Raw genomic sequence first — 144,179 nt, forward strand, 5'->3', positions numbered from 1 at the left:
TCCAGATAAAGCATCATCTGATGAGTGTTCAGAAACTTAACAAAAACAACAATAAAGGTTGCAGATCTCTTTCCCAAGCATTAAAGTTTTGACCTTGTGCTCCTGGGAAGGTCAGAAAAATAATGTGCAGCTGTTTGACAAATTGAAGCAGATAACCTTTTTTTAGTAGCAGTGATATATTAGGGAAATATCTATTAAGTGCAGTTGCTAGATTAATGGCTTTACTACTTGCTTTAGGCATCTCTTTTCTTTCAATATATTCTGTTTGTACACGTGTAAAGGAAAGGGTATTACAAGGATGCCAGCAGTACTCTCTCATTGTAAAATTCCCAAAACTTGTTTTCTGCTTCTGGCCATCAAACCATGTTGTTGTTTTTTAATTGTGTCAGAAGTGACTTGAGAACATACTGCAAGTCACTTCTTTTGTGAGAGAATTGTCCGTCTAAAGAGGCGTTGCCCAGGGGATGCCTGGATGTGTTACCATCCTACTGGGAGGCTACTCTCATGTCCCTGCAAGCTAGAGCAGGAGCTCACCCCATCTTGCAGATTTGAACAGGCAAGCTTCAGGTTGGCAACCCAACCTTCAGGTCAGCAGTCCAGCTGGCACAAGGGTTTAATCCACTGCCATCACAGCTTCTATCAAACTATGTGAAGAATTGGAAAACATGTAACAATACAACAGATGAATTGTTCATTGTAGCATAGGTAATTTATATAGTTATAATCTATATGTACACACAGAAGAACACTTGTATTGTTTCATCACATTTTATACTAAAGTACAGGAAGTCCCCAAGTTATGAACAATATAGGTCCTGTAGATTTGTTCTTAAGATGAATCTATTTGTAAGTTGGAAAAGGAACATTTTTAAGTGTAACTCTATCCTATATCTTTATCTATATCTATATATGTCGTGCCCATCAATTGAGGTTCTAAACTTGCAACCCCCTTCTCTGGAAGCTTTCTTCTCCAGTTAAGGAAAATACAAAAAACACAAACTGTTCCTTTAACAAAGAAAAGATTTATGTGTAAAGATATTTACAGTATAGCAGAGTCCTTGGATTTCCAGTTACGTCCACATGATATCAAGTAAACAAAATGTTCTTATCTTCAGATAACTTGTCACATTCTTGTTCTCCAGACATTGCAGCGTTCTTGTGAACAATACACCTTCAACAAATCCAACTTTCCTCCAGCAATCTCAAACTCTGACAAATCAGCTCCAGCAACTCCAAACTCTTCTTCAGCAACCAACCTCAAGTAACATGATGTACTCAGTGTCTTTTAGTAGCACTCCATCTCCAACAGGTGGTTTGATTGCTGCTGTCCAAACGGTGTTTGGTCATGATCCTTACAATCACTTACCCATTTTCACTTAAGAAATTATATACAACTCTTGTAAATTGGAACAGGAACATTTTTAAGTGTAACTACATTCTATATCTATATCTATATCTGGGTTAACAACTCTGTGCCTCTCTTCAGAAGATTTCACCTCGCTTTCTGTCCCTGTGATAATTGGATTTTGAAAAATGTGGCTTGTTGGGGAAACAAGGATTGGTGATAAAGCTTCGGTTGAGGCCTCTTTCTCCCATGAGAACTCTTTCAGGGTTGTATTTTCCTTCCTATAGGTAGATTTCTCTCATTTCCTGTTGTCTCAGCCACATTCTTAACCATGAGCCATTTGTATGTACTTATTCTCCATGTTATTCCCATAGCAGCTTCATTCACTGCTTCTTTTTCATCTTTTCTGTTTTCATAGAATCATATAATCATAGAGTTGGAAGAGACCATATGGGCCATCTAGTCCAACATCTTGCCATGCAGTAAAAGCACAAAGTACCACTGACAAATGGCCATCCAGCCTCTGTATGAACACCTCCAAGAAAGGAGCTTCCATCACACGCTGAGGCAGAGAGTTCCACTGTCAGGGATTTCTTTCTAAAATTCAGATTAAATCTCATTTCCTGTAATTTGAACCCATGGCTCTGAGTCCTAGTTTCCAGGGCAGCAGAAAACAAGCCTGTTTCCTCTTCCTTGTAACATCCCTTCACATATTTATATATGGCTATCATCTCCACCTTCTCTTCTGCAGGCTAAACATACCCAGCTCTTTAAGATGCTCCTCATAGGGCATGATCTCCAGACCTTTGATCATTTTAGTCTCCCTCCTCTGGACACTTTCCAGCTTGTCAACATCTCCCTTCAATTGCGGTGCCCAGAATTGGACACAGTATTCCAGATGAGGTCTGACCAAGGCAGAATAGAGAGGTAGCATGACTTCCCTAGATCTAGACACTATACTCCTATTTATGCCCAGTTTAGCCCAGATCATTCAGTGAGCCCACTGGCTCCCATCAAAGGACACTGGTGCGGTTCAGTGAGTGAAGGCTTTCCATGTTGCCATATGAAGCCATGGGGGAGACATGCAATCAATGCTTTCCCCCATGGGATCTCCCTTAACTGGAGCTGGGCAATGCGTGGAGTGGGGTGTCGGGTTCCCCACGCACACAATGGGGATTTAGTCTGGCGGCCAGATTTAGTCTGGCGGCCTTGTAACAAGGAAGTAAGATTCCAAGATCTTTTTTACATGGACTGTTGTCGAGCCAGGCATCACTCATCCTGTATCTGTGCATTTCATTTTTTTCTTCCTAAATGATGTATTCCACATTTTTCCTTGTTGAAATTTATTTTATTAGTTTTGGTCCAGCTCTCTAATCTGTTGAAGTCATTTGGACCTGGCCCAAACTTGATACACTTAACCCTCATGACGCACTTCCTGGCCTGGTGCCGTTTGGGGGAGAGGATGGACCATGGATGATGCGATTTGCAGTACTGTGAAATGCTTCAACTTACACAGTCCACTGCAACGCCCACCAGTGACGGAACTGGACCAAACTTGGCACACAAAACCCTCATGACCCCCTTTATGTCCTGGTGCAGATTGAGGGGAAAATGGACCATGGATGATGGGATTTGCAGTACCTTCACTCACTTCCTGAGACTACTGCAGCTACCAGGAATGACAGAATTGGATCAAACTTAGCACACATATCCCAAATGACACACTTTACATGCTGCACCACTTTGGGGGAAGATGGATGAAGGATTATGGGATTTGCAGTACTTTCAAACACTGTGTCTCTGACAGACCACTGTTACTCTAACTAATGACGGATCAGGACCAAACTTGGCACCCATACCCTCCATGACCTAATTTACATCCTGGTGCAGTTTGGGGGAGGACATACCAAGGATAATGGGACTTGCAGTACCTTCACTCACTTCCTGAGACCACTACAACTGTCACAAATGACTAATCAAGACCAAACTTGGCACAGAGAGCATTCATGACCCACTCTATACCATGGTGAGGTTTGGAGGATGATGGACCATGGACAATGGGACTTGCAATACCTTCACTCACTTCCTGGGAGCACTGCGACTCCCACCACCAACAAATCAGTACCAAACTTGGCACACAGAGCCCCATGACCCACTCTACATCTTGGTGTGGTTTGGAAGACTTTGGACCATGGATGATGGAACTTGCAGTATCTTCACTCACTTCCAGAGACCACTGCAACCCCCACCAATGACTGATCAAAACCAAACTTGGCACATAGAGCCCGCATGACCTATTCTACATCCTGGCGCTGTTTGGAGGGGACCATAGACAATGGGACTTGCATATGGGAGTTGTAGTTCACTCACACCCACTGAACCCAGCTCACATTAGATCTTGGAACACAGGCAAACAATGCCTTTCTCAAAAGACCCGGGCATCGCCGGGTCCCCAAGCTAGTTGTAGAATATAGATGATAAAATCGGTGTTCTCATCAGATTATGTCTTGTGAGAAAAAGAAGCATAAAACGTGCTGCAGTGCCAGATTTCCATTGTGAACATTACTGTTTTGCAAAAGAGGCATAAACTGTCACTGAGAGCACCTCTTCTGAACATATGCTAAATGTAACCCTAAAGATATAACAGTAACAGGCTGGGCAACTATGGAAATGACACAAGGTACATTTTCAAATACACACACACACAATTATCAAGTGACTGGACATGTTAGCCAAAGACAGTGAGCCCACCCAACACACTCCTTGTAAATGCTTTTTGCGTGATATGATAGTTGTGGGCTCTTTCTGTGAGATTGCAGCATGAGTACAAAAGATATCTATGTAACCACAGCTTTAGGAGTCCTAATTATCAGCACTTCTGGATGATTTTATATTCTTATATGCCTGTCTTTAAATGGTGAAATTTCCAAAACAGATGAGATGGCAGGGCAACATTCTTTCATCACTGTGCTAAGGCAAAGAGTGAATCAAAGCCAGTCATAATTGCTAGTTTGAGAGGTAATTGCTATCTCTAAAGAACTACCATGAAATAGCTGGTGCTCATTATATTCAAAATTCTTTTAATATACTATAACCCTCTTTCTTGGTCTGTGTTTATATTGAATGATTCTCAATATAGTAGCAGCTGTTGTTGCTGCTGCTGTTTCTCTTTAGGATGATCGTCATCTTGAATGTGGTAGTCACAACATCTGTACCGCAAGTTCATACTTATTGGGAATTTAGCAGTGCTGTGTAATAAAGCTCTCAGCTTTCAGACGCTAGCAGTTCAACACCTAAATATGCTTGCAATCACCGTCCTACTTGTCTTGCCCTTTTTGGTTCCCCTGGGAGTGCAAGCTAAAGCTATGACCATATGTTGTTTATGCAGAATATAAGTTTCTGCTTCAGATTTCTTGTTAAAGTTGGCTGTACCTAAGATGCCCACATCTTAAATGTCTCATGCCATTCGGGACTGAATTTCAAGTGCAGTAGTTTCAACTTTTGCTACCTGTGTGGGATACAAATGAGGTTTTTTTTTAAAAAAAGGACATCTTGTTTGTACATAAGAAAAAAAAATGAAAGCCAGACTCCACAGTGCCAATATTTATTCAGTCCAACTATAATCCAACATCTGTGCATAAGCCCTTGAGTACTCAAGAACTCTGTTTCAGACTAGATGGTTAAAGAGAGAGAGTGGGGGGGGGAGGGTATGAGAAACTAAAAATCCCCGCAAATGATCAAATGTTTTTCAAACTTGGGATTTTGATAGACCTCTTAATTAAAACACCTGGCCAAATGGGCGTCTATGTTTCACAGCCATTTTTTATACAGTACTTATAGCCCGGTTCAGAATTCTGAAGAACACCAAATCTTGCACACTATTTTATAACCACACATTTTTGTGCCATGTTATTTCAGCCGGTCTTGTGAGGGTAGCTGATTTTCAATGCTCTCTATCACACAGTTCTGACATTTGAGTGCTTTTCTCCCCATTCTAATTGTACAAACACATCTGGCCACTATCAAAAGCTGGGCTTACAAACTCAGGGATAAGCCCAGAGAATGCCCAAATTATGCTATGGCAGCAGGTGTTAATTATCTGACTTGCTCTCTTTGCAGCTTTATTGACAGGGATATACAGAAACATTTTCCTACCTCAGATAACAAAATAACTCTAGCAGCCTTTAGTAATATGCACTAGTGGCAACTATTGCCTCTGGTGTCAGTGGGGCTGTAAATTCAGTCCAGATTTTAGTTTGAGATTCCGAGGAGCCATCTAATGTAATGAACTCTATCTCCACCTTAGATAATATTTTTGACGTTCACTCTACAAGCTGGAGCAGATACTCTGCCCTCAGCCCCCACAGACCTATGCTTGGAGAGGGGAAGGGAGAGAACCATATGTTACCCCACATCAGGCAGCAAAACATATAGTCCTCCTCATCCTTATCTCAAATTCTTTCCAGTGTGGATATGAAAGATTTTTGTAATACAAAACACAACTGAGCTAAAACTGAATCCATCTGCTGTTGCCAAATTCAATAGGTACAACTATTTCCAGCATGAATAGAAACATCTTGTACTTACCTGATCTGTAGCAATTAAATATGAACATAACAGAAGAAGAAGAGAGCAACACTCTTGATTCAATACCACAAAGCTTACTTAATACATTGGGGTTCAAACCTAGACTTTTAAGAATGACGCACCCCAAGTATGCGATATAAATGGACAAAACTTTCAGCTTTGCTTTCTGTGATGTTTACATGGTTTTTGTCTAAGATTGCAACAGTGAAAACTGGAGGTGGCTCTTACATTTTTTAAATTGTGAAGAAGTCATTTCAGCAGGTGCTTCACATCATGTAACCAAGTAACCAGCCATATCTGTTGAAATCACCTCTTCAAGTCATTTCCAACCTATGGCAACTAGGCTTCAGCCTGGATCATTTCGACCAAAAGTGATTTGTAATATTCAGTGGTCCATTTTGTGTAATCCCCTGAAAACAGAATGGGAAGGAGGGAAGCAAAAAGCTGGGCACAACAGATCAAGAGAGCAGGTTTTATCAGCTACTGGAGAGGATGGAGTTAAGTCTGCATTATACCTGAGGTAGGGATCTGCGTGGGGCTCCTAGAGAAGATCCTGCAGCATCTTTTCTCCCTCCCCATCAGTGGAAATGTTCCCTAGGCTCCTCCTCTAGAGAGGTCTCTGCTGGGAACTCACTTTCCCAGCAGCACTTGAATGGGGCAGGCATTGAAAAGTCTCTGAGCTCCTCTCTGAGCATGATGGGAGTTGAAGTTTTTCTCCCTGTTTCTCGGCCAATAAAAGACCTGGTTGTGTACATGCTCTGATTGGCTGAGAATGGACACAGCTGTCGACTACGATTCCAAGAATCCTCCCTTGCAGTTTGTCTTATTTTAAAAAATATTATGGTAACAATTTTAAATAATTATAAAAAATCAGTAGTTTGGTGAATTGTTCCGAAATCTGGCAGTCCTGCAGTTGTAAATGGGGTCTAAAACCAAGGTAGGTTTTATGGAGATAGGCCTTAAAATGACAGAGGGTTGAGCCTTTAAAGTTTCCAATTGTAGTCAATGGGTCGAATCTTTGCTGAATGAAAACAGCAACATTCCTCCCAATTCGAGTAATTTCCCGATAAACAGAATGAGGGGTTAGCCAAAAATGAACTCTGAAATGCCTTTTGGCCAAATTGCATGTGCTTAACGGCAACCCTAAGGCAATCCTATCACAGTATTTTCTTGGTAAGATTGGGAAAGGGGTGACTTTGTCTTTCTACGGAGCTGAGAGAGTTGTGGTTCAATGCCCAACCACTATACCTCTCCTCATTTATACAACAGTTAAAGATATAGGAGCCATCTCCATTTTTCACTCTAGCCACCTTATTTTTGTTTCTAATTCTTTATATTTAATTTTTTAAATTTTAATTTTGGAATCTTATAATAAAAAACAATGAAGTTTTCACCCATGCCTAGATGGGTGATTTCATAAATTCAATTTGGACAAACATAATACTGTAGATTCCTCCCATGAGACATGTGGTATTAGGATTATTTCTTTTTCTTCACTTTCCTCTTCCTTAGCCTTAAATGCACAATACCCCTTTAAAACAAAAACAATTTTAGTTTCCTTTCTGAATGATGGGCTGTTGTTACAGTTTCCCTTTGGGGTATGGACATTCAAACCTCTTTAATTTGCACATTTGTTGGGTGATTTGGCTTCTACTGGGAGTAGCATATAACAATTAGCAGGCATCTTGGCTGGTGATGAGATTAACATACTGGTTGGCCCTTCCAAGTGATGGCATCGAATCATAGACCAAACATTGTGATTAGTGTCTGCTGGAATCTGCCAAGAGCTAGACATGTATTCTCATTTCCCATTGTTTTTGCATTTAATGGATGGCACAGATTTTAACATTAGGGTATAGATGGGCAATTTTGACGGTACATTTTCTTTTAAATTCAGCACTGGTGAAATCCATGGCTGCTATGGAAACTTCTTAGTGCTGTGAAATTTCAAAGCTATTAAAACTTCTTCTGGAGAGGATTACTCATTCTTAAATCTGCTGTCCACAAAATATTCAGGAAGTTTGAGGCAAACAATTTATTCCACCCCTGAGATAAAGGTATATAACTTGACACATTTTGTTATGGTACGTGCGGACAAACACATGCATATACAGAAAAGCGATTTTCAAATGCATGATTATTCACAAATCTCAGCTTACCCTTTTAAAGAGAGAAGATAGATCAGTGCCCTGATAATCTGCCACTTGTACATTACCAAAAAAGAGAAATGCATCACCAAAAATAAGTATATGAATTAACATAAATTGGAATGTGCTAATTTGTAAAAAGAGATACACATTTAGAAAAGAATACTATAATGTAAATAGAAATACGTATCGTGGGGAATATTGTTTTCATACTTCCTGTATGTTTGCTCCATCTGCTGCCTAGGTACTCACTGTTGAGGGGCAAATGGAAATCCCCCACTGTTCTTTTTTCTTGTATGTATGTTAGATAAGTAATACAGAGATATTATTTTCCAGTTCCTTCCTCTAATATATAGCTTGCAGTACCTCACATTCATTGGTTGTCTCTCGTGCAAGCACTATCCAAGGCTGATCATGCTTAGCTTCCAAAATCAGACAGGGTCTGGTAGTTTTCAGGTATTTAGGCCCTCTTAGATTTATTTCGAGCAGTCTTTTAACTTGGACTTGGAACAGTTCTTGTTGTTGGTGTTCAGTCAAATCACTTTTGACTTTATAGTCACCATATCATAAGAGGTTTGTCTGACATCATACACCAAATAGAGTATGATGTTATAGTAATGCTATGACTGCAACACCACCTCGTTGGTGAATTATGAGGTTGCTCAACCAAATGTACAGTATGTACATTTATGTACAGTATGTATTTTCATGCTCAGTGCCCATCCATGCAAAATGGCACTGTATGTGAAACTCCTCTTCCACATCCCTGAAGTGAATACAGCCATTCCGTATTGTAATAATAACACTTTATTTATATTCCGCCCTATCTCCCCAAGGGGACTCAGGGCCGATAACAGTACACATACACGGCAAACATTCAATGCCGTTTGGACAGACAGAACAGAAAGAACAGAAAGGAGATATGTTGTGTCGACATCCAGCTTTGGCGCCTTAGAGGTTATGCTCAAGTCCAGCCACCGGGTGGTGCTGTCGTTCCATCCTCTGTGACAAAGAGCCATCAGGATTTCCTCCTTCCTTTTTGTCACTGGGCAATTTCTGGTCTTTTTCTTTTATGGTGTCGCAAAATACCGCCAACACACACATACATACACACTTTTTAGTGGTACCTAATTTCTCTACTTACAGCACTAAGCTGCTTTTGAACACCATAGGTAAACAGTGAGCTGGGCTGTCAGTCGGGTGCTCACTCTGACCCGGGGCTCTGAACTTCAGAAGAGTCTCACTTATCCAACACTCGCTTATCCAACGTTCTGGATTATCCAACACATTTTTGTAGTCAATGTTTTCAATATATCGTGATATTTTCGTGCTAAATTCATAAATACAGTAATTACTACATAGCATTACTGTGTATTGAACTACTTTTTCTGCCAAATTTGTTGTTGAACATGATGTTTTGGTGCTTCATTTGTAAAATCATAACCTAATTTGATGTTTAATAGGCTTTTCCTTAATGCCTCCTTATTATCCAACATATTCACTTATCGAACATTCTGCCGACCCGTTTATGTTGGATAAGTGAGACTCTACTGCAGGGGTCTTCAAACTTTTAAAGTGGAGGGCCGGTTCATAGTCCCTCAGATTGTTGAGGGGCCGAATTATCATTTGAAGAAAGAAAAAAAAAGAACAAATTCCTATGCACACTGCACATGTCTTATTTGTGGTGCAAAAAAACCCAAACAACAATCATTTATTTATTTATTTGTTTATTTATTTATTTATTTGCTACATTTATACTCCACCCTTTCTCATCCCGAAGGGGACTCAGAGTGGCTTACAAGTTGTATGTACATACAATATATTATATTATTAGCATAGCACAATATTAGCATTATAAATAAAGGTAAAAGTTTCCCCTGACGTTAAGTCCAGTCATGTCTGACTCGGGGGTTGGTGCTCATCTCCATTTCTAAGCCAAAGAGCCGGCGTTGTCCATAGACACCTCCAAGGTCATGTGGCCGGCATGACTGCATGGAGCGCCGTTAATATATAATTAGCATTGTACTATACCACTATACCATATTATTATTAGTAATATTACATTTAATATATAATATATAATTAATATTATTAGTAAAGGTAAAGGTTTCCCCTGACATTAAGTCCAGTCATGTCCGACTCTGTGGGTGGTGCTCATCTCCATTTCTAAGCCGAAGAGCCGGCGTTGTCCGCAGACACCTCCAAGGTCATGTGGCCGGCATGACTGCATGGAACGCCGTTACCTTCCCGCCGGAGCGGTACCTATTGATCTACTCACATTTACATGTTTTCGAACTGCAAGGTTGGCAGAAGCTGGAGCTAACAGTAGGCGCTCACTCCGCTTCCCGGGTTTGATCCTGCGACCTTTCGGTCTGTAAGTTCAGCAGCTCAGCGCTTTAACACACTGAGACACCGGAGGCTCCTATTAATATTTATTAATATTATATTATACAATATTATTACATTGTATTATTATTATTAGCCGCCCTGAGTCCCCTACTGGGTGAGAAGTTTGGGGTAGAAATACTGTAATAAATAAATAAATAAATATTATATTGTATTACATTATAATATTTTATCACTATTATATGTATACACAATATATTATATTATTACCATAGCACAATATAGTAAATGAATGAACAATACAATATTTAAAAATAAAAACAATTTTAACCAACATAAACCTATCAGGACTTCAATGGGAAGTGTGGGCCTGCTTCTGTCCAAGTTAAGTAGGATTGTTGTTGTTGTGTGCCTTCAAGTCATTTCAGACTTTGGGCAAGCCTAAGTCTAAAACTGAGGGTGGGGGCCGGGTAAATGACCTTGGAGGGCCGCATCTGGCCCCCGGGTCTTAGTTTGGGGACCCCTACTCTACTGTATCAACTTTTTGGTTGGTAGATCTTATTGCTGCTGGTGATTTACTGGTTGTGCTAAAGCTGGTCAAAAATGCCAAACCACTTCTATAGGGAAATATACACACGTGTAAGAAATCAACAGAATTTCAGCCATAAGGCCACTGTAATGTGTACTTTTAGAAAAATTCAGTATTACGCTCATTTTTAGCTGCTTGCATTTTTTCAGTATCAGTCAGTGCAATCTGATTGAAATATTGTATAAGGAGATACCCTGTTTCTCCAAAAATAAGACATCTCCTGAAAAAAAGACCTAGAAGAGATTTTGCTGAATTGCTAAATATAAGGCTTCCTCAGAAAGTAAGACCTAGCAAAGTTTTTGTTTGGAAGCATGCCCTCCAAACAGAACACCAGAGCATGCAGTATTGGTAAATGTACGTACCATAGATTGTTGTACAAGAAAATAATGGTAGTAACAAAAAATTCTTGATAGGATTCACAGTTTGTCTGGTTATGCTGATTTGTGATGACAACTACTGTATAGTATATAATAAATGTTCATTTTTTTTTGTTCAGCAATAAATGTGAATTCTTTTTAATGGAAAAATAAGACATCCCCTGAAAATAAGACCTAGCACATCTTTGAGAGCAAAAATTAATATAAGACACTGTCTTATTTTCAGGGAAACAAAGTACCATATGTACACAGGACCTATACTCACCAGTAGACACACGAGCACAACTACCATGTTCTAAGTGTACATATGATTGTCCAAGCTTAGGACCCATATTCGCCTTCTATCAAATGTATGGAGGTTGTCAGGATCCACAGACCTAAGCAATTTTTCTTTCTCCAAGCTTTAAGGGAAAGGATTAGGACAAAGATTAGGAGAGTGGACTAATGGTTCCAGTGCAGCTAGGGCCATGTTAGATAAATGTTTTGTACATATTTTACAATGATTGTAAGTGGAAGCATCTATTCATTTGAATTTACACTGTAATGGAGATTATAATCTCCCTTGAATCCAGATGTGTGTTATAAATAAGTCCACATTCAAATCGTTGAGGACTGAAAGCCTGGATCATCTATCTTCGCTACATAACACTGTCACTGACTGGTGTTGGGCAGTGAACTCTGAAGGGTCAAAATGACAATGTAATCATGGACCATGCTATCCTGGGGAATGTTCACATTTTACGAAAGTCATTCATAACTTTGATGATCAACAAATCTAGGAAAGTGGGCAAGTCTAATTATGCCCAAAGGAACATTCAAAACCTAGATCTTTATTTTTTCAAGCATATACTCATTAGGATTAGATTAATTTATTTTGCCTGCCAAAACGTATGCTAAAAGTGTCAGATAATGTACTTCTTAATCAATACAATATTATTACAGGAATTATACATTCTAGTATATGAATATGTTGATATTCAAATCAATATAGAATTTCATCTTTAATTATAATAATAGATTCTTATTTTTATACTAGTGATAACTTTTTTAAATGTTGCCTATTGAAAAATACATTGCAAAGATTTTAATTTTCCACCTCTTCTAAAACAGATGAGCAGTGAGGTATTCCAAGGAGCATCTATGGGCACAATCCTGCTGCCTTATCATATACATTTGAACAGTACTAGACGGATGTTTTAAAAAGTTTAAGGGATCTCAGGTGGGAAAAAAGCTGTAAACTGATACTTTTCATGTTTCTGGAATATGATATGGCCCAACACCAGCATGTGGCATCCTGGGATGGCTGTTAGAACTGAAGAGGGACCTCCATTGTTGTCTAACAATACCTGATCTCAAGATCTGGCCCTGATTTTCAGAGCCCATTCTCTTCTCTCAAGTCCTCATAGCAAGGAAGAAGAAACTCAGGGCTACCTGGAAAGGTGTGCATACGAATCCCCTCCTGGTTCATTAGACAGAGAGCACATCTACAATGACTAGTTATCCTGAAGGGTAAGCAGTGCAAAGTTTAGCTACATGACAACTAAATGATGCACAGACCCAATTCATGTTAATATGGGCCAAAGTCACGTAATGCAGCCTTGAACTGCATTAACCAAAGTTGTGGATTGCTTTGAAATCTCTGCGAGAATCTGGAGGAAACTGAAGCTTTGGACCCATGTAAACAGTTGGGCTAGTTTCAAGATGGAACTGGCCACTACTGTTTACACAATCATCCTGTATTCCCTGGGACCAGGCAGGGACATGGGATGACACTTAGTATCCCCTCATTCTCTTAGTCACGGTGGCCAGTGAACCTGACATGGCTTGTGCTAATCACTCATCCCCTAAGAGCCACTAGCCAGATTTACAAGGCAATCAGAGAAGGGAGCAGGGAAAGGAGAAAACGACCCCCCCCCCCCCCCACACACACACTTCTCCATGTTGCTTTGGTACCCTGGTCGGCATCACTTCAGGTGGGGAATGTCTGACACTAGCCATACTGACTTGACTGCTATGACAAGAATGGGAGGTTTAGCAGTGCAAAACAGAGTTCAACACTACTGGACAGTAAGAACTCACACCTCTGCAGCAGCTCGAGAACTGCTTGTCAAAACTATCCCGAGCCCACTCCAGATCAGCCCTGGGATAAATGGTCAATATAGAGCTTCCCTTAGTGTTTTTTTATTTTATTTCAATGCCATATTTTGTGCAAGTGTCAATAAAGTATCTTTCTTAATGACCTCACCAGAGTCTGCCCTCTGTAACTTCACTAGGGCCTGAGTAGAGTTTTGGTAAATTGTAGACAAGCCCCAGGTGACAGAAATAGCCCCCATTTTTCCCATTTACACCCACAAGCATCTCAGTGAAAGGGAATAAAGCGGTTGCCTGCCGGAAGACCTCCCTGCAGCAATTCTGTGCCCAGCAACCACTGATCATTCTGTATGACTCTTAAAGGGTTCCTCCAGGAGCAATTTCAGCAGTGAGCAGCCCATGTTATTTCTATTCAAAGTAAACGTTAGGATAAATGCTACTATTGACATTTGATCTCAAGAAGGGCTGTAGCTCAACACTGTTAGATTACATGCAAGCCATGTGTAGAACTCCCCTGTTCTGTCCCACACATTTCTAATGGGTTCATTAGATACTCACATTAAAAACACCATAGTAAATGCCCAGAGGAATATTAAAGCAATCACTAGGTTCTTCTATGGGAAGAACCTAGTGACTATAACAAATATTGGAATATACCAAAGCCAAATCCATCATTAAGCTACATATCTGGAATGCAGTGTTGTAAGGGCATCTGGAGGAAATGGGCAGATACCCAGAAATAAAAAATAACGTGAGGTTGTTGATTTTAGTGAGTTAATTATCCAAGCTAGAAATTCCCAAATCAGGAAATCCTGGCCAGATGTAATGTTCTGCCTGCCATCCACACTACTACAGGCATCCCTTACCATGAGCGAGCATGCGCATTGCAGGAAGTAGAAACTTCCTGGCATGTCCTATTACATTGCCACTTCTACAGAGACATTCAATATTCTTTTATTATTCCTATTGGCAGAAATGATGAATACTATTTAAAATATCTAATAGAGGATAGGGAATAATGGATCGCTTTAATAGTGGCTGGGTTTTGTGCTGCAGCTATAAAATTAAGGAGTCAGATTGTGGATTATTTTAGTGGGTACATATTTTATTATCTATTTTCACAGATTTTAAACTAGTGTCATTTGTAAACTATGTTTCAGACTCACATGGATTTGTATATGTTTTAGACTTGTCGTGGATATGTTTTAAATATGAAGATGACTACTTTGGTTATACACCTTGGACTTTCTGGTTTTAATGTTTTGAGAATCTCTGATTTTAATGTTTTAACATTTAAAACTTCTGCTCTGAGATAGTAATAAATAAATTCATTCATTCATCTCTAGATGGATTTTCTAAATGTTGGAAAATTGCTGCCACTAGTGACTTGTACACAGATACTCGCAGATGTGTAAACCAGGGATGAGCATCTCCCTAACTTTGGAGGGCAGCACATTGGACTCTTTCAAACCACTGGGGTTTTGCTAGCATTAACTTAGTTTACAATGAGATCATTTTCATCTTTGAAAAAAAATTAGAAACATCAAAATCTGGAAAAAGAAGAGTAATTGCTTCTGACTTCTCAGCCTCCCTAAATGGCCATACTGACAGACAAATTCCTTGCTCGACAAAAGGTGCAGAGAGAAGAATAAGAAAAGACAGCATTTACAAGATGCTATACACAACATTTACATGAGCGGCAGTCCCATTCAATTATTTGTGTATGACAGCAGAATGTAGCATGATGTAACATCCTACCAATTTAAATGAGGAAACATTAAATACACAGTTAATTCTGTCTCAAGTATGCTTACTTCTGGCTAGGTGATAAGAAAAAATATAGGATGTGATCAAGTGCAACAACTGCAGCAGCATGTTGTAGCATTGTAACTGCATCATCAACCAAAGAATCATTCAGGCAACTTAGTTTGGTACTATTATACTGGCAATATAAAGAGCCACCAAAAGCAACATCACAACATAAAAGTGGTAGGTGGTATGATGTAACATGTCACGACATGCCTGTCACGGAAGCTCACTGATGTAGGATGCAATTCAATTATGTCATATCTCAGTCCATAATGAATGATGCCAATTAAATATGTGGTTCGTAATATTTGGTTGCATCCTTAACAAGATTCTGGTTTGTGTGGATTTGTCTCTTCTATACATCCAGGTGACAGGAGAGTATTACAACTATAATATCAACCATGTCACCTGCCAGTTTAAGCCCTGTTTCAGGTATTAAAGTCTACAGGAACAAGGTATTGTCTGACACTATTTAAACAGAATGGCAAAAATTCCCAATTCATTTCAATTTATCAAAATTACCGTGTTGCAAATCAGCCACACATCTTTCAACCACAGCCTTTTCTCAAAAAGCTGTTTCTTAAGAAAAAACAAAATGGTGACCAACAGGAGCAGCTGATGGTATTTCTTCTAAGGATGCATATATACTTTAGAATTAACTCAGTTTGGCACCCCTTTAACTGTCATGGCTTAATGCTGTTGATTCCTGATATTTGGAGTTTGGTGAGGCACCAGTAGTCTTTAGCAGAGAAGATTTGTAAAACGACAACTCCCATGCTTCCATAACACTGAGCCATGGTACTTAAAATCATGTCAAGCACACAATTTTTCAAAGATTAACTCAAATGAAAGGGGGTTTTGTGTGTATTTGTTTTTGCTTATAATAAAAGCAAGCGGCAATTTATTTTCTACTTCTAAATGAATTAGGAACTCAGGCCTAACTACTTGCAAAAAATCTAGGGCACCTGAGAAGCCAGCGGGAATTAGGACATTACAAATAATGGGAAAATAAAACTTGGCAGTAAAGCAGGGAAAATTATCTGTTTAACCAATTTAAATGTATATGCCAATTTAAAAACATTGGAATTGCCATGATGCATTCCCTACGTGGGTGCAGATGTTCCAAAACTTTGCATAATTAACTTGTTAGCATCATAATAATAAATGCAGGAACACATCAAGGGATCCATGTTTGCCAGCAGGTTTGCTAATTTCAACCGACTGATTGCGATGTGGGCAACACAGAATATTCTTAGTCTATTTTACTCAGTTTTGATTTGGCTGCTTATCCCATCTGTTCCTTTGGGTGCTCTTTTCTATAATGTGTCCTTTCTTTTTCTTCTGTCCATGTGCTCATTTCTGTTTGGCTTAATGTCTTGTTGTCTCTTGTACTACGACATGCTGGTCTGTGATGGAGCTTGGGTTTTGTGAAAGCGTCTTCAGGACTTCAGCATTAGGGGCCTGGAACTGGCTTGGAACAAACAACACACAAGACAACACACCCTGAAACATCACTGAATAGTGGGATCAAAAAGACATCTCTATCACTCTCTCCCTTTCCTGTTTAACTGGATAGAAACTGGAATCATGTCCCTGAAGTAACATGTCCCTGTTACTTCATACTACTGTCATAAACAGTCATTAAAGGCAAAACAGTAATTAACCTGAAGGAAAAATAGGAACCATTTCATAATAAAAAGGAAGGTGACTCTTTCTTTCTCTCTGCTTTCTGTGTGCGTATGTGTCTTTGCCTCAACAATGCACACATTTCAGGGCCAGGTTATTTTCACAAAACAATATACATCCAGCCATATTTCTGTCCACTTGTAAGTGCCCTTAATGCAAATCTTTATATCCGTGTCACACTGCTTCAGTGTTTTGTGTACTGTAGCTGTAGAGCAGCTTTGAAAAATCCATATATGTTACTTCCCTGAGAATAAAATCTATTATATTCACTGTTTTGCTGCAATGACTTTAATGATCATTCTAACATGTTTCACTCAAACATCAGAATAGGCAAAAGCTTGCTCTTGCTGACCAGATAAGTCAATTCTGTTCAGTAAAGGGTTAGAAGCTTAGAAGCTGCATATGCATGCATTAACATCATGTAAATAATTCAACAGGCTCAGTTTGTCAAGATAAGATAAAAAGTAAATTTTGACTAAACCAGATTAGCCAACTGCTGACTTTTTGTTTCCCTGTTACCCCCTTTCACGTTAAAAATTAAAGCTCTATAATTCCACTTTAAACACCATGGCTGCTCCTCAAACTGCAAGCCCCAGAATCTCATGGGATGCAGCCATGGCATTTAAATTAGAATCATAGCATGGTAACTCTGTAATGTGGAAGACTGTGACACCACGGACAATGGTGTGAATTGGTGATTTTTGAGTAATCATCATATCTCAGCCTAAAATACTTCACAGAGTTGGTGTGAAGATTAAAATTGGGAGGTGAACCATGCAGGCTACCTTGAATTCCTTAAGAAAAACTGGGATAGAAATTAAATAAACAAACAAATGTGGGGGAGAGGGTGTTTCCACCTATGCTAGCTGGGGTGTGAACCCAGATGTTGCAGCTATTTAGTAAATAAAATAGTTATAATCTCTCCTTTATGATGGTATCTGAAGTTAACATGCAATTAATTTGGAGCACAGAAATTAAAACAGGTGAAAAAAAATCAATTGCAACTTGATTGCAATGTGAAAAATGGCCTATGAGGAAAATTCCATTGATTTGCCATTCTTTGGCAAAGAGGCTTTTTTAACAGTGATTTTATTTCATGTTTTCAACCAACAGCTTATTATATCAGTTATACTAATTTGAAAGCTGTGTGAAATATTATAAATAAGACAAAATTATATATGCCATTCAATGCATGTATTCTAGTTCTGCTGGGGCTGTGTTTTTGTTTTTTAAAAAAGTGCTCAGTGCAGTATGCGGTTGACTATCATGATATCAAGGGGTGAGGGAATCCAAATAAAAATTAGGATATTGTAAAATGTAATATTGGAGCCCTACTAGGAGCTAGGCTGCACCATTTCAGCTTCAAATGAAAGTCCGTATGACTGAATATTGCCTATAGAAAAAGATTTCTAAATACTCAAATTGAAATGAAGATATTTTGGATAAAGCTAAGCTAAACCCCTTTCCTCCTGGCATCTGATTTTCAGAATGGACAGAACGAGGGACATTTAATCATTGGAGCCCCTATCCCCATTATGAAGTTATGAAAACCAGACGCTTTATGTATTTATAAGTTGTTATCTGACTGAAGGAGCCCCCGATGGCACAGTGGGTTAAACCACTAAGCTACTGAACTTGCTGACCAAAAGGTCAGTGTTCCAAATCCGGGGAGCAGGATGAGCTCCCGCTGTTAGCCCCAGCTTCTGCCAACTTAGCAGTTTGAAAACATGCAGATGTGTGTAGATCAATAGGCACCACTCCGGCGGGAAGGTAACGGCACTCCATGCAGTCATGACCTTGGAGGTGTCTATGGACAATGCCGGTTCTTTGGCTTAGAAATGGAGATGAGCACCAACCCCCAGAGTCAGACATTAATAGACTTAACATAAGGGGAAACCTTTACCTTTTACCTACCTATCTAACTGAAACTTTTTAGATGATATATAAGCTTAACAGGAAAATTAAAAGAAACCCAACTAGTAAATGCAGACACCCTATTAGTTATGAGATTTTTACCATGTTTTCTTGTTGAGTGATTTATGTGATCATCTGCCTTAACTGGTTTTTTAATGCAAATACACCCTGCTGAACTATATTTGCCAGAGCAAACTAGATCCACATTGTCCAGTTGTGCAGAGACTGCCTTGGCTCTGCTGGACGATCACCATAACTCCCAGCCAGATATGATATTTTGGGTTATTTTTTCATATTTGGAGGGGTTGGCATAATCCACAGTAATTGTTGGTCCCAGAATCACAAACATTGCCCAACTTTGATTATCTGTGTCCAGGATTTTTAACCCTATCTCTAGCCCAGAGCATTGAAGGTTTTTTTTTTTACAAGTACAGTATTTGCAGCACCAGTATTTACAGTTTCCTTTATCAACATTCAACAAAATATGTTATCTCTAGGTCTTTTCTAGTATGATTCTATGATATTCCTGGCCAATGCTCCTTCATTTCAATAGGACTCACTATTTGTGTATAGGAATGTATCTAAGTATTTCAGCATGACTCTGTGGTCCTTCATTGTAACTCTATAGTATTATTTGCCCAAAAGTCCTTAATTTCAATAGGGTTTGCTATTTTCTGCAGTTTCACATATCCACATGAAGAACATATGGGAACATATTCCCCCATGGATATGGGTGTTGTGCTGTAATTCATTATGTAACAAGTAAATATAAAATCAAGAGTATTATATACATGAAATGTCATCATCCCTGTGCTACTTCTGAAATATAACTTTGCTGTGCCCTTTTATTGAAAAATTAATGGGTTAGAGATAACAGTAGAGTTTATGGCTCTGCCCTAGTACTATGCTTCATTTAAAACAAAGTTATGTTCCCAAATACATAAAGTTCCCAGAATACCACATTCTTGTCACAGGAACAGCAGTATAGTAGGAGGACTGTGGCAGGACTGGTATGGACTTGTCAAAATTGTCAACATGATGATCTTCAGGATATAAGAGTGCCATCTTGCTGATAACCCAGCAAGAATTGGATTTCTTACACATTTTGATGATTTGAGGACCCAAATTTGACACATTTATGGCTTTTACAATATATTCCATATAATTTTCACAATAATTTTGAAGTCAGTGTTGGTTAAGTGATTTGTTCAAGGCTTTCCAGGGTGTTTTTAAAATTAACTTTATTTTAAAAAAATTTAAAGTTACACCAAAAGTCAAAAAGGTGAATCAAGAAAAGAAATACAGAGCAGAAACACAAAAAATGCCAAGGGAAACAAAGAAAGAAAAAAATACATGACCTCCGATCTATTCTCACCTGGCCGAAAGAAAACAACATAAGCTTCAACCTCTAGCCTTCCCAATGTTGACTCCTTTCTCGAACACCCCCCTCCCCCCCCCCCCCCGCTAAAATTATTCTTCAAAATTCAAAATTGGTAAACTCAAAATTGGTAAGTCCTTCTCTTCCTTGTGCAAAAAGCGAATAAAAAGTTTACAGTATTTCAAAAAATGTTCCAATGTCCCTTCTTTTAGTAGACATGTTGACTCATGCATCTTGACCAAGTCCATCATTTTTATCATTCAATCCCTTCCCAAGTGTTTTGAGATTGGGCAAGGATCTATTTTTTTTACATCTCAAGATTGAGTCTAAATCTATGCCAAATTAAGCTCACTTAGTAAACTCCATCAAACATGAGGAATGTGATTATTAGTCTAAGACTTTTATTTTAGCCAATCTATGAAAGTTTTTAGTGAGTATGGTGTTCAAAGACCTTGGTCTGCACTTAAACACAATCGGCGCTGACAAAATTACCACCTGCCAGCTGCAGAAGGCCACTTTACTGAGATCTGCTCTCATTATTCGCCGATACATCACACAGTCCTAGACATTAGGGAAGTGTCCGACGTGTGATTCAACAGCCAGCAGACTGCCTGCTGTGGACTCATTTTGTTGTGTTTAATAATAATAATAATAATAATAATAATAATAATAATAATAATAATAATAATAATAATAAGAAGAAGAAGAAGACTGTGCAAGGAAGCTGACGAAACCATTGATCATATCCTCAGCTGCTGTAAGAAAATCGCACAGACAGACTACAAACAGAGGCACAACTATGTGGCCTAAATGAATCATTGGAACTTATGCCTCAAATACAACCTCCCAGCAGTAAAGAACTGGTGGGATCACAAACCTGCAAAGGTATTGGAGAATGAGCACGCAAAGATACTGTGGGACTTCCGAATCCAGACTGACAAAGTTCTGGAACACAACACACCAGACCTCACAGTTGTGGAAAGGAAAAAGGTTTGGGTCATTGATGTTACCATCCCAGGTGACAGTCGCATTGACGAAAAACAACAGGAAAAACTCAGGACCTCAAGATTGAACTTCAAAGACTCTGGCAGAAACCAGTACAGGTGGTCCCGGTGGTGATTGGCACACTGGATGCTGTGCCAAAAGATCTCAGCCGGCATTTGGAAACAACAAACATTGACAAAATCACGATCTGCCAACTGCAAAAGGCCACCCTGCTGGGATCTGCACGCATCATCCGAAAATACATCACACAGTCCTAGACACTTGGGAAGTGTTCGACTTGTGATTTTGTGATACGAAATCCAGCATGTCTATCTTGTTTGTAATAATAATAATAATAATAATAATAATCTTTATTTATATCACGCTTTTCTCGGGACGCAAAGCATCAATATTGGCCTTGCTCATTAGCTACATAGATACAGCCCAACAAATTCCAAATAAATGCAATGAAATAATTTTGAGGGTGACAATTATAGACCTGTTAACTGATTGGAAGCAATTTTGGAAAATTACATCAGATAGTCCCTAGCTAAGATAGAAGACTGGATTATAGCCAATAATACTTTGATATAGGAGCAGACAGGTTTTCAGTTAACTGGATCCACAATTGACCATGGTTTCCTTCTATCTGATACATAATATACTGTAAATCAGCTTCTTCTAACCTAGTGCATGATTTTGATTAATCCTGACACTATATCATATGAAAGATTCTGGGGGGAAAGCTAATCAAGAATGTGCAAGCAGATAAACATATTTTCCATACCGTGTTTCCCCGAAAATAAGACAGTGTCTTATATTCAAACTACAGGAAAGGAAAGGAGATTCCACCTGAACATCAGGAAGAACTTCCTCACTGTGAGAACTGTTCGACAGTGGAACTCTCTCCCCGGGGCCATTGTGGAGGCTCCTTCCTTGGAGGCTTTTAAGCAGAGGCTGGATGGCCATCTGTCGGGGGTGCTTTGAATGCGATTTCCTGCTTCTTAGCAGGGGGTTGGACTAGATGGCCCATGTGGTCTCTTCCAACTCTACTATTCTATGATTCTATGATTCTATGATTATTTTTTGCTCCCAAAGATGCGCTAGGTCTTATTTTCAGGGGATGTCTTATTTTTCCATGAAGAAGAATTCACATTTATTGTTGAACAAAAAAAAATGAACATTTATTATATACTGTACAGTAGTTTTCATCACAAACCAACATAACCAAACCAGACAAACTGTGACTCCTGTCAAGAATTTCTTGTTATTACCATTATTTCCATTTACAACTCGTATGTACATTTACCAATCCTGCATGCTCTGGTGTTTTGTTTGGCGGGCGCCGAGCATGCTTCCAAACAAAAACTTTGCTAGGTCTTACTTTTGGGGGAGGCCTTATATTTAGCAATTCAGCAAAAACTATTTTTTGGGGATGTCTTATTTTCAGGGAAACAGGGTAGTATGCAAGTCTCCATACAAGTACTTTATGTTAAACTAGGATGGAAACAAAACAAAAACAGGTGTTTGCCTAAGGTAATTCCTGGCTTCACTATCTTTAATTCATATATAAACAATGTGATTTCATCTCTGATGAATTTGTAGTATTTCCACATAAAATTGGTGATAGGTGTGGTGCTGATGATATAGTACTGTACTCCTATCCTTAACACAGATAAATCTGAACCATCTTCAGTCATTTGGAAATTGCTCTAAAATGAAGGTTTGCAAACAAATTGTCTGAATATCACCTAAGTGGTTGTTTTCAGAAGATTCAAGAAATACGTTAGGAATCTGAAAGGGCTAGATTTTTAGTGGCTATATTTAGGTATTTTGGGTGGTGTTTTCTCAAACAGGAATTTGGTTATAACCTGTCAGCTTCTTCCAAGATGGAAGAATAAACTGCACTGGGGATTTTTAGATTTTATAAATCTAACCCCAGCACTGAAGTTCTATTACCATCAGCTTCCAAAAGAAAATTTCCACAGTTTCTGTGATGGTGCCAATGGGAACTTAAATTCCTTGATTGAGCTACTAAATATACTTTTGCGTTCATTACTAATGCATCTTCATTCAGCCCCAACTGACCATTCAGACAGTGACCCACAGAATGATATAGAACAACCCCTGTATCCACGGAGTATACATTCCAAGCACTACCATAGATATCTGAAATCCTGGGTAATAATATCAAACTGTATATTTTGACTACATTTGAGCTAGAAGCATACTATAAAAGAATATTGGAGGACCTAAAGAAGCCCACTAACCCTTCGGGGCAGGAGATATTTTTGGGAGAATGGGTAAGTGAATTCATGGACATCAAATCAGTGGACAAAGGGGTCATGCTGTACTGAATTCCTGAGTAGAGATTATTTCTAGCTACACTTTCCTTTTAGGATTGCTCTTGGAGAAATGAAAACTGTCTTGGCAGAGCTTATGTCTACACAGGCTAAGATTGTGCTTTTCTAAACTCTATTAAACTGTTTGTGCAAGAACAGTGTGGATTTCATAAGAGACTATCTGAAATTTATGATATCATCTACACAGACAGAGGATTCAACAGTTACTATTCTCAGAATTAGGAAGAAGACTAATCTAGTGCACTAGCAGTATTAGACGGCAATCTTCTCAGCAATCCTCTTCTGGCTCCACCCGCACTCTCTCCCAGCCCAGCCCTTGTGGCAGGTCCCACAAGATGGCCCCAGGGCAAAAAGGTTTGCCCATGCCTGAGCTATAATGATAGGAAGATCTGGGACTAGGTGTTCCTGTCAACATACTTGTCCTTGAAGAGTAAAATAGGTTGAAGATTGCATGCATATAACTGGCCGACACACATTTTGCATTGATAGGGCTGGGCTGTGGCGCAGGCTGGTTAGTAGCCAGCTGCAATAAATCACTATGACCAAGAGGTCATGAGTTCAAGGCTGCCCGACCATTGAAATAAAAAATAGCCCTGCTCGTTGTTGACCTAAGCAACCCGAAATATAGTTGCATCTATCAAGTAGAAAATTTAGGTACCACTATGTGGGGAGGCTAATTTAACTAATTTAAACAGCATAAAAATCGTCCAGCAGCATTTGGAATGAGGAAGTCGGCGTCACAGTGGATGATGAAGCAGCTGCTCCCCCTGTGGCCGGAATCGAGCATACCCTCAGGAAGCTGGAAGCTGGAGAAGGTTAAATTGCGTCTGTGAATGTCTCTGATACCAAGAAATTCTGATGTTGTTGTTGTTGGGCTGTTATTTACTACCTTCTCTACAATGCACTGAAGGCAACATTTCTTGTCCATGTTTTAGGAAAATGTGGGGAAGAAGATGTGGATGAGGGTGCAATTGGTACTCCACTTCATAGAGGGACGTGCGGAATCCAGCGCCCCACATCACCCAACTCCAGCAGAGGGCAATCAGATGGAGGGAAGCATGAGCACGTGGCTCCCTCCCATGCACTGCAGCGGCAACATGGGCACCCTCCCACAGAGGCCCGAGCAGTTCCTCTCCAAGTTACAATCGAGCTCATAGGCAGCTCCTGTTGTCTCATCTCTAGGCACTGAACGTTTGCCTTTGTGTTTGTGTATGCTGGAATCCTCCCTGAGACCCCTCGGGGAGATAGGGTGGAATACAAATAAAATATTATTATTATTATAACTCCTGGACAGTGACTCAATAATAATACTAAGCAACAGGCAATAAAGTCACAATTGCAGAATGTCTGCTGTGATGCAGAGGTACAAGGAAGCATATTTATTCAGGTGTAAGTGCAATAGGACTTACTTTCCAGTAATTGTGGTTAAGGCTGCAGCCTGAAAGCATTCCTCTTCTCTCTCTCATACAATGTTCATGCTCAGACCCAGGGATGCCAAGCCCAGGCTGTGTCCAGCTTTAAAGGTAACCAGCACTTTTGAGCTGTGGACTAAGGATTTTTTCGCACGGCCAGTGGCCAGTGGCAACCATGAGGAAATAAGATGTTTGCTCCTGGAATTGGAATTCTATTACTGGAATTTGATTGTAATTTATGTCCTAAACATATTTGGAAGTAAGCTATACTTCAGCGGAAACAGCTGGCCAAATCACCTTTGTGTATCCCTTGCCTAAGTAAACCCTTTTAAAATGAATGGGACCACCATTGTTATCTGAAACTGGGACCCCAAAAGGTGAAGGTTCAGAGAAATGAGCTCTAGTTGCCCAGCTCAGCTTTGGAAGCAGGAAACACCCCCTGCAGTGGCACTGCCAATTGCCCTTTCCCCCACCTTCACATAATGGGCTGGAGCCTCCGGTGGCCTAGGGGATAAAAGCCTCGTGACTTGAAGGTTGGGTTGCTGACCTGAAGGCTGCCAGGTTCGAATCCCACCTGGGGAGAGCGCGGATGAGCTCCCTCTATCAGCTCCAGCTCCATGTGGGGACATGAGAGAAGCCTCCCACAAGGATGGTAAAACATAAAAAAAAACATCTGGGCGTCCCCTGGGCAACGTCCTTGCAGACGACCAATTCTCTCACTCCAGAAGCAACTCCGGTTGCTCCTGACACGAAACAAAACAAAAAACAAAACAAAACCATAATGGGCTCAAGATACCAGAATCCTTGCCTTGAGCAAGTCACTTTCTTTGGACCTTGAATCACACTCTCTTGGCCTCAGAGGAAAGCACAGGCAGTCCTACAAATTATTTTGTGCCATCACCCTCCCTTTTAAAATGCATTTCAATACATTGATTGCTTTCTTGACTGGTGACAAAGTCCTGGTTATGGCTTTCAGAGCTATGGGGTTTTTTTTTGCATTATACTGACCCTTTTCAAGAGGAGGCCATTTTGTCTGCTGCTTCATGGGGTGCCATTCCCGACTCTTTTGGCAAGGGTTCTCCAGGTTCTCCTTGCTCAGACACATGGCCTAAACACCCAAAATGGCACAGATCTAAAGTCCAAAACACCTCGAGGGCTGAAGTTTGTCCATGCCTGATCTAGTACATGGGATGGCAAATCAGCTGAGAACTGAATAAAGCAGATGGTTTGCTAATGTGTGATGGAGATAGGAAAATCATCCATTTAATTTCAAAAGGGAGTAGGACTAAGCTGTATGGTAATCTACTCTTCCAAACATTCGACCTGTTCAGTCCTTACTCCTATAGAGCCCTTATTGGGCTCTTTCATTCTCCAGGCCCAAACTGCTTCAGCCTTGCAGGGAAGAGAGGCCGGACTGCGCCTGCGCGAAGCTGTGGTTGAGTGGGATGGCGCTGGATGCTCTGGACGGGAGGAAGGGAACCTGTCAAGCACCCGCAACGCCCCCCTCTTCCCTCAGGAGGGCCGCCTTATGTTTCTCACCTATTGGTTCTCGGATGAGGGAGGAGACGTCTGATTGGTCGCTGCAGCTGAAGCTGCGGGATGCAATTGGCTGGGCTGCCTTTCCATTCTGCTGTGGGGGAGTTCGCGTGCGTGCGTGCTTGCGTGTGTCTGGAGACTGTCGCTGCCCTGACGGCCTTCGGCTTAGGGGAAGCGGGTAAGTCCTGCGTCGAGATTCGGGAAGGGGCTGCGATGGGAGGGAGGAAGGGAGGCGGGCTGCTCGGTGGACGGAGGCACCTTCCCGGCCTCGTCCTCCCCAAGGCTGCCGAAGCCCGCACCCGAGAGGTCTGTGGGTGGCAGGGGAGCAGGCCGCGCCTCCCCTCCGAGAGGAATGGGCCTTGGGCGGGTGGCGCGGTGCGGCCTGGCGGGTCGTGAGGTGCCAGTCTGTCAGGGCCCCTGGCCTGGGAGTGGGGAGGAGGAGGCTGGGCACTGGGTTGATGGGAGAAATGGGCGTGGGCGGGGAGCGAGTGGGTAAGGTTGCAAACGCAGAGAATGGATACAGTCGACCCACATCACCAGGAATTTAGCCATCCACGGAGCATGGAAATACACCCCCATGCATATATATATATATATATATATATATATATACACACACACACACATACATATACATACATACACACCTACACAGCCATATATACACAAATGTATACACATACATACATACATATACATTTTATTTATTTTCTGTATTCATATCCCACCTCAGGAGCCCTCAGTGGCACAGTGGGTAAACTGCTGAGCTGCTAAACTTGCTGAAAGAAAGGTTGGTGGTTCGAATCCAGGGAACCCCAGCATCTGCCCACCTTGCAGTTCAAAAACATGCAAATGTGAGTAGATCAATAGGTACCGCTCCGGCGGGAAGGTAACTGCACTCTATGCAGTCATGCCGGCCACAGAACCTTGGAGGTGTCTATGGACAACGTCGGTGCTTCGACTTAGAAATGGAGATGAGCACCAACCCCAGAGTTGGACACGACTAGACTTAGTGTCAGGGGAAAAACTTTACCTTATATCCTGCTCTTCTCACACCTGAAGGGGACTCAAGGCGACTTACACATAGGCAACAATTCAATGCTTTAAAAGCAATGTACAATTATATAAACATTAAGATTAAAATACATTAAAACATTTTAAAACATTACAGTCACTGTTAAAACCACGCTATCAGCAATCGTAATTCAGGCCATTCCAATAGTCATTGCACATAATTCCCAATCCATCTATTGTTCTATAATTATTCTCTGAAGGCTTGATCACAAAGCCATGTTTTCACTCTCTTTCTGAATACAGTGTTCCCTCACTACTTCACGTTTCGCTTTTTGCTCCTTCGCTGTTTCGCCGGGGAAAAATATAATTTATTTATTTACGTATTTACCCCATTGCTGCTTCTCCTTAGGGCTGCCCCCTTACTTCGTGCCTGGCATGTTGCTCTGGCTGCCTCTGCTCCTGCAACCAGGGAAGAAGGAATGCCACTCCTCCCGGTGAGTGAGCGAGCGAGGGAGGGTGGGTGAGAGAGTGAGGGTGAGTGGCAGCGGTGGCAGCTCCTGCTTCTGCCGTCGCTCCAGCTGGGCCACGCTGGGAAACGTGGAGTACTCGGAAGAGGGGGCAGAGTCCTCCACGAGTCCCACCCCTCTTCCGAGTCCTCCACGTTTTCCAGCGTGGCCCAGTTGGAGCGGCAGTAGAAGCAAGAGCTGCCGACTCTGCCACCCACCTTCTGTCACCCACCCTCGCTCGCTCATTCACTGGGTGGAGTGGCGTTCCTTCTTCCCTGGCTGCAGGAGCAGAGGCAGCCAGAGCAACATGGTGGGCACGGAGAAAGGGGCCCGCTGGCGCTGGTAGGGAAGGCTTCACTGGCTCCCCGGGGCTTGGAAGGGGGAGAAAGGCCACCTTACTATTAAAATAATGTATAAATACTAAAATAAAAATAGTGTTCCTACCTCCTGGATTTTCACTTAGTGCTGATGGTCCTGGAACGTAACCCTTGCGATAAGTGAGGGAGCACTGTACACATACACACACGTACACACAGAGGCAGTCCCGGAGTTACGAATGGGGAAGAAATGGCCAGCTGGGTTGTGGTGGATCTAACTGTCCCTCCCCAGCCAAGGTGAAAGAGGCTGGCAAAGGAAGCGGGAAGTGTTGGCTGAAGAGAAGCGTGAGGCAGCTCCCTCCCCCCTCAAATTTTATTTTTAAAAATGTACCCATTCCGACTAACAAACCAATTCAACTTAAGAACAAATGTACAGAACCTATCTTATTTGTCAGTTGGGGGCTGCCTGTATGTATTCCAAAGAGCAAACCTTGATGTTGCCATTTTATATACTGTATAGAATAGGACTTGAACATCCACATATATTTTTTTACCCAGGAACCTCCCTGTAACCAAAGCATAGCAAGACACTAATTGCCTGTTATAGCAAGCATGGCTAAACTTTTGGCCCTCCAAGTGTTTTGGACTTCAACTCCCACAATTTCTAAAAGCCAGTAGGCTGTTAGGAATTGTGGGAGTTGAAGTCCAAAACACATGGAGGCCCAAAGTTTGCCCATGCCTGTACTATAGGGTTTGCTTGTGTGCAGACCTGCAAGTAGTTGTGACAGTTCTTGTTTCTGGAGAGGCTTTCCAAAGGGTGAACGGTTTGTTGTGTGTCTGTAGCCAATGGTGCAGCGAGGTTCATTTGCAAACCTTGATTGGCTTGCTTTAATTCTTCCCTGCCAAGTTTATGTAAGCATCCAGGTTCTTTGGTCTTCCTGTTTTTCTTGCCACATGAGACTATAGAATGGTTGTGTTATGTTTTGTTTTTGTAATGATTGCGAATTGGAATGCACTGGATGGCTCTGGTAGAGCCCACTACACGAGATATAATACAGCATCTTGTGTTCCATCTTCCATACATTCACGTATTGTACAGTGCACCCTCTATATCAGGGGTCCCCAAACTAAGGCCCGCGGGCCACATGCGGCCCATTGAAGTCATTTATCCAGCCCCCGCAGCGGCGGCTCCCTCCTCCTCTACTGAGGAAGGCACATGCGGCGCGAGGGAGGAGGTAAAAGTGCACGCCTTTCCTGCCTCCTCCCTCTCCTGGTACGCACCTTCCAAAGCTTTGCTTGTTTATAATGGTATTTTCATTATTATTTAATTAATAATTAATTATTGAGGAGTGCTTTGCTAATGCTTTTGGTGCACAAAGGGGTTGGACTAATGGCCCAAGGGGTCTCTTCCAACCATTATTATTATTATTATTATTATTATTATTATTATTGACACAAAGACACAGTATAACACAGCAAACGAGATATATGTGCTGGATTTCGTATCATAAAATCACAAGTTGAACACTTCCCAAGAATTTAGGACTGTGTGATGTATTATTATTATTAATTATTTATACCATTGAAGCTGGGTGGACATCTGTCAGGGGTGCTTTACTTGTGTTTTTGGTGCACAAAGGCAGAAGGGGGTTGGACTAAATGGCCCAAGGGGTCTCTTCCAACCTTCTTTGTTATTTTTATTATGATTATTATTAACATTGAGGCTATATTTGTTTTTTTCCTAAAAATAAGGAATTTGTTTGTGCATAGGAATTTGTTCATTGTTTTTTTAAAAAAAACTATAGTCCAGCCCTCCAACGGTCTGAGGGACTGTGAACTGGCCCCCTGTTTAAAAAGTTTGGGGACCCCTGCTCTATATCCACAGATTCCACATCTAGAGATTCCACCATCCATGTCTTCAAAATATTCCAAAAAATAAGTCTTGATTTTGACATTTTATGTAAAAGACATTGCTTTACTACCATATGTCATTGTCTATAATGGGGCTTGAACATTCATAGATTTTGTTATCCATGGGGGTCCTGAAACCAAAGCTCAGTGGATACCAAAAGCCTACTGTATTAGTTTTTTTCTTCCCATCAATGAAAGAAAGAGAAATCAGACACAATCAGAAGAAATGTAGGCCAACTAACCAACATGAGGTTTCCCGAATAACTGAGAATTTGTACCCTTGCCTGTTCTGTTCACATATAAATGTGTGTGGAAGGAAGGGGCTATGAAGATATAGTCTCTCTTAAAATACACAAATACTCATATATAGAAATACATATAGCACATGAGAAGAGAGCAAGACCTCCTTCTTCCCTTCCTTATATTGTATTCCACTGCTTTCCTATATTAGAAGCAGCTAACCCTCTGGAATAGAAAAGACCATTATTTACAGCAGAGTGAGAATCCTGTGCCCAGCAGTTGTTGGATTGCACCCCCAGTGTTCCTCACATTGGCTTTGCTTGTTAAAATTGCTGGGACTTCCAATCCAGCAACTTTTGAAGGGCCAAATAGTTTCCACCCTTTTCGCCAAGATGGTTGCTGTCTCTGCTTTAAAGCAAAACAATTAAGGGGTAAGAATTGGCCTGTATCAATAGGGGAATAGCGTCTAGATCCAGGGAAGTCATGCTCCCCCTCTATTCTGCCTTGGTCAGACCACACCTGGAATACTGTGTCCAGTTTTGGGCACCGCAGATGAAGGGAGATGCTGACAAGCTGGAAAGCGTCCAGAGGAGGGCAACTAAAATGATTAAGGGTCTGGAGAACAAGCCCTATGAGGAGAGGCTTAAAGAGCTGGGCATGTTTAGCCTGCAGAAGAGAAGGCTGAGAGGAGACATGATAGCCATGTACAAATATGTGAGGGGAAGTCATAGGGAGGAGGGAGCAAGCTTATTTTCTGCTGCCCTGCAGACTAGGACACGGAACAATGGCTTCAAACTACAGGAAAGGAGATTCCACCTGAACATCAGGAAGAACTTCCTCACTGTGAGGGCTGTTCGGCAGTGGAACTCTCTCCCCCGGAATGTGGTGGAGGCACCTTCTTTGGAAGCTTTTAAGCAGAGGCTGGATGGCCATCTGTCGGGGGTGCTTTGAATGCGATTTCCTGCTTCTTAGCGGGGGGTTGGACTAGATGGCCCTTGAGGTCTCTTCCAACTCTACTATTCTATGATTCTATGATTCTAAGAAAAGCAAAGGTTTGGTCTCCCTCCCTTTGCATTCCTTTGTATGGATTCAGCCACTTATGTTTATTTTTAGGCCCCAGTTACTGCTCTTTTCGCAGCTAGTATGACCCTGAAACAGTCTCAGGGTCAACTAGAAATATTTTTTCCCATTTAATTATACAAACAAGCTTGTTGAAATTCTGGCTATATTGGCAAGGGCTGCTAGGAGCTGCGTTACAGCAACATCTGGTGTACTATGACATTCTTACCCCTAATCAACCAAACAGCCTGTTAGCTTACACTGGCCAACACACATTTTGGTGCCTCATGTTAGCCCTGTTTCTAGCTATATTTGACCTGCTGATTCCAAAAATGGCACCAGTTTCCCCCTATCAGCTGTAGTTTTTGAGATACAGAATATATGTCATCTATCAGTTGCCATCTGCTCGCCCATATGCAACCATGATAACCATACCTAAGAAACTAGAGCGGATATGGACTATCCATTTTCTTCATCAGCGCCCCAAATAACCCCAGGAACAGGCCTAATTACCAAGATGCCAACAATGTTTTGAGTAGGTTGGGCTGTGTTATTTCAGCTGAACGTTGATGGGGCAAGTCCACTTCTCCCTGAAGAAGATATTTGTACAATTGATTCTTTGTATGTTGTTTTAGCTTCTTCTGAGTATGAGTAACTAAAATTCAAAATTAATAGTGCAGTCAGTCTTCTGTATCCACAGATTCCGATATCCATGGCTTGAAAATACTCCAAAAGAATTCCAAAAAACAAGATTCGGTTTTGCTATTTTATATAAGGGACACCACTTTGCTTTGTTATTGATTATCTATGAATTTTGATATCAGGGTGGGGTTCTGGTCCGGGAGCCAAACTACAGAAGATAGCAAGAGTCCACTGTATACCATTTGTCATCTTGTTCCCATACTGATGTCTTTCCTTCTTCTATTGGCCACTTTCCCTTCCCCCCTCAACTATCATGTTGAATATGCACATGTGTGTAGATATAATTATTTTTAAAATTTCTTTTTCCGGAGAGCATGGGACACTTACCCACAGACTATAGATAGAGTGATCCCCCCCTCTCCCAAAGGTCAGTACTCTATCACTTTGACTGTCAGAGGCATATCTAACCATGAGTGGTTACATTATTACTCCACTTTATATAAGTTATATAACTTTGGTTCATTTTTGGCTGATGTTTTTACTTTTTTGAGGACATTTGGGGTATGACAATAGGGGAGCAATCTGGCTTTTTAGCCAGTTTCGCAACATTCGGAGTAGTTGAGGTGGGGGAAAAAATTGCTCCAGAATCTACCTGAAAAAACTTCTCAAAACTAGGGGACTTCGAGAGACATCTGGGTACAGGCCACACTTAGGAGTCCAAAAGGCATTAGGCACCCCATGGGATACAGTTTTGCCAGCCCTTCTTTAGAGATTAATAACAGCAAGCACTTGTTATTTAAGCTCAAGCATGGGCAAACCTTTTTGAAAGGGGGTAGCAAGCCAGGAGGGCCAGGCTGAGTTGGTGCAGGTGGGGGTGGTGGTTTGCACGGGGGGAGGCTGGGGGCAGTTGGAGCAGGGGGGAGAGTGCTTCACACGGGGCTCTTAGAAGAGCCCCACACATATGTGTGTGCCTGCAGGGCGCTCCTCTTTGCAGGAGGACATGGCGGCCCACCATATTCTCTCACAAAGAGGAAGGCTTGAGTAATAGCTGCGCAGAGCTCTAGGGAGAGTTCTGCACAGCTGCGTGTAACTGGGAGGGCTGGAGGCAAGAGCTCAAGGGGCTGCATCCTCGCGTCCTCTCACTTCACTTCCCATAGCTTCATGATTCAGAATGTTGCAAATGTACTTACATTTTTTTAATAACGTGCCACAATTTGTAGCTCACAATGTGAACATGTTACTGGACGAGAAACACTCAGGCTTTGTAAACCTTTACATTGCTATCTAAGATAACTGGATTTCATACTATTGTTTCCTGTGTTAAATGAGAGGAAGTAATAATATACCAAATCACAGTGTTGTCTGTACTTGTAAAATGTGAAGCATCGCTTTAAATACAAATGTGAGTTGCTACTTTTATGAGGTGAGCTATCACAGGGTGTTTTTTTTGGAAAGTTTTGTTTGGATTGAATTTGTCATTGCCTTCCTCTGAAAGTGGAATGGCTTGTCCGAGGCCACCCAGAGGATTTATATGGCTGAGCGTGGAATTGAACCCTGGTCTCCCTGCCCTACTGTTAACACTCAAATGAATTACATTGCTCAGTGGTTCTGAGTGCTTCTCCAGATGTTTTGTACTTCAGCTCCCAGAAATCCCAGCCAGTTTACCAGCTGTTAGGAATTGTGGGAGTTGAAGTCCAAACATCTGGAAAAGCACAGATTGAGAACCACTGCTCTTAGTGCATCAGTTGCAATTTCTAAGCATATTTTCGGTTGCTGTGTATATATTATTATTGGTTTTTGTTATTGTTCTTTGATGTTTCATATTTTATTTTATCATTGTTTTGTATCTGATTTTGCTGTAAGCCGTCCCGAGTCCCCTTCGGGGTAGGTGGAGGTGGGATATAAATAAATTTATTATTATTATTATTATTATTATTATTATTATTATTATTATTATTATTATTATTATTATTATTATTTGATCTTGATTGATTCTAATGTCCTTTCTCAATTTCAGTTCTTGAAAAATTAAAGGAAAAGAGGGAGGTGCTTATACAGCATAGTGTTCTGTAGTTTTCCTTCTTAACGTTTCACTTGCCTGATTTTGAGTTGCAACTTGATAAAGTTTTACTCAGTAAACATTGCTCAGTTTAGTGCTTTTTGATACTAATTGTACATGATCCCTTGCTCAGCTGACAAGTAGTAAATTTAACTGCAGTTAGTTAGATTTATATTCAAGAAAATATGCTTAGCATCATAGTATCAAACCTGTCTTCTTCCAATGGCCTTGATAGCTCTTTGCAATCAAATAGGCAGTTGCAGTTTGCTTTGTGACAAGTAAATGCATACCAATTTTTCCCTGAGGTGCTGCTTTTTTGGAGAATGATTATTGAGTGGCATAAAATATCTAGTCATATGGTGTTTGCTGATCCAAGGCATGACTACGTGTTCTTTCAATAATTGAACAGCATTTTGTAATGTAACTGATTAGAAATGGAAAACAGGTGTAGCCCAAAACTATTATAGCAACTGAGTAGCTTTACATTACATGCATTCTGCAAAACAGGAATGTAGGTGACTTGCACTGCTAATCAAAAAGACAATTATGTTAGTCTGTTTCATTATAAAAAGTAAAAAAGGAATCCAGTATCACCTTTGAGTGGTTAACACTAAAAACAGGACCTTCTGACAGTAATCCAAAATATTTCTATATTGTTATGTTTATGCATCCTGGATAATATACTCAACATTTTTTATCTGGTAAAAAAGGTCCGGCACAGAAATCTATGATAATTAGTGACTAATCTGGTTATTTAGATAGGTTAAAATGAAAACAAACAATGATGGATATAGGAATGTTTAACTTTACATTGCTTCAATTATTTAAAGAAGTATTTTCTTGAAAGACAATAGGAACAATATCCTGTTGCAGTATATTACTGAATCAGATGAATATTCAGTTTATTACTGAATCAGACAAATAACGATCTGATTCACTATCCTTTGCAACACCCAGCAGTCACTAAGGAGGAAATTGTAGGAAAAATTCATGGAAAATGTTGTGATACATTGTGAAAATAAAACCCTATGTATGTGTGTGTGTGTGTGTGTGTATGTATATATATATATACACACACACAGTGTTCCCTCTTTATTGCAGGGGTTACGTTCCAGGACCACCCGCAATAAGTGAAAATCCACCAAGTAGGAACACTATATTTATTCTATGTGTGGAGGAGAGCAAACCACAGACCACTTACTACAATGCAGTCTGTACTTTATTTTAACAGTTACAATATACAGGCAGAGACGAAGAATGGAAGCTAAATAACCCTTTTTTATTTCCTACCCTCCCCCCTCCCTTTATTTCTCCTTCTCCCCCCTTTCAAAAACCCTTTGCACACCGCAAAAACCCGTGAAATAGTGAAAATACCACAATAAATGTGTACAGTAATATTAATTGAAAACCCGTGAAACAGTGAGAGAGTGAAAAGTGAACCGCAAAGTAGCGAGGGAACACTGCATATTTAATCTTTATTTTTATATCAGACCTAAACTATTTTTACTACTTTAACAGATGAAATGCTTCATTCATAACTTCTCATCAGATATATTTATGATATATAACAACTAGGATTGTACAGTTGTATAAGCAAAATTATGAATATGCCCCAAAGAAACCTGCAAATGGTTCCATGCCAAGCACATCTTCTTGCCCTCTGAAAATATGGAGGGAAGTTACCTTCACAGATTTTGTAATTTAAAAAAGTAGATAATGACATAGTTAGCAGAATACTTGATTGTAACTTTTTAGTCAACACTGAAAATATTGAAACCCATATGCATGGTATGCCATATTAATTTTGGATCAGATTCCCATATATACTTGGGTATAGGTTGACTTCATCTATAAGTAGAGAGCCTGTTTGTGGGCCATAATTATGAATTTTATATGACCATCGCATAAGTCAAGGATCATTTTGTGTAGAGAAAACTGAAGATGCCATATTATTTTTTATATAAAAAGAAACCATTCCCTTCTCTGAATAGAGTTACATTGACTCATGGATAAGTTGAACCATTTGGGAGTATGTGTGGTTGGGTGGGTTGATTTTTTATTACAATTTCTAGACTTAGACATAAGTATACAGTAGAGATGTGCGCGGTATTTGTCTCATATGTTTCATATGTGTTTGTTTCGTATCATCCATTCGGATGGCACAAAACAAAAAGACCCCCAACAAAACAATAATTGACTCGAAACAATAGGTAGGCGGGAGCCGATATCTGCTCCAAGCCTGCCTTTCGGATCGATCAGCAGCAGGCCTTGTGAGGCCTGGGTGTGTAGGCCCAAAGCCTGCACCTGTAGGCCCAAAGCTCCCGGGCCTACGGGTGCAGGCTTTGGGCCTACGCAGCTGGGCCTCACAGGGCCTGCAGCCGATTGCAGGGTAAGGAGCGATCCTTACTTGGCAATCAGCTGGGCCTCGCTGGGCCTTGCAGTTGATTGCTGATTAAGGAGCGCTCCTTACTCGGCACTCAGCTGTAGGCCCTGCGAGGCCCAGCTAGGCATGGCCCAAAGCCTGCATTCGTAGGCCAGGGCGGCCAGACCTATGGGTGCAGGCTTTGGGCCTACGCGCACTGGCTGTGCGGGGGAGGGGGAGAGGTGAGGGTGGCTGAGTTGTCCTGCACCTCCCCCCTCTCCCTTTTCCCTTCTCTTTACCGGGCATTTGAGTGGGGCTGGCTGTATACAGTAATTAAGTAATAAATAAGTATATCCTTGAATCTTTGAATTTCTGAAAGATTAATTTCTGCATCTGAGATTTTATTTTTATCTTTGTGGGTTTCAGAAAAATTGCATGAATTGGTGATACAGTATACCATAGTTCATCTTGGATTTGAGTGATTTGCATGTCTATAGCAGGAATGAAACTACAATATCAGTGGGGTCTGGGACCTGATACTGACTGTATCACCAGTGCTCAAAGCATCAGCCTAAAAGGGACAGATATTTTCATGGGATATCCCCCCCCCCCCCCCATGAAAGCTAATGGAACTAACATGGAAATAAACATTGACTGACTATGGAGAAGAAATCTTCACTTGACTATAAAAGCACCCTGGATGATCTTGAGAAAGTCACACATCTAGCCTCAGAAAATCCCATGATAGGATCATCTTTGCATCTCCATAAGTTAGAAATGTCTTGGAGGCACATAACAACAATAAGCAACAACATAACAATGCGGTATCTTGGAGATGAGGTTCGATGATAAAAAAAAAATCAGTTATAAAAACCTAGGTCAACTTATCCATGAGTCAGTGTTAGTACTGAACTTTAACTCATATAAAAAAAAGGAATAATTCCCCTTTCTAAGTAGATAAGCAAAAGGCAAGACCTTACTCCATCCTGGGAGAACCTAAAAAAAAGCATTGGCTCCCTACTACTCTCTCCACCATGGTACTACAGTAGAGTCTCACTTATCCAAGCCTCGCTTATCCAAGACTCTGGATAATCCAAGCCATTTTTGTAGTCAATGTTTTCAATATATCATGATATTTTGGTGCTAAAGTCATAAATACAGAAATTACAACATAACATTACTGCATATTGAACTACTTTTTCTGTCAAATTTGTGGTATAACATGATGTTTTGGTGCTTAATTTGTACAATCATAACCTAATTTGATGTTTAATAGGTTTTTTCTTAATCCCTCCTTATTATCCAAGATATTCGCTTATCCAAGCTTCTGCTGGCCCGTTTAGCTTGGATAAGTGAGACTCTACTGTACTTCTAAACTTTTTGACTGCCCGGGTGAAGAAAATCTAGTGGTCAATGGCTGCTAAGCACCCTCTGGGGGCATTGGTGTTTTTTCCTCTGCAGAATGACCCTAATCGTATCCACCAGTCATATCAAAATCCATAATTTTGGCATCAAAACCTTTCCTCAGCTTATACATGAATCTAGTTATACATGATTATGTATATACAGTACTCTTCACAAGGTATCAGTCCATAGTAGCAGTCACCTCAATATTTCAGCTTCGTCAAGATCTATTTCTCAATTAAAATTGCATATTATGTGTAGCATGTGGCATACCATGTTCATCAGCCATCTGTTTCAAATAGAGCCAGGTTGTTTTGGATGATACAGGATGCAGAACATGCCTTGTGTGTTCTTTTTGGAGCATTTGTTGACTTGTCCTGAATAAAAACTCGTGTCAAGGAAAAGGATGCGCAAGATCATGACTTCCACACTAGTAGAATTCTATTTGTAACACTGAACAACACAAAGCATACTCTCGATAGTTTGTAAACTTTATGTAGTTTTTAACAGCTTTCCCAGCTTATGCTTTGAAGTGTTTGACTTCAGTTCCCAGCAACCATATAATTTCCAGGAATGGTAATGGCAAAGATGAGAAAGCTATGTCCTGGAAAAAAAAGTAAACTAGAGACTGTTCTGTTTTTGTTCTTCTAGCTACTTATCTCCCTATTAAATAACATCTTTCAGTGGGCTATACAGTAGTTTGATTCCATAACTATAAACTTTTATTACATGATATTGCTTAATTAATAATCTGAATACCTAAATCGGTTAAATAACAACAACAAATTCTATTTGTTTTCTCTCCTCATGGCTTGAGGCAGTATAAAATGGATAAAACAAAGGGCTATAATATAAAATATTAAAACACCAGTATTAATAAAATGTAAATTTAAAAATTACTATTTCAAATTTACCGAGTAGGCCTGCTGAAAGAGATAGATTTTTACTTATGTTTAACTTCTGATAGCTCATTTAGCTGTCAAATCTCTTCTATCAGTTTTAGGGGCGACTGAAAAGATTCTCTGGATGACAGTTGCCAGTTGGGCTCTGGCTGGTTGAAGTAACTGTCCCCCAGAGGACCTGGCCCTAAAATCACTCCTATGTCATTTCAATTGGGGGGGGGGGGTGTATAATCATCATCATCATCATCATCATCTTTATTTATAGCCCGTCCTATCTCCCCAAAGGGACTCAAGGTGGTTTCCAACACATATGGCAAACATTCAATGCCAACCATGTATATGAATTGTTTGGAAACTTGGTAATGACATGAGAGTGTCACTTGATTAATTATCAAAATAGTACTTCTTCCTTAGCACTAAATTAATTTTTTCTGTCACATTTATAAGTCATATCCTATCAACTAAATGTACAGTGTTGTTGTTGTTGAATTCAAAGTCATTGAATTCTTTAAAATGACAAAGTTTAATCGGTAGCTTTAAAATCTTAGACAGAAAAGATTTATTGCAAAAAATCAGAACAGTTTCAGAAGTTTTGTTAGTAAAAAAATTTCATACATTCACCTGAGAAGTTTGTGGCTGTAAAAGAAATAAATGAACGAATGAATATGTGTCATTTCCTTACTAAAATAAGTAGTATGGGCAGAGTTTATTTTAAAAAACTAATTAAAGTAATATGATTTGCATCACACAGGTTTCATGGACAAATAAAGGGCTAGAGCAGATGAACTGAGGAGATGGCAGGAAGAAAGCTACTAGGAAAATATGGATCAGATTGAAATCATTTCTAACAAGACCCTGCCAAATTGCAGTAGGTATTCTGACATCTTTGCTTAGAATAGATTTTGGAAGATTGGGAGAAGCAGTTTTCCATATATTAGTTTAAAAAAAAAACCTCCAAAGAATTTCTATAATCAAGGACCATTTCAAGTGCCAGGGCTCAGTGATTGCTCCTATTTTAGCTTGTTCACCCAATCTTTTATTGGAGTCATTGCTGATACAAATCTAGTCCCACCATATATATAAACTGATAGTGTCAAGTCATTTGAATATTGATTTCAGAGAATTCCTGCGAAATCTAAAGTGTGATAAGACAAATTTCAAGAGGAACACCCTTTTCTATTTAACTTTTAATTAAATTTTTAAAATGCCTATTAGAAATTTAGCCAAGAGAATTCTCATAGATCACTGTACTTTCCTGCTCTGTTTTTCACATAGTACTTTTCTGCTCTGTGTTAGTCATTTGTGATTTCTTTTTAAGTAGCTGTTTAAGATTGAGGGTGACATATGGTAAACCCGACATACATATCACAAGGGAAAACTTACTGCAGCATAGCCTAAATGATGCAGATAAAAGGGAAAGGAAACTTGTATTAGATACAAGAGCTCTGAATGGAGGGAAAGATTGTAAACCTGCAGGCAGGACCTAATTTTAAATTTCTTTAAAAACACTGTACACTCAAATGCATTTTGAAGCTTAACAAATAATACATTTAAAGTTATAAGGCAACTGTGCTGCAGACATCTTAAGAAGCTCTTGCAGATATCTTTCTGGCAAAATGCTGAAACCAACTTTATATATTTTACAGTACAACTCTTAATTGATTGATGCTATAAAATATGACATCTTGTTTAAATGGCTTAGAACCAGGTATCTTTGCACCTTCTTAAGATTTTTGGATTACAGCTCTTTTAAATCCTGACCATTAGACATTATGATAATTGATTTTTAAAACTTCCAATAGAAACCAGGATACCTACCCAGGCTTGAATAAATTAATTTTTTTGTTAATGGCAGTTATCACAATAGCTTGTTGAAATTTTTTATGTCCAGATACATATAGTTTTTAGATACCACATGCTGAAAAAAGAAACGAGATCTCAATTTCTGCTGGACTCTGAAGAGATATCATGCTAGCTTCTGCAAGAACGAATGTTGGATTCATTGGACTTCAATGAGAAAGACAATTCTCAATTGCAGCCATAGCTGCAAATGTTCTACATTTGTTAGCTTTCCTGTCTCCCATCTTTGAAATTGGCATGGAAGGCTAATAGGCTGATTAGATCTTTTCCTGACTTACAGAAATCATAGGTAGCTATAGGAACTGCAGTAGAACTTTTGAAGCAATGCAAGTTTAAATAGTAAAATAGATTTCTTGCAATCCACCTTTACAATTTTGTAGTACAATAGAGTCTCACTTATCCAAGCTAAATGGGCCAGCAGAAGCTTGGATAAGCGAATATCTTGGATAATAAGGAGGGATTAAGAAAAAACCTATTAAACATCAAATTAGGTTATGATTGTACAAATTAAGCACCAAAACATCATGTTTTACAACAAATTTGACAGAAAAAGTAGTTCAATATGCAGTAATGTTATGTTGTAATTACTGTATTTACGAATTTAGCACCAAAATATCATGATATATTGCAAACATTGACTACAAAAATGGCTTGGATAATCCAGAAGTTTAGATAAGTGAGACTCTACCAAGTTTTCATACGACAGAAAGCAGTGCTTCACTCATGGGTATTATTTACCCATGTGATATTATGGGGTTCTTACTTGCATTATTGTTCCTGTTTTCATCCTGCTTGTTGGATGCAGAAATTACAGGAATGTACAATTATATCCTCATAAGGAAGTGTGGACCAGGAAAGGAGCAGGATAGGTATCAGTTATAGCACTTCACCAACCGTAAACCATAGATTATGACTGAGAAGACAGAAAGAAATGTGTTCAGTTTGTTGAAATGATGCTGCTTGCTGCTTGAGGTACGGTACTGTCTGACTGTCAGGGAAGGAGGCACCAGTACAGAACAAACTGTGATCCTGGCCCTGGAGCCATTCTTAAGACTAGAGAGGGGAATAAAGGGGTTGTAAAGCAATATTATGTATTATTCATTATTTGTATGAAGTTATTATCCCATTTGTTTTGCAGTGACACAGACCTTCCAAATTTACTGGGGTTAGGGACACAGGACCCTTCTAAAATTGGAAAAACAGCAAACAAAAAAACCTTTTTTTACCTTAGAGAATATCTCTCTAGGAATCTCTAGAGAGTCCAATAGAAGTTGACCATAGAATCATTCTGGAGGACCTACAAATGCCTAGAGAAATGTTCTCTTTAGGAATTGCTAGGTTTTCCAGTGGAACACTTGTGCTTAACTTCCATGAGAAATTGTCCATAGGGTCATACTAAAAGACCTACAAATTCCTAGAGAGAACATATTGATCAAGTCTGTCAATAATCAAATTCTCAAAAGCAAATTTACAAATGTGGAGAGCTGACTATATTACATTTCTGTCCTAATAATAAAATAAGGAGAAGATACTGTGTATACTTGTGTACAATTTGACCTCATGTATATGTTGAAGGCAGGTTTGAGGGGGCAGAATTCAGAATTTTGATAAAACCTATGGATATGTCAAGGGTAATACCCAGAGGCATGTAACAAAGTATAAAGCAAAAGAAAACAGTGGCAAAGAATTAGCCACTTCTGCTTTTTTCCATTTAGTCATTCAAAAAGGCCTATGTTTTTCCCACCTAGACATTCAAAAAGTGCCATGGTGGAGAGAATAAAGAGGGGTCAGTGCTTCTTTTAGGTTGTCCTGGCCGGGACAAAGCTTTCTACATTTGCCAGTCTACTCAGAGAAATGGATAACAGTTAAGGTACATTACTTACATTCACCCGTGAATAAATCAATCCAGGTTTTTTGGATCATTTTTAAAATTTCTAGACATCTACGTGAGTATATACAGTAACTATTTTACAGATGTTGAAAATCCTAATGTTGAATGTATTTATTAAAAATCTTCCATATGTCCCTTTGGATGTAAGATGCGCCTGTGGAATGAGTATTTAAATAACCAAGTGCATTGATTCTGCTAGAAAATTCCAACTCCACTAGAATTAAGTTAATATTTAAACAAGGAGTTGTTAGGCCAGGGAACACCATTTCTGTAGCCAGTCAATATATTTGAGATTTGAGAATATTTTAAAGGCAGTGTCACAAAATGTCTGCTGTGGAGATACTCATGAAAAATATCTGACAATGGTACAGCAAGTCATAAAACACCTATTTCACAGAATGAGAAATTGTAAAAAGCAAAGTTGCTTGCCAAGGATGCTGCTCAACAGGTAGAAGTGGAGCCTGAAGTTCGGGTTAATTTAATCCAATGTTTTCTCTCTCATTTAAGATCACTCTGTCCTCTTATGAAATCGACCACCTCTCTTGAGTTCATATGGTACACAATCAAACACAAACCATTTCCCATTTGTTCTCTCCTCCCCAAAATTGGATCACCTTTACAAGGCTCCCGTATTGCTAAAATTGTGAAGCATGGGAAAGCCTGGGTGTGGGGGAACTAAAATGTTAAAACGATGGAAAGTTGTAAGATTCCTGTCTGATATCAAGGGACATATCTGAGATTACTCTTATTCTCTCTCACACACACACCAAAAATCTGTTTATTTGGTATTTTTTGTGCATTTGTCCCTCCATATCTAACTTAGTGCTGTACTGCAAAAACTACTATGGGGAAAGCTGCTATCTGTAAAAACCCAAGAGAAATCCAGATTGTAGATTGTAGATCACAGTAATTCCACATTTAGATAAGGAATTTCTACAAAGATTTCTTTTCTGATTCTTTTATTAGGTATTTGATATGTGAATGTTGTTGGGAAACGGCTATTAGCTTTAAGAGAGTATTTTAGCCTCCTGATTTTTTTTTTACATTTTATTCAATAATTTTAAAAGGATAAAGGTTCATATCAATATTATTAGTATGACGAGAATAAACATTTTGTTTTTCTTCATGGACATTGTTTTATACCATAATCCACCATAATGCCTAAATTACATTTTAAAATATATTTCCATTTGTTTTTTTAAAATATATTTAGAATTCATTTTTTTCTCTTTCTCCCTTATAGCAATGGGTCAGGAAGCTGGAAAGCCCACATGGCCAAAGCCAGCAGGAGGATATCAGACTATTACAGGCAGAAGATATGGAAGAAGGCATGCCTATGTTAGTTTTAGACCATCTCTGGCAAATCAAGAGAGAAACTCAAACCAACACAGCAGCGAATGTGAAGGATTAGAACTGGATGACGTTCAAAAAGAAAATTCTTTGTGTGCGTGTCACATACTTACAAATTGAACTCTTATCTTTAGGAAACTCATTTGAAAAAAAAATAAGAATGAGCAGGTACAACTGAACGGCACAGAAGGATGGGAAGTTGTGAAATTCACATAATATTGATTGCATTTTTTGCCTTTTGAAAAATATCTGGAAGGACATATGAATCCTAATTGGTATAAATTGTAATTCATAAGCTGTGATCCAAAACTTAGTCCTAGGTTTACTTGTTTCACTTTTAAAGTAAAAATATAGTGCTATGCATGGTGGTTGATCACAGAAGTAGGCCATTAATGGATTGTTTGTTTTCTTATGCATTCACACAGTAGAAGGCATTGAGAACATATTGCATGTGTCCATAGCCCACAGCTTTAGGCATTTGTCTACCCTGCTTAGTATTGTTGGCCTGCTGTTAATAGCCTTCTGTTCATTGCTATTTCAAGCATTGCTTCAGTTATTATGTCCAGTAGCCTCTGTTTAGTCACCTTTCAGAATCATCACCATCATGCCCTTGATCTGTTCTGAAGACATCTGAGTCAGTGTTTATATGTGTATTTTTCTGAGCTTATTTTTAAGTGTTATGAAAGATATAAGCAAAAAGTAGCTTTTAAAAATCAAATTATTCCCAGGTAAAATGCATACGTCACACGATTATAATACAGTAGAGTCTCACTTATCCAACATAAACGGGCTGGCAGAATGTTGGATAAGCGAATATGTTGGATAATAAGGAGGGATTAAGGAAAAATCTATTAAACATCAAATTAGGTTATAATTTTACAATTTAAGCACCAAAACATCATGTTATACAACAAATTTGACAGAAAAAGTAGTTCAATACGCATTAATGCTATGTAGTAATTACTGCATTTACGAATTTAGCACCAAAATAATAATAATAATAAAACTTTATTTATATACCGCCCTATCTCCCGGATGGGACTCAGGGCGGTTGACAGTCATAAAAGCAAACACAAACATTACATAACAACATAATACACATTATTAACCAAATTAAAATAATACAATTATAACAATAAATCACACTTACATGACCAGATCAAGGGTACGGGAACCATAAAACCAATATATTAAAATGTATCATTTTAGGCTAGGGAAATCTTGTGCAATATATTCAGGTCCAGAAATCGGCAGTAGTCCAATGTAATTACTCAAAAACCTGCCGACACCACCAGGTCCTCAGTTCCTTACGGAAATTGGATAATGTAGGGGATTGCCTGATCTCTTTTGGCAGTGCATTCCAGAGCCGGGGGGCCACTGCCGAGAAGGCTTGTTCCCTCGTCCCCACCAGCCGCACTTGAGACGGTGGTGGGAGCGCGAGAAGAGCCTCCCCGGAAGATCTCAAAGTCCGCACTGGCTCATAGGAGGAGATGCGATCACGGAGATAGGTAGGGCCCAAAATATCATGATGTATTGAAAACATTGACTACAAAAATGCGTTGGATAATCTAGAACATTGGATAAGCGAGTGCTGGATAAGTGAGACTCTACTGTATGTGTCATTATGGCTGGAAGTACTGAGTCTTGTGTATTTAATGCATATAAATCAAGTCTTTTAATCAAAGGATATCTTAATAGCTCACAACATATAAAATCAATGTCATAGTAAAGAAATAAAATAGTTAGCTATTGAAACAAAAAATGAGAGTATCTTCAAGAGATGTTAAAGAAATAGAGCTCTTAGATTGCAGAACAGGACTATCTACTAATGAATTAAGCTCCATTACTGCTCCGGCCATGGAGTCATATGTTTAAACAAGCTGATCTCCCCCAGAGTTTTCTGTGCTCAGATCAAACAGTTTTGCTCTTCTTTACTCTGAGTCTTCTCATTTGATTTTACTTCTATATTCTTTAGTGGATGCTGTTATTCCTTCAAAATGACATACCATCCTGGAGGCATCTTAATTTGTTGCCACTTTTTCTCATTGTGGTGACTGAACTCAAGTAACCCAATGAAAGGCATTTCTCTAAAAGTTCCTGTTTGTGACCATTGCATGTCTTTAAGATCGGAAAAGCATAGTCACGGGCAGATAAGCCCAGGCACCTGGTCAACCCTGAAGGCACAGAACTGGATAAATTGGTTGGAACTCTGACATCAGTTTGGCCCTTCCAACTTCTGTTTTAGAGCAGTTATGTAGTAATGTATACAGACAGTATGGTGGGATAAACTAAGGGAGTCTTGAGATTCAGGCTACTTCGGCAAGAGGCAATTTAACACCTCTGGTGGGTAAAGAAATACGCAGTCCCCAAGTTACAAATAACTCCTAGTTAAGAATGGGTGAGACAACAGGAAGTGAGAGAAATCTACCCCTGGGAAGGGAAATCCACTCCTGAAAGAGTTATGATGGGGGAAAGGTGTCTTTACTGAAGTTTTATCACTAATCCTTGTTTCCATAACAGGCCACATTTTTCAAAATCCAATTATAGGGACAGAAAGTGAGATGAAATTTTCTGAATGGAGGCACAGACAGCAAAGTAAATGTTATAGGAGAGTTGACCCTTCCCTATGCTATCCCAAACTAAAATTATATAAATATTTGCCTGCAGATACAGTTTCAAAAATATCTGTTCTGACTTACATACAAATTCAACTTAAAAACAAATCTACTGAACCTATCTTGTTCGTAACTTGGGGACTGCCTGTAGCCTGTTAGATCCAACACATTGAAAGAATTTTGATAACTGGGCATAACTGGTTTTCCTCTGCAAAACTTTGGAATACTTGGGAAATATCTAGATCAGACTGTCTTCTCCCAGATAGTATCATATGGAGATGGATCACATAATCTCTCCGAAGATCAAAAGCTATGGTATTCTTTTGTCTCTTTTCTCTTCCCTGCTGCATAGGGTCTCAATTCCCTGGCTTCCTGAATTACAATATACCTCCTCTGTTATATTCTGGATCCTGCTCAAGAACCAACAAGAGAATTCTTGTAAATCCTAGTAGCTCTTTACTAGACCTTCACTAGACCCCACAGACTTTGGTTCTCAGAAATTAATCACTTAGCTAAGGAAAGTGATGTCATCACAAGTGCTGATGTTTCATCCCGATCCAAGCTTTCATTATTTAACTACCAGATGAATGATATCTACCTAAAGAAAGGGTATTCATCTTGGGTAGTTGACACAGCTCTTGATGCATCTCCATGAGGCCATATGGAGAACCTTTACCATATGTAAGAGATGGATTACAACTGCCAGGTTTAAAGTAATTTAATGAATTCTTCTAAGCAGAATTAGATGCTGCCCAAATGTTCAATATGCTGAAAAGATAAATGATGGATCTCAGTGCTTCTGAAATTAGGGCAGGTTCACCTTAAAATCACCTTCATGGGAAGTGTTTCTTGGGGAGTACACATTTGATTTCCCAGGTTTCCAGCAGTTCACAGGTTTCTTTCCTAGAATCTTTATTTTTTTTTCTAAAAAGTATTTCCTTCCCCACTCTCTTCAAGATACACTGTGACTCAGAATAGTCCTTACCTTTGTCCATAAGTTCAGTTCAGTGTTCCACATAGACTTATTCTTTATTCTTACCCTTCTCATTCTGCAGAAATGGCCATAAGCTGCACATGTATTGGGCATTAAACATCTATCTTAGAATAATAGCCCTTTGTGTTCTTCCCGCACTTCACGAATTCCACCAGTCCCTGATACGATGGTTGAAAGCAAACATTTTTGTAGCTTATGATGCTGCTAGCATGCCGAATTCCTTTCAAGTTACTACTCATTCTATTAGAATTAAAACCACCTCAGCAGCCTTCTCTACCATTGTCTGTCTGAAATTTTCAGAACTGCAACCTTGGAAATTCCATATTTCTTTACAATACACTCAACTGAAGCAGCATTTGGAAAACAGGTTCTTCAACAGATGTCTTAAACTAGAAATTAACCACCATACGGGTTCCTCCTAATTCTTTTTTTTCTGGCTCTGGTAGATCCCATTAATAGATGGTTCCTTCCTGTTAACTGAGAATGATGCATTGGGTATTTAAATGCTTATTCAAGACAGTGGCGGAGGAGACAACTACACCAACCCTGTGGTGTTATTTATTCAGTCTTTCTCACTTGTCCTCTATAGTTGAAATAGGTATATTTTTCCTGGATTTGGTCTTGTCTTTCTGTCCTGGCTATGGAAGAACTAGAATGGAGCCTGAGTAATATTACAGCTCTTCCTACTTCAGGAATTGGAAATGGCATTTAACCCATTAGTGGATAACTCCTTTACTTCATTCTAGAATGAATCTTCATGGTAAGTGCCCAGTGCATCAATCATGCTTCCCATTCATAATTCTTTCTGAAAATAAAAACGGGAGCTTAACTGAGGTAGGAAATTCCAAAACTATATGGTGAGAGAAACACATCTTGCCTTAGTGGCTTGTGTACTGAAGGATGCATTGCCTCGAACATGCATATAATTTATTATGTGATTTTGCTTAATATTGAATATAGCTATTAATGAAAAATATTGAATTCTTTTTCTGAAAAAAAAACCCTAATATAAAAATAAATGTTTCCTTTAACTAACCAGATGAGGTAGCTAAATAATACTTCTGACTATTTGAATACTGCATGCTGACTTAGGCCCCTTCCACACAGCTAAATAAAGTGCCACATTTTCTGCCTTGAACTGGAATATATGGCAGTGTGGGCTCAGATAACCCAGTTCAAAGCAGATATTGTGGGATTTTCTGCCTTGACATTCTGGGTTACAGTATATAGCTGTGTCGAGGGGCCCTCAGAACCTTTATATAATCATATTGCCAAATCAAATATTGTGTGTGTGTTCTTATACAAGTATTCAGCACATAGTGATAGCTACATCAGTGTTGTGTCTCAAGTGCTAGAGCAATGTTCAAGTAGACCTGCAAGGTACTTCTAGAAACAATTGCTTTTTTTATTATTCCAGCACACAGTATTTCTAAACATTTGTTCTATATTTCCTACACATTTCAGTTCTGGCAATGAACATTCTTCAAATCTTCATTAAAATTCTGATATTTGCTGTGAACTCTTTGAAAATGTTTAAATGAAGTGTAGCCACAGATGGGTTGACCATTAACAAATTCCAGTTTTGCTATTAGTATTTGTTGATACATAATTTTATGATTAGTCTGATTGTTCCAACATATTTTTTTTTACACTTCTATATAAAGGTTCCAGTCCACTGGTCCAGGTATGTTCTGCTTTGGCAGATGTTCCATTGTTAGCAAATGTTGGATCAGAAGATCCTGTTAATCAAGCCGAACCAAGCCAAGCAATGGATGCAGGTACTCCGACATTTTCTCCAGCACACTGCAGTTTGGGAAACAACCAAACGGCGTGTAAGAATGTGAATTCTAATGACTGCACAGAGTATGCTTCTGGAGAGCACAATAACCTTAATGGCCAAAATGGCATTTCTTTTGTAAACATTGACTCTTATGAGCCGGATAGCAGTGATGGAGAGGAAGAGAATGACCAAAATGATCTTTCAGTAGCTAAAGAAGAAGCCGGAATATTTCAAGAGACATTGGATAACATGCTTTCTGAGTTGGAGAAGGAAGTAGACTCGTTTTGTGATATGCACTCGCACCTGAACAATTTCAGTCATAATGTTTCAAGTAAAAGTTTTGAAGACTTAAGACCAGTGCCTTTTAAGAGACATTCTATTGTAGAATCAGATACTGTTCACCAAAATACGGCACTTGTGAAATCTAATGAAGAAGATTCACTTGTAAAAAGTAACTTCATTACTGCTTGTGACTTGGAACAGCAAAAAAGTGCAGCAGATCCTACAATTAGGACACAAGTATCAGTTTGCAATACATTGAGTACCACCAGTACAAAGACTGACCAAGGGAATTCATCTGAACTGGTTGTTAGACCCAAAATTAGAAAACAAAATCCTGTAAGTCAATTGGACAGAAAACAGTCTCTTACAAGTGAAGAGGAAGAAAAAAATAGCAGTAAAAGATGGAGTGAGTCTATGGATGTCCACCAGCGTAGTGCAGAATGTGTCTTGAAGCACAGCAAAGAAAAAAGCCATTCTAGTATGTTTTTTGATCCAAGAGACTATGAAGAATCTCAAAAGAAAATAAAAAGTGAATTAAGAAAACACAGTATAACTCTTCAAGATCAAAGTAAAGTAGATGACAATGCTTTCTGGGATGAATTTGAAGATTGTGGCAGAAATCTATCTAGCTCCAACAAAGATGAAGACAGGTGAGATTTAATTTCAGTTATTTGCACTGAATAACTAGCAAATAATATGTGTGGATAAAATTGATGACAATATTTGAATATATAAAGAGAAGGTAAAAATTACCTTTTCCAAATTTTGGTGTAGGTCCTTGATACACAGTGCAGAATTAAGGCTATTTGACCCCACTTTAGCTGCCATTGCTCAATGCTAAGCAATCGTGGAAGTTGTAGTTTTTACAAGGCCTTTCTCTATCAATGAGTGCGAGTAACTCACCAAACTAGGGGTCCTAGGACTCCATAACATTGAGTCATGACAGTTAAAGTAGTGTCAAGCTCTCATTAATTCTGCAGTGTAGATGTATCCCTACTTGATGCAGTTTCTATTCGGTATGAAGAAAAATACATTTATTGCTTCTCTTGTGCTTCTCCTGCATCAGGTCAAGGCCTTTACTCGTCCTGATGCTGGGAGAAAGGTGAGGCAACCAGGGGTCAAGGAGGCTTTGAAGCCCCCTCAGCTGCTGCCTACTGCCTCCCTTGAGCTGTGCTCCCGGCATCAGGACGAGGCTGCTCGCCCCATCCTGATGCCGGAAGGAGGGCCCAAGGAAGGCACATGGTGGCTGAGAACATCCCAGAGGGCTCCCCCACATCCTTATGCCCAGGGGATGGGGGGAAATGAGAGGAACATAAGCACCCAGAGGGTCGTGTCTGGCCCACAGGCCTTAGTTTTCCCATACCTGTATTATACTGTTTTAACATGACAGTGTTAATGTAGTTACTGGAATTGCACAAATTTTATCAAGGCATTTAATGAATTTATGAATTGTAGATGTTTGTTAAAACTGTGGTTGATCTAAGGCAAGTTGCAGCTTTTTGGGTTCAACCTATGAATTGATGTTGCTAAAGTTTTAAGGGTGGTTTGGTATTTGTTGGATATCACAATGCTTTAATAATAGGGGTACCTATTAACATATTGTTAAAATTCTTATTATTATTAAAATACTAAAAAACCTCAAAAGATATCCAACAGCTCAAATATACCACCTAGAAGACTACAGAGAGGCAGTGTAGTAAAATGGTTCCAGTACTGGAGTGCAGCTCTGGAGACCAGGATTTGAATCCCAGCCCAGACATAGAACTCAGTGGTTGGGCAAGATTATACTCTCTCAGCCTCAGAGGAAGACAAAAGAGAAACTCCTTCTGAATAAATTTTTCCAAGAAAACCCCACTGTAGGTTCATTACAGGATCTCCATAAGTCAGAAACATCTTGAAGGGACATAATAATAGTACTCCATAACATTCTAATGTTACGATACAAAAAGGCTTTCTCTCGAACAAACATGCAACCTGGTCTTGGATGCTTCTGTGTGTTTTTAAAATATATACATCAGTGCATGCATGCATTCATTATAACCATAAATGTTGTTTCTGCTGAGTTCATTCCACTTTCAGATACAAAGCCAATTTGTTCAAATACCCCAAAAGAAGAAATAATAATAGAAAATCCAAAATTGTACTTTAATTTGGCAGTATGCCAACTTAACTGTTAATTCATTTTGTCAGTGTTAACAGGGTGTTGCTGTGCAGTGTAATTAAGAGGGGGAGGTTGACTTAAAATGTAATTAAATAGTGCTGGAATTGTATAAAGACACCCTGTTTGTAAATTAATCAGTAATTGGAATAGATAGTGAATAATAGGATGATAATACAGAAGAAGGTCATTCTGAAATTCTTTTAAGTCCTAATGCTGCTTTTTTGTGAGCAGAAATTGTATTCAACAACTACTAGACTTGATGTTTGTTCTCTCAGACTCCCAGTTCCCTGTGTGTTCATTCCTCTGAATTTTGTTGTAATTGAACTACTTTAATGTTACAAACGTGTGCTACATTGCAAGTGGGAATAAAGAACAGATGGAAGTATTTCATCATATTTATCTTCTGTGCTGTTGAGACAGCGGAATACAATAGAGTGCCAGAAACCCCATTAGGATGCAACATATAGTTCTTAGTTTAAATTCTTTTGAACAAAACAGTCATGAATATAAGGGTAAAGGGAATTTTCACATTTTCTTTGTCAGGTTCAAAACCCTCCTCTAATATCCAGTGGTTAAGCCTTCTCTTTAAGATGGTACCTTCCAAACAGCTTGGTGGTGGGATATAAGAATGAAGTTATTATTTGTTTATTTTCCCCCAGCTTCTGAGTAAATGTCAAAGAGCATTTAGTATAATGTACTGGTTGTAGAGAATTACTTTCTTTGATTTAATGGGTCAGGTTTTTTATTTGGGAAATAATATTGGAAATTTTCACACAGTGTTGTCGCCACAGATGTAAGAATTGACCAGCAATTAAAACATTAAAATACTGAATGTATTTCTATCCAGAACTGCTAATTGTTTGTAATGAATAATACTTTTAAATAATAAATTTTATGCAAATAACTATTAAGCAATAAGGTATGAATCACAGTATAATTGCACAGCAGTAAAATCCAAAGTTACTGATGGAAAGCTTGCTAAAATAAAGGTATTATTTGCTTTCCAAAAAAATTATATTCAAAGAGAGAGCTTGACAGAATTGGACAGTGAGAATATTCCCAAGGAATGGCACCAGTTTCATTTGGTCATTTCCATCATGGGATGGCAATGAGAACAGAGACTGATCTTAATGTTTGAGTAACCTCCCCATAAACTTCAGCTCTTTAAAGGCCAAAGCAGCCATTTGAATTGTGTTTGGAAGCAACTAGGGAGTGGAAATTCTAATCATGCCAAAGTCTGAGTAACATACTTCAGAACAATGAAACTTCAAAGCTTTTTTCAAAGGCAGCCTCAGATAAACTGTACTATAGTAGACTAGCTTGAAAGTTAGCAAAATCTGAATAGCCAAGACAAAGTCCTTTAGTAAGTACTAGCTGTGCCCAGCCACGCGTTGCTGTGGCGAAGTGTGGTGGCATGGGAAATAAAGTACTGAGGAATTGGTAGTAGTTAAGGTAAAGGGTAAAGTTTTCCCCTGACATTAAGTCCATTATAAATGGGTTATATAGTTGTGTGGAAGGGCCTTGAGTCTAGACTGCCATATAATCCAGTTCAAATCAGATAATCTGTATCTTATAGGCAGTGTGGAATAGGCCTAAGTGAGGCCTAACTCTGCCTGTCCCCTGGGCTGAGTGGGTTGCTAGGAGACCAAGTGGGTGGAGCTTAGCCTTCTAACTGGCAGCAATTGGATAAAAACAATTATTCCTTTCCCTCTAATTAGGACTTTATTTTTCTTTTCTTTTTATTCTATGAATGTAGAGGCATGGATGAGGGGTTGTGTTGCCAAGTTTAGTGTTTCTGTGATGTGTAGTTTTGTTGTTTTGTCCTAGGCTGATTTTTTTTATCCTTTTATATATATAGATGTGAAAAGCACAATATGTTGTTGGAAAAACATTTCTTCGATAGAATGAAAGAGAAAGATAAAATATTCAGTAAAAGGGAACCAGAAGCTTACAGTTTGCCCTTTAATGGAGAGATATTGCTAGATTGTTTCTCCTCTAATGGGGAAAGTTGTTCATGTGTAATGGGGCAGGCTATGTGTTCTACAGTGGGAAGAAATAGTAAACATTATAGACACATATGAGTGTGTTCGAATTCTATTGATTCTAATAGGAAAATTAAATAATAGTTTTAATATTTCCATTTTTAGGCAGTGAACTTTAAAATTGTTGCATGGTTGTTCACAACCATACTTCTGATTTTGATTAAAATATACCACCATTTTAAATACAGTGGATTGTCTTAAATTACAGCTCTGAATGCAGTGATGGTGAATGGTCTGCATCTCTGCCGTGCTATTTTGCTGTGACTGTCAAAGAGCAGTCCTCCAGTGATGAAAGTTGGGAGACCCTTCCAGGAAAAGAGGAACCAGAACCTGAAGTGCAGAGTGACAGCAGTGGTGTGGAAGAGGAACATAATGACTTTGGTTTCCAAGCTGGGTATGTCTTCCTATTTCAGTCAAATAATTGGTAAAGTGAATGATACAGGATTAGATATGGTAGCTGCTGTACATATACTTTCGTGACTGTCAAGCACTGCTTTAGAAATTCCTGTATCATATATGGTCATTGATGATAAAATTTCTTTAGTTAATGCCATTTATACTTATATTTTGGAAATACCATTTTGAAATGGGCCTCTGTATATAACATGAAATAATTCCCTGTAGAACATGGGTAAGCATCCATTGCTCCTCCAGATATTGGATTACACTTCTTTCCCCATCCTTGTGTTGTCTTGACTGAGGTAGTGAACACTAGAGTTAGCCTGGCTCTGAGACAGAGCTGTGTTTTGACAACTTACCTACCTTTCTTCAGGTTTTTGAGATGGCATAATTTCCATTATCATTGTTTTTAGCTTTAGGGTTCTCTGATATATCTCTTACTGCTCACTTCAAGGATGAAATAGTTTAATAGTTCTTCAATATATGGACATAGGAAACAATAGGGTATCACCTGGAATACTGAGTTAGGGTTAGAATAAATAGTTCTCCGAACTGACTTCTCCAGTCAGTTGACAATACTGGTTGTTTGAATGCATTATAAGGCATTCTTATGAGCATCTGCAACACCACTCATATTGGTCTGGTTCATTTCTGCAGTCAAGCCAATTGAATACAGATCAACTATATATAATTTCTGTCAAGTTTTACTTCTATGTAATGAGGGCTGCTTCTTGTGTTGACACACACTGCTGAGGGCTAGTTGTGTGTGATTGGCAGATCCAGCTTTAGTTTAGTACTTCAGTTCAAGAAGGTAGGTGTCAGACCCCTGGCAGCAGGGCACCAAGAACCATACACGGAGGCCAATCTCTATCTAATATCTTTATTAAGGAAATATATAAAAACAATAAAAACAAGTGAAGAATATAGTTCAGAAGCAGACCTTTCAAATGAGGTCAAATATAGTCCAAAAATGTATTGTCCAATAAATGATATTAGAGTTTAAAGTTCTTTATCCAATACCGAAACACACACTGTTGTCAAGCAATAGTGTGGGGAAATGTCTGAGTCTCAGGAGTCCTAGGTAGCTTGACAACAAGGCTGGAAACAAGGCTGGATACAAGGCAGGATACAAGGCAAACAGTGATTCTTGGAACAAGGTCCGTGGTTAAAAGCAAGCGAGGCAAGTCTTGATTTCTTAATCCGGGAAACAAGGAACTGGGGTTACGAAGTCCACACACGATCTTACTCCTGAAGCTGCTCTGTTGACTCCGCAAAGATTCTCCCGCGTCAGGCACCTATATTGGGGTCTCGTTTTCCCGCCAACAATCTCTTTCCCTAGAGAACGGGAAGCGAAACCCAACTTTGTCCAGATGCAAGACTCCTTAGAATTTCCCAAGGGAAGCAGGTCTAATCAGCCTGTTGTTTGGCAGCAATCCGTAAACTCCTGCGAGTTTGTTCCCTGACTCCCCTGTCAGCACAGTAGGATTCTTTTCTAGGGAACGGAGGCGAGGAATGTCCAAGGTCTGTTTTACTGAATTCTTGGGGACAAACATCAACATCCGGCAGGTGAAAGGACTCCGGTTCTTGTTGAACCGGCAAAAACCCCATGTTTTCGTCTTCATCTGCCACGATGGCACTAGGAGCAGGACTACAAGGCCCATGAGGCATCACAGTAGGTCTGACTTTCACACTCCAGTTTGTCCCTAGAGTATTCATTACATGAACCTGATTAGTCTCTCTTGCCACCCTTGTGACAGTGCATGATCTTGTAACCACTTCATAGTGTTGTGAGACTGCACAAAGGATTTTGGCTATACATATACTGTCCAAAAATACAGAGCCTACTTCAGGTTGCAATTGACTTTATACAGTACTGTCAGAGCAGTCAACTTTTCTGATAATAAAGCACTTGGCATTTTGCTTGTTTTGTTATTTGGGTATTATTGCAAATGCCAAGATAACAAGCAAGCAACTCATTTTTAAAGCATGAGAGCCCTTAGCAAAAAAAGTGCACCGAGACAATAGCAATCTTCTGTTTAATGCAGGGAGGAGGATTCAGATGCACATTTATTCCATTTGCATTCTTGAAGTAGTACAGTATCAATACGGCTGTACTACATTGTGTTCACAATCTGCAGACTGGCTCTTGATCCTTTCCATAAATTAGCTGCGACTGAGCTTTCTGACTTGAATGTTCCTGTGATATTTCTCATCCAACCTCAAGGTGTGCTGGCAAGATTAGAACTTTAGGAGCTGCAGGCAATAAGGGCAGTTATAGTGCTGATAAATAACATTGATACATCCAGTGAGATGCAGTAAACATTAATGTGCCTCTTTCCACTAATTTAGCAAACTAGCTTTTAAGTCAGTATCTTATCTTGACTCCTTACGTTTGCCTGTTCCGAAAGAGATTAAACCCAATGATGATCAAAACAGAAATGTCGTTTTTAATACAGAGATTTCACTGTGGAAGCATAGCTTGAAGGCACAAGCAAGTTATTAACCTTTGTAGGGGAAAACTGGTTCACAGTTAACCTACTTTTTGTTCTGTGTGGGTTTTTTTGTTTTACATATTTTACTAAGAAAGTTAAAAAAAATACTCTCAAATTTAAATTCCAAAATGCTGCATTGTAAAACAATGTAAAATGTATAAATGCCAAAGTGACTGTCTTATATTTTCACTGGCCATTGTCTACTTGAATGGAACTTTGACCATAATGGGAATGTTAGGAAAATTATGAAGAATGTTACTGTTCATGTAATTTTCACAGAAAGGTTTGCAAATTTATCACGTAAAATATAGCAAAGCCTGAGGTGTGGAAACCTCAAACTGCTTTTGTTCTCATAATGAAGCTACTTATCACCCCATTACTGGCTTTTAAAAATATTTCAAATATCAGTTATACCGATTAGCAAACAATTTTTATATAGTAAATATTTGTTTAATAGCTTTATTTCATATCAGACTTCATTCCTTGTTTATATTCAGGATATTTAATTCAGGATATTAATGCTCTGACGAAATTATCAAATTTTTCTTAGAGTGTCAACAGTTTGTTGTTCTGCTGCATGAACTATTTACACAGTACAGACAGTCTCCAAGTTATAAATATCTGAATTACAAACAATTCATAGTTAAGAACGGGGGTAAGACAATAGGAAGTGAGAAAAATCTACCCCTTGGAAGGGAAATTCACTTGTGAAAAATTATCATGGGGAAAAGTTTTCTCAACTGAAACTTTATAACCCATCTTTGTTTCCACAACAAGCCAAATTTTTCAAAATCCAATTATCACAGGGACAGAAAGTGGGGTGAAATCTTCTGAACAGACATTCAGACAGTAAAAGAGTTGCCACGGGTATTAATCCTTCCCTATGCTTTCCAAAACACACACACACACACACACACACACACACACACACACACACACACACATACATATTTGGCTGGAGTTACACTTAATAAATGGACCTGTTCTGACTTAAAAACAAACCTACAGAACCTATTTTCTCTGTAACTTGAGGGCTGCCTGTACTCATATTTATTAGTGGAAATCATAATCTATATATATAAAAGGGTAATGAAATTTCGGCCTAGGACAAAACAACAAAACTACACATCCCAGAAACACTAAACTTGGCAGCACACCCCTCATCCATGCCTCTATGTTCATACAACAAAAAGCTCTAGCTACTCCAGAAAACGGCCAGGCTTTGAGACTGCAAGGCTATTCACTGCTATTCCACCTGGCCAACAAAGGATTCCCATAAGCCACAGCAACGCGTGGCCGGGCAAAGCTAGTGATCTTATAAATTAAATCATATCTGTTATTTTGGAAATATTCAAGCCATAAGAATGACTTATTGCAAATAACCAGGGAGCCTGGGATAATGTGTGATTCTTAGAATCAGAGAGTTGGAAAAGACCACATAGGCCATCAAGTCCAACCCCCTGCCATGCAGGAAAGGCACAATCAAAATTCTAAAACATAGCTTTTTGTTAATTGAAAGCAAAAGCTGGTTAAAAATACTAATTCTGTCCACCTACACAATGAAGAAGCTGAAACGGAAAATGTTTCACTTGCATTCTAATGACCTTCCTTCCCATCAGAGTTTTATATTATAATTTATTTATTTATTTATTTACAGTATTTATATTCCGCCCTTCTCACCCCGAAGGGGACTCAGGGCGGATCACATTATAACACACATAGGGCAAACATTCAATGCCCATAAACACATCAAACAGAGACTGAGAGACACACGCAGAGGCAAGTTAACCTTCTTCTGAGGGGATGTTCGATTCTGGCCACAGGGGGGAGCAGCTGCTTCATCATCCACACTGACGGCACTTCCTCATTCCAGGTCGTAAATTAGTTAATCTTGCCTCCCCACTATATAAGTGGTACCTTATCTCCTACTTGATAGATGCAACTATCTTTCGGGTTGCTAGGTCAGCAACGAGCAGGGGCTATTTTTTATTTTTAATTGACGGGTGCTCACCCCGCCACAGGCTGGCCTCGAACTCATGACCTCATGGTCAGAGTGATTTAAGGCAGCTGCTCAACAGCTGCGCCACAGCCCGGCCCCAATCTATTATAAAGAATGATTCTTACCAAGATAGATAGATGTAGATACAGACATGAGAAATTTTATAGTCTTGATGGATGGTGCTGATTTTGAAGAGCAGCTAATTACATGAATGCTCTATTCCTGGTCTCATAGTTATACAAATCATTTGACATTGTTGTCTTTTGTATAATGACACCAGCCTTGGTAATTGGTAAGCAAAATACCTGCATTTACTGAAGTGTAATCCTCAATTTTTAGGATGTACCTTGCAAAAAGAGATTCGTTGTCAAATATAATGTGCATTTTCCCCTTGCCTGTCAGTCATGCTGCTACCCATCTCAGAACGACCGAAAGGCAAGAGGAAACTATGTCCCTCCATCAGGCCGAGGCTGACAGATGGGTGACAGCTTCCTAACTAAGTCCTCACTCACAATGCCTTCAGAAACAATGGGGAGGTTTTGAAAGCCTCATGAATGAAGCCATTTGGGAAGCTGTGCCCCTTCATCAGACTGAAGCTGATGAGTTCACCAGTCTTGGCCTGACATAGGGGCATGGCCGGGGGTATGCATGCAATTCTAAAGTGTCATTGAATCTAATGCACACGTCACTTTGGGCTATGTAAAAAAAGTGAGCATTAGATTTGAGTAAATATGGTAAATTCCAGCTGCACCTAATTGAGCCAGGGTTAATCTAACTTGCAGGTTTGTTCTGCTTTGTTTAGGCCTTTTACAGTGAGAAAGCTATTTAAATCTCCCTTTTATGGACAAGACAAATACCCAGATAGTGTGTGCACTGAAAGTATTTCTTTGTTTTGAAACAAAATGAGACCATAGGCAGATAACACAAAAACAAAGAGCTATGATCCTATCAGCCTTTCAATGCACTGCAAATAACAGGTAATTGTTGACCATTTTCCTTCACAGTAATGCAGAAAAGTAGAAGTGCACAATCAATAGTAGAGCAGTGATAGGGTTATGTCATCATTCTATCTAGATTATCAGGGACTCAAAATGTCAAATCTCTTCCACTTGCAAGAAACTTTGGAGGGCATGTAGTCCTGACCGTAGGTCAATGCAGGATCTACAGTGCTGAATGCAGCTTTTATATTCCAGAAAAATGACTATTCAGCCTCTTTTGCAATATGGGCCATCAAGGAGGCCATTAGCTCCATGTCAAGTTCTCCAGAGTAGAGCAGTTTATGATGGCATTGTGTCTTTAAAAAAATCAAAGTGTATATATTTGAGCATATCTTTTAAAATGTTCTGGATTAATAGATTTCTTTTAGCTGTTTCTGTATAATGATTTCTGTATATGAAAAACAACCACCTAGTTTTAGTTCATGGATATAACAAGTGAAAAGCAACCATGTACAATTATGTATCTGTAGTTTTACTGTCGTTTAGTATTTTTTTTCTTATTGTATAAAGGGGACCGACTGCTCTAGAAGATGGTGAAATTCCTTGGTTGCAATATCATGAAGAAATAGAAAGTAGCAGTGATGAAGAAACTGATCAAGTGAGCCATTTTGTGCATCCTGGTTTTTTCATGTTGGATGGAAACAACAACCTAGAAGATGACTCCAGTGTAAGCGAAGACTTAGATGTGGAATGGAGGTAAGTAGGCTCTTCTTGATCTTGATACTCCAACACTATATTGCTTGCCAGTGCTGATCTGAGTAATGTAGCCTGTGTCTTATTTGAACAGTAAATTATACCACCAGTGATTTCTACACTGGTGCAAAAATATCTGGAAACTGAATTAAGAATTGAACCAAACTGGGGTCAGTGAGAGGTTCTTTTCTTTCTTTCTGGTAGTTGTACTATTCTGCCCCCCCTTTTGTGTACTAATTAGAATGCATCTGTTAACAATCTTGTAACTACAGATGTAGCAGTTGGGTCTTTTCGAGATAGCCAAGTCTTTTCCCCTAATGTTTTGTTTATTTTCTGCATAATTTTATGGATGGAATTTCTCCCTGTGAGCAATAAATCATAAATCTTAAAAGTATGTTCTTTGAAAAAAGTCTCAATATTCCTATTGAAAGTTTATTTTGGAAGCTCACTTATCCCACAGGAAGAAGAATTGTCCTACCAAATTTCAGTGTCCATTGATTTAAGGAAGAGCAAGTTTGGCTATTTGTGATACCATATTTAGAACATAATGGCTTAGATTAATTTTGAGAGGTGCATTCTAGGATGTGCAGAGTAACACGACTTAATTGTATTTCCTGGCACATTCTCTGTATGTGTCCCTTATTAAGAACAGGATCTCTCTCTCTCCCTCTTCCTTTTTCTCTCAATTTGGTCATAACTCCAGTTGTAGATGATTAACTGAATACTATTTTTTTCCTCCTAGGCTGCTTGATGAATTTGGTGATGGTTTGGGTGTTGCTCAAGCCATTTCCTATGTCGATCCACAATTCCTTACATATATGGCTTTGGAAGAACGTTTGGCACAGGCCATGGAGGTAATTCAATACATTTTGTTTTGAAATTAGATAAACTGAAGGAAAAATGCTGTTAAAGTCCATGTATACAAGACCATCCTTAAATTTCATTGTAGATGAAACATTTTAGCATTTCCCATTAGTAGTTATATAGAAAATGGGAATATGTGTGTGTTATTGGCAGGCTGTTCTATTGTCTTATAATAAATAATAACTTTATTTTGTACCCCGCCTCCATCTTGGGGTGGCTTACATGGGGCCAAGCCTGGGTAATTACAATAAACAGAATAAAACACATCAAAATAAAAGTACAAAATTATACACATTAACATAGTTAAAATTAAAATGGTGACCATAGTATAGTTAAACATAGTTTAAACATAAACCAGAGCAAAAGTCATAAAAACGACTTCACTCTGCCAAAGTGCGCAGAGTGAGTGTTGTAAACACAGGGGATGAGGTAGATGTCTAAAGTGCTATAATCAATAAGAGACTTGGAATGGGGTGGACTCTGGAGCTATTTCCAACTGATGGAATAAAGTGCATCAGATAAAGTAGTGGTCACTGGTACAGGATCTATCATGAGGATCAAAATTCATTCTCCAAAAGCATGCTGGAAAAGCCAGGTTTTTAAACTTTTACTAAAAGCTAACAGGGTGGGGGCTTGCCTAATCTCCCTGGGGAGCGAGTTCCAGAGCCAGGGTGCCACCACGGAGAAAGCCCTCTCCCTCATCCCCACCAGCTGCGCTTGTTCTGCTGAATAACTGCTATGAGAAGAATAATCCTTGTGTAACATAATAAAAGACCTTGGAGTCCTCATGGACAACAAGTTAAACATGAGCCAACAATGTGATGCGGCTGCTAAAAAAGCCAATGGGATTCTGGCCTGCATCAATAGGGGAATAGCGTCTAGATCCAGGGAAGTTATGCTCCCCCTCTATTCTGCCTTGGTCAGACCACACCTGGAATACTGTGTCCAATTTTGGGCACCGCAGTTGAAGGGAGATGTTGACAAGCTGGAAAGCGTCCAGAGGAGGGCGACTAAAATGATTAAGGGTCTGGAGAACAAGCCCTATGAGGAGCGGCTTAAAGAGCTGGGCATGTTTAGCCTGCAGAAGAGAAGGCTGAGAGGAGACATGATAGCCATGTACAAATACGTGAAGGGAAGTCATAGGGAAGAGGGAGCAAGCTTGTTTTCTGCTGCCCTGCAGACTAGGACACGGAACAATGGCTTCAAAGTACAGGAAAGGAGATTCCACCTGAACATCAGGAAGAACTTCCTCACTGTGAGAGCTGTTCGACAGTGGAACTCTCTCCCCGGGGCCGTGGTGGAGGCTCCTTCCTTGGAGGCTTTTAAGCAGAGGCTGGATGGCCATCTGTCGGGGGTGCTTTGAATGCGATTTCCTGCTTCTTAGCAGGGGGTTGGACTAGATGGCCCATGTGGTCTCTTCCAACTCTACTATTCTATGATTCTATGATTCTATGATTCTAATTATAATATCATACAAACACTTCAATCACTGTAGAAAAGCTTACACAGTAACACGACAATTCTCCTACTATATTGTAAAAGCTCACCTGTCACCTACAGACTTCCCATGCTGCTTTTAATTGTTAATCCCCAACAGTTTGAATCCACAATATCTCAAGAAGTGTTTTGCTCCATATAAAATTGCATGGAAATTTTGTTTGACTACTGAGCCTTGGTTCAGCTTTTCAGATATAGAATAATTATTATATTATGGATAAACCAACCAGATATACAGGCAGTCTCCAAATTACTGGTTTGTTCTTAAGTTGAATTTGTTTGTAAGTTGGAATAGGTGCATTTTTAAGTGTATCTCCAGCCAAAAATGTATCTTTTTAAGCTTTAGATACCATAGGGAAAGGTTAACACCCCCATGGTTTTCATTTTGCTATCTGTGACCCTGTTCAAAGGATTTCATCTCACCTTCTGACTCTGTGATAATTGGGTTTTGAAAAATTTAGTTTGTTGTGGAAACAAGGATTGGTGATAAAGCTTCAATGGAGACAACTTTTCCCAATGATAATAACTCTTCCAGGAGTGAATTTCCCTTCCTAGATATCTCTCACTTCCTGTTGTCTTACCCTTGTTCTTAACTGTGAGTCATTTGTACGTCTAATGTTTGTAACTTGGGGATTGCCTGTATTTTGGGTGGGTCTTTGACAATACTTTATAGCAGAGTTTCTCAAACTGCTCCTCCAGATGTTTTGGGCGTTGGCTCCCACAGTTCCTAACAGCTGGTAAGCTGGCTGGGATTTCTGGGAGCTGAAGTCCAAAATACCTGGAAGAGCAGAGTTTGAGAAACACTGATTTATAGGATTAAAGAACTGAACAAACCCCTAAGGGAATTTTGTGTGGCTTCATTACTGCTTTCTTTAAATGAGCACTGAAAAGAGTTTGTAAATTATTTAAAATTGATCTTACTTTTGGTCTTTTAAATATTTATATTTATATAATTGGTTGTTTTATTTATTACCATGTATTGTTTTACTCTGCTTATAAACAGTATTTAATATCTTATAAGAGGTGAATGTTAAAAATTGAAATAAGTAGGCATATTTCAAGTAAGGCAGGCATGGACAAACTTCGGCCCTCCTGGTGTTTTGGACTTCAACTCCCACAATTCATAAGAGCCTACCAGAGGGCCAAAGTTTGCCCATGCCTGAAGTAAAGGGGTAATTGAAGTAGGAGAAGGGTCGATGGCAAGACAGTAAAATGCTGAATTTCATACATGACTCAGCTGTCCCTAAGTGCTGATTAACACATTATACGCTTCAGAAGTAAATGGCAGGAGAAGGCGATTGACATTGCAAAATGAGAGATATAGATGAAATGATAACAGCTTTTATTATTATAGGTTTTGACATCATAGCCAAGGAATAAGACTTCCTCTTTTTTCTCATAAGGCAAGTGGACTTTTTTGTCCACGAGTTCTGCATAAAGAAAGGTGGAGCCCACTGGTTATTTGCATGACACTGGATATGGGAAGCTTTCCTGCTTTGTACCTTTCAGGATATTGCTACATTGCCTACAGGACGAGAAGTTTTTTAAAAAGGAGAATTTGATAAACAATGAAGCCAGAACAGATGGGTCCTGTGAGCTAGGTATTAATTAGGGAATGACAGGTGATTTTTGGAGAGGTTATCATCCTACAACTTCTTTTTCATATAAAGCTGCATTAAAAATGATCTCCTTCACAGAAAATGGAATTAGGTATGAGATTTTGTCAGGTTTTGGAGAGACCAGAAAAAATGTAACATTTTTGGGAGGAAAGAAAACTTATCAGTAAAGTAGTGGCAGTAGGAAAAAGCTATCTCTTGTTTGTTTTTTCCCCCTATAGTATTGCACTCCAAACAATTGTGTTACCCTCAATGATTGTTTAAAAGTAGTAAAGCCAGCCCCCAAGTAACGAACAAGATAGGTTCTGTAAGTTTGTTTTAAGTTGAATTTGTATGTAAGCCGGAACAGATACATTTTTTAAGTGTAACTCCAGCCAAAAATATATGTTTTGGATGGCATAGGGAAGGGTTAACATCCCTGTGGTGTTTCATTTGCTGTCTGGGCCCCTGTTCGGAAGATTTCACCTCATTTTCTGTCCTTATGATAGTTTGATTTTGAAAAAAAGGCTTCTTATGGAAACAAGGATTGGTGAACATCTTTTCTCCATGATAACTCTTCCAGGAGTGAATTTTCTTTCCTAGGGGCAGATTTTTGTCACTTCTTGTTGCATTACCCCGGTTTGTAACTATGAGTCATTTGTAACTTTGAGACTGCCTGTGTGTACTTTTTAAGTTTTATATGAAGAACCAGTAACTTTTTAAAATTCAATATAATGGGACCAGTAGCATGTTTGAGCCCATTGGCTACAATTGTTTGTTTCTTCTCTATAAATTTTAGAATTTCTCAAAGGACCATCAGCTGAGAGTTCATAGATACCAGTCCATGCACCACCACTTTGAGTAGCTGTGTTATTATTGGTGGTTTGAGCAATTGTTAGGTACATTATTTGAAGCAGCATGTGGCTGTAGGTGTTACTCCTTGATTCTTCTATCTTTTGATTCTTGGTTTTGATTCTTTCAGGAAAGTAAGCAATATTGGTTAGTAAAGTGAATGTTAATCAAATGTTGTTTTCACCATTTTCTGCATGATTTCTACATAGTAGGAGCTTACATGGTTTTAAGGATTTTCATTCTTAATGTTCAATTTATACCATTGATGTTTAATTCTGTTTTATTGTTTGTATATTTTTGGATTTGAAATTGTATTGAAACACTTTTAATGTAAGCTGCTTTGAGTCTCCTTTGTGGAGAGAAAAAGCAGGGTATAAATAATGTTGTTGTTGATGATGATACAATTCTCTTCTATGCAATGGCATAGTGAAATTGTTTCTTTTATATCAAATGACAAAATCAAGGTATGCTTTTTGTTTTGTTTTTTAAAAAATATCCAAACCATGGATGATTGACTCCATGGATGCAGAATCTGTGACTGTGGAGTGCTGTTTGTAAATGCTATTCCTGCAACAGCAGTAAAGCAATGTCCAGCTTTTGGAATCATTGATATTGTTAGAGCATCATCCTAAGACCACTGAGTTTTAATTACAGAATCATTGTTTTTAAACCATGAGCTGGAATAGTTTTACAATTTGCCTGTAGAAACAGGTTTTCAGATGCAGGATTGTCCCTTTAGTTAAGATGCCTCAACTAAATAGCTCAACTAATGCTTTTCATTGCAATGATTGCTGCTAACAGTATTAGAAGATTTAAATGCTCTTTAAAAAGAAATAAGCAAAGGGAAGGTAAATATTTCAAGGCTGACCAATTATTTCTGGTCTGCTGTTCCCTGGCAAATCTCTTTGTAAGTATAAAGTTCAAATAACTGATTTGGCAGTCTTTTACTATTTTATCATGTTTACATTTTCCCTTGGTTCTCTGGATTCTTCTGTCCAACACGTGAACTATCAGTGTTAAGAATGCTGCATTATCTTTTAATGTAAAATATAGGCAATATTTCTATTAAAAACTTACGTGTTGCTAGCATTACTTAATATTAAGTTATTACTATATAATTATTTCAAAATAATTTTAGTTCATTTATCTACATAGCATGGGAATGAATTTATAATTTTTAGTTAAAATCAGGATATGTCATAGGATTACAAGTAGTCTCTCATTCAAGTCAACCGATCAAGTCCACATTTGTCCAGTTTCAGCAGTATTGCAGCACCAGAGTACTTTGTTTTCTAGTCCTTGTTTTAAGTCAGCCTAAAAGAAAATTTAAATCATCTCTGGCAAGTACTTTTTGGCAAGAAGTACACTCTATTCTGAATCCTGGAAAATGCCAGGTTCCCTCATCTTATGCTGGGCATTGAACCTAGAAAGAATGGTAAGAATGTTCTTTCATCATCACGTTCAGGGTGTCTAGGAGACCCAGCACCATGCCAACACACAAACACCTGCCTCCTTTATTGGAGGACGAGGGATAGGATTTAATTACTTTGGAAAGGATGGGTAGCATTATGAATCCTCCTCTATCCATTTCCCATCAAAACATACAGAGATAATACTGAATCCAGTGGTAGATTTTGATGGAACTGGGAGGGATCAGTGCCATCTCTGCAGTTCAAGCCCCTTTGGAGATCAAGAAACCATGGAGGTAACAGAAACATAAAAAACCTGGGAAGAGGAAGAAAGCTTCCAAAAGTTGGATGTAGCCCTTTGTACACAGCATCAAAATTTGACATCTACTCGTCTTGTCTGTATAATCATTCTATCATTTGTTCTTTGCTAAAATTTATATTTCAGTCTAGATTAATTTAGCTAAATGCCTCATTTATGGAGCATGCTGTTTTCCAAATGTTTTAAAAATAAGTATGCTTTGTTGCATCCACAAAACATTTGATGAACTGTAATTTAGATTCCAATTTAGAGTTCTCTAAATTGCCATTGAACATTTGGAATAATCACAGAACATCAAATTGTGCTGTTATTTTTAACATAGGGTGTTTGAAAAAAGATGGGAACCGATCATGAAATATACTGCTTTGAAATTGGATCCATCAGTTTGAAACACCCTGTAGTCTAGATAAGTTCTTTACTGCGCTAGAGTGACTGAAAATGTCTCCTAAATTTAAACCCAATTCTACTTCAGATTAGAATGCTTCAGCTCGCGTTTGTAACAATTGCAAACATACTTGTTTTGAATTCCTTCCATTATGGGCTCATGTCTTAGATATATGGTGAGCTAAAGAATTATCTCACAAGTCTTGAATGGTTCTTGAAGCAGTAATTTGTATAGCATTAGCATGTCATTTTTCTCAGTGGTGCTTGGCCTACATTCTTTTCATCAAGGCACCTTTCTTGACATTTTTTCTATTTATGTCAATTACAGCTCCCTTTGGAATCTCCTTATAGCAGGTGTGAACAAAAGGCCGCTCCACAAATATTGTTGAATGGCAGCTCCCAACATTCCTTACCTTATACTAAGCTGACTGGGTGTATGATCCAGTGCCACTCACAGAGCTTTATGCTCTGTCAAGATGGAATTGAGTCATGATCCTCAATAAATAAAGCTGAAGAAGATTTCTTAGATGCCTCAAACATTTCATAACTTTATATTTGTTATCAAGTAATTGAGTAGTAAGATGTAAACGACAAAGAAAAGTATTAAAATGGAAACTAGGAACTGTATAGAAAGACATTGAAATAGGATTGAGAAGTATCCATGTCAGCTACATTTGCCAAAGCTTGAAAACAGTTTGAAACGTAAGAGCTTTCTGAATAGACTGGCTTTCTGAGATGTGGTTTAGCTAACAGAGGATGGGTGGATTTTAACAAGATTTTTAAAGCTTGTTTTTCATTCTGTTGAGACCAGCCGTGAACCCCTGGGATCAGTGATGCTCAATATTCAAATAAACAACATTCGCTCATTGCAGAAATCCTCAATAGCTTTGTCTAGAATGTGAGCTTTCACCAGCAATCCCATACCATTCATCCCTTTTTTCACCTTAGTGGTAAATTGAGATGTTCGATAGTAAATAAGTTGCTAAATATTTTTGTGCTTTTACTGAGAGTCCGTAAATAAATAGATTGTACATTGCTGTGTCCAAAGTCTACGGACAATGAAAGAACTTTGATATCTGAACAAAACGTGAATTTAAAATAGGCCAAGTGCTCCTCAGTCATCTGTAATATCGGATAAGGATAAGCTAATTTCTTAGGGTTCAGAACCTTCTTTTAAATGAGGTCAAGGGCTGTAATTTCTTGAAGTGTACTTGTTTTAAAGAGTGAGGACTATTCATAATGCAGTGTGACCCCCATATCCCTAGGTTATATATTCCAATACCTCAATTTCATAAAATATGCTAACACTTTTATTTAAGAAAGAAAATCTTTGCCAATATGTTTATTGCAATCTCTTTGAACAAACACTGCTTTTCAAGGTGTTGCATGTGCAGTAATTAAAGATAAATGCATACTTAATGTTTCTATTTCTAAAGGGGAAGTGGCATCTACTGTTTGAGGTTATAGCTAATGTAACATATCTCAACATAAAGTATGATCAAAATGTTTATTTGTCAGCATACATCAGTTGATGTATAAGTGGAATATTCATGCTAACTCCATCTATGAAATCATTAAATGAGGTAACATCTAGAAACAATCATCCTATGTGGTTGTTTTAACAATAAAGTCTGGTAGCTCTTTCAACATTAGCAAATGCATTATGACATAAAAAGGGGGTTATGAATATAGAGTCAACCAGAAATTATTGCCAAATGGTGAGGGGTGTAACCAGTTACTGCCCAGCTACTTACCAAGTACCATGTATTTCCATCCCTCATGTAAGCTTTTGGTAGGCTGCATGTCTTTTATAAGAGTGCATATGGTAAGTTAGCTGAGACAGTTAATGTTAGGCTAACTCTTTCTATATTTTCAGTGTACAGTATAGCAAATAGACTAATTCATCTTAGATCATTACAGATATTTGAATGAATGTTGCGGCGGGTGGGGGGGGGGGGGGGAGAGAGAAACAATGCAGACCAAAAGCAAACTCTGGTTTGGTGGTCAGGAACACTTCTGCAAGCTCACACATTCCCTCCTCCCCTGCTATCCGGCAAACACATGCATGTGTTCTCTCTATTTCTTCTCTTCCATTAGTCTGTTTGCCATGACAAATTCTGCTTCCATACTGAAATCATGATTTGGAGGCAACTATGAACCAGCATGTTAGGTTCATATCACAACGAACTAGGATTAGGAAAACTGAGGAAGCTTCATTTTATTGACTTTCATCCACAGACTCATGAGAAAATAAAAGTGGATACAGTTGCACTTCCAATCACCAAGGAATAGTTTGATATTTTGCCTCAATTGAGCATTGTTTAGTTGGACAAACACTTGGAAGATTCCCTGAATGAGAGTCAGTAAACTAAAGCTGAATCCCAATAAGCTTCAGATTCTTGGCTCCAAGAATTGGATAAACAAAACAGCTGTTCTGGATAGGTTTGCACTCTCCCTGAAGTCACTCGGGAGTGCTGCTGGATCCACCCCTATCTCTGGAGGCCCAAGTGGACTCTGTGGCATAGAGAGCTTGTTGCCAGCCTTTCCTGGACAGAAGTAACTTACTAGAGTAATCAGTGCACTAGTAACTTAATCCCCATAAGACTCTTATTATGTGTTCTGCCGTATGTGGTGCTACCCTTGCAGAAGATTTAGAAGCTGCCACTAGTTCAAAATGCAGCAGCTTGTATGCTGACTGGAATTATCATGTAGACAGCATGTCAGTCTTAAACATACTGGGTACCAATACAATTCCAGTCTGGATTCAAGGTATTTGTGATAACATTTAAAATCAAGGTTTGACATTTGAAAGACCAGATCTCCTCATATGTGCCTGCTTGAGGATTTAAGATTTGCTGGAGGGAACTTCCCTGTGTTCCACCACTGGTGCTATTTGTAAGCACCCAGAAATCTCTTGTCATAGCATTAAATATTTTAATAAATGATAATACAATAATCAGAAACCAATCAGAAATCTTGTATATAATTTTTCTACCTTTTCATGCAACTTTATTACACTTGCTTGTTTTAGCTGTGCTTCAAGCTTCTAACTCTAATTTTAAAAAATAATAACCTCAAACCATACTTGGTAGTGAAACTCTTCCAGAAATTAGTATTCAGGAATACCATTCAGCAGTACTAATGGAACCCTTCAACAACAGATTTCAAGTAAAAATGTCGAAAAGCAAATAGAACACCTCTATTCATCTACATTCAAAATTTAATTTAATTTGTTGGAGTGAATAAAAGGCAAATTGCCCTAGAACCACTTTTAGTAGCAGCAGTTGTCTAAGAATAAACTGTTCTGAAATTTCACAGAAGACATTTGATAGGTATTTTACTATGGGGTACATTTAAAAAATATAATCTGTACTCCTCACCTTCACTAACCTGAATCTTTTCAAATTCAGGTGTCAAGCTTGTACATGGAAATGACTTATCAGCGTCTACAGGTATCTACAATTTCCAATTGCGTACATTTCCTTTTTGTAGATACTATAGTTGATATGGGAGGTAGGCAATATTTCAGTTTTTATTTATTTTACTTTTGTGATTGAGTTATTGCTTTCATTCAAGGATCAGTAATCTTTCCAAGACTGTTCTGCTGCAAGAGAGCTTTGCACATGTAATATGATGTTCTAAATTTCGGAAAATAACCCAGTGTAAAATATTGTTGCCATCTCATAGTTGGTGCTTGTCATTATAACAGTTCTTATAGTCCATACATATTATTTGAACTTGGTCATCCCTTTGAAACACTTTCCTGTGTTCTTATACAAAATAGATTGTATGAGAGAAGTTCTACTCTTGCCGGACTTAAGACAGTCTGGTAGTATAATAAATTGCTGTACCTCTAAAAACCGCGAAGGGGACTTGAAATACTAATTGAAATATCTGAAAGGATCAAAAGATAGAAACGTACTTTCAAAGACCACAGGTTTGCTACAAAAATGACAGCCATTTATTTATCCAGTCCTACTTACCCACCAAACATCCCTGTCTACTGGTTAATGTGAAAACATGCATCATATTGACTTTAAGACTCCCCGGGGAGGGGAGGGGAGGGGCATGAACTAGATGTTACAAAGGTATCAGAAGGTATATCTTTCATTTAATCCCATACATATTTTGAGAAAACAGAAGGCTGTGGAGGTTTTCAAGGTAAACTTTGGCACAGATGTCTTTTTCACTCACAGTCACATCAATATCAATTATGGAAAGTCGTTTCATTTTCTAACAACTGTAATCCACAGTTATTTCTGATCCCATTTTATCTGATGGGATCTATACTGTTTATTTTTCAATGTTAAATAGAAATGTGAAATGTCTGAACAATTCAACATTTGGGGTTGAGGATGTGGAAGTATTCAAGCATTTACCCTAGTAAAATAGCATGAAGTTTGCTCACAAAAATAAAATAATCTGCCTTGGACTACCATTGTTTTTGTCAAAGACATTTTATTTTTGTGAGTAAATGTTATGTTACAAATGCTTTTAGCCCTAAAGTTCATATTTCCATAGGATGGTGCAGGAAAATACCCTGACTGGACTGCCGCGTCCAGAGGGGTCACCACTCTGCGGCCAAAAAAGAAAAATGAACTTTGGAACATGGAACGTACGGACATTGTTAGATAACACTGACAGCGAGCGCCCCGAACGCAGGACTGCTCTCATTGCAAGAGAGCTGGGACGCTTCAAGATCGACATAGCAGCCCTTCAGGAGACCCGGAGAGCAGGAGAGGGGCAGCTGAAGGAAGAAAAGGGAGGCTACACCTTCTTCTGGAAGGGACTACCTGAAGAAGAGCGAAGAAGAATACACGGAGTTGGCTTTGCTATCAGAAACGACCTGGTGAAGCACCTGACTGAAGCACCCACTGGCATCAACGAACGACTTTCAACCCTCCGAATTAACCTTGCCAAAAACCAACAGGCAACCATCATATGCGCCTATGCACCAACTCTAGATGCTGACGAAGACATCAAGGAAAAATTTTACTGTCAGCTGGATACCATCCTATCGGAGATACCTAAGGAGGACAAAATCATCCTCCTGGGGGACTTTAACGCAAGAGTCGGAAGGGACTCTGACCTGTGGCCAGGGATCATAGGAAAAGACGGGGTCGGAAACAGCAACTCGAATGGCATCTTGCTTCTCACCAAATGCGGAGAGCACAACCTTGTCATCACCAACACGCTCTTCCGCCAGAAAAACAAGCTCAAGACATCATGGAAGCACCCTCGGTCAAAGCATTGGCACCTCCTGGACTATGTTATCACACGTGCCAGAGACCGCCGCGATGTGCTTCTCACAAGAGCCATGACAGGTACTGATGACTGCTGGACAGACCACAGGCTAATCCGATCCACGATGGCTATCAAGATCGTCCCCAAACGCAGACTCCAAGGAAGAAAAACAAGGCGAAAAATGAACACCCAAGCCCTTCAGGAGCCCTCCAAACGAGCCCTTCTCCAAACAACACTCAAAGATCATCTACCCACAGAACACCCCGAAAATGTTGAGGAACATTGGAACAAACTGAAGACCTCCATCATCACAGCCTGCGAAGAAAGCATTGGATACCTAACTAAGAAACATCAAGACTGGTTTGATGATAACGACAAAGAGATCCAACAGCTGATTGATAACAAAAGGAAAGCCTTCCAAACATGGCAGAGAGACACCAACTGTGCTGCCAAGAAAAAGATCTATGCCAGTGCAAAAGCTGAGGTCCAAAGAAGGACCAGAGAACTCAAGAACATCTGGTGGACAAAGAAGGCTGAAGAAATCCAACACCTTGCAGATACCCATGACGCTCAGGGATTTTTCAAAGCCACAAAGATCATTTATGGACCAAGAAACCATGGCATACAGCCCCTACGCTCATCAGATGGAACCAAAATTCTGAAGGACAAAACATCAATTGCACTACGTTGGAAAGAGCACTACCAGAACCTGCTGAATCGCAGCTCCAATGTGGCCGAAGAGACCCTCTCACAAATCCCGCAACAACAAACCAGGGATGAGCTTGCAGCACTGCCTAGTTTGGAAGAAGTCAGCAATGCCATCAGCCAACAAAAAAACAACAAAGCTAGCGGACCTGATGGGATTCCCGCTGAAATCTTCAAAGAGGGTGGACCTGAGCTGATGCAACAACTCCACCAGCTCATTGAAAAGGTGTGGATGACCGAGAAAATCCCAGCAGACTTCAAGGATGCCACCATCATCACCCTTTTCAAGAAAGGGGACAGAACAGACTGCGGGAACTATCGTGGTATCTCCCTTCTAACCTCCGCCGGGAAAATCCTCGCAAGAATCCTTGCAAACCGCCTTCTCCCTGTCTCAGAAGACACCCTCCCAGAATCCCAGAATGGCTTCCGCCCCTCCAGAGGAACAGTGGACATGATCTTCACTGCTCGACAGCTCCAAGAAAAATGCAGGGAACAAAACCAACCTCTGTACATGGCATTCATTGACCTTGCAAAGGCATTCGACACAGTGAATCGCAGCGCTCTCTGGACCATCCTCCAAAAAATCGGGTGCCCTGACAAATTTGTGAACATCCTGCGGGTCCTCCATGATGACATGATGGCAACAGTCTTGGACAGCAACGGCTCCCAAAGTGACCCATTTAAGGTTGAATCAGGTGTCAAGCAGGGATGTGTTATTGCCCCCACCTTATTTTCCATCTTCATCGCTATGATACTTCACCTTGTTGATGGGAAGCTTCCCACCGGAGTGGAAATCATCTATCGGACAGATGGCAAGCTATTTAACCTCAGCAGACTGAGAGCCAAAACCAAGGTCACCACAACATCTGTTATAGAACTCCAATATGCTGATGACAACGTAGTCTATGCGCGTTCAGAAGAAGACCTACAAGCCACTCTAAACACCTTCGCAGAAGCATACGAGAAGCTCGGCCTCTCACTGAACATCGAGAAAACCAAAGTGCTCTTCCAACAGGCACCAGCTAATCCCTCTGCAAAGCCAGGAATACAGCTTAACGGTGCAACATTAGAAAATGTTGACCATTTCCGCTACCTTGGTAGCCACCTCTCCACAAAAGTCAACATCGACACTGAAATACAACACCGCCTGAGCTCTGCGAGTGCAGCATTTTTCCGTATGAAGCAGAGAGTGTTTGATGACCGGGACATCCGTAGAGAGACCAAGGTGCTTGTTTATAAAGCCATTGTCCTCCCAACCCTGCTCTATGCCTGCGAAACGTGGACTGTGTACAGACGTCACACCAAACTCCTGGAGCGTTTCCATCAGCGTTGTCTCAGGAAAATCCTGCAAATCTCTTGGGAAGACAGGCGGACAAATGTCAGCGTGCTTGAGGAAGCAAAGACCACCAGCATTGAAGCGATGCTCTTACGCCATCAACTCCGTTGAACTGGCCACGTTGTCCGAATGCCCGATCACCGTCTCCCAAAGCAGCTCCTCTACTCTGAACTCAAGAATGGGAAACGGAATGTTGGAGGGCAGGAAAAGAGATTTAAAGATGGGCTCAAAGCCAACCTTAAAAACTGTGGCATAGACACTGAGAACTGGGAAGCCCTGGCCCTTGAGCGCTCTAATTGGAGGTCAGCTGTGACCAGCAGTGCTGCGGAGTTTGAAGAGGCACGAACGGAGGGCTTAAGGGAGAAACGTGCCAAGAGGAAGGAGCGTCAAGCTAACCCCGACCGGGACCGCCTTCCACCTGGAAACCGATGTCCTCACTGCGGGAGAATATGCGGGTCAAGAATCGGTCTCTTCAGTCACCTAAGAACACACGCCCAAGATACCAAGGTTGGAAGACCATCGTCCTCGAACGACGAGGGATCGCCTTATACTATACTGCAGGAAAATCCCATTACCTGAAGAAAACTCATATCATGCTTATCTGAATGTGATTAAGATTAGCAACATACTTGGATATTGAGTTAAGTTTTAGAACAGCATGAAACTTTTCAGTAATATGTCAGTAGGTGTTGTCACCGTAAACAAAATTTGTTAGCTGAACCTATGATTAGATATAATGCTGAGTCCCAATAAATAATACAGTAGAGTCTGACTTATCCAACATAAATGGGCCGGCAGAATGTTGGATAAGTGAATATGTTGGATAATAAGGAGAGATTAAGAAAAAGCCTATTAAACATCAAAATAGGTTATGATTTTACAAATTAAGCACCAAAACATCATGTTATACAACATTTTGACAGAAAAAGTAGTTCATTACAAATTAATGCTATGTAGTAATTACTGTACTTACGAATTTAGCACCAAAATATCACAATGCATTGAAAACTTTGACTACAAAAATGTGTTGGATAATCCAGAATGTTGGATAAGTGAGACTCTATTGTACATGGCATAATGTTTGGTAATTATCAGGCGATAAGCCTGACTTACAACATTTAAGTATTCCAGTTAACATTTACAGTTGTATTACTCTAACGACGCACTCTGCCTCTCAGTGCAGCCAGTGAAGAGCAATGCAATGAGTAATGGCCTGCCAGTCGCAGGACATGTTGAGGCAAACAGCTGCAGCTGTCTGTATTAGTGCACCCTGTGACTGAGAAACGGCCGAGTACATACTCCTTTATCACACCTTTCCTCAGCACCTCAAAACTGCTTGGGGGAGACTTGTGAGGTTTCAAAGGTAGGATTTTATTTATTTATTTATTATTCAAACTTAGATGCCGCCACTCCCCTAGGGCTCGGGGCGGCTTACAAGAACAGGCTAAAATCTAAAACAATTTAAAAATAGCAGTAACAGAAATCAAAAGCCTGCCGAAACAGGTGTATCCTACATGCCCTGCGAAAGGCTGATAAGTCCCGTAAGTCACCGACTTCAGGTGACAGAGTGTTCCAGAGTAATGGCGCCACTGCTGTAAAGGCTCTGCACCTGGTTATTGTTAGACGCAAGGTCTTAAAACTGGGAACTTCCAGTAGATCTTGGTCCTCAGAACGGAGGGGTCTCTGGGGTTGCTAGGGGATGAGGCGGTCCCTCAAGTACATTGGCCCCAGACCATGTAAGGCCTTAAAGGTAAGTACCATCACTTTGAAAGTGATCTGGTGCTCAATGGGTAACCAGTGCAGCTGCAGTAAGATTGGTGTTATGTGGCATCTCATTGGGACTCCCGCAAGAAGCCGAGCAGCTGCATTTTGTACCAATTTGAGCTTCCGAATCACCAACACAGGAAGGCCAATGTAGAGGGGGTTACAGTAGTCCAGTCTTGAGATGACCGTAGCTTTGATCACCGTAGTTAGGTCGTCCCTAGACAGATAGGGGGCCAGCTGTCTAGCCTGCCGAAGATGAAAAAAGGCGGTCCTGCTAACGGCGGAGACATGGGCCTCCATCGTCGGCAGAGGGTCCAAAAGGACTCCCAGATTCTTTACCAGTGGAGATGGGCGTAGCGCTTCGCCATCCAGGGTAGGCAATTGGATATCCCCATTGCCCGGTTGACCCAGCCATAGGATCTCCGTCTTTGCTGAATCCACCCTCAACCTGCTGGCACCCAACCATCCAGTAACGGCCTCGAGGCACTGATGAAAATTATCGGGTACAGAGTCCGGTTGGCCTTCCATCTTCAACACAAGTTGAGTGTCATCAGCGTATTGGTAACACTCGAGCCCGAAATCTCGAACCACCTCAGCAAGTAGGGAAAAGGTTCACAAGGCTAAAGCGCAAAATGAGCTCAGGCTTGCCAGAGACATTAAAAACAACAAAAAAGGCTTTTTTGCTTACGTTGGTAGAAAAAGGAAGAACAAGGAGGTGATGGGGCATCTGCAAGGAGAAGATGGGGTGATGGGGACAGGGAAAAGGCAGAACTGCTTAATGCCTTCTTTGCCTCGGTCTTCTCACAAAAAGAAAGCCATCTTCAACCTCAGCAACATGAAATGGACGAAGGATTTGAGGAAATCCAACCCCAAATAAGGAGACAAGTTGTCCAGGAACACCTGGCCGCTCTAAACGAATTCAAGTCTCCAGGGCCAGATCAGCTACATCCAAGAGTATTGAAGGAACTAGCTGAGGTTATTTCAGAACCACTGACAATTATCTTTGAGAGTTCTTGGAGAACAGGAGAAGTCCCAGAAGATTAGAGGAGGGCGAATGTTGTCCCTATCTTCAAGAAGGGAAAAAAGAACGACCCAAACAATTACCGACCCGGTCAGCCACACATCGATACCAGGCAATATTCTGGAAAAGATCATTAAGGAAGTGGTCTGCAAACACTTAGAAATAAATGCGGTCATTGCTAATAGTCAACACAGATTTACCAAAAACAAGTCATGCCAGACTAATCTGATCTCTTTTTTCGACAGAGTTAGGAGTTGGGTCAATACAGGGAATGCCGTGGATGTAGCGTACCTAGATTTCAGTAAGGCCTTCAATAAAGTCCCTCACGACCTTCTGGCAAACAAACTAGTAAAATGTGGGCTAGACAAAACTACGGTTAGGTGGATCTGTAATTGGCTAAGCGAACGAACCCAAAGGGTGCTCACCAATGCATTGTCTTCATCTTGGAAAGAAGTCACGAGTGGAGTGCCGCAGGGCTCCGTCCTGGGCCCGGTTCTGTTCAACATCTTTATTAACGACTTAGACGAAGGGTTAGAAGGCACGATCATCAAGTTTGCAGGTGACACCAAACTGGGAGGGATAGCCAACACTCCAGAAGACAGGAGCAGAATTCAAAACGATCTTGACAGAGATGGGCCGAAACTAACAAAATGAAGTTCAACAGGGATAAATGCAAGATACTTCATTTTGGCAGAAAAAATGGAATGCCAAAGATACAGAATGGGGGACGCCTGGCTAGACAGCAGTACATGTGAAAAAGATCTTGGAGTCCTTGTGGACAACAAGTTAAACATGAGCCAGCAAGGTGATGTGGCTGCTAAGAAAGCCAATGGGATTCTGGCCTGCATCAATAGGGATATAGCATCTAGATCCAGGGAAGTCATGCTACCTCTCTATTTTGCCTTGGTCAGACCACACCTGGAATACTGTGTCCAATTCTGGGCACCGCAGTTGAAGGGAGATGTTGACAAGCTGGAATGTGTCCAGAAGAGGGCAACTAAAATGATCAAAGATCTGGAGAACAAGCCCTATGAGGAGAGGCTTAAAGAACTGGGCATGTTTAGCCTGCAGAAGAGAAGGCTAAGAGGAGACATGATAGCCATGTACAAATATGTGAGGGGAAGTCATAGGGAGGAGGGAGCAAGCTTGTTTTCTGCTGCCTTGCAGACTAGGACACGGAACAATGGCTTCAAACTACAGGAAAGGAGATTCCACCTGAACATTAGGAAGAACTTCCTCACAGTTGAGGGCTGTTCGGCAGTGGAACTCTCTTCTCCAGACTGTGGTGGAGGCTCCTTCTTTGGAGGCTTTTAAGCAGAGGCTGGATGGCCATCTGTCGGGGGTGCTTTGAATGCGATTTCCTGCTTCTTGTCAGGGGGTTGGACTGGATGGCCCATGAGGTCTCTTCCAACTCTACTATTCTGTGATTCTATGAAGTGGTCACATATAGATGTTAAACAACAGAGGGGAGAGAATGGCCCCCTGAGGAACCCCACAAAGTAGAGGTGACCTTTCAGAGACCAGGCCTCCCCTCTCCACTCGCTGTCCACGGTTGTGAAGAAAGGAGGCTAGTCAATTTAAAGCTGTCCCCCTGACTCCAGCAACTGCAAGGCGGTGGGTCAAAAGATTGTAATCGACTGTGCCAAATGCTGCTGTGAGATTCAATAATACAAGCAGACCAACCTGCCCTGGTCAAGCTGGCATCGAAGATGATCCGTGATGGAAACCAACACAGTCTCTGTCCCATGCCCCGCACGGAAGCCAGACTGGAAGCGATCTAGTCCAGCTGTGTAGCCTAGGAACTGCTGCAGCTGCTCTGCTGCTGCCCTCTCAATCATCTTGCCCAGAAACGAAAGATTCAAAACTGGGCGGTAGCTGGAGCGAACCAAGCGATCTAAATCTGTTTTTTTTTTTCAGCAGGGGAGAGACCACCACCTCTTTTAAGCCCTCTGGAAATAATCCTTGCTCAAAGGAGCTGTTTATTATCTTCAACAGCAGGTCACGTAATCCCTCCAAGTAGGATTTCACCAACCAAGAGGGACACGGATCGAGGGAGCAAGTGGTCGGTCTAACTGCAGCTATGAGCCTATTGAGAGCCTCTGCATCCATCAGGATGAACTGGTCGAGGGTGGGCCCTGCAAGCGGCCACGGAGTCTCAAGTTCTCTCACTGTATCAGTTGTGGCAGGGAGGTCCCGGCGTAGTAGCGAGATCTTGTCTGCAAAATAGCTCTGAAAAGCCTCGGCTGAAAGGGCCTGATCACTTTTTGGGACGGTAGGGACCGTCATTAAAGATCAAATAATTTTAAACAATTTTGCCGGGCGTGAGTTGGCGGATGCTATCAAAGAGGCGTAATATACTCGCTTTGCTTCTATGATAGCATGCTCATAGGACTCCATAAATTCCCTATAAGCTGATCTTGATACTCTGTCACAGAGTTCTCGCCACACGCTCTCTAGCCGTCTCTTTTCCCACTTCATTGGTCGAAGTTCCTCGGTGAACCAAGGAGACAGGTTTCGGTGGGGTTGGAGAAGGGCGTCTAGGGGCGATCTCATCGAGTGCATTGGATAGCCTGATATTCCATGTGTCCACCTGCATATCGATCGAGTCGCTGACTGGCTCCAGATCCCTCAGAGCATTCCGGAACCTACTGGGTTGCATAACTTTCCTTGGATGAGCCCAAATCGGCTCGGCGCCTTTGCCGGGTGGGCAGGCGTGGGACACTGAGAAACTTTGCATCTACTTCTTCATATCAGCATACAAGCCAGTCTCTACAGCACAGCTTTCCAAACTGTGTATTATGATATATTGGTGTATCAACTGGAGTGTATAGGTGTGTCACGCAAATGTAATAAGTCTATGTGAAACAAGCAATAAATCATATTGTTTAGAAAATATCAATGGAAGGTTTTTGTGAAATATTTTGAGTCTTACTGTCCTTTATAAGAGATTTGGACACATATGTAAATTGTAATACTTTCATTTTTTTATTATTTCAATTTACATGTGTGTCTGTCTTTTAAAAGGGTTTGATTTAACCTCTGATTTTCTAGTTAAAATGGAATTACTGTGTCACAAGATGATGCATGTCTAAAAAGCATATTACTGATATAAAATATTTGGAAAGCTCTAATCTAGACTATTATTTATCACACTAAATTCCCATTAAAATCATTGGACCTTAAGTTAGGTGTGGCTAACTCTTCTTGTTGATTTCAGGTGATTCACTTGAAAACACAAGCATAAATATCTCTTTTTCCCTAAGTAGATTCAGTCTCTAGAAAACCCATAACTTCTAAAATTTGATTTGAACTTCATAGACTTTGTAAAATGGCAGGTTCGCACAAATTAATGTCAGCGGGGATGATGGGTAGCAGAGTGAAATCCAAAAATTCACCATCCCGGTTCACCTCCTTCTCTCCAGACTGTTTCCCCGTGTGGAAAAACAGCACTGGACAAACTCACTCCAGCAGACGAAGTCCAACTGTTGATTTACTTTATTTACATGATCTATTTGCAGACAGAACAAATTCAGTCCTTTCCTCCATGAGTGCTTTGCCGAAGCACTCATGCACACACACAGCACATCGCTGTTCTCTGCTCTACACAGGAAAAACACTCCCTCAACATTCCACAGGAACAAGATAGTAAGTCTCGGTCAAAAACACACTTGACCCCATTGGTCCTGTGATACATCAATCATAGCAGACTCTCATTAACTCCATAATTGCTGAATCCAGATTGATTTTAATAATACACAATACCCTGACAATTAATACTAGCATCCCAACTTTTTTCACATGTTTGCCTATATTTTCTAATACTCGGCAGTTTATTTCACTTGATGTGAAGATAAGTGTGAAATAATATGATCTGAAGATTCTATTATAGGAAAGACTTGCTCCCATGATGCAGGAACAATGTACTTGGCAAACTCTTGGAATAAACCCCTAAATAAAATAACTGAAGATGTATTTCCTTGTCACTCAACATTTGAAAGTAGTCTTCTAGTATCAAACTTAAAAACATCATTGCACAAGGAAAACCTATGAGATGAAACAGCAATGCTATTTTTATAGCACAATTCCCATATCTGGGGGGCATCCATTCCTAAATTTAACAGTGGAAACATGAAACCACAATTCAGTTAATCCTATTGAAATGAATTACTTCCGGCAGAAGCATATCAATTGTTTCAGAGGACCTAGAAAATGCCTAGAGAAAAACATCTCACAGGCAGTTCTAGAGTTCTAGAGCATAACTCTATGGTCAATTTTCATTGGAAGCATATCATATAATTGTGCTAGAGGAGAATATTCCACAATATTGGCCTCCATCCAGTATGGGATATTTGGTGACAGAACTGAGTCCATCGACAGAATTAGAAAGAGAGTGATGTTCACATCCTTGCAGCTCCCCAAAACTGCTGTTTTGGGCCAGAACTGTTTTCCAAATGGGACCATAGGCTTCAAGGAGGAGGGAGCAGAACATTCTATTGTGCTGTCTCTGTGCTTCCTGTGTGTGATTGGACTCGATTCAAAATTACCTTTAAAATTTTTGACCTACCTTTCTGAAACATACAATTATTTGTATTTTTCCTTATTTTTCCCTACACTTACTTTTCCAGTATTAGACTGGGGCAATGTCTTCCTTTGGTTTTTTTGTTGACCTTTCTCATAGCTCTTGACGTGGCTTTTTTCATTGCAGAATATGATCGCTTCATAACTTTGTTTAGATAGATTCACTGTTCTTGCAAAGAAGCTTAGTTAGGGAGCTTTTTTAGAAGAATATAAATTGGAAGAATGTTAGGAAATGGCTGGCACAGACAGAGTCAGAGGCTATAATTAGATTTACAAGTGAAACCTGATAAGATCCTGAGCATGATCCTTTAAGTCCTTTTATTTTGTAGACTTGCTTTGGAGACAAACTGTTTGCCTCTGATACTTTTATTTCACCACGTAGAGAGCTCAATCATAACCCATCTTTTAAAAGCCATCTTTAGTTTTCTATCTCTGTAGGAAAGGTGATTTCATTTTCTGTTAGTGCATGACATAAATGTATAAGGTTTATAAAATAAAGATTTCAGCCATGGATTGAGATGCTGTTGAGGGGTTGTTGTTGAGGAGGTGCCCCTATTGATAGTTTCTTTAAACTCAACAGTGCTTTTTACTAGTGTATTGCAGACATTGCAATGCCAGAGATGCCTTGAGACGGTGCACCAATGTGGTCTTTTGGGTCTGAAACATCAAGGTAGTTGAACTATAATAAATGCTGAAACCACCTCAAAAGGGAAATAGATTTTTCTGTAGTATAATTACTGGTAAGTTTAATTCTTAATATTCATTGCTCTTTCCTCCATTTAGTTTAGGTAGCATGATAATTCTTCAGAGATATTTGTGAGAATAATCTCAGCCAAACTGTCAAACCTTTTACTTTGCTAGTGGAAAAGCAGGTTAGGGATTCCCCTTGAGATTCATTCTGATTCATTGCGGGTGATTGGGAGCTAACTATGCATCATAACATAATTTGCTCGTTTGAAAACAATGATACCATACCAATTAGGAGTTTTTGGTGACATCATTAAGCATGCTGTTGAGGAAAATACAGTACTTCAGACTATTCCCTAGAATCATAGAATAGTAGAGTTGGAAGAGACCTCATGGGCCATCCAGTCCAACCCCCTGCTAAGAAGCAGGAAATCGCATTCAAAGCACCCCCGACAGATGGCCATCCAGCCTCTGTTTAAAAGCCTCCAAAGAAGGAGCCTCCACCACTGCCCGGGGGAGAGAGTTCCACTGTCGAACAGCCCTCACAGTGAGGAAGTTCTTCCTGATGTTCAGGTGGAATCTCCTTTCCTGTAGTTTGAAGCCATTGTTCCATGTCCTAGTCTCCAGGGCCGCAGAAAGCAAGCTTGCTCCCTCCTCCCTATGACTTCCCTTCACGTATTTGTACATGGCTATCATGTCTCCTCTCAGCCTTCTCTTCTGCAGGCTTTAAAAGATTGTATAAATTAAGCATCCCTTGTCCAGGATTCCAAAATACTCCAAACTCCAACTTACAAACAACTCATAGTTAAGAACAGGGCTGAGACAACAGAAAGTGAGAAATTACCCCAAGGAAGGGAAATTCAGCCCTGAAAGAGTTATTGTTTCCACTGAAGCTTTTTCCTCAATCCTTGATTCCACAACAAGCTAGTTTTTTCAAAGCCCAATTACCATGGGGACAAAAAGTGAGGTGAAATCTTCTGAACAGGGGCACAGACAGCAAAACAAACATCACAGGGATGTTAACCTTTCCTTATACTATCCAAAGCTAAAAATTATATATATTTGCTTGGTGTTACACTTAAGAAAGTACATACCTATCTTGGGTCCCTGTGAGTTTTTCAGGCTGTATGGCCATGTTCTAGTAGCATTCTCTCCTACTGAAACATGGCCATACAACCTGAAAAACTCACAGCAACCCAGTGATTCCAGTCATGAAAACCTTCAACAACACATAAAACGTATTTTGTTCTTTACTTGAAGACTACTTATATAGGTTTTCCAAATCTTTTTAAAAAAACTGAAATCCACAGGTGCATCCTGGAAGTTGTAGTTTGTTGAGGCACCAGCATCCTTAGGCAGAGAAGGCTAAAGACCTTTAAAGCTAAAATTCCCAGGATACCATAGTATTAAGCCATGGCAATTAAAATGGTGTCAAGCTGCATTACTTTGACAGTTTAGATGCATCCCACAACACTTCTAGTCCCAAGCTTTTGAGATAAGGGATATTCAACCTATAATTCCCTTTGGTAGATAGCTAATGCTGTACTGAAGTTGTACTTTGTTTCCTGCTTCTTGGCAGGGGGTTGGACTGGATGGCCCATGAGGTCTCTTCCAACTCTACTATTCTATGATTCTATGATGGTATGAATATATAAAAAAAAATCTATGTAACATGGTATAACTGATACATTTTATTGCTTGGTAGCTTGTGGGTTTGAAGTTCTTTCAGATATTTACCAGAAGAATGTTGGTTTTGTATTCAGAACATAGGATTAACAATGTCCAAAGAGCTTGATTTCAGTAATTGAATTTTGGGGACAGTTGTAGCAGTTGGCTTAGCTTTGAATAACACACATGGATGTTTCATTTTGTACACTGATGTGCCAAGGATGGAAATAAACATTTAATAACATGAATAGAGATTATCAGTTAACATCTGGAGAAGACTTGTGCTGTAGAATAAAAGAATAGCTATATAAATAAATATGGTTTCTAACACATTTATCAAGGGAATTTTAGTGCTTCTTCATAGAAAAAGACTTTTGATAACATCTCTGCCACATCTTTCTGATCATTAGTAGCTAGACTAACAACTATTTTTCTTCTGTTGCCACAGTTATTTTTAATCTCCTTAACTACAGATGAACTGGATTCTACCTGACACAAACCTGATTATTTTAGTTCTAAGTGTGCTTACTGCCATGGTATATGACATTTGTATAAGTTAATAGCAAAGCTACAGTTTGGGAATTGCTGTCATAAAATCTCAGTACAGCTTTGAATTTGCTGAAGTTTTGAACAGTACAGTATTCTCTCAGCGTCGGTCCCTTGCCTATACTAGGGAGATCTTGGTTTGACTTACGCAGCTGTTGTAAAGATTAGAGAGGAATGTGTGTTCAGAGCCTTTTGAACACTTCAGATGCTCAGCACAAATGTTAAATATTGTTATGTGTCTGCATCTTTTTTGCTAAACTGAGGAAAATATTTTCTGTTGAATATTTATATCAGCTTCCCTTTTACCAAGATGTGAGCTAAAAGAAGTTAGTTTAATAGAGTAAACCTTAATGCATTACAATAATGCATAGATTTGGGTAATCTTATGGTGTATGTTTACAGATGAGCTGCAAAGTACTTTGTCAGTGGTCATATATCATTTCAGTATCTTCCCAGGGAAGTAAAATAAATTTATGAGCTCTTTCACTACATATTCTAAGCCACTATTAAAGGTGACATTTGGATTCTGTTCAACAGTCTTGGCAATATGTTCACATTGTATAAGGTTAGGTTTGATAAATCAGAACTTAAATTGAAAATATGCATCTAATCTCTGTAAAGTGTAAGTACCAATTCAGCTATAACAGCAAAAATGTCCTACCTGCTTATACTTTGTGGAAAGATTATCTTGACAACCACACATTGGGATTCTGTATAAAAGTTTTCATATAGGAATATGTCCTGGAATAAATATAGACATATTTACACATTTATACACCTTTAAAACAGGCAGGACCACTTTCTGGAAGTGCCACTCAGGTCAGCCGCCTGATCAATACCAGAAGAATCTAGATTTATGTTGAGATGAAGACAGGCAATTCAGATACTTTCTTTACACTTTTATAACAAGAGATTACTTTTTCTCTTCTTTCAGGAATCAGTATCTTAGAAACTAATTAAACCTGGTCGTTTACGAAAGAAACAGTTGAAGTTTGACATGGGATTCTAATTTATTATTACAATGGACTACACATTATTATTATAAATTTTAGCTTACCTATGTACAGGCAATCTCTGAATTACAAACATCTGACTAACAAACAACTCATAGTTAAGAACAACAGAAAGTGAGAGAAATGTACCCCTCAAAAGGGAAATTCACGCCGGAAAAGGTGTGTCCACAGAAGCGTTATCATCAATCCTTGCTTCCACAACAAGTCAATTTTTCAATTTTTCACAGGGACAGACAGTTCGGTGAAATCTTTTTTTTTAACTGACAAATGTTGTTTTTGTTGTGTAAATGAAAGAAAAAGAAGAAAAAAGAAAGAAATATACATTAAAATAAAATAAAATGTTAACAAGACATTATGCAGCCATATAATGAAAATCATATACAAAATATTAATTATCACTTTTTATCAAACCCCTGCCCCCCTTACCCCACACTCATGAACCCATCACCCCAGATCTCTGACACCACTCAACGTGGATCCCGTATCTAACAAGCATCTACTCTTATTTCTTATCTTAATAAATTGCATTTGTGGCTACTTTCAAATCTTCCTTTGTCTTTCTTTCCAGATAGCCAAGTGCTAGCCTCCATTTATTGACAAATTCTTCATTATTTCCTCCTCTGATACCATTAGTTAGCTTGACCATTTGGATATACTCTAGTACTTTTTCTCTCCAGTCTTTAATAGTTAACTCTGTTTTCCCCTTCCAAGATTTTGCTATTAATCTTGCCGCCACAAAATTGTATTGGCAAATGTATTTGTCTCCGACACTAATACTCTGTGAATAATCACAAAAAAAACCACACATTTTTGAGTTTCTCTTAACCTTTTTTGTGATCGTATTATTTGTTTCTATAGCCATTTTCCCCCAAAAGTTTTGTACTATATTGCTGGACCAGCAATCATGAAAAAAGAGCCTTTCTGCATCCTGTACCTCCAGCATTCCCCTAGCCAATTTTTATCCATTAGCTCAGGGGTTATATAGCTTTTATAAAACATTTTATACATATTTTAAGTGTGTGTGTGTGTGTGTGTGTGTGTGTGTAGCTGGTTATATTAAAAATGTAGCTATTCCAATTTACACGCAAATTCAACTTAAGAACAAACTACAGAATGTATCTTATTCATAACTTGGGAACTGCCTGTATAATGGGCCTCTGAATATCTGAGCTAGCTGTACTACAAAGTATAACCTTGATTAATTTTTTTACTCACTTAAAATCCAAATTCTAAGATGAACCCACCACATGAACTGCCTTGTCTCTCATAAATGACACCCCTTCATTAATTTTTCTAGATCCATTTCCTGCAGGTATACTCATCAAGTATCTAATATGAAATCTATAGTAAACTACCTGTTGAGACAGTTTACCTTTTTCTATCAGATCATACCCACAACCTGTGGTGGAGTAGGTCATGTTTTAGGAAAAGGAGGGTATAGCAAAGCTGTGACAGAAGGGAGTTTGGCTGTTTGTTAAAATGGAGCAAAGTGTGAAGAGGTGTGTGTAAAAAGCTTTTAGATATGATGATTTTTAACTGACAGGTCCTTAGTATTGCTAAATTATTCAAACCACTGTTGTTCATGCTCATTTTCCAGGTACCATATAGAGTATATAAAGCTGAAAAGCACTAATCTACGACAATAAATATGCTGTTACTAAAGGTATCAAACTTTGACATGTAGAAAAGGGTAACTAGTGGTACAGCTACATGATGCATAGACACTTGCTATTTGAAGAATGATATTTATACTGTAATGACATTGTTATAATTGTATAAATATTTATAGGCATAATTCCAGAAATGTAATCCTTATTAATCTAGGCTTTCTTCATTTTCCCACTTCAAAAAACCTAAACAGTCAATGTATATCCACTTTTTTCTGCAGTTGTTGAGCTTCACACAATAGTTTTAAATGAAACCTAACAAAATAACAAAATTATGTTAACCTTATGTGTAAGAAATGTTATTTTTAATGCTTATTTTTAGACTGCCTTGGCACATTTGGAATCTCTTGCAATTGATGTTGAGCAAGCTCATCCACCAGCTAGTAGAGAAAGCATAGACTGTCTGCCACAAATTATTATAACAGATGATCACAATGGTAAGAATAAATGTTACATTCTGTTCAAATATAAAATTGAAATACAGCACAAACTCCATACTCACAGGACCGATACCTGTGGTTTCACCTGTCTGCATCCAACAAAATCTGTAGGTATTTTCTATTCCTCCATGGCAAGTTGTAGCCTGTGATGGCATGATCTGTGTTCTGCAACCATTAATGTTAACCTGATTTGACCTTCGATTAAAACTGGAAACCATTTGCAGTTTTAGTTTTGGCCCCATCTTTGCTGCCATATAATGCAGTTTAATGCAGTTAAACTGCATTCTGAATCTGTATGATATGGCAGAATAGATGCGGCCTTTGAAAGAATTATATTATTAAATGTGCCATCATAATCTTTACAGTTAGAATTGCACCTTGATACATTTCTTGTTTTCCAAAGCTGTAGGTCAGGAACAGTGCTGTGCTATTTGCTGCAGTGAGTATATCAAAGAAGAAATTGTAACAGAGCTTCCCTGTCACCACTTTTTTCATAAGCCTTGCATAACACTTTGGTTACAAAAGGTGTGTATTTGCTTTCGTGTGTTACTTGAAAACTTGAGATTATTATTGTTTGTTTCTGTAAAACATTGACACAATCAGCTTTAAATAGGCCATGGCTGTCATTTTACATGCTTTCAATTGATAAATAAACAGAAAAATCCTTCCCATGAAATAGCAGCATCATTATTTCCTGTGGAGATGTGTAGATTTGTTTGGCCTGTGATTTTGAAAGTATTCCCAGAATTTTCACAGAAGTAGAGTTAACTATGGTGAGTAAGGTTTTAAACCCAAGTTTAACATACCACTAATTGGCTGGCATTATGTTACAAATGTGTCAGTAAAATGTATGTTTCCCATAATTGTTCAACATTCGTATCTACTATTGTATCACAATTGCAAATGTTTCCCCACCCCGAACTACCTTAATAGCCAGCAGCTGCACTAGGCAACAGAGGCTGTTTTCTTGGTGATTAGGATAGAAATGGGGCTGGAAACATCCTGCTGGACTATGATTGGCAGCAAACAGATGTCCATTACTCGGTGTAGCTGCTGGCTGTTGAGATAGGTTTTGGAAATCAAATTGGAATATAATACATACTGGTAGTTACACATTCATAACGCTGTGATCTAGAATTCGCACCCTCCACTAGCAATTAATCTATAATCTATAATGTAGAGTCTACCCCATCATTACTGTTATCAACAAAAAAAAGTGGATGTTTGGTGTGCTGTGTCAGAAAGATCCCATTAACAGAATAGAGGCGCTGGTTTAGCGCTCGTGCGTTCACTCCACTGTTCTTATGGTGCTCTTGCTTACTAAGTTTGCACCACTGTTTTCAAAATGGGTGTGTTGGTTCAGCAAAAGAGTCTATATGGCTTAAGTAAGTGTCTGACATGTTGCAAAGTAGACCAAACAACCTCAAGTGATAGTATGGATGATTTGAAATCACTTGCAAAATGTAGTTTTATTTACTGAAAATTTGAGCTAGGGGGATTGTTTTAGCAATATTCGGAGTCTTGTATGCTGGAAATTTGATTAAATTATCTCTGTAGCCTTGATCTTAAACTTGAAAAGGCCAGAAAAACTTCAGAAGCCCCTACTGTGCCAGGAGGTGGTGAACTAATGTGGTGGAGCAGAAAGAGTAAAGTGCAACGTACAGATGGGTTTCCTGCAGAACTACCATGTTTACTTGAGTATAATACACACATGCTTGTAATGCATACCTCAATTTTGAAGGTGTGTATTGCAAAAAAGGTTGCTGAATGTAATACATGGCTTCCCCTTTCCTGTTGGACATTGTCTGCCTCAGAACAGCTGACAGACAAGGGGAAGCTGTGCCCCTCCATCTGACTGAGTGGCTGCTTCCCAACTAAGGCCTCATCTACAAGGCCTTCAGAACTAAGGGGGAGGTTTTGAAGAGCTCATGAATGAGGCCAGTTGGGAAGTCAAAACCCAGCATCAAGTTTGCCAGCCTCAGCCTGACAGAAGGGCACAGGTGGGTTTACATGCACAATTTTAGCACACCACTGAAGTTAATGCACACCTCATTTTTGGCTATGTAATTTAGCCATAAAAGGGTGAGCATTAGGCTCGAGTAAATATAGTACTTGAATATAATTTCCTGAAATGCAGTCTCTTTCACATAGTGTAAATGTTTGCTATGGACTTTAAACAAATCCTATTTGATAGAGACTTTAAATTTTCAATAGCACATTTTGTCACCTTGTGTGATTAAGAATGATGTTCCAACTCAGCCACCAAAAGCAACCTCCAATTTGATTTTACTAGAAAAATCCCTCTGAAGTTGACACAGCCACTTTGAAGCAGGCAACATAATTGGCTCCTTAGTTCACTTGTTCTACATAAAGGTCTTCAGTCTAAATGTAATTGAAGCCTACTTTTTGGCATTCTTGAGATACTAGGCTGCATTGCCATTAATTGGGGTTTTTTCTCTCTCATCTAGTCAGGAACGTGTCCTGTGTGCCGTCATGTGCTTGCAGCTGTGCTTCCAGAGTCTGGAACCCCTGCCATCACCTTCTTGCCCGATCATGATTCTGCTCCTTCAGTCCACAGTACTTCAGGAACACAATAAAATGGAACACCTGAAAAAATAATCTGGCCATCAGATCTTGCTGTAAATTTCTCCTGTTTAATTACAATGTGAAATTGCTTTATATGCAAGTATATATAAATACATATAAATATGAAAACACTTAAAAGTATATAATAGTTTAGAAAGAGAATGTCTGAGCTTTCTGAATGACTTAGGTTTACAGTAAAGAGTTAGACTTATTGGAATGAAAGGTGTAAAAAGATTGCACTAATTTTCTGCAGTAAAACACGTTGCTGACTAATGTTAACTAATGTCTAATGCTTACGTTTGAGGGAATGACAATAAATATGGCACTTGTGCTCAAGTTAATACAACTGCAGTGCAGTTGGAGCTTACAAAAGTTATGCATATATCCTGTTTTACCTTATATAATATTTGAGGCTTGGGTTGTTTCCTTTTGTTTAAAATTAGTGCCACAATTTGTTTGTACATAGCTCTTTCATATTTGCATCAAATGTGAAATGTTCAGTGATCACTGCAGTAGTATACTTTGTTTCTCTGGAAATAAACAGCATAATCATAAATTTCCCTGTGATTTCCCTGTGTGTGAGTATCTGTAAGGGAAATATTGTGCTATTGTCTCAGGCTGCTTTATGCAGTTCACAAATCTCTACCAACCAATGTAAAAGCTCACAGATCACCAACTGAATGGTAGAAGGCCTGTGGGAACTAAATGGCTTGATGCAAGAGAGAACCACAATTTTTATTAGAATTGTGGCAGAGAATGGAGGTTATACAAAAGAGGTAATACTGTGTGCAAAGCTGAAATATTTTGGAAAGAAATTAGATATTGTTTCACATAAAGCTTACATACAGCATGGTGCCTCAACAAATTAATCTTCAAAGGTTCTTCCCACCTTCATAGTAGAGTGAACTTCTTGGCCAAAATCCTGTTTGTCCATTGCCTCTATTCTCTTTTATATATTTTACAATAAAATCAGATAATCTCCAGGATTTGAGAAATTGTGCAGGTCTTTAACAAAAATAATGTGTGTATAGTTTACATTGGGGGCTAGAGAAGGGGTCCCCAAATTAAGCCCTGTGGGCAGGATGCTGCCCTCCACCCGACCTAAACTTTAGACTTGGGTTCACCTTGAGTCTGAAAAAACTTGAAGGCACACAGCAACAGCAATCCTAATTAACTTGACTATCTAATCAGCCAAAAGCAGGCCCGCACTTCCCATTGAAATATTGGTAAGGTTAATGTTGGTTAAAATTATTCTTAATTTTAAATATTGTATTGTTCTTTCATGGTTTTTGCACTACAAATATGAAATGTGTAGTATGAACAGGCATTTGTTCGGGTTTTTTTTTCAAACTATAGTCCAGTCCCCAACAGTCTGAGGGATCGTGAACCAGCCCTCTGCTTAAAAAGTTTGAGGAACATTGGGTTAGAGTGAGCCATAAAGACGAAGAATCGTCAATAGCTACACTTCCCCTCCTTTTTTAACACTTGTCAGAGTTTATCCATCACTTGGTAGAATAGATTTTGAACAAGTCTTCAGCATGACAAGAATTTGTGGGGGTGAGAACGGGATAATTCAGTGCTTTATTCCCAAGGCCATCACTTTGCAATTTCTATAACATACCAGAAGTAGCAGCTAGGTTGTATTCAAAAAAACATACAGGACTAATTATTACAAAACATCACTGCTCTTGAGGAGATCTGCATGGAGGAATGGGCCAACATACCAGCAACAGTGTATGCCAACCTTTTGAGGACTTACAGAAAATGTTTGACCTCTGTCATTGCCAACAAAGGATATATAACAAAGTATTGAGATGAACTTTTGTTATGAACCAAATACTTATTTTCCACCATAATTTGCAAATACATGCGTGAAAAATCAGACAATGTGATTTTCTGGATGTGTTTTCTCATATTGTCTCTCATAGTTGAGGTCTACCTATGATGTCTATTACAGGCCCCTCTCATCTTTTTAAGTGGGAAAACTTGTACAATTGGTATCTGACGAAATACTTTTTTCTCCACTGTATCTATGAGTTTGAATCCTAAATTAAGTAAATAAAGTCTGGTACTGTTCCTTGGATAAGATTATTATTCATTAATTAAATATGTGTCCCTCCCGCAAAAGATAAGGCAAAAAGTATCTGAAAATAAACGAAGAAATATAACTAGAATATAAAACAACTCTATATATAAAAGTCAACATATGTATGTTTGTGTATTTGAACCACAAAAGCTCCTACACAGCATGATGGATCTGGATCAAATTTGGAAACCGTACTCTTCATGGTCCAACAAAGTACCGGTGGAGTTTGGGGGGGGCGAGGATGATGGGGGTTGTATGAATCCCACCAACAATGGATCTGGACCAAGCTTGGCTCACATCACCTTCATGATCCAACTTTACATAATGGTAGGCTTAGGGGTCATAGAAAAGGATGATGGGAGATGTAGCTCATCCACACTAGGAGAGCTGCATGATTCCCACCCACAACTAAAGGTGTAGCTGTCCTCTAAGGCAGACAGCTCAGACTACTTGCCAGGCTGCATCTCCCACCATCTTTACCCCTTTTGTAGGCAGGCTGGGGATGATGAGAGTTGCAGCCCAAGAAGAAGGTGGTGCTGTCTGACTGGTTAGGAAGATAGCTGCAAGATGCTACCAGTCAGATCTGGGGCTGATGACTGTTGCAGTGAACCAAAATCAAATGCAGAGTCACTAGAGGGTTGACATGGAGAATACTCGAGGGGCAGAAAAACTACTGTTTTTTGTTTCATTATGGTAAATAGTTTTATTTAATCAAGTCAGGTGACTGGAATGCCTTTTTAAAAATCCATAGGTCAACTCCCTTCAAAAACAAACACAATAAAACTACTGTGAGCATGTGAGACAACTGAGCAATGCGATTGACAGCTTTGAAATGAGTGGAAAGACCCAGCTGAAAGCACAAAAGGCCATTAGAGCCAGGAGTGGTCCTTCCGGGAGGGACATAGGAAGTACTGCTTCGTCTTTCAGTTTGGTGATAGAACCATCTCTACAATTGTAAAAAAACAATTAGTTTTTCTAATAAACAGCATTACAAAATGCAAACCCAGGCAACGGCAGGTGCATACACTAACATTTATTAAAACATAAGATTGGTTACAAATAATGGATACCCACCAATAAAGGAGAACCTGTCTACTGAAATGCTCCTTTTAGAGGAAGCTAGTTTAACAGCCACAGAATACCTTTTTATTCAGAGATTTTGAACAGCTGGTAGAAGAACAGCTTAGAAAATGGGAAGCCCTTGGTAAGAAGTTACCAGGTAAGCCAACCCTTATCTTTCCCTGGGGAGGAAAATAATCTGGGTATGCTGATATGGAAGGGTGTGGGGAGTTTTCCAGATAGCCTGAGTATGGTTCTTACAGGGCTTTGCACATCAAAGAGACCAGTAGTATCTTTGACACTCCCTGGACCATCTGAAGTTGCGGAATACTTTGTGAAAGCAGCTGCATGTCCTAATGCTTATAGTCATTTGAGTTTTAGACCAGGACTATTGGGTTTGAATGCCAGCTCAGCCATGAGACACTCCATCTGAAAGAGGGCAATGACAAAGCACCTCTGAAAAAATGTTGCAAGAAAACTCCCTTAAAAGATTGCCTTAAAGACAGCTGTAGTCCAAATGAGAGGTAACGGGCATGTGCCACCGGAACCCGATGCAGGATGGGATGTAATTGTTGTATTAACTCCAACTGTGCATTGCTAAGACTTGGGATGAATCTAGAAACATACCCAAACTGCACATTTGAGTTACCAGTCCATTTTTCACATCAGATTATTCCCCCCCCCCCACCAAAAAGTTACTCTATATAAATGGAATTTGAAGCACATGCTCTCTAGTTGACATCACTTAAAAATGACATTTTTAATCCAGGCACTTACATGTCTGTTCTAAAGTATAAATCCTATTGAGTTGAGTGGAACTTATCCCTGATAAGCACATAATAGGATTGTAGCCTAGTATCTTTATTTCTGAATAAAGACCCATTCTCAATGACTGCTAGTTTCCATATTGGGAAACATTCTGCAAATGGTTTGAAGTTTTGGTTTCAGCTTTAAGCATCAGAATTGGGAGTAGAGGCCCAGACAGCTGTTGTGTTTCCCTGCTTCTTTGGCCTGCCATCTGTTGCTGAGCTCAGCTCTGGCTCTTCTCTTGTGGCAACTGGCCCCAAAGTAAATTTCTCAAAAGATAGTGGCATCTTAACATTCATTTGTAATACTATATCAATGTATATTAATTTACAGACAATCTAGTAGCTGTTTTTAACCATGCAGTCAATTGAGGGGTAGTTATTTGAGCTTCACCTGTTATTGGATTGACTATACTTGGGCTGGAAGCATGCCATAGAATTGCACTGGAGGATCTAGAGGGGTTCACTTCCAGGAGGATATTTCTGGAGCATGGATAATTGAAACCAGGGATACTGAATCTGTAGATAAAGAGTGTCAGTCATACTGTATGCTATATTCACTGAAATACCCATATGCCTTTAGGTTAGATAACCCATCCTCCACCACCACCACCCTGGTCTTAATGTAGATCAGTGTTTCTCAAACTGTGCTCCTCCAGGTGTTCTGGACTTCAGCTCACAAAAAGTCTTAGCCAGCTTATCAGCTGTTAGGAATTGTGGAAGCGGAAGTCCAAAACACCTAGAGGAGCACAGTTTGAAAAACTCTGGTGTAGATGAATGATGCTAAACCAGTTATTTAATTCCATTGCATACAGTATTGCAACCAATAGAAGTATCTGTTATGCTACAGTAGTGTAAATGGATAAAATGATATGATACAGTAGTGCATGGATAAAAATGAGGGCAAATATTTATTTGAGAAGCCTTTTTGATACAAATCTTGAACAGTCTAGTCCACATTTTGATGTGAGACTGGTGGCATAATGACTCTTGGAACATCTGAAGTATTATTTATGCCTCACACAACTGTCCTCTTCTCATTTGCTTAAGATTACGTGTTCAGCATCCATCTAATGCTTTATTATAAGGGAAATACATGGAGTCTTTCAGTGACAACACTGATTAATAATGCCTTGAAGCTGATAGTTGCTTTGACAGTTCTGAAAATGGAAGACCCACTGAGTTTAAAAAAAAAACAAAAACTAGTGCACAAGCATTTCATCTTGTAAATTGAAGAACAGTAGTCAACTGTGACCTGTTAATGTAGAGATGATCTCTATCAAAGTAAAGATAAGCTTCGTTGTGCAGGATTAGAACAGTTCAGCTAATAGAAATAAAATACTAAACCAGGATCTGATGTTATATTTCTAAAGAATTCCATGACCTGCTAGAGCAAAACCTGAAAACTGACATGTAGTTGCACTTTAATCAATTTCTTCTGAAAAATCTTCCCTGAATTGCTGGTGTGATCATATTGGAAATTTCAAGCTTGGGAAGACTCATACTAGGATACAATATTTTGTGAAGTTGTGACTGAAGCTAGAATTTATAAAATCCTAACAACTTTAAATAGATAGCATGTTTAATTAATTCCTCCCCCCTTATATACTATCTACAACCCATCAATTTCAACATCTATATAATACCAAGAACAGTTGATAATATATGTTCTATCTCCCCATTTCTCCTGGTTGACAGAATCTCACAGTTCTATACAATATGCTATCATTTTGACTACTAGAAAATGTAGCATGTAATGCTGTCAAACCATCATTCTGCCTGAAGATCATTATTTTATTTTTGTCATCTGTATTAGAAAGTGGTGGCAGCTCTCATTAAGGAGAAGAGCCTCTTGACCTTAATTCCACACGAACGCTTGCAGATGTTCCAGCTTCACAGCTGCCAAATATTTGTTATCGGGAAACTCAATTAACAATCATAGCTTTTTAAAAAATAGAAATCATTTTCTATCACTTCAGTCGTGGAATTACCGTAAATGTGCATGCATAAGTTGACTTCACGTATAACTCTAAGGCAGATTTTGGGACAAAATTGTGGATTTTGATATGATTTGTAGATTAGGTCGATCATAATTCTGTGGAGAGGGGAAAACACCAATATTGCCTCAGGCCCCCTTTCCCCATACCCCTGACTCCATAACTCTAATGTCAGCATTTGGCCTTCTTATTTTCTTTTTTAAAATCAACAAATCCTTATCTTACAGAGGAATTGGCTTTCTCAACTGTATTTTCAAAACCAATCCAAATGGCAGAGGACAAAATGTAACTTTTTTAAACTGCTTGTATGCTTTTAAAGCTGGTTCTGGCTTAAAGTTGACTTGATTTTATTAAGCTTTTAACTTTAGCTGAGATCTTAAAAGTAGCTCCCTTTTTTGCACAGCTTTTGTTTACGGAAAGTACAGGCATTCCCTGAGTTACAAACATCTGACTTACAAACGACTCATAGTTAAGAACGGGGTGAGTCAACAGAAAATGAGAGAAATCTACCCCTTGGAAGGGAAATTCATGCCTGGAAGAGTTATCATAGGGATAAGGTGTCTCCACTGAAGTTTTATCACCAATCTTTGTTCCCATAAAAAGCCACATTTTTCAAAATCCAGGTATCACAGAGACAGAAAGTGAGGTGGAATCTTCTGAACAGAGGTATAGACAGCAAACATGAACACAGGAGGGTTAATTTTTCCCTATGCTATCCAAAGATGTGTGTGTGTATGGTTTGAATTACACATTAAAATTTATTCTGGCTTTCAAACAAATTCAAGTTAAGAACAAACCTACAGAACCTATTTTGTTCATAATTTGGGGAGTGCCTATAGTAACTTTATTTCCACTGCCAGAAGGAAAAACTCTTGATTTGTAAATTAGGTCATTAAAGGTGATTAAGAAAGTAAGAATTTACAGACTGTGTCCTTTTAGGACTCACCTAAGTAGGTTGAGCTTTGATGTTTGTCCTGGGGCTTCACGCTACTTGAAACCCACTTCTGACCACTGTGAATTCAGAGAGAGGCAATGGTCCTGAGGTCATGTGGACAATCTCAGATTCTCTCTATCCAGAGAGAATTGTTCCAACTAATTAGCGTCTAATTAGCTGGTTATTCCTCTGTTTGCTTTCTCTGCCTTGAGCACAAAGCAAAGACATCAGTCTTCCATGGTCTCCACCTGGACGTCCAACTTAATTTCTCTGACCTAAAATCCTACATCTACTAATGTTTTCAACTGAAATCAAAATAAAATAAAAATTTCTTGTAATCTCCTTCCCCCCATTAGAAAACAGATAAAAAACCTGAAGGCAAAGAGGTATGCTTATGTATTTGCAGGAAGACAGCATGATTGGTCTCATGGAGTAATTTCCACACCAGTAACAAAATTGACTCTACTGAGGGAAATGTTCCCCAATTATGAATGTTTTTTCATGTCAGCTACATCACGGGCTACCAGGGCATGCCACTTGGGCACTCCAGTACATACGCCATCTGGTAGTTTGTTCATCAGCTATTTCAAAAGTAATTGGGGAACATATGTCAAATGGTGCCAAATGTACATTTGGTCTTCGGTAACTAGACCTTCTGCATGCTCTCAGCTGGTCAAACAATGGTCTCTCATCTGATTTCATTTAGTGTGAAAATGCAGTTCAACTAGTGCTATCCCCAGATTGTAACCCAGCTGGGCTTCTCATACTGCATTAGGCTTTCTGCCCAGGTAAATATGTCCTTTCAAAGTATCTCAACATTGCAATAATAGCACTTAAATGTCATTGTTCTCATAATTTGTCTTTCTTAAATTTTCTATGTTTTTAAATTGATTTTGAAATATTTTCTGAACTGGTTTTAATTGTTTTAAAATTTACTGTACCTGTAAATTACTGTACATGTACATAATTTGCTATTCTTGGAACATGCCTTGGGCCAAGTACAAGTACCAGGAGAAAGGTGGCATATAAATAAATAATTTATATGCTGCCAGAATAGGTATTTACCTCTGACCATCTGTTCTTAAAGATTTGAGTCATCCTTGATATGCTATCATGATCAAATGTTTTTAATTTACTCTGCTTGGAAACCACCTTGGATCCAGCTCCAAGAGGAAGTCGGCATGTAAAGGAAAGGAAAGGAAAGGAAAAAGATATACCTCACAACCTCTGAGGATGCCTGCCATAGATGTGGGCAAACGTCAGGAGAGATTACTTCTGGAACATGTCCATACAGCCCAGAAAACACAACAACCCACAAAGGAGAAAGACATATGATGGCAGCATGGGCATTTACTCCTGAATTCAACCACATATTCTTAACTATTTGTGTCATCCTTCATGTGTTTATCATGATCAAAGCTGCTCAGAAACATGTTCCACGTGTCCTGAATTCATTAGTTCACTGATGACTCTACATATTATTCTTGTTTTTCTGTTGTCAAACCTCAAGCACCTTCTGAGTGTAAAGCGTCTCTGGGTTCAATGTTGCGCTGAAGTGAATGCCTGAAGTCTTCTAAGGCTTTGTGTTGTCCTTGATACATCTTTACCAAGATTGATAATGGAGGCCAATATGCACCTTCAGCTTAGTGATATCAAGCAGCTTCCACACTTTGAGTTGGGTAAAATCATCTTGATCCATGCCCTAAATGTATCTATGTCTTCCTGTTTCACAGGAAATTTGAAAAAGAGTGCTTTCTGTGAAGAGTAATTTGAAAGTTTCTAACACTTCATTTTTATTCTTCTTTGACCTTGGATGTTCCCTAATGAAGTCTCTGGCTGCTGTATAGGGAACTCATATCTGTGAATATCTGTTCCTAGTCCTTCAGTCCCTGTTTTTTGTTTTTGCGACATTAGCATCTCCAATTGGTCCTTCATGGACAGGATCGAGTGAGCTTCCACTTCCTACTGTTTCCCAGCTTTGAGCTGAGCATTTCTTACTCATCTGAGCATCCACACCAGCTTCTCTACACCATGGTCCATATACAAATGAGATGGAATATTTTTCCTAATAAATTACATTGGAGGCAAGCATAGTGTGACCCCAGAGCCATGTGTCCCATTCTAGTTGCCCCTGAAGTTCCAGCCAGTCTCTCAAACATCCCCAAAATCCAAAATTATTCTTTATTTTTCAAAGTGATTTCCAGATGGCTTTTGCTTCCTAATGAGGCAAAAAAGCCCCTCAAATGTGTGCAAACACATGAAAATACCTCCATCACAAATACCCTAGAACCCAGTACAGTTCTCAAATATCTATTTTTTATTGTGCAGTCCCTCTCAAAATGGCACATCCTGTTGCCATTTGAGAGGGAATGCATACAGAGGTATTTGGGCTTGTATGGGAGTGTCTGGCTCAAAGAGGCAACCCTTGCTCCTCACCATTGTATTAAGCAATAAAAAAGAAAAGCTTGGCAATGTTTTTATGTTTGTTTCCATTTTGATATTTGCAAAGAGCCAAGAAGGGCCACTGAGCACATCTTTATTTCCCTGGTCTATATGCAAAGGGATCTTAGGCACTAACTCGGAGAACAAAATTGGTAATGGAAGCTTTCATGTATTACAGGCATGGGCAAACTTTTTTGCTTTGGGGCTGCATTGTTGGTCCAGCCAGAAGGGCCAAGCCATCCCGGTAGGGAGAGAGAATGGCCGGGCACACACTAGGTGCAGCGGGCCCGAGAGACTGAGGGCCCAGGAGATGGCAGGGCCAAGATTTGGCAGAGCAGGGTCTGAGTTATCCTCAGGTTGTCCTCCCGGCATAAGAACGAGGCTGCTCGCCATATCCTTATGCTGGGAGGAAGGTGGGACACGTGGCAACTGCCGCAATCCTCCTCCCCTGATCCTCGGGGTATCCTCTTGGCATTATATCGAGAGAAGAACGAGTGGCTGAGAGTGCTCTGGAAGGCTCTCAGCCACCCCATGCCTTCCTTGAGCTGTTCTGGCATAAGGACAGGCTAGGGGAAGGGCAAGACATGCAGTGGCTGAGAGTGCTCCAGAGGGCTCTCAGCTGCTGCAAGCCTTCCTTCCCCATCTTTTTGGCATAAAGACACATTGGGCTGCCGTGCCCTTATGCCAAGAGGACAGGGAAAATGAGGAGGTCCTGAGGGAAGCACTCAGAAACCCGGCTCCAGCCCCCGGGCCTTAGTTTGCCCATGCCTGATTTATTAAGTCTACTTCTTCAGCCGTGTAGCTGCCGGTGCATCCACACTAGAATTAATGCAGTGTGACACCCCCTTAACTGCCATGGTTCAATACTTTGGAATTGTGGGAGTACTTTTACAAAGTATTTAGCCTTCTCTGCAAAAGGGTGCTGATGCATCACCAAACTACAACTCCCAGGATTCCATAGCATTGAGCCATAGAGGTTAAATTAGCATCAATGCATTAAATCTATAGTATAGATGCAACCTGTATCTATAGAAACTTATGCTATCACCTTTTCTCTCTGTTAGTCTCTAAGGTGCTGCAAAGTTCTTTGTATACTGACATTTCATACTAACACAGCTATGTTATTGAAAGTCCACACAGTTTCCTGCAGCCTTTCATTGGCCAGGGAGATAGGAGATCATGTGAACTTACTGTGATGGCTCTTGAACACCAGTGAAGCAAGGCACAACACTATGCTGGGATTGCCAGGCACATGGAGCTACAGTTGGCAGCTTCACAGCTGTTGTTGTGCAGTTGAGTAACTGCATGGAGGGATCAGCATCTGCTGCCTTCTGTAGCTATGCTGGTAGAGATAAATGTACTGGCAGATTTAACAAAATTAGCTCACAAAGAAAGCAAGGAATGGGGGGCCTGTTTTTAAAATGACCCAGAAACAGATAATGAACACTCTGAAGGCAGAGTGAAGAGATATAAGCATCCCTCAAGTTTGAATGAAGTTGTTTTCATCTATAGAAGCTAAAAATCTCCACACTGGGATAGTTGTGTCTTTCTAGTAAATATATCTGGCAGGTTGGCAGTTGCTAAACAAATGGAGCATGTGAGAGTGTGGAAAAGCATGGAAACTTATGACTTGCGTTCTATAGAAGTACATACAGATTACATTGTTTCCCAGAATTAGTGGTTCACATGCTCACTAGCAAGTTCTGTGAAACATTTTCCCCTTCCAAGTACTGATACTACCACAAAGAGTTTAATATTGAATGAAAAGCTGGCAAGCTTACTAAAAACAGTGTGATGGCAATTAGCCAATATTTCAAAAACTGAACAAAATGAGTGGGTGTTCATTCAAGCAAAAACATCTACTAACTGCAATGAACTGAATGATTATAAGAAATATTTTTCTAAAAGGGTATTGTTTGATGTTCCTCATATTAGCATAATTTAATTTTTAAAACTCAGCCATTGAATAAATGCTATACAATTGCATTTGGTGTTACCCCATTTATTATATTCCTTCTAGCAGCAATTATTGTTACCTAATTTTTTTTATTAATTAAAAAAAAACCCACACTGGCACTTCCAAAATAAACTAACTCTCCATGTTGATTCACCAATTGTTTCTCATTCCCCTTTCCATGATATCATGTTAAGACAATGGGTGTAGGCATCTCGGTTTCAGGTAAATCTAAGCACTGAGAAACCATTTGAATAACGCTGGTAAACAATCTACTTGAGGAAATCAACAGGGAAATCAAAGTATGAGAAAGTCATTAGCTGGCCTTCCTTAGGAATCATCATCACCACATGCTTCTGTGGATTTGGCAAGTGTTCAGAATACTGTTTTTTAATGTTTCTACATTAAAAAAAACAGCAAGAAACATCCAGAAGAGAATGATGACTAGTTATGGATAACCTCGATGGGGTGTTTCCTTCACTGTGTCACACTGGACTGCTTTTTGTTTCATTTTCTTTAAAATCTTGGTGGAATTTTGAGTTCAAAGGTTAAAAGCTTGGAGACTTCCCATTCTTCACAACAGACCTCATTCTGGTGCATCCGGTTGCAATGAACTTGGTCATGTTTGGGGATTTGCAATGGGAAAGGACGAGTTGCCTTTGTGTGAAAGGGTTGTGATTTCTGCTTCCAGATGGAAAGTTCCTTGTACTATTTTCCCCCTCCCCCTTACACACACACACACACACACACACACACACACACACACACACACACACACTGTATCTTGGACCTTTGATGGAGTATTTTGTTATTAGTTAATTGATTGATCTGTATGTTTTGTGTACATAATATTATTGTATTATGTTTAGTTGTTGTATGATCTTAAGTTGTTGTATGGTTCCCTTGCTATGTTGGAAACTGCCCTGAGTCTCTTGAGGAGATAATGCAGTATATAAATAGTTTTATATTATTATTATTATTATTATTATTATTATTATTATTACTACTACTACTACTACGTTATTGCATGAGGTAAGTAAACTCGCATTGTACAACATCATGTGCATCATATGCAATCTCTGAATTGAGTATCATAAAGCCGAAGGATCATAGAGTTGAAAGAGACCATAATGGCTATTCAGGCCAACTTTCTGCCATAATAGCACTCACTATAGATCAGGCATGGGCAAACTTCAGTCCTCCAGGTGTTTTGGACTTCAACTCCCACAACCTACCTGCTGTTAGTAATTGTGGGAGTTGAAGTCCAAAACACTTGGAGGGCTGAAATTTGCTCATGTCTGTTTTAGGTGGCATCACGCTTCCATATAAAATCCACCAGAGAAGGAGACTCCACCACACTTCCAGGCAGCATATTCCACTTTCCAAATATTCTTACTATCAAGCAGTTTTTAGATGAAAATTTCTAAATGTACACATCAGTATATAGGGCAATCTCTCCCCACACATTATCATCTCAAAAGAATATTATACCACTTCCTTTGTCTCTCATTTCCCCTTCTTCCCAACTCAAAGCCTTGTCTCTTCTTTCCCCCTTTTTTATCTCAAAGCCTCATCTGGATTTCTAACTCCTTCCTTCCTCTCTCCTTTCCCTTCCTTCCCAGCTCAAAATAACACTGACACTCTCAAGGAACTAGCACTTCAACCTTGGGCTATGATGGACTCTGGGGCCCTTGGAGTCTATCTCATTCTGGAGCCAAGCAGGGGCTTCCCAGGCAGCCCATCCAACCACCTGTCTTTCAGGAGACTAATCACACCCATACTCTCCTTTCTGGACCTGCAACCTGGGCAGCCAAGAAGTTGCAGGTGGGGACTCCAAGCAAGGAGGTGGAATTTGGCCAAGCCTGTGCATCCCTTGTCTTGGGACTAGAAGAGCTACGATCCCAACATTAAAGCAAGATTAATTGTATAAGCAAGGATGGGTTTTATTGGGCATGTTTCACTGATCTTTTAACTTACCTATGTTGACGATGGATTTTAAAATGGATTATAATAGGATTTAAATATTTATACCGTATTGTTTTTGTAAGCCACCTTGGCTTTCTTTTCTTCTTCTTCTCTCTGTGTGTGTGTTTTTTTTAAAGTATTTTGATTTTAATTGTTTTCAGCTTCCATGATTTTTGGGAGCCACCTTGGGTCTCAATTTAATCAGAGGCTTGTTGCTATTCGAGTCCTAAACCAAGGGGGAGAGGGGGAGGGGACAGAGACTAGGTAAAATTTTGAATTTGAATGCTGGTGTCCAAATTAGTATTACAATGCTCAAACTGCTACGCCTTGCTGGCTCTCATGAGTCTTATACAAGATAGCTAAATCTATATTGCTGCCTCAATGTTCCCTGCAACGTTAAGGCAGGGAATGTTTAAACCCATGAACCATTGCTAAAATGCTGCAACAGCTGCACGTTCTCATCTTGAAGATATGTGACAAAGATAAATAGTCACATATTTAAGGCACACAACTGTTATGCTAAGTAAGCTGTGTTTGCCATAAATCTTGTGAAACATGGTTAGGTGGATAATGGGTAGGAGTCCATCCATCATTCTGCTTTACCACCAGTCTGTAATCAAATGTTGATGCCTCAGCATCTTATATGAGGTCTTTTAAGACATGTACTTTGCAATAGATTTGGATGACTTGTAAGCAAAGGAAATAACCTTCTAATCATAGAGTCTAACAATACAATAGCAAGGAGACATATTAGTTACATGATTTTTCAGCATGTCAGAAACCCCTAACCTCCTGCCTGTACCAATTATACAAGTTTGGCTGTTCTAGTGAGACAGAAGCCTTAATTTACCAAGTTGTGTAACATTTGAGAGGGCAGCTCTCTGTAACCCAAATGTAAACTGGAAATTAATTACTAACTCACTGCTTAATCAAATAGATGTTCTTTGATTTGTTTTCATCCAATGCAAATGCCCTTTTGTTCTACTCATTTATTAATGTGGTGGCAGCAGCAACAATGGAAGTGATATTATTAACAAATGAGATGACTGAAAGAAAGGGGCACAAATCATTTTATAGTAGCAGTAGTATTGTACTTACAAGTCCCCCTATTATGAATACTTTTTGAAGCTTAAAAATGTTATTTAGTTGGTTTTCAGTGGAATAGAGTACTTCAGGCACTTTCAGAGAAAGAAGTAGACACACAGATCCCAGTACTGGTTTTATAATAGCTATATTGTTTACACAGACAAAGGAGAAACAACATATATGCTCAACATTCATTCACATACATTCAACATTCATACTCACCATCCCTTCTCTGTTCAGGTGCTGCTGGGAGAAGAGAGGTGGGTAGATTATTTATTTATTTATTTCCATAATTTCTACCCCGCCCTTCTCACCCGAGGGGACTCAGGGCGGCTTACAAACTGTGTTATATCCCAGCCAGCCATGGTTTCAAAGCCCGATCAGGAGTTGAACTCTGACACAGATGAGGCTTATTATGACTTTTCACCCAGTTCTGAGAACCCTTTGCAGCTCCAGGTGCCTGGAGAAATCAGCCAGGAAGGGATGTTAATTGGAAGGGAGTCTCCTATTCTTCTTCCCTTGTCTGTGCCAGATATTCTCAGCTCACCTGAGAATGCAGATTTTAATCGAAGAGAATTTCTGAATTGTGAGAGAAGTGCAAAACAAGGCCTTCTTAGAAGTCAACGTCTGGCGTCCCGAGGGGATAATGGTTATAGTTCCCATGGGAAGTTTTTGGGAGTATTGCTCTCCCTATTTTGGATTCAGTTTAGGATCCATAAAAGTGTTTTGCTCAGTGGCTTCTTTGCAGTGTCAACTTTGCTCTTCCTTGAGGGAGGTTTTCCCGACTCCAGCTCCTGTTTGTTTCCGAGCCGAGTTTCCAGTTCCGTCGGGCCATGCCGAGCCACAACTCTTGAGTAGAACCGGACTTCAACCTAGTTCCTGCCTTGTTCCTGTTCCAAGCTTTGCATCAGCTTCGTCTACGTTCCTGCCTGTTTGCTAAGAAGTATTCTAGTGGATTTGAACTTTGCTATTTCCAGCCTTGTTTCCTTGTTTCAACACAAGAACATTCTACCTGCTTCGGAGTGAACTTTTGCCCTCTGGACTTTGGATTATAATATTGAACCTTTTCTCTCACCTTATTGGACTAATCATTGACTTTCCTAAAAGAACTATTTTCTCCTCAAACTCTATACCTATTTTTATCTGGATTTATATTTGCTTTAATAAAGATATTATATGTTATATTGTCTCCGGTCTGGTTTTTGAGTGCTCACGCTGCCTTGGGGTGCAATTAATGCCAATACAACATAATACAATAAAATAAAACATTAAAACAGTTAAAACAGTTATAATATACAATATACAAAGTTTAAAACAGTGCAAAGTGCTTGTGCCATTTGCCCACCAGACCTTGTACAAAAGCCTTATTCCAGACCAAGTCGAAACCAGTAAAAACTTATTCTTTAAACGCTTGCGCTCATAGCCAGGTCTTCAATTTCTTTCTGAACCCCAGAAGGGATGGAGCCTGCCGGATGTCACTGGGGAGAGAGTTCCACAGCCAAGGAGCCACCACTGAGAAGGCCCTGTCTCTCGTCCCCACCAGCCGCACTTGTGAAGTGTGTGGGATCAAGAGCAGAGCCTCCCCAGATGATCTTAAAGTTCTCGTAGGCTCGTAAGGGGAGATACGTTCAGACAGGTAAGTTGGATCAGAACCGTTTAGGGCTTTGTAGGCCAAAACCAGCACTTTGAATTGGGCTTGGTAGCATATTGGCAGCCAGTGGAGCTGGCTTAACAGGGGATAAAGCTGCATCTGTGCAGATCTGGCATACAGTCGACAAGGAAAAGGGTATCTTATGTAGAGCTTTGATTATCCATTATTTTGTTGTTTAGATAACCTCTGTCATTCAGCTCAGACCTGCTGGAACCTCATCAATTTCAGAACAGATAGGTACTTAGACTTCTTTAATTTAAACCGCTATTGTCTTTCAACCTTATCACATGATCTAGGCGAAGTGTCCCGTTTTGTCTGGCTTTGCCAAAGAAACAGAGGGGCAGTAGGGAGAATCTGTTGCCCTGTGTACCGCTTCCTCACAGCGATGTTTCCCCTATCACACGTGGGAAGTGTTGCCCAAGTGGCATGCTCTCATGTTGGGAGGGAAGCATGTACAATTCTTCCACTCCAATTGTGGTCTGGACTTCCTCCAGAAGGCCAGCAATGTCATGGGATGGGCAGTGTGCCCATTCATTGCTAGACTGGTGGAGAAGCATCCTAGGATGCTTCCCAAGCCCCAGCTGATGATGTTGTTAGACTACATAAACATGTGTTGTTTGCATCCAACATTCTCAGGTCAGTCCTCATCAGCACCTTTCTTCCCACAGTTCATCAAATGATTCACCTTCTTTGTTCTCCGTAATGCAGTTTTCCAGGTTTCATGTTTAGGGTGGTGTCTTCAGCCTTGCCAGACCTTTAGGCACCAGCCAGACCCAAGGTTAAAATGTAAAGGTTTTCTCCTTACGTTAAGTCTAGTCGTGTCCGACTCTGGGGGTTGGTTCTCATCTCCATTTCTAAGCTGAAGAGCCAGTGTTCTTCGTAGACACCTTCAAGGTCATGTGCCCGGCATTACTGCATGGAGCGCTGTTACCTTCCTGCTGGAGTGGTACCTATTGATCTCCTCACATTTGTATGTTTTCAAACTGCTAGGTTGGCAGAAGCTGGCGATAATAGCAGGAGCTCACCCCACTCCCCTGATTCGAATTGCCCACCTTTCAGTCAGCAAGTTCAGCAGCTCAGCAGTTTAACCCTCTGTGCCACCGGGGGCTCCTAACAGACCCCAAACATACAATTTATTCAATCCACTCCCTTGATTTCAGTACATCTGCTGTATACATTGCTAATCTGGATTGAATCCACTGTACGAATAAGATAGAGGCATGGAAAGTGCAATTCCATAGAGAACATAGGGCAACCCCAGCCCTCTGCCAATGACAGGCCCCAACATTTTCCTCTTTTTTTAATTGGAAAAACCTCTGTCACTTAAGGGGCATTTGTAGCAAATTTTTTGCAAGGTTTACAACGTTACCATGCTAGTTTAAGCTGTGGGGGGCTTTTTTCCAAAACTGAAAGTAAGTAGTGGTTATTGCTTATACATCAGTGGGCTAAGGAATTTATTTGATTTTTTGATAGTTTTACAGGAGTTATTTAGGGTGCAGAGCTTAGTCAGGAATAGGATTCAGTACTTTGGAGAGCTCCTTTACAGCTTGCCACCACTGCTCCAGATGGTATAAACTGAGGGTTATTCTTATCCCCAGGAACTTCATTGGGGCTCTTGATTTGCTCATTTAGGAAATAACACCATCCCCTAAAGTTGATTTACTGCGCCACTGACAAGAGAAACACCAGCTACCATGACCAGAAGTGACTTATAGGTGCTTTGTGATTAAACTTTGTGGTTATAAAAAGATATTTGGGACTGAAACAGTACAGGAAGCCTGGAAAAATTGTCCCCTTCCCATAGTTCCTTCAATACAGGGAGATTTTTCAGTAAGAAATGGAGTGGGGAAAATGCAAAGTTCCAGGTTTGATAGGGTATGTGCACACCACCCAACCTAAGGTAGTTGCTCATCCTTGCGTTGACAAACTGTGATCAGTCCAGATGTTTGATTGTATCACCCATCATCTCTGACTACTGACTGTGCTACTTGGTGGTGATGTGGTCTGGCATTATCTAAAGATTTATGCAACTATTTCATATCCTGGCTGTAGGATGTTATTGACATCTTGGACATTTAAATATGATGGCCAGAACCCTGTATGAGATGTTTGTAGGCATAAGCCCTATACTCAGTGGAACCTAGCCCAACCCCCCTCCACCAATTTTCACTTACTGGGAAGCATCCACTGCAATTAATCGGGTCTGTTGCACTGTCAATTAGAAGGCAGCTGGCTGCTGTTTCTGTAATCGCTTTTGGCTGTGACAGATAGAAACAGGAGCTCTTTTGCAATTCCCTCTTATGCTGGAGATCAGTTGCAGGAGGGGTGGGTGGGGACAGCACAGGAGAACTGACCCCTGTCTATTGCAACAGCTTCTTTCCAGTAAGTAAGGTTTGGGAGACTAAACCATGGACCACTTAGGGTCTGTGAATACATAACAGTCACAAGTACATAATTCCAAGTTAAAGGTATGTAATTCCAGTGCCATAGATGACTCAGGCCAGCATCACAGGGTTTTCTTGGCCAAATTTGTTCAGAGCGGGGTTGTTTTTGCCTTCCCCTGAGACTCAGAGAGTGCAATTTGCTCAAGGTCACAGGCTTATTTCCATGGCTGTGCATGGATTCAATCCCTAGTCTCTAACATAATCCAATGCTCACACCACTATACCACACTGACTCTCAATACTACAATAGCAGTTTTTTTTAAAAAAGTATCTATCTCAAAATAGCTGAATGGGGTCTGGCAAAGTTTTATACATGTGCAACTGAAGTAATAGCATCTGCTCACATTGCTGCCAGTTAATGTACAATGTGCAACCAGCCATGCATGCAGACAATGTATGAGAGAACAATGAAATGACAACATTAAGACAGGAAGGCAGCAGAAACAGATGGTGAATATGCTTAAACATGTTCTCTTGTCAAGCCTGGTAGAACAAGTGCTGTTGATATGCCGTAATTCATTAAACTAGTTTGATGCAATTGTACACAACACATCAGAAAATGGAGCAGAAGACTGAAAGTGTTGGAACTGGTTTAGTATCACCTAGGAAATGCATTAAGTATATTATTCTCACCAATAAATTGCATTCTTTGCAAGATAAAAACGTATTAATTTTGCATGTTTGTATGTGTACCCTCAAATTGTCTGTTGACTAATGGAGACCCTTACAGCTCAATATTTGGTCCAGTAGGGACTGGACCAAAGGGGTATTTCACATTTAAACAGTTCACTCCATAAATGTGATGCTTCCAGTAGCCCCAGGCAGCAGAGACAATGGTCAGAAATAGTCAGAAAGGCAGCTGTCACCCACCAACAACTGGTTGTAGATTTCCAAGCCACGTCCTAAGCCCAGGTTTCAACAAATACACATTTTCATGTCCTATATATTATTCCATTCTCCATTTGATGGGGAATTTGCTTCATTGTTCTTCTGAAGTAAATAAGGGCACAAAATCAAATGAAAGAGGGAAGCCAAGATCCTGTTCAATGCTTGCAGAGTCTTAGGTCTTGTCTACAGAAAATATGTATTTGCCCTGAATCTGGTGCCGGCAATCTTCACAATGCAGGGGGACTTCCAATAAGTATCTGGCACCCCATTATGACCTCAGTAGATATGACAAGCGATGGCCAGGCATTTTTAGAGAGCTCTGTGTCCACCAAGGACTGGTAGCTGTGACATGTGGACAATGGAATGAGACAGGAAGGATCATCTGGACCCTAGCCACAGATTCAGCAGATGTCGGCTGAATAATGCCCATTAATCTTTTCCCATGTAGAGATACCCTTAATCTCTAGCAGCACACTTACATGGAGGTTGACATATCTCCAAAGTCCTAAATATTTACTAGAGATCATTAGATGTTCCTTGCAGTGGTGGTGACATATGGTGAGCTTATATAGTAAACTGTTTTCTCCTATTAGTCTACCTTAACCCAGCATTGTCTGCTTTCCCTGGCAGTGATTTTTCAAAGCCTTAACCACAGCCAGGTTCCCCCAGCAAAGCTGATTCTTTTAACTGAAGACTAAAGCAGATGTGAGACCTCCACCTATTGTTGGGTTGCTACTCCCAACATTCTTCATGATTGGCTATGCTAGCTAGGGTTGCTGGAACTTATAGTCCAACATCTGGAAAGCCACATGATTTCTGCACTGGCCATATTTTTTAGTTCAAACCAAGTTCAATTTCAGTTCCAATGGCATACTGCACATTCTCCTACCTTTATTTATTTATTTACAGTATTTATATTCCTCCCTTTTCACCCTGAAGGGAACTCAGAGTGGATCACATTGTACACATATAAGGCAAACATTCAATGCCATATAAACATAGAACAGAGACAGATGCAGAGGCAATTTAAACCTTCTCCAGCTTCCAGCTTCCTGAGGGTATGCTTGATTCCGGCCACAGGGGGAGCAGCTGCTTCATCATCCACTGTGATGGCAACTTCCTCATTCCAACAGCGGCTGGATGATTTTTATGGTGTCATAAATTAGCCTCCCCACATATAAGTGGTACCTAAATTTCCTACTTGATAGATGCAACTATCTTTCGGGTTGCTTAGGTCAACAACGAGCAGGGATTATTTTTATTTTATTTTAATTATCGGGTGCTCACCCCGACACAGGCTGGCCTCGAACTCATGACCTCTTGGTCAGAGTGATTTATTGCAGCTGCTAACCAGTCTGTGCCACAGCCCGGCCTGTTATGTAATGTCTGCATCTCCTCCTATGAGCCAGTGCAGACTTTGAGATCTTCCGGGGAGGCTCTTCTCGCACTCCCACCACCATCTCAAGTGCGGCTTGTGGGGACGAGGGAACGAGCCTTCTCGGCAGTGGCCCCCCGGCTCTGGAATGCACTGCCAAAAGAGATCAGGCAATCCCCTACATTATCCAATTTCCATAAGGAACTGAAGACCTGGTGGTGTTGGCAGGTTTTTGAGTAGTTACATTGGAATACAGACGATTTCAGGGCCTGAATATATTACACAAGATTTCCCTAGCCTAAAATGATACATTTTAATATATTGGGTTTATGGTTCCCGTCCCCTTGATCTGGTCATGTAAGTGTGATTTATTGTTATAATTGTATTATTTTACTTTGTTTAATAATGTGTATTATGTTGTTATGTAATGTTTGTGTTTGCTTTTATGACTGTAAACCACCCTGAGTCCCATCCGGGAGATAGGGCGGTATATAAATAAAGTATTATTATTATTATTATTATTATTATTATTATTATTATTATTATTATTATTATTATTACTGAATTGCTTAGATTGTGTGCTATGTTTTTTCCTAGGTCTCAAAAACATATTATAATGATTAGGATAGCTTGAACTCTGGTTAACTGAGAGTCTGTTGCAGTTGGATAGCGGGGGCCATACTGGTACTCTGGCTATGATGATGTCATATGCATCTGCACCTCACAAGTTTTATTGAGCATTGTATTCTGAGCCCCAGTGTGTTTGCAATGCTTTTGACTCTATGCTCATTTTCAGGCTGAGTTTTAAAGAAGAAAGGCTTTAAAATGAATCAGAGGGTATTGTGTGGTGTTTTATGTATTTTAAATTGATTTAATGGTTTTAATTATTCATCCTTAAATAATCCTAGGTTTAATTATTTTTTAATGTTTATAGTCTTTAGGTTTTAAATTGTATATTGTATATTTTACCACTTTCACTGCTTTGAATCTCTTTGAGAAAAAAGTGGTATATAAATAACAACAACATCCATTGTTCACCCTTTTGGTTATCACACCTCAATTTCTGCAAATATCTGCTGATTATGTTGGTTGTGTGGTTGTGAGTTTTTTTGCACTAGAGGTGTAGTGTTGCTTCCACATGCATTGCTTGCTTCCTGAATTTGTTGTGTCCATGCTTGCTGCTCCATGCAAACCTTTGCTAAAAAGCACAAATGGAAACCTAAAAGCTTGTGAAGCTTTCAAAGCTTTAAAAATGGTACATATAGAAAGATTTGGCAGAGTGCTGGTAGGTTTATATTCTCCCTTACTTCCAGCCTTAATGTTTAACAAGATTCACTTTAATGATTTCCCAACTGAGCTGAAGGAATTGCTCACAAAATGTGCAGAAATAAGAACAGTATGATATTTTTCCTGACCTGAAAGAGAAGAATCTTTTAAATAAACCTCTATCCAGCTGAGAAATAGAGAAGTAGAGAAATCCCTCCTGTGTGCTAATAATCTTTAATATTGGAGAGCTGGTTCATACAGGAAGAAAACATATCATATAAATTCCTCTAGCTACTTGAGCATACTAGTAGAGTTGCCCCTCCATGTTTGTGGTTTTGACTTTTGCAGACTGATTATTTACAGATTTGATTCAGATGTTTTCTCTAGGAATCTCTAGGTCCTCAAGTGTGACTCTCAGGCAGGCATGGGCAAACGTCAGCCCTTCAGGTGTTTTGGACTTCAACTCCCACAATTTCTAACAGCCGGCTGTTAAGAATTGTGGGAGTTGAAGTCCAAAACACCTGAAGGGCCAAAGATTGCCCATGCCTGCTCTAAGGTCATGATGGAGGACCTAGATACTTCTAAAGCGAAAAGCCTCTCTAGAAATGTCTTAAGTTTTCCAGTGTGATTTTGTGGTCAGCTTCCATTTGAGGTCAGCCATAGAGTCATGTTGGAAGATCTAGAAATCCCTAGATTTGGCCATTTCTTTACTCATGGTTTTTCATTTTCATAGGGGTCCTGTGCCCCTAGGTTCAGCAAACATGGCAGGCTGATAGCATAGATTTGTAGGTAATACAGATGGCAGTCTTTTGTGTGCATGCATGTGTGTATATTCATCTTTTTCAATAAAAGACCTCCCACCTTTAAAGACATTGTCAGTAGAAAGAACAGTTCAGTGACAAAATCAAGAACCGTAAGAATGGAGAGGAGCATGGTGGCACAAGAGAATGAAGTTACCAAAACAGAAGACTAAGGAAGTGCACAAGCCTTCCTTCCTTCATTTCTTTTTTTTCCCCTACTTCCCTCCTTTATTTTATGAAATCACTTCAACCTAATCTAAACAAATTCAACCATATAAATATGATAAAACATGTTAAAGCAATTTCAAATAATCAAACACAGCAAAATGAACAAACACACTTACTGGGACTCTCTCCCAGTTTATCTTATGAGTTTGTCTTAAGACATCTGTTTGTCCTAGGCTCCTTCCACACAGATGAATAAATCCCACATTATCTGCTTTGAACTGGGATGTATGGCAGTGTGGACTCAGATAACCCAGTTCAAAGCAGATATTGTGGGTTATTCTGTTTTGATATTCCGGGTTATATGGCTGTGCGGAAGGGCTCCTAGTAGGAGCTTCCCTTCCCTTCTGTATCTTGCAAATTAGCTTGTTTTTTTTAATGGTCATCAACAAGTAGATAACATTTTAATTAGCAAGTTGGATTCCAGAGGCACAAAACTTCCAGGGAAGTTCCAGTGTGGGAGTGAAGACATTGTAACTATTAAGAGACCACTCCTCATATTGCATTGTTAAAAGTGCTGCCACCCACTTTAGATGGTGTGACTGCCTTATGTGGGATCCTGGGATTTGTAGTTTAAAGAGAGGGCTTTAAATTCTCAGAGAGGTCCTGGACCTCCCTAAACTACAGACCCCAGAGGAGACAGCCACGGGACTTAAGGTGAGATAGTAGTGTATTAAAGTGTAGTGTAATAATCTAGTAAATTGACAGGCAATGGGATCTTGGCCTGCATAAATAGTGTCTAGATCAAGGGAGGTCTTGCTACCCCTCTAATCTGCCTTGGTCAGACCACACCTGGAATACTGTGTCCAATTCTGGGCACCGCAATTGAAGGGAGATGTTGACAAGCAAGAGGAGGATGACTAAAATGATCAAGGGTCTGGAGAACAAGCCCAATGAGGAGCGGCTTAAAGAGCTGGGCATGTTTAGCCTGCAGAAGAGAAGGCTGAGAGGAGACATGATAGCCATGTATAAATATGTGAGGGAAAATCATAGAGAGGAGGGAGCAAGCTTGTTTTCTGCTGCCCTGCAGACTAGGACACGGAACAATGGCTTCAAACTACAGGAAAGGAGATTCCACCTGAACATCAGGAAGAATTTCCTCACTGGGAGAGCTGTTCAGCAGTGGAATTCTCTGCCCCAGACTGTGGTGGAGGCTCCTTCTTTGGAGGCTTTTAAGCAGAGGCTGGGTGGCCATCTGTCGAGGGTGCTTTGAATGCGATTTTCCTGCTTTTTGGCTGGGGCTTGGACTGGATGGCCCATGAGGTCTCTTCCAACTCTATGATTCTATGATTCTATGATGCAAATTGATTGGAAATTAAGACATGATCTCATCAGCCCTCCTGATCTTCTATAGTCTTAACCATTATGGTGAGATGTTTGTGTTCCCCTAAAATACAGTAATTTTTTGTAGATGGGCATGTAAAACATAAATTAGCAGATGGACATGTTATGCAAATTCTGCCTTCCATTTTTGGTAATGTACTTCTTCTTTTTGGTGATGCTTAATTGACTGCCATATGCTTTCATAACAGGTTTGAATAATCTGTGTTATTGTTCTAACATGGTGAATTTAACCCAGTGGCCTGTATGAATGCTTATTAAAAATGCAGAAGCAATTTATTAGTCTTAATAATAAGCAGAAGAAAATGCCAGGCACTCAACAGAAATTACAGTGCACTCAAGCAGTGAAAGGCACTGTATTAGATTTACATTTGTGTAAGTTCTTTTTCTTCTTCTTTTTTTGGCACTATTATATAGTTTTAAGTCATGAGATAGAAAATATGTACTGTGCCAGAAAAAAATGTAGCATTTGGGCTATATATGTGATGTGACTCTCATTATAATGGGTAACAATAATAAAAGTAGAAGTATGTGTTTGGTTGGAGAGCTGCAATTAGATTTCTTACTTTGAGAAGGATAGATAAATTATTTACGCTTCGGCGTCTCCCACAGTGAGAAGGAGTGGGTTGTAGTTGTGTATCCAATCATCTTTTCTAAAATGCTGTAAAAGTGTTTCCAAATTGTCTTGGATCAGGAAGAAATGGTAATGTTGCTTGCGAGAGGAGTCCTTCCGCCCCCACCCTGCGCTTGACATTTTCCTGCTAGCAAACACTTTCACATCCTTTTTCTACTCCTCTCTAATGTTCAGACTGTGGGAATGATAGGTGATAAGTGCATCGCTTCTGGACAAAAAGAAATTTCAGCTCTTTCAACTCTCTCACTGGCTTTATCTGCTGATCCTCTTTATGGGAAATGCCCACAAAGAGGCATTCTGAGTTTCATCCCTTCTATGGAGAAAGTTGACCATCAGAACCAATCGTATCTCAGAGCTTGGAAAGGTTGACTCCTTGGATCACACCTCTCTGAACCTCAAGCTGGCAGGGAGCTTCTCTGGGTTGTGGACCCCAAAAAGTAATTTTCCTAAGTTCTTCCCTGTTGTTATTCTATCCCTTGATTTTGCTGTTTATTCAAGCTAACATAACTTGGTTGATTATAGGCTCAGAAATCTGAAATATTACAAAATACAAAATCCATGTCTACATGATGGCTGTGATAATGACACGTTTGCTTTTTGATGCACAAACTTTGGTTCAAACACAAAATGATTAAACTATTGTATATAAATTTGCATTCAGTCTACGTGTATAATGTGTCTATGAAACATAAACAAATGTTCTGTCCCATTTCCAAGATGTCTCATTATATATACGCAAATATTCCAGAATCCTGCCCCCCAAATCTGAAAATCCAAATACTTCTGTTCTTAAACATTTTGGGTAAGGGATACTCAACCGATATTGCATTTATTACTGCATGCTGTCATTTACAAATGCGAAGATGAATCCCATTATATGCTCCCTAATTCTGCAAATGGGTATTGTACATAAGCCTTGTGTAGCTGCTAGGCATTTGATTAGATAGGAACTGGATACAAATCTATCCCCTGGATAAATAATGGTTTCGGGTATTTCTGTAGGTAGATCCAACCATCATGGCTCAGTCATAAAATGTTGGGAAAAGAAGAGGGTCCCAATGATGTCATCTTCTGTTTAGAATGGTAGGATCAGCAGATAAAGGACTCCTGCCACTCACAGTTAGAAACAGATTGTCTGACTAGCCCACTTTTTCCTTATTGATTTGTCTCTGATAAGAAATAATGAGAACTTCAAGTTCTGGATCTCCTGTAAACTTCAAAACAAAGAGTGCTCTAAAACAGCACTCTTACTAATCATCTTTCTTATAATCCTTGTGTTTTCCCACCACTGCTCTTATCTTTTTCTCTGCATACATAATCCATTAAGGAAGCAAAAGCCAAATAGCTTCATATCACCTAGTATTGCGTAGGAATATCACTAGACGTCATCCCACGGAACAGGTCAAGTGTTTGGGAGGGTAGGTTTACCATTCAGTTTAGACATACTCTGTTTTGAAATTAAATGGATGATAGGGTTTTTGTGTGTTTTCTGGGCAGTATGGCCATGTTCCAGAAGTATTCTCTCCTGACGTTTTGCCCACATCTATGGCAGGCATCCTCAGAGATTGTGAGGTATATGGAGAAACTAAGCAAGGAAAGTCTATATATCTGTGGAAGATCCTGCTTCTTGCAGGGGGTTGGACTGCATGGCCCGTGAGGTCTCTTCCAACTCTACGATTCTATGATTCTATGATCCTGAGTGGGGGGAAAAACTCTTGTCTGTTGGAGGACAGTGTCAATGTTGTAATTAATCACCTCAATTAGTATTAAATGGTCTTCCCAGCCTCACCTCCTGGCCTGGGGAAATCCTTTGTTTAGCATCATTAGCTGCCCCTGATTAATTCATGTCTGGAATTCTTCTGTTTTTACAGTGTTGCTCCTTATTTACTGTTCTGATTTTGGAGGTTTTTTTTAATACTGCTAGCCAGATTTTGTTCATTTTCATGGTTTCCTTCTTCCTGTTGAAAATGTTCACATGCTTGTGGATTTCAATCACTACTCTGTGTAGTCTGACATGATAGTTGTTGGAGAAGTTGAGCATTTCTGTGTTCTCAAATAATATACTGTGTCAAGGTTGGTTCATCAAGTGCTCTGCTATGGCTGATTTCTCTGGTTGAATTAGTCTGCAGTGCCTTTCATGTTCTTTGACTCATGTTTGGGCGCTGCGTTTGGTGGTCCCTATGTAGACTTGTCCACAGCTGCATGGTATCCGGTAGACTCCTGCCGAGGTAAGAGGATCCCTCTTGTCCTTCGCTGACCATAGCATTTGTTGGATTTTCTTAGTGGGTCTGTAGATAGTTTGTGGGTTGTGTTTCTTCATCAGTTTGCCTATGTGGTCAGTGGTTCCCTTGATGTATGGTAAGAACACCTTTCCTCTGGCTGGATCTTTGTCTTGACTCTCATGGCTTGTTCTTGGCCTTGCAGCTCTTCTGATGTCTGTGGTGGAGTATCCATTGGCCTGTAGAGCCCAGTTTAGGTGGTTTAGTTCACCTTGGAGGAGGTGAGTTTTGCAGATTCTTTGTGCACGGTCTGTCAGGGCTTTGATTGTGCTTCTTTTTTGACTTGGGTGATGGTTGTAGTTTTTATGAAGGTATCTATCTGTGTGTGTAGGTTTTCTATAAACTGTGTGGCCCAATTGTTGCTTGGGTTTGCAGATGACTAGAACATCTAGAAATGGCTGTTTTTCTTCCTTTTCCGTGGTGAATTGGATGTTTGGGTGGATGCTGTTGAGGTGATCCAGAAACTTGCTGAGTTCTTCTTCTCCATGGCTCCAAATGTGAAGGTGTCATCAACATATCTGAACCATATAGTTGGCTTTTTTGGTGCTGTTTCCAGGGCTTGTTTTTCAAATTGTTCCATGTAGAAATTTGTTACTACTGGGCTGAGAGGGCTCCACATGGCCACTCCATCTTTCTGCTCATAGAATTCATTGTCCCACTGAAAGTAGCTTGTGGTGAGGCAATGGTAAAATGGCTGTGATGTGTTCTGGGAAGTTTTGTTTGATTAGTGTGATGGTATCAGTTACTGGGACCTTAGTAAATAGGGACACCACATCAAAGTTGATCAGAATGCCCTTGGTGCTTAGCTTGAGGTTGCTGATTTTTTTCTATGAAGTGTGTTGAATCCTTGATGTAGTGCATAGTGAGCCCAATATGGGTTTGTAGCTGTGTAGCCAGAAATTTTGCCAGGTTGTATGTCGGGGATCCAATGGCACTCACAATAGGTCTTAGTGGGGTGGAGTCCTTGTGGATTTTTGGGAGTCCATAAAGCCTAGGTGGGAGGGCTTCTGATTTGCACAGTTGTTGGCATATATCGAGGTCAGATCAGAGTGTTAGTTTTTCTGGTGATTTTGTTAGTTGGGTCTTGTTTTAGTTTTTTGTATATTGTGGGATCCAGAAGTTATCTGATTTTTCCTTTGTACTGTTCTGTTTCCATGATTACTGTGACATTCCTCTTGTCAGCTGGGAGAATGATGATTTCTGGATCTGAGTTGATCAGAATTGGCTTGACATGCCTTCCTCTTGGCACATTTCTCCCTTTCATCCTTCATTCATGCCTTTTCAAATTCCACAGCAGTTATGTACCATTACAAATATTTAAAATCCATCAGGCCATAGCATCGATCCATGGCAGTTGGTGTCAAACTGCTGTAATTCAACAGTGTAGATGCACTCATATAATTACCTGCTCCAGTTCCCAAACTAAATTAACAGTCAAGAGCTATGCCTAGCAGCAGAAATCGGTTGTACTAGTGATCCTGTTTGTTAGCCAGACAATCATTTGTAAGAAAGGACCAGAACCCATATGAATCAGAACCAGAATCACCAGCAGAATAGATCTCTTTCACCCAGTACAGCTCCTGGCTGTTAAAGTGGAAGAAAGAAGAAATGGGTCTAAAGCTTTGAAACATTTTCAAGAGTTTAGTTAAAGTTCAGTGTACTCCCCAGAGTGTCTTCTTGTGAAAGAGGTGTCTACCTAGGAAAGGAACCAACCTATGCCCCTTCCCAATCACTTCCAGTTTAGTGGAAGTTGTTCTGAGGAACTCTATCCTCACTCAGTGAGGTGGGACCCCTCTGTGCCCACCGAGAAGCCTCTGCTCAAACCCGCCCCCTTTCATCCACTCTTTAGGCCTACATTGGCTCCATCCTTGTTCTGAATTCAACTCCTGAAACTCCTTTCAAACCTCAGCTCCTTCCCTGTATAGCAACCAAAGCTCACAGATGCAACACAATGATAATGATAAGGTTCAAGTGAAACAATATGTAGTGGGGCAGCTGATGAAAAGGTCCTCGAAGTGATGGTTGCTAGTTGGGTTCTGGCTGGTTGTAGCAGATGCCCCCCAGAAGACCCAAGTGTGCAGGGCGGATTGTATGGGAGAAGGCAATCCTTTAGGTAATCTGGACCCAAACCACGTAGGGCATTAAAAATCAAAACCAACACCAGTAGAATTTAATGAATGCGATGAAGTGGTATGTTGCTACAGCCAGATGCATGGAAATGATGTCATCTGGCTGTGGGGAAATAGCTGGATGCTCCTTGGCTGCCCCCTGCCTTCCTCCAGCTGCTAAATGGCTGTGTTAGAAGGAAGAGGGCACAGAAGCAAAGTGACTTTATGAGAAGAGAGGCAGAAGGATTGGATTTTGTGTGGCAGACCTTTATGCTTCCTCAAATGATGCAGGATCTTGATGCCTTTTGATTGGGAGCATAAGGGGTCTTTGGACTCCAAGTTATGAACATATATTGTGTGGCACTATGTTGTTCACTGTAAGAAGGGGGCTGGTCAAATCTATCAAGAAATATTCTGCTGTCACCCAGTTTCCCCTGCTTTAGAAGGGCAGAAACCTTGTGATGCTGGAGTACCTTGCCTTAACAGAAACTATGGGCTGATATGAATGGTATGCTGTCTTCAAAGTTTACAAAGCTTGCATGTGGAAAATACTGCCTTATTTTTGAAAGTGATGGATGATGATGAAAGCTATGCAAATAAAAGAGAAGGGAGAAGAAGTCCATTTTTGCATTTACAAATGTATATAAATGGCTTCATATTAGCATGCCTTGTAGAAAATGTGCATTACTTTGCATATTATTTTCCAACACAAATCCTCCAACATGGGGGATGGACGGGATGCATAAAGGGTGCTTGCAAACAGTAGCCGAAAACTGGGGTAGAGCTATGGGAGGATGCAACTATGAGGGCAATCTCTCCCCAAATAAGAAATGTGCTACCTAAAGTAATTTTTTCCTTCAGACATTTCTAGTTATCTAGAATGTGTGACACTGAAAATTATTCACATTTGGAATGCCTGTATTTGCTTTGAGTACATTCCTTGGTAACTGTGTCTGCCCCTTTTCCGAAGATTCATAAATTCTATTTCTAAATGCACAACTGAAATTCTAAGTTATTACAATGTGAGAAATTTGATAACTGTAAGAAAATTAATGAGAGGAAGACTTTTTATTTGGAGGTAATGCTCTCATATTGCCCTTTGGAACCAGACCTCTGATGAAATAAATACTGGCTATTTTATGTTTGATTTGTACATTGCTAATTGCAAGCATTGCAAAGCCCCCAATGCCTCAACCTTCTAGCTTCTAGTTTACCAGTTTCCACAGCCCCCAACCTATATGCATTGAACAAGCAGGTCTGAAGGTGGAATATTAGCATGTGCTTAAATTTTTTCATGTAGCAAGTCATTCTGAATTATCAAAGTGGGTTGAGAACCACTGGTTTAGTGTCTGTTGTATGAAGACCCATGGAGTGAAGGTCATCATCTTAGAGATAGGGTGTTTTGTCTGCACACTTTTGACAACCCATGTATCAGTACATTGAGTCCATTTCCCCTTCATACATTCTTTGAAATAACTTCTCAGATGAGAGGAAATGAATACCAATCAACCATTGTTGCTTTATTAGAGGACAATGTCACCCACCAGCTATAGTTAGTCCAGAAATCTTGGTCTATCTATAATGTTTAATATGTCTTTGAGCTAATAATGTTTTAGAGTACACTTGCACAATTACCATTGTTCATTCATCAAAAGAAACAAAAATGTGGAAGCCATGAATGATTCCACCTTCTTGTCGTAAATGTCCCAAACTGGGCTCCCACAAAAATGGGCTTAAAAGGTTATAGCCAGAATAATTTTTTTAAGTCAAAATCCAGCTATGCTGAAAAAGGAAAGAGTTAGTGCAGAGGGTTAGGTGTAAAGTATTTTTTCCCTATGAGTCCATCTTCAAGGCCAATGCTTGCTTTTTATGACCAAAAAGAGATCTATTGCAACTGCTTTTTTGTTATCACAGAAAGGCTTCCAGACATAATGGAAATCAATTGGAACAATGTTCACAGCTCCTCTAAGCCAGTTTCAGCTTAAGAGTGGTTTGTCATAATGACCTACAGATTCTAGAAGCTGTTAAAACAAATGTCCTAGATATAAAATCTCCCAATGTCCTCCTTTGTTACATTTTGGGAACTTCTGGATATGTTATTTGCATGTTCATAAGGATGAATATTTACTTAATGCCATCTGCTGAAGGGAGTGTTTTCCCCCCAGCAATTATATCAGAGAAATTATTTGCCATTTTATTTTGTTTGTACCCTACATTAGAAATACTTTAGGAGCTGAAGGCGAGGAACATTTACTCAGAAGTTAAGTCTTACTAAAATTAATTAAATGTATCCTGAAATAAGTGCAGCCAAGACCTGGAAATTAATCTTATTGCACTGAATGAGACTTATTCTCAAGTTTGCATAGACAACCTAAACAATCCTAAATAGGCTTAATAGGATGTACAAATAAACTTAGTAAGGGTTAATCCTGGTAAGTGTGCTTAGTGCTGCAAAATCAGGGTCTAGTCCTATAGATCTTCACTCAAATGTTAAGTCCCATTGTGGGTTTGTTTTTTTAAAAATTACAACTAGGAGAGTGTGAGTGTGCATATTTTTAATTACTAGGAACCCAATTCTATAAAACACAATGGGAATTACTTTTGAATTGACATACAAAAGATTCTGCTGTGTTGCAATTGCCATATATACCTGCTTACTAAGAGTCCACCACACTGAATATAAAAATCCATGAATAAACAGGATTAGGTTCTAGTTGTAACATTTCAACCCTGGAATAGTGAAGATACAGTGGGTCTTTGGTATCCACTGGTGTTTGGCTCCAGGATCTCTCATGGATACCAACATCCCTGGGTGCTCAAGTCCCATTACATACAATGGAATAGAAAAATTGTTACCTTATATAATTTCAGGCCATGGATAGCTAGGTCTGTGGATACAAAAAAGGAGGGCTGACTGTAGTTAAAAATCATCCTCCACCCCATTAGTACAATACAGTGGAAGGAAGGTTCTAATGGATGGGGAAGGGTAGTAAGTATCTTTCTGCACTCATCTGATTACCTTAATAGCTCACTGTATTTAAGACAATGAATAATGACCTTGTCATACGGCTGCCAAGAATGTTGCATGTCACCGGGGGGGCATGGGGAATCCGGCTCCTATGCCCCGCATCGCCCAATTACAGCTGAGGGCGAGCTCATGGAGAGAAGTGTTGACCGTATATTGTGTGGCTTTCCCCCATTGATTTAATGGCAACACGGGAAGCATCTCGTGTCGCCACGGCGGTAGCATGCGCCGGCTACACCCTATTTCACTGATGAGCCCCATCAACATCGTTTAACGGGATCTGGAGGGCTCCGTGGGTGAAGCAGGGCAGAGCCAGTGCATGCTGCCGAAACCCACCTTTTGTGATGAGGTCAAAGGATTCCTGAATGAGTACCAACTCTGGAGCATTACAAGATTTAAGCCCCAAATTTTGTGGGGTGCAGGAAAATACCTGCCTCTTACATGGCCTTGCCTCAGTCTGGATTGGCAGGCCATGTCCATCTGTCTTTTAGTGCTATGTTATCCCAACTGTTTTATGATCTTATAACATGGGCAGGCCTCGTTCTTCATTGACGCCGCTGAAGCCCCCGCTTCGGGCGCAGCGCCTTCCTAGGCGCACCCAAAGCAGCAGCCACTGGGTCACTCGCCGCGGAACCAGGAAGTATTTTGTATTCTTGTGATATTTCTGCGAGATCTCGTGGGATTTCTGCGAGATCTTGTGGAAATCTCACGAGATCTCACGGAAATCTCGCGAGATCTCGCAAGAATACAAGCTACGTCCTGGTTCTGCAGTGAGCGACCCAATCGTTGCCGCTGCCGCTGCCACTGCCACCACCACAGCCCGCTGCCACCGCCGCCGATAAGTTTGGGATGGGGGGCGCAATTTCGGGTGGGGGGGCACATGGCCCTAGGTTGGCTTACCACCTGGAAAAACCTAGGGCTGCTCCTGCACATGGGGAGCCGCCCCCGGCTGCCTTTTTGCCATCAAGTGTGGTGAAACGGCAGACATGAGGAGCTACTCTGTCACCCAGCGCACCGCTCTGCCATGTTGATGCTTCCCCCATCACACGGGGGAACATCCATTGGAGCCAGCAAAACACAAGAATGCTCTCATGTTTGGGAGGAAGCATCCAAGGATGATTTTACCCTGGTTGGGGCGGAGCTTCTGCCGAAAGTCACGATTTCATGTGATGGCTGGTGTGGTCCTCCGTCCCCAAAGAAGGCTCGAAGCATCCTAGAACGTTTATTTTAATAAGTGTGGTGAAGTCAAGAGAGTCAACCATAAATTATTAACAAGATTGGCAAAATGCTTGGCATTTTAAAAAAAAATCTCTTCAGGTATTATCTTTTCAAGTGTACAGTTGTCCTGCCATATCCACAGATTCTGCATTTATGGAATCAACCATCCTTGACTTGAAAATATTTCCTGCAAAAGTTACTTTTGCACTTTGAAGTCAGTTTGCAGGAACTGAAGTCAAAGGGGGAAAGTGAAAAGAGATTATTAAAACTGGGGCAACAATTGAGGGCTAATCTGGTTAATCTGGACTGTCCCTGTAGAATTGGGAGTATTGACGGCTTTGCCACTGCTTACCACCAAATTGTAATGCTGGAGGTTGAGGGAAAAAGACTACATCCAGGCCAACAAAGGCTGAAATTATAACACAAAGCAAGGTGAACGTGCTTTGTTTTGAACAAAACAAAATAAAAACAATCAACAGCAACAATGACCTAGTTTTCATGTTCTGCTGTTGCTGAATTTCAGCAATGTGGGTGCTACAGAAGCCATGCTAGGAATGGCTTGCATAATATTATGCAAGCCATTCCTATTATGTTTGCATAATATGATTTTTACTTCAAGTATACAGCAGGTCAGCAAATCATGCCTGTTGCAAATTGTAAGGAAAGCATAATGGAGAGAACTCCAAATGGATTTTTATTTGACTATTTGAAAGACTATGCCTCCTCATATAAACCAATATGAGCTTTAAGATCTGCAGGGGAAGGAATTCTCTTAGGCCTCACACCTTTGCAAGGAGGGCACCTGGCTCTGGAACTCCCTTCCACAGGAAGTCTAGCTTGTGCCCTCATGGCTTTCTTTCTGATGATGGGTGAAAACGTTTTTTGAAATTTAGATGGCATTTGGGGATGACAGAGGTTTTTTAATGAGGTGGGGCTGTGGGGTTTTTCTATGTTAATATAACAAATACTTTAAATGCTGTTTTTGTTTTCAAAGTTTAAATTAATTTTATTTTAACCTTTGTATTGAGAGTTTTTAAGTTTTCATTTTTGAGGTGTGTATGGCACATTAGGTCCTGATGATGAGTGTTATAGATTTGAAACAAGCAACAAACACAAATGTCTCACTTCATTTGGTGTCTTGCAGTAAGCTCATTTAGTCAACAGATGGGATTGTGTAGGGCTATGGCCTCCAGTACTCCCTATCTCACATCAAATTACTTTAGACGATTCTCCAATTTCAAGAAACAGCTGTTGGGTGGTTGGGGTTGCAAGGCCTACTGGGCAGATTGGGATAGCCAGTGTTTCTCTAGGTGACATGGTCCTGGCTGCTTGCAGTGCAAGTAAGGTGACACCCCTTATTTCGGTGGCCATTTGGTGTGACTAATGAACATGGATTACAGTGAGGTGGCCTGTAGCCATTGTATGTTCGCCAACTCAGGCTTTCGAACTCTCATTCCTGCTGCTCGCCTGCTGTTAAGCTTCATTTGGCTGGAGGCTTTGGTTGGTTTCACAGTGCGTTTGGCACTGGGTTTGTCCTGCAGCACCAGTTCACAGCAGATTGTGGGCTGGGCTTTGCTTGGTCTAAGTGCTGTGGTGTTTGCTACATAAGCTGGATGTTTGGCACCCTCTTCATGTTTTTGTTGCTTTGTCCAAATATACAGTTATGGTTTTCTGCCTTATGCCACATTTGTCACTGAGCAAAACTGTGGACTGGCTCTAATTCACACAAACCAGGCAATTTATTCAGGATTCAGTTTCACAGAGTTGTCAGACATGTCATCTGAAGCAAGAACACTGGCACTTGCCAAAAGTTGGCTAATTCCAACTCTACTTGGAAGCTCTGCTTAGGATTGTTTTTGCATTACACAGAAGACAATGAGTCCACTTATCCAAATGATTTAGGAATGAGCAAGAGAAGCAGCAGCCAGCACATCTAATAAAAAGTATAGTGGGTGTATGGGTGGGTGAGTGTTGGAAAGGAGGAAGAGGGAGGAATCAATATGTTATAGGGAAAGGATTTGCACACAAGAAATAAATGAAAACCATGGTGCCACAGTGTCTATTTAGAAATTTTTCTTGCTTCACATGCTGAGTAAGTTCGTGGATATTTGTGGCTTCCCTGGTGTTATCAATCTGCAGCTGTTCAGCTGGTTGGAGACTTCAAGATATGTGTTATTCAAGACTTTGGCTGCCTAACATGTTTGCTTCAGAAGGTCTTTATGCAGGCATCCAGGGCCATTAGGTAGAAAAATGATGAAAGACCATCCCCAGGTCTGGTTTCATATCAGTATAAAACACTATTTGGTGAATGTAAAATTGGGAAGTATTTTATCTAGCCTCCCAGGAAATGATGGCGGGCTATCATGCCTACAAGAGGAAAGTGCCTGATGCCAAAGGGTTCAAGACCTGGATTGGGGTGAGGGAACTGGGATTCTGATGAAAAATATTTTCTAACACTCTTCCATCCACAGCACTATTTTTAAATGAGCATATTAACCTCTGGGATGGAAGAAATGAAGCAGAAGCAATGTGAAGAAAAAAGAATTAGGTTTCCCTTTCCAAAACAAGTGGTGTTTCAAGAGGATTAGTTTTTGGCTGAACATGCAAGAAACAAAACAAAGCCTGACCTGTTCTTACAAGTCTTTCATACTAGACTATCTGCTTCCTTGGATCCTCAGCACATGCCTTGATAGGAACTAATAAGAGAGAGACAGTATTCACCGAAATTGAAATATCTGACTCATTCAGGACCCTGGAAATCTTTGTTTGAAGGAGCTCAAGACTGGCATATAAGCTGTTATTAATGTTGTCTACTTGCAAGGAGAGGGAAAATTACTTTTCCCATCCATCATTGAAACCTCCTTAAATATGGAGATTCCTAAAAATACATGCACTCAGTGCAGCTCACTCTTAATTAAATACATATGGGATATATTGTTAACAGTCTTTATTATTCTTGGGACAAATCAACAATAGTTTTCTTAATATTTTTCAGTGCATAATAATAATAATAATAATAATAACAACAACAACAACAACAACAACAACAACAACAATAACTTTTTTCTTGTACCCCGCCTCCTTCTCCCCAAAGGGACTTGGGGTGGTTTACATGGGAACAACCCAACCACAACATAAGTTAACATATAATTCATCAATTAAAAACAAAATATAATAACATTATTATAAAACAACATAACATAACAATTACTTAAAAACTAGACATCAATTGCTACATATACAGAGGGTGACTAGTGCAAAACTTAATCATTCCAGATGACAATCCCTGAGGATGCTTGAATGGTTCAAGGGGTGCTATAAAAAGAAATCCCAGTCTTATGCTGGGGGTGGAGCTCCAGATCTCCCTGTTTAAGGGTTTTTCAAGGTTAGGCTCTATGAAATGGCTAAGCTCACTCTGCCCTTCTTTCTCATAATATGAATTTGTCTCATATTGTTTCCTTTGTTATGGTTCCATATGCTTTCTGAAATGCAGTCAACGTCATAATTCAATCCAGGTCATCGTCGTCTCACTCGTTCAGTTGTCTCCGACTCTTCGTGACCTCATGGACCAGTCAATCCAGGTATTTCCATGCAAAAAGCCAACATTCCAGGAAACTGAAAAATAACCCATACCTGACTAAATTATGTAACACAGCACTCACACTACCCTCAACAGAAGAGGTTCAACAACACTGAGCTACTGTGTAGGGCTGGCATATCTCACAGACTCTCAGCCATAGCTTACCTCTTTCAATGGCAGTATAATACAGGTTGAGTATCCTTTATCCAAAATGCTTGGTACCAGAAGTGTTTGGAATTCTAGATTTTGGAATACCTGTATTTGCTTATAGACACATAATGAGATATCCTGAAGATGAGACCCATGCCTAAACATGAAACATATTTATGTTTCATAAATACATTGTACATGTAACCGAAGATCTGTTTAAACAATATTTTAAAATAATTTTGTGACAAAACAAAGTTTGTATCCATTGAACCATCAGAAAGCCAATATGTCACTATCTCAGGCTTCCAAGTTGACAGTTTTGAATTTTGGAGTATTTAAGGTTTTAGGATTCCAGATAAGGGATGCACAACCAGTTATCATACATTTTATTCAAATCTTCAAATCTCTGTAAAATTATATCTCAGCATCATGTCTTATCATTGTATTTCTAAGATGTTCATGCCTTATAAGAACTAGATGAGATGAAGGAGAATTGAACCAGGGAGGGTCTCAAAGAACAGTGCAGAGCCTTGCAACCCATCTCTCAGTAGGAGTGGTTGCTGGTTTTGGCTAGTTGGTTGTGTATCTGTTTATATGCACTGTAATAGATTATTGCTACATTTAGGATTTCCAAAGAAGCAAGAATCCTTCAACCCTCCTATAGCCACCTATGACTGATTCTGAATTCTACAGATCCTGCAGGCTCATTTTCAAGGTGTTTTGCAGACTTTCTTTTTAGGGTCAGCCTCAATGGATTAGTTAGGATATTGTGGGTAGGCCCATTAAATCTCTTTCTATAGTGTTCCTTTCTATAGCACTATTTTTCCCTGTGTTAATTCCTGCAACAAATGAAGCCGTGAAGAAATTTAAAATTCCTGTCCATCACTCACACCTTATAAAATCTTAATGAAGAAGCAAGTCAGACTCAATTGTCTGGGTGTTTTTTATAATTAATTTCTTCAGGCACAAAAATTTGCATATGTTGCTTAAGCTGCAGAATGAGTTATACTGAAAGTTCTTTTCAATTTTTAATCAGTCAGTTTCAATCTGCTTCTGTTTAATCAATTCTGATCACCGAATATCATGGATATTCTCTTGGGTTCTTATAACTGGACTTACCCCTTTTATGGTTAAGTATCATAATGAAATAAATAAACATTAAATTTTTATCCTCATTTTTAAAATGGAGTAACACATGCACCCACATACTGTGTATAAAGAGTCATCATAGGAAAAGATAGCCGTCTTTTCAGGGGATCAAAGTCCTGTGGGACATCAGAAACTAATGATAGCAAAATAACCTGTCTTTTTCACTGGAGATGTCAGGGATTGAATTTAGGATCTTCTTGGTGCATAGACTGCCCTCAGTAATACCAGTGTGCTATGAGTCCTTCTCATTGCTACTAACTGGAGAAAAATACCTGAAATGAAGATGAGACCTGTTTACAGCAGTATTATCTCTCTTTCAGCAAGTGATGGACTTCTAGATTTATCCATAATGCCACACTATTTGGTGTCCGATTATTGTGTGCTTTTGAGTTGTTTTCAATTTATGGCAATCCTAAAGTGAGAATATCACTCACCTTGGGGGAGACAAGATGTGTTAGTCCTCCTCTTGCAAAGTTTGAGAGTATGACTTGCCCAACATCCCTTGGTGAGTTTGAACCCTGGTCTCCAGAGCCCATCACTCACACTTCTACACCATGCTGGCCTTCTCATGTCAATCTGTGGTGTCATAGGTTAGTTTTAAATCCAGTTACTAGCTCCAACTAGAGTATAGCCATTAAATCAGTAGAACTTACATAACTGTAGAGTCAATGGGCTTACTGAAATTTGAAACTGAATTTAGACTACTGTTAGCTCATAACACAATAGCCTTTAGAGTTCATATATTTGACTGGAGATAATGATGGGATTTGATTTAACAACCAGCTCAAGATATAGTTGAAATATAGATATAAATATAGATATATGCACCTTTCAAACTGTGATAAAGAACAGTGCTGTCATATATAATTAGGTTTCTTTCTCTTCCTCCCTCTCTCTTTTTGAAACAGGCGTTTGTATTTGATCAGGCAATTTTCCTCACTTAACGCTTTCTGAAGTCGGTGTGCTTATGAAAGGACCTCGTCTTTTGGCAATTCTTTTAGTAACCATGAGAGCAACCACTTAATTGGTAGAAATAACTCTTTTTGTATTGTATGCTAATTCCCATGTAGCCCTTGCTAGGAAGCACTGTATATCACCATGAAAAATATTCTAGAGACCCCAATCTGAATGCTGGGTGAAACAGTTCAGGAAAAAAGTTTAATTTGTTCATATGTTTATGGCATGCTCCAGAAAGTTATGTAATTTGAAAACCTGGTTTTCTAGGTAGACAGCTGTCATTGGATTGCAAGCTCCCTTCTTCTGCAAAATATTTTTTCCATTGTCAGCTTCAGCTTTCTGTTGGCAAAATAAGAAAATTAAGGGAAATGATTAGTGTTTTTTGGGAGATATGAGGCAAAGCTATGTATTCATTTAGAAATTTTAACTAGTTTTGTGACTTGCTGGTTTTGTATTTGTTTGCATGTGCCTTCAAGGACTCATGTTTGCATGTGCCTTCAAGAGCCCCCCCCCCCCCCAATTTAGTTCAGTTTTGCTGACAATCGCATGAGGTATTGGGACAAGGCACGTTGGTGCCCTCTCCTTGTCCTCATCAGATGGAGGAAAGGGCAGCAACTCACTACCTCCTGTTCTTGGCAATCAATGGGTCAAACAAAACCCCAGTGTGATGAGGTGGAAAGTCTCCTGTTGACTTATGACAACCCCATTAATTTCACAGGGTTTTCTTAGGCAAAGAATACCCAGAGGTGGATTTGTCCATTATCTCCTCTGAAACCTGGTATTTTTGTCATTCTCCCATCCAAGTACTAACCAGGACTGATTCTATTTAGCTTCACTGGCTGATTGGTTCACTCCAAATATATTCCTCTGTGTTTCATTACATTTGCCCCTTTTTCCACTTCCCATTAAGAAGTTATAGAGGTACAGCTACTTTTGGGAGTTACGATATTGTTTTCTATGTAATGCAGAACTGTTGTGAAGAATGTCCTCAGCTCTTGACTAATATTGATCATAGACAGTTATAGAATAATAAAAAACCCTTCCCTCTTGCATTTATAACAAGCACGTGGACATGTCTCAAATGTTAAATTGAATCCATGTTCCTCACCTTTTTTTGGTACAGTAGTTCAGGAACTTACTGCATCAAATGGCTCAATTGCTTATTTCCTTGCTGTTCTTTTAAAATTGCCTTTGTCAGCTTACCCTAAGATGTGAATGATTTTGTCATTAATCGGAACCAATGATCTGTTGAGATGAAGGATTGGCCTGCTAGCCTGCTAAAAGGAAGATATTCAGCTGCACAGCCAACCTCAATCACTCTGTGACAATCTGGAATGACTAACAGCACCTCAGTTTCTTGTAGAGTTTATCTTCAATCATGGTAGCACTGAATTGATCACAGGTATGATGCTGATTGGAACACCAGCGAAGCAAAATTGCCTCACATATGATAGCTATTTTAAGTTTGCCTTCATAAATGGCTCAGAAGTGCTCAGCTCGCCCATACCAATTATTCTTGCATTCACCTTGGACGTGTGGGAAAAAACTGCCATTTTGTGCTATATAAAGTTGACCCTGACTCCTAACATCATATAGTTAGGAGGAACCTCAGGGACAATCTAATCCACCTCTTGCTATGCAGGACTGTACAATTAAAATACTGCTTAGAGATGGCTGTTGAATCCCTGTTAAAATACTTCCAAAAAAGAGTTGTCTACCATTTTCCAGAATCTATTCCACTGTCAAACAGTTCTTACTCTAAGGAGTAATGTTCAGATATAATCTCTTATCCTACTATTTAAATTCAGGGAATTCAGTCATCAACATGACATCCCTCAATCCCAGAGACTTGAATTCATCCTGAATTCCTTCTTTGGTACCCAATGTTAATCTATGAATGTGTTTCTTTAACACAGGTGCCCTGTAGCTAAAATTCTTCTTCTTCTTGTGTGTCTTCATATCTGATTTATGAAAATCAGGGGATTTTCATGGTAGAATTTTTTTAAAGGGGGGGTTGTTTTGCCTTCCAGTAAGACTAAGAGAACGTTGCCTGCCCAAGGTCACCCAGTGGATTTCCATGGCCAAGTGGGGAGTCAAGCCCATCAAGATGCCCAAAGATAATTGTTAGACCCAACAACATTCAATCCACTGAACCACTGGAATTTACATAAGGGCTGAACAAGCAGGGGCCTATTGATTCAGTGGGTCTACTCTTCTTGTAAATAATAAATAATTGGAATTGTGGCAAAATTAGGTGTTGCAGAATGTAGTTTTCCATGGTTGAAGCAGCCAGCCAGCTTCCTGGCTACAGGCCAAATTGGGATTCACCCCTGGAATATCCATTAAAGCTGCCAGATCCTAGAGATCAGGGCAATTAATTCCTCCCTCTCTTCATTACATAGCTTTCTACATATCTGCTGAAAGGTTGTTCCCCTGTTGCCTGCACCCAAAATAAATGTCATTGCTGTCATAAATGGGATGCTTCTGAATTGTTTTGCTATTTGCCATAAACCTTTTATGACTTGGCAGAGCTGCCAGCACTTAAAACCTTCTTAAAGATGCAAAGGAGAAGAAGTCACTATCCTTATTTTTTGCTCATATTATATCCAAAAGCACAATCTAATGTTCTTTATATATGGTTGCCTATAGCAGCTGTCTTCTTCAGACAGATAGGAATTGTAATCCAACAGATCAGAACAGAACCAGGTTGGGGATAGTTGAATTTTTGTGTAAAATCCGAGGTGAAAATTAATATTTGAAAGCAGCAATTAAATTATCGATGAAGGAAGGTTTGGCTAATCAAGGGATTTATTCCCTTTTTCTGTCAATCACTTGCAGCTGGTTTGCAATCTTTAACGAATGCTAAACCAATTAGCCACCCTTTAATCATAACTGCAGTTCCTTCCACTGTGTTGACATATCTTTGATCAAATTCTGCATCAAGGTGGGTTTTTTCTCCTAATGCCTGCAGTCATTTTAGATAATATTTTACTTCGCTTTTCAAAATGCCTTGTCAGTGTTGGTAATACTGTTTCCTTCCAAAGGAAGACATCATTGCAAGATGTGCCGTTATGTTATTTGCATTACAAAGTGGAACACAAGGTGAGAAATGTTTGCTGGGTCAAACTAGATATTTAAAATACAGGTTAATCCCCACTTATTTAGAATACTCTGAAATCCAAAATTGCCCACATGGGTATCTGAGATGGTGACATCTTTGCTTTGTCTCATGCACAAATATATTAAAACATATTGTGTATCAAATTATCTTCAGACTATTGACCTTATCACACGAGCCGCAGGACCTCTTTGCCACACATCATGGCGAATCCAGCGGGGGCATGGGGAAGCCATCAACCCATGCCCCACATTGCCTGGAGAATTGTCCACTGCCCAGCTTCCCTCCATTGATCCCTATGCTACACAGGAAGCTTCCCATGTTGCTGTGGGAGTGGCATGTGCCAGCTTCCATTTGTGCAAACAAGCCCTGGTGGGAGTAGTTCTATGTCATGGGATGGGAAACGGTGGGCTCAGTGGAGCAAATAGAGAGGAGCCAGCATATGCCACCAAAATTACACTGTATTATGAGGACGTTAGTGTATATGGTGTATCTGAAACGCAAATGAATTTTGTGTGTACACTTGGGTCCCATCTCTAAGATAACTCATTTTGTGTGGCAAATACAGGAATTCCAGTATTGAAGAAATCTAAAGCAAGCATTTGTGATAGGGGATACTTCTTGTATAATATGTATTTCCTGTGACTAAGCTCTACAACAAATGGGTTTCTCAGGTATATGTCAGACATCTTTATTAAACTTTAAGATGAATGAAAAACACTAAATTCAATATATTCCGTACATCAATGCAGAAATTACAAATAAATACTTCTCACTATTTGAAGGAGTGTGACTTCTAAAAATGTTCTACCTATACCAGGTGTAAGGCAGATTTAAGATGTTCTAAATAATTTACATTTTTAGTCATCCAAATACCCCTCAAACCTCACCTTAGAAGACAGGCAGCTCACCAGCTAAAGGAGTCCTGAAGCATAGGAGAGCAGGGCTCTGAACAACAATGCTTCCAGCTCCTTCCTTCCACTAAAGTATGGAACAAAAGGAGTTGAGACTGCTGCTTTTCACATTGCACCTTACTGATGGCAGATGACTATATGGGTCATGATTCAGCTTCTCATTCTCCAGCTCCTTCAAATTCCTTTGATGGTGTGACTTCATAGCTGAGGGAGTCAAATCATTAGGCATAGCTATCAGGATGAAGCTCCATCTGACAATGCAAGATCTCAATCATCATCTAGTTTGACCCTGAGATGTTGTGCATGAGCAGCTAGCATTTCTTAAAGTGTTCCAACAGTTCAGATAAACATCTTTATATTTAAATTAAGTGACTTCCAAATTTCGAGGTATTAGTTACATAAATTGGGATTTGACATTTATTTCATCCTAAATGTAATAGAGAAGAGCAAGGGAGGTTATGAAAGGCAAGGAATGATTTATAGATGAGACAGAAAACCTAGCAGTATTCTTCACAGTCTTTTTGTGGTAACCTTTTTCACCCATCAAGTCAAATATAACTTCAGAATGTATGATCTGGGAAGTGGCAGCAGAATGGAAAATTTGAAACAGTTCTGCTCTTTAGATTAATATGAAATAATATGAAATGGCATGGGTAAGTTCAAAGTAGTGTGGCTTTCGTTAAAGAAAAAAGGTTTTATGGAGGAGGAACAATGGACCTATGTATGTATATATCTTATTCCATATATCTTATCCAATAAAATTGAGTATGATTATGAAGGATATCTGTTTTCTTTAGAAGCCAGCCTGGTAATTCAAACGGAGGAAGAATACCAGGGTGAATTTGAATTAGTAGACAATAGTCTGTGGCTCATTTTATTTTATTTTTTATCCTCTTCATGCACATACTCTTATTTGTGACAATATGGAAATGGCAATAAAAGCTTAGGACTATAATGTCTAAACAAAAACTCATTTTCTGCTTCAACTTCACATCCGCTCTTATGTATATTTGTTGATTCTTTTCATGTTGACAGAGTATTGCCCAAGGCCATTCAACAGCCAAACTTAAAGGAAAAAGAGTTATGCAACCATTCAGGTGTTATTCTTCATCATTAATTATGCTGGCTAAGGCTGCTGGGAGTTGCAATCCAAAAACATCTGGACCTAATTCTAATAACATCTGGACCTAATTAAACCCAACTAGAATAGATCCACTTAAATAATGGGAAATTGATAAATCAACATTAATACAACAGATTTACACTGATTGAATTTAAAAATTGGATTTAGACCAGTGTGGGAATGTGAAGGAATCATCTTGCTCTCTTCTTGTAGTGGGATACACAGCCCAAGTATCCTCTGAAACCTTCTTGGGGTTTTTGTGAGGTCCCAAAGATGGATGTCACTAATATACATTGTATAGGAATGATGCTTGATGCTTCACTACTGTTGCCCTCACCCCCAATTTCCATCAGCTACTAAACAGTTATGTTGGAGGGGGCTTCATTGCCTAAAAGGTGGGTTTAATAGAGGATAAGGGAGGGAAGGTTCTACCTGACCAAATTTTATATAAGTCTTCCTGATCCAAAATCTGCTCAAAATGAGAGCAACAAAAGTCTTCTCCTGTATTCAGTCTAACAACCCTGATCTTCCTGTTCCAGTCTGTTAGTGTGAATTTGTTAGCCCTTGAGTTTGTAGCCTGCAGTTTTCTGTCTGTCCTCCATGTTTGAAGAGCACATGGTATAGAGCCTCTTAGTATGAGATGTTTTGAAATGTTTACTTGTCAATATTTTCTTTTATATTTTTGATGAAGAAGACCATATCTACTTCTTTATCTGCTAGTCTTTGTGGAGGTGGAAGTGAGGTTGTGTAACAGATGGTTGCTTGCCTTCTGCTAATTACTCTTCTTCTGGGCATTGTTATTATCTTTCATATTTCACAACATTTATTGCTATTGGTATGTTTTTTAAAAAAGACGTATCATTTGTATACCTCTGTGGAAATTGGGATCCTATGTGATCAGTATCCCAGTTCTGGTAGAGGTCAATGTTTGGATACTGGCGGTGGAAAAGGCTGTGAACTCAGGATTGGGGCCAACAGTGTGGTTCACCATCCCTGTCAAATCATAAATGATGGGCCTTGAACATACCCCATTTAATTTCATCTTTAAATAACCACACATCTCCTTGTGCCAACATATGACAATTGGTCTGCTTCAATTTTCAGTTACTGCAGCTACTCATTTTATCAATCAAGTGTATATATCAGGTGTTGTTCTTCACAGAATGGCAGAATAATCCTTCCTCTTGGAACAGTTCTCAGAGATAATTTATACGTTGCTTCACTTAGTCTCTATATCTTTGTCCCACACTGTGGCACAGTCCAATCACAAGGATGACAACCACTCAAACACCCCCATCAGCAGCATTTGCTTTATTTACAGTATTATAATAATCTGACCCAAATTTGACACGTAGCTTGGGAAAGGATCTCTATAGCTGATTCACCATTTTCACTTTGTCAAGATGGTATCTGATTCTGATGTTATAAACATTAACATTTTGCTTTTTTCTCCCACCTCAACTCTACCAAATCTCAAATGATATGAAAAGGGAACAGGTGTTTTAGAAAGGCCTCAGATAACATCATATGATAACAACTTCTCTCCTCTTCCTAAGTTTCAGAAGCAATTCAGTCCCAGGAGGCTTTAGTTCCCTCCCACCATAAACAGTAATTTTAATTGCTGCCCCCTTTTTATCTCAGCTGTTACTTAACACAGTATAAGATTAAGAAAAATAATGTTCTGTTTAATCAATAAATCTGACCCTTCCACTTAAGTATTTAACAATAACGAGGGGTTTCAGAATGAAAAGGAGCAAGAAAAAAGATATGAAAGTTTTATAAAGTTATAATGAAATACAGAGTTTGAAAACCTTCTTTTTAGGACTGGACTTCCCAGAATCTCCCAGCCAGCATGGCCATTAGGTGGACTGTGATTATTATAGTCAAAAAGGAATTTTGGAAAGCAACTAGAAATACTGCTAAGGACACTCTAGTGCAGGCCTGCACAACCTGTGGCCCTCCAGATGTTTGAAATGTCAGCTCCCAGAATTCCCAGAATTGGACAAGCTGGCTAGTGCTTCTGGGAATTAGAGTCCCAAACGCCTGGAGGGTCACAGGTTGTGCAGGCCCCCTCTAGTTGTTAGCAATTCCTGTGGTAAGCATCAGCATGTGTGGTTCACAGCAATAAGTGGTTTAGTAGCTTACCATGGAAAGGGAAGTTTGCAGTTACCCAGGAGAAAGGTTGCAAGAAATAGATTCAAAAAGTAATAAGTCCTGTTCTTAGTCAGACTTGGTTGCTTGGACAATAGAGGGCAATATTGGTAGAACTTACATCAAAATGCTGAAGTTGATAATGTTCCTTTAAAGCAGTGGTTCTCAACCTGTGGGTCCTCAGGTGTTTTGGCCTGCAACTCCCAGAAATCCTAGGCAGTTTACCAGCTGTTAGGATTTCTAGGAGTTGAAGGCCAAAACATCTGGGTACCCACAAGTTGAGAACCACTGCTTTACAGAGTTAACTAGCCAGCCATGAGGTTTTCTATGATCCTCTATTCTATCTCCTCTTGACATGTGTTTTTCTGTCCATTTCCTCAAGATAATTTCTTGCCCTACCAAGCATGCTTCTTCCAGATTTTGTTTTATCTCCTCCTCCCCACCTCCTTTGAAATCCCCAGAGATTGTTCTACTTCTCTCTATATAATTTTTACAGTATTTCCATCTTGTGTGAGAGGATGCCATTCCATGTGCTGATTATGGACATCTGCAAAAGGAAGCTAAGTCATGTAGAATTCTATGTGCATAGCTTTCCATAGAATCATGAACTCTGCTTCTGTGAGGTGCTGAAGCCTGTGGCAGCCTATATGCAAGGGTTACCCTTTACAGTCATCCAAAGTGCTACTGATGAGCCCAGTCCAACGTTCAGAGTTTCTGCTTGCTATTGTCAGCCAGCTGATTCAGTGTCAATAGGGCAGTTCAGTGTCACATCTATGGTGGGAATGTGAAGAGATACAAAAATTCTGGAACCAAATCCTAAACCAGGTTGAATTATATACTAAAACAAAATTTGATATAAATATGCAAATTTTGTTAACAAGGATATATGGTGATAGAAGAATTAAGAATTAAGGAACATGATAATGTTTAGAGCAGCACACGCAGTAATAGTGTGCGGGTGGAAGATAAAAAGAAATGGACACTTGAAAAATGTTATGAGTATATGTGGCATCAAATACAACTGGATATTATGGACATTATAAGAAGCAAAAAAAATTAACCCTGGTCAGACAAACAGATGAAAATTAAAGAAATATGGACTCCATTTAGCAGATGGCTACAGGCTGTTAAACCAAAGCTGGAAGAAAAAACTGGATAGATTGGTGTTGGGTTATCTAAGCAATCCTGCATGCATTTTCAATGTGGGATGGTTTATGTAGTTAGTTTTGTTTGTTGCTTAGTAACCTGAAGCCAAAGCTGCATTCCAGAGTTGATGGCACCATTTTGGGGTTTTGCATATCAAGTGGGGAAATGGGAGAATACTTCCTGGAGATTTACAGGAAGTGACATATGCCTTTAGAATTTGGGGCATAAAAGGAGAGACTCTCTTTTGTTCTTTTTCTCTCTTTTGCTCTTTGGCTCTTTTGCCTCTTCCTGTTTCTTGATCCTGCCATGCCATGCTGATGTTACTTCTTTGTTAAGAGATATGTAGTATCCTGAACTGTATTCTTTTGGAACTAAGATGTTTTTACCTGTATGACCAGCATCATACAAGAATGTGAGTAAACATATTTTAATATTTTACTTTTGATGTCTCTGATGCTTATTTTATGCGCATGACTCTTTAAAGGGAAAGGGAGGCTGGCTATTTTGCTTTTTCTCACCTCTGCTCATATAAACCCCTAATCTTCTGCGTTTTTGCTACTCTGCACCAATATCTAACCATAGGGTAGGTAAAGGTTTCCCCTGACGTTAAGTCCAGTAATGTCTGACTCTGGGGGTTGGTGCTCATCTCCATTTCTAAGCCGAAGAGCCGGCGTTGTCCGTAGACACCTCCAAGGTCATGTGGCCGGCATGACTGCATGGAGCGTTGTTACCTTCCCGCCCAAGCGGTACCTATTGATCTACTCACACTGGCATATTTTTGAACTGCTAGGTTGGCAGGAGGTGGAGCTAACAGCGGCCGCTCCCGCCGCTCCCGGGGTTTGAACCTGGGACCTTTCGGTCTGCAAGTTCAGCAGCTCAACGCTTTAACACACTTTGCCACCGGGGCTCCTGACCATATAGGTATCATAATCCTAACAGGTTATGAATATATTCCTAATAATGGAAAGAAGGCTCCTGTAACAAGAAAAACTGGATTAAGTTGTAAACAGGGAAGGGGGAGGGGTGAGGGTGAGGAGGGAGAAGGGAATGGAAAAGGAAAAAATATGGTAACTAGTGTTGATGTGGTGGTAAATCCACTCACTTTTTAGACTGAATTTTAGAAGAATTGGAATCATGGAGTTGGAAGAGCTCACTATTGCAATCCAACCCTCTGTCATGCAGAAACACAACATTCAAACACTACTGAAGTCCAACCTCTGTTTAAAAGTCTCAAGAGAATTATGCAAAATGCTGACTCTACAGATGTTAATGTGCTGTAAAGGTAAAGGTTTCACCTGATTTTAAGTCTAGTCGTGTCCAACTCTGGGGGTTGGTGCTCATCTCCATTTCAGATGCACGTTTCAGTGTGCAGTATGGATAGCTTTTTAAAACCTTGTCTCTTAAAACCAAAGCTGATAAAGTGATGATCCAACATGAAAGCCAACAGCTCCCACTGCAGTTGGTATTTTGACATCCATCACAGCAAGTACAGGATTCAAAGAACACCAGAACTGAGATTATCTATACATAGATATTATAAAAACATATTTAGGGTGTTTTTAAAAACAAAAAAACAAAACAAAAAACAATGCTATAAAATTAGTTTTCCAATTATAGATAGTACCATACAGGGTGGAAGGGGCAAGAGCATGGTATGAAGAAACAAGCTGCAATTGTGCCGTCAACATAAATTGATTCACTTTATGCATGATCTAATATGACAGACACTGGCTGCTGATACTATGCTATTTATCATGAGAAGATGTTGCCTGTGGGAGAAAAACAGAAGCAACAAGATGAACACAGGCCATCCGCCAAGCAGGCACTGTAGCATTATCTGATGATGTCAGAAAAGAACGAATCACTCTCATTTAAATTGTACGTTTAATTTCTGATTCTCTTAAGTCTTCTGGAAGTGAAAAAGAGAAGTTTCACTTCCTAACAGAGATATTAACATTCTCCTTATTGGGCTACACATAACATTCATCTTCTTTGTCCAGATGCCAAAATGCATATTACTGGTTCTGCCTCACAGGCTTCCTCCCAAACCGTTGGTCCTCTGTATACATGGATTCTGTATCAGTGGATTCAACCACCCAGGGCTTGAAAATATTCAAAATTCTAAAAAACAAGCCTTGATTTTGCAATTTTTTTATAAGAAACACCATTTTATTATGACATTGTATGTAATGGGACATGAGCGTCTATGGATCTTGGTATCTGCAGTTATCCTCTGGAACATACCATACCAACAAACCCAACTGTTTAGAAATACTGTTTAACCCTTCAGCCCTTGCAGACAACTTATCAGCATTTAGAATACAATTTGTCAAATATTTCTCTCATTGATTATACCTTTGAGAAAGTCTGGTCTTGACATTATTGTTATTAAGAAAAATTAAATTATCTTACCATCGGTGTCTATCTTAAGACTAAGAATGAGAATTGTATTGAATTGTGAAGTAATCTTTGCTAATGAATAATTAATACACAATGATTTAGTCTGACAGCTTTGACTTTTTCTCATCCCTGATGAGCCAAAATTTACATTTTTATTACAAAAGTACAGACAGGATTCAGAAAAAAAACAACAACTGTAGAAAACCTCACTTGATTTGTGTCTGTTTGTTTATTCAGGAGCCCGTTCCACCAGACCGAAGATGCCTCCTTCCAATTCCTTTTTAAAAGAGGCAAAATTGCTGTCAGATGGGTCAGAATGTGGAGGACTTTTATAGCCCTTCAGAGCTTCTCTGATTCATGAAGATATTACATGATAAAGGAAAGGCAGGATGATATTTGAACTTGTCCAAAGGCTGTACGGCTGACAAACATATTGAGTTCTTATAGAGTCTTCCTTATGACAGTCATTCTAGCATCACAATGTAAGAGCAGAGTCTGGGATTTCAGCATGCTTTAAAAATATGTATTATCAGTTTCTTTTACTGGCTCATTTTTTATACTGTCATGTCTCTAAGGAGCTCAGAATGGCTAAGAGCACACTTAAAATTACCACTCTCCAAAAAAGTTTAGTATTAGTATAACTCTTATAGTTCCCAGAGCAGTTTACTGAATGAATGTATGAATGGAAATGAAATGTTCATTTTCTCAAAATAAAGCTTCCAGTGATGCCTCATCAGAACCTCTTGCTTGAATATTTGCAGTGAGATTCAGTGAATGACTGCAAATGAGGCCTCGGGGATAAAACGTGGAAACATTATTTAAAGAAATTCCAGGGTTTTAAATATTCTGTTTCTAAAATCTCTTTGAGTTTTTGGTTTTTTAAAGCTTTGGATTTGTTGCATCTGATATAATTGTTTGATCTCTCCTGAGTGTTGTTGTGTATTTTGGGCCTCCAATCATTTTTGACCCCAGTGGGTTTACTTGGTCAAGTTGGGGTTCATACTGTGGTCTATCCTAGTCCAACACTTAAACCACAGTGCAATGCTGTCTTTTCTGTATATTTTACCCAAGACACACTTAAGATCACAAATAGCTAATACCCATTGAGAGAATCATCTGCAACTGCAGACTTCTATGTTGCAACCAAATATCCAAATGCTTTCCAACAAAAGGCAGGTGCAACCAAGTAATTAAAAAATAATTTAACTTTACATTTATCAGCTTGTTTTCATTTTCTTAAATTATTAAGTAAGCAGTAGGTAGATTTTTACAAAATAATACACATTTTTAAGTACAGTAGAGTCTCACTTATCCAACATTTGCTTATCCAATGTTCAGGATTATCCAACACATTTTTGTAGTCAATGTTTTCAATACAGCGTGATATTTTGGTGCTAAATTCATAAATACAGTAATTACTACATAACATTACTGCCTATTCAACTACTTTTTCTGTCAAATTTGTTGTATAACATGACATTTTGGTGCTTAATTTGTAAAATCATAACCTAATTTGATGTTTAATAGGCTTCTCCTTAATCTCTCCTTGTTATCCAACATATTCGCTTATCCAACGTTCTGCCGGCCCGTTAATGTTGGATAAGTGAGACTCTACTATATATGTAATTGAAGTTTCTTGAATGTAGCCATATTTGATTACCACTAAATTAATGCTGCCTTCCCTGGTTTAGAGTTTACACCAGGCATGGGCAAACTTTTTTGCCTTGTGGCTGCATTGTGGGCCCAGCCAAGAGGACTGGCCTGGGAGGGGGGGGGGGCATTTGCATGCTGGAAGGGGCAGCCCCACAAGGAGTAGGGCCTGAGAGAGGGTGGGGCCAGGAGAGGACAGGGCCTAGGTCATCCTCAGATTTTACTCCCAGCATAAGGACATGGCTGCTTTTCCCATCCTTATGCTGGGAGGAAGGTGGGAGATGCGGCAACTACCCCGATCCTCCAGCTGTCCTCTTGGAATTATGCCAGGAGGCAGGTGAGACAGGCAGTGGCTAAGAGTGCTCCAGAGGGCTCTCAGCTGCCAAATGCCTTCCTTGAGCTGTACTCCCAGTAGAAGGATGGGGCCACTCACACCATCCTAATGCCAGGAGGAGGGCGAGACATGCAGTGGCTGAGAGTGCTCCAGAGGACTCTCAGCTGCTGCGTGCCTTCCTCCCCTATCTTTTTGGCATAAGGACACAGCGAGCCATGTCCTTATGCCAATAGGACAGGGAAAATCAGGAGGACCTGAGGAAAGCACCCAAGGGGATGCATCCAGCCCCCAGACCTTAGTTTGCCCATGTCTGGTCTACACTGGTAAAGCACTCTTGTTCTACTTTAACTGTCTTCTGCAGGATGCTGGGGTTTGTAGTTGAGGGAGGCCTATAAGCTTTCTGGTTGGGAATTGTAGAATCCCAGAACTCCATAGCAGGCAACCTAAGCAATTAAAATGGAATCATAACAGTACAATAGTGCAGTGTGATACAGAAAATAGTCTCCAACATTGTGTTTCAGGAGGATTCAAATAATTATGAAAATGAATAAACCAGTTCTACCCGTGTTCCTTTTTTCTTCTTTTTAAAACATGAGCCTTAACATTTTGAAAGGATATTGGCTGGATCCATTTGCGCTACACCATGATGGTGCTGCAATATCCCTTTAAGGAGTCTGGCTCCAGCTGCTTCAATCCTGGGATTGAAAGGGCAGGGCAGGTTGGTGTATATAAGCTTCTTGAGCAGAGAGCTCTAGTTTCCCCATTTTTCTTCTTTTCTGCCTTGGGGAAAATACTAGAAAAGCTCCTCCCTATTGCTTTAGATCCAGCACCAGGGGGAATGTGGCAAATTGACTTTACTGGCATGTCAAAGGCACAGGAAAATTCCCTTGGTTTGAATTACTGCAAGCCCAGGACCAAATTGGGAACCAAGGTGGCTCCCCAAAACAATACAAGCTAAAAACAATTAACATTAAAATAAATTAAATACTTTTAATTCCTGTATTTCTAAAACAGTGGGATAAAGGTTAATATCTAATCTGAATTAATTAATGCCAGAGGTTTTCATAAACACCACTAAGCACCAGGAGTAATCATGGTCTCCTACTGGCAGTGCAAACAACTTCAAACTTTACAGAAATATATATAGGGAAAACGTCATTATCTATCTGGTAACCAATGGTCTTAGTTCCTAAATTGCAGACAGACTGTGTTA

General features: G+C 39.8%; 1 protein-coding gene across 5 annotated transcripts; it reads left to right on the forward strand.

Moving 5' to 3' along the window:
• Positions 1 to 26,586: 26,586 nt before the first annotated feature.
• Positions 26,587 to 91,267, forward strand: pja2 (praja ring finger ubiquitin ligase 2). 5 transcript variants are annotated; one of them, XM_008114001.3, is made up of 11 exons: positions 26,610 to 26,742; positions 39,732 to 39,848; positions 43,975 to 44,175; positions 49,355 to 50,402; positions 54,164 to 54,349; positions 60,354 to 60,539; positions 61,279 to 61,390; positions 70,867 to 70,908; positions 88,008 to 88,122; positions 88,529 to 88,650; positions 90,594 to 91,267. In XM_008114001.3, the coding sequence occupies exons 2-11, from the start codon at positions 39,803 to 39,805 to the stop codon at positions 90,720 to 90,722; spliced, it is 2,187 nt and encodes a 728-aa protein (XP_008112208.2). In that variant the 5' UTR covers positions 26,610 to 26,742; positions 39,732 to 39,802; the 3' UTR covers positions 90,723 to 91,267. The 5 variants fall into 5 exon arrangements, with proteins under 5 accessions (XP_008112207.2, XP_003223041.3, XP_008112208.2 ...); XM_008114000.3 differs by lacking the exon at positions 39,732 to 39,848 and having other exon boundaries at positions 26,587 to 26,742; XM_008114004.3 differs by lacking the exons at positions 26,610 to 26,742; positions 39,732 to 39,848 and adding an exon at positions 48,280 to 48,450 and having other exon boundaries at positions 44,033 to 44,249.
• The last annotated feature ends 52,912 nt before the right edge of the window (positions 91,268 to 144,179 follow it).

The sequence above is a fragment of the Anolis carolinensis genome, chromosome 2 (assembly GCF_035594765.1).
Source record: "Anolis carolinensis isolate JA03-04 chromosome 2, rAnoCar3.1.pri, whole genome shotgun sequence".
In the NCBI taxonomy this organism is placed as follows: domain Eukaryota; kingdom Metazoa; phylum Chordata; class Lepidosauria; order Squamata; family Dactyloidae; genus Anolis; species Anolis carolinensis.

Excerpts from the sequence above, each read along its gene's own strand:
- pja2 (XM_008114000.3), top strand. The coding sequence starts at position 26,628 with ATGCAATTGGCTGGGCTGCCTTTCCATTCTGCTGTGGGGGAGTTCGCG. Across the intron at positions 70,909-88,007 it reads TGACTTATCAGCGTCTACAG|ACTGCCTTGGCACATTTGGA; the intron begins GTATCTACAATT and ends GCTTATTTTTAG. Across the intron at positions 88,651-90,593 it reads TAACACTTTGGTTACAAAAG|TCAGGAACGTGTCCTGTGTG; the intron begins GTGTGTATTTGC and ends TCTCTCATCTAG.